This window comes from Nomascus leucogenys, chromosome 10 (assembly GCF_006542625.1).
Source record: "Nomascus leucogenys isolate Asia chromosome 10, Asia_NLE_v1, whole genome shotgun sequence".
Lineage (NCBI taxonomy): Eukaryota > Metazoa > Chordata > Mammalia > Primates > Hylobatidae > Nomascus > Nomascus leucogenys.
The window spans coordinates 39,013,195-39,157,373 of NC_044390.1; the positions used below are offsets into that span (position 1 = coordinate 39,013,195).

General features: G+C 39.6%; 3 protein-coding genes across 4 annotated transcripts; 2 read left to right on the top strand and 1 right to left on the bottom strand.

Moving 5' to 3' along the window:
* Window positions 1-11,479: 11,479 nt before the first annotated feature.
* IRAK3 (interleukin 1 receptor associated kinase 3) lies at window positions 11,480-69,427 on the bottom strand. Of its 2 annotated transcripts, XM_012499979.2 has the most exons (12): window positions 69,260-69,415; window positions 54,487-54,669; window positions 48,547-48,611; window positions 47,866-47,920; window positions 46,159-46,310; window positions 40,505-40,569; window positions 30,965-31,079; window positions 29,452-29,570; window positions 15,472-15,670; window positions 15,143-15,205; window positions 14,891-15,055; window positions 11,480-12,449 (listed from the first exon to the last, which is right to left on the bottom strand). In XM_012499979.2, the coding sequence occupies exons 1-12, from the start codon at window positions 69,390-69,392 to the stop codon at window positions 11,973-11,975; spliced, it is 1,791 nt and encodes a 596-aa protein (XP_012355433.2). In that variant the 5' UTR covers window positions 69,393-69,415; the 3' UTR covers window positions 11,480-11,972. The 2 variants fall into 2 exon arrangements, with proteins under 2 accessions (XP_012355433.2, XP_030675897.1); XM_030820037.1 differs by lacking the exon at window positions 54,487-54,669 and having other exon boundaries at window positions 69,260-69,427.
* Window positions 69,428-82,521: 13,094 nt separating this feature from the next.
* On the top strand, window positions 82,522-115,992 carry TMBIM4 (transmembrane BAX inhibitor motif containing 4). Its single transcript, XM_003259670.3, has 7 exons — window positions 82,522-82,739; window positions 99,449-99,557; window positions 100,554-100,659; window positions 105,006-105,039; window positions 106,967-107,084; window positions 114,155-114,200; window positions 114,757-115,992. The coding sequence occupies exons 1-7, from the start codon at window positions 82,643-82,645 to the stop codon at window positions 114,961-114,963; spliced, it is 717 nt and encodes a 238-aa protein (XP_003259718.1). The 5' UTR covers window positions 82,522-82,642; the 3' UTR covers window positions 114,964-115,992.
* Window positions 115,993-119,860: 3,868 nt separating this feature from the next.
* On the top strand, window positions 119,861-134,084 carry LLPH (LLP homolog, long-term synaptic facilitation factor). Its single transcript, XM_003259680.4, has 3 exons — window positions 119,861-119,944; window positions 121,542-121,759; window positions 126,639-134,084. Exons 2-3 carry the CDS (start codon window positions 121,549-121,551, stop codon window positions 126,815-126,817), a joined length of 390 nt encoding a protein of 129 aa, XP_003259728.1. The 5' UTR covers window positions 119,861-119,944; window positions 121,542-121,548; the 3' UTR covers window positions 126,818-134,084.
* The last annotated feature ends 10,095 nt before the right edge of the window (window positions 134,085-144,179 follow it).

Below are 144,179 nucleotides of genomic sequence, written 5' to 3' on the forward strand. Positions count from 1 at the left end.
AGATGGGAACAAGCTTGGTCTGCGAGAAGGTGAGTGTGGATAGAGCTGACTGGTCAAGGGGAAAGTGGTAGGAAATGGAGAGTTATCCAACTCGAGTTGGATCAGTGAGTGAAAACAAACAAGATAGCATTGAACTATGATGCAGATGAAATTGTTTAAAAATAATTGAGTAGTATTAAAACAATAAAAATGTATGAGCTCTGTTTTGGTGTATAAAAATCAATTGCAAAACGAAAGGTTGAAGGAGATGTTACTGGCAGTTTATGTGAAAAAGACCCCAAGGCCTTGGTAGATCCACAAGGTCAGAACTAGTACAGAATGATGACTTCAACACACATACACGCACATGTGCATGCATGCAAGCATCTACACTTACACAGCCTTAGACTAAATTAACAGAACCCTACCCAAATTAAATAACATAATAAACGAGGATTCTTTTCATCTAGCATATTTAAGGTATTACATTGGATTTAAGATGACAAATGTTACTGGTTACTGATGAATTAAAATTTTTCCCACTATTTTCTCAGGATGCAAGAAAAATAGAAATAATAACCCTTTAAAATCATTGTAGGAATATACACAGGAAGAAAATTAGGCTTATTCTGAATGCCTGAGAGTGGAAGCAGATTAAGTCCAGTCTGAGAGAACTGTAAGCCAGGTAGAAATAGCTGTTAATGCAGTGGGCTACCTGGGAAAGGTAATCACATATCATGCACCTGCTTAGATTTCAAAGCAAAAGAGAATTAGACACGGGAGCCGGAAGAAAGTCTACCACGCTGCCGATAAAGGAGAACAATGACCTCAGCCGGGATCCATACCTAAATGGGGGCTTCCAACAACCTCCCCTCCAGTCCAGCCTGCTCTTTCTACACAGGCGAGGAGGCAGCAGGAAGTGAGGGGCAAGTAATCCCCAGGAGAGAGACTCAGAGCCTACCTAGGCACCGGCCCTGCCTCATCAGTATTCTGGTACTAACCCAGCCCCTGAAATGGCAGGCCTTCACCTTCTCACCATGAGGACATGCCACCCCTCCTTACAAAAGTAGGAAAGAAACTGCAGGAAAGTGGCAAAATGATTTCTTCCTCTCTTCTCAAAATGATGCTCTCCCTGGGATTTTTTCCAGCATATCCTGGACAAGAATTCATCAAAAGGCCTTCTAGAGAGGCTATCTGCTTTCATCAAAAGGTGTACAAGGTTACTTTTATGTGCCTATCAATTCCCAATATTTTATTTAATTGATTACAATGCTTAAGGCCTTCCTCTCAGATAAAGTGCAAATTATTCAACCTTTTATTCAAAGGGCTCTGTGAAATACCAGATCTTACTTCTCCAAATTATTCTCTACTATTTTCTAACTGCTCTCCATCAGTTCAGGCTCATTTACATGCTGGTCTGTGGTTTCTATGCTGTTCCATTCTGCCAAAGCCTACTTGGAATTTCCCTTGCCTTTCTTTCCATCCTTTATGCCAGCAACATAATACCTATTGAATGCTTTGTGTTCATAGACTCCTCCCAAGAGCAATAAGAAATACGAAGGCATACAAGACAATACTTTTCAAAACAACTCGGTTCCAGATTCAGCGCCAGAAGCATTAAGTCTGGTGTAGGGGGTATTAGGTGGCCACGGCAACAGGGATGAAAGTTATGTGTGGGCTTTTCTGCATTGAAGTCTGATGTGGTTTTCACTGCGGCCAAGTGCCTGAGCTGCCAACAGCAGAAGTCAATGCTGAGCCTTTAACTTGGCATCATTCCTCAGGGGAACTGGCCTACTAGTTATTTGGTGACAGGTTGACTGCAGTGGGCCCTTCTAGCATGGAGGGAGCAGTGATTTGTCCTCACCTGATTTGATGCTTAGTCTAGATATGGATTTGCCTTTCCTGCCCACAGTGCCTTTGTCAGGACCTTGGTTGGTGGGTTTATAGTATCTCTTTAAACACAGCTCTGATGCAGAACTCATTTTATAGTAAAATAAGTGAGGCAGCTGGGCTTGGTGGCTCACCCCTGTAATCTCAGCATTTTGAGAGGCCGAAGCAGGGGAATTGCTTGAGCCCAGGAGTTTGAGACCAGCCTAGGCAACAGAGTGAGACTCCTGCCTCTGCAAAAGAGTAAAAAATTAAAAAAATTAAAAGTTAGCTGGGCATGGTGGCATGTGCCTGTAGTCCCAGCTACTCAGGAGGCTAAGGTGGTAGGATCACTTGAACCAAGGAGGCAGAGGTTGCAGTGAGCTGAGATCACATCACTGCATTCTAGCCTGGGTGACAGAGTGAGACCCTGTCTCTGAAAAAAATAAAAAATAAAACAGTAAAATATAAAGTAAAATAATAAGACAACGAGGCTTTCACCCGTGGAATTCTGCCGGTCTTACTGCATACTTCATAAAGCAGTTGGCTTTATAGGGCTTTGAAATGGCCTGCTGAGAGCTCAGCTATGCTGTCAGCTGGGGGCCAACACTCTGTGAGGCTTGATGACCGCAGGCTTTAAACCAAAGACCGATCCATGGTGCTCTTTTATTCACAGCCAGAATACAGAGGTCTGGCAACCAAAGGGTGAAATTGAAATGGCTCTTCTTACTTTTACTTCTAGGTACCCACTCATGTTTTGTTTTTGTTTTCTGTTTTTGACTTTCTATCTCTTCAACTCTGAGTTCTGCTAATCGAAAGGTCTTGGATCTCAAGTGAGAAATGATTCCATGGGGACACAATAGGGTTTATGCACCAGGGAGTTGAGACGCTGTCATTTTGGGTTCTTCATGCCACTGAACCAAGAAGAGAGAAAGAAGTCGTTCTATGCCTCTGGGTATTGATTGCAGTTATCAAGAGGAAATCAGATTTATGAACACAATGAGAGCAGGGAGGCTTAAGTCTGGAATCCAGGGACTTCTGGGTGCTAATGGTTCCATAACCAGGAGTGAATGTTGATGTAAAATCATAACATTCCAAAACAGGCAGGATCACTAAGGACTTAGACCCTTCAGGAATGGAGGTGTGGTGCCTGCCATCAAGGAAGGAAGCCTAAACAACTGTGATGGTTAATTTTATATGTCAACTTGACTTGGGTAGTAGGTAAACCATCATTTCTGGTCTAGGGTGTTTCCACGAGGGCATCCCTGGAAGAGATTAGCATTTGAATTGGTGCACTGAGTAAAGAAGCCCTCGTCATGCAGGTGGCCATCAACCCAGCTCTTGAGGGCCCGGATAGAACAAAAAGGCAGAGGAAGGGAGAATTCACTTTTTCTCCTTGAGCTGGAACACCCATCTTCTCCTGCCCTTGGACATCAGAGCTCTTGATCTCGGGCCTCTGGACTCTGAAACCAGTGCCCCAATACCCCCTTCCCAGGCCTTTCAACTTGGACAGAATTACCCCACTGGTTTCCTGGCTCTTCAGTGTGCAGATGGCAGATTGTGAAACTTCTTAGCCTCTATAATTGTGGGAGCCAAATCCCATAATAAGTCTCCTCTTACCCATCTATATATATGCTATTGACTGTTTCTTTGGAGAACACTGATGGATCAGATAATAGGATCTTTATGAGGTCATAAAACATACTATTTTTGTTTATGGAAAAATATTATGATTTCTGATATGTAGCAGTTACAGGTGATGATAGGGTCTAGAGTGTGGCCTTGGAAACAGAGGCTAAAGTGAAATGAAGTTGTAGTTTCACTGTAATTGATGAGACTTTTTAAACAGAAGGCAGTGATGCTACTTGGTTCATTCAACTGCTTTTGAAATTAGGAATGATAATGCTAGGATATGAGATAGAAAGAAAGATGGAGACATGTCAGAATATGTCTTCTAAAATACAGTGATCATTTTTTTATTAGGTAAATACATTTTAATGACCAAGATAGGCTATTCATAATCACATGAATTATTTCCCCTCTTCAAGCTGCTAGACAAATGCATAATGAAAATGTCAGAGATTGCTCTGCCTGCTGTCTCAAGTAATAGCCTTAGAGCTGCCAGCAGTGAGTTAATATAAACATACATATTTGGCTTTGTAAGCATGCTAGAATCTTAAATTTTCCTCTAGGAGATACAAAATTAAAACAATAAAAGGTCATAGATTCATGTTTACCCTTGGCTGAAGTCATTGTAGCTCTTTTTTAAAATCCTGGGTTATAATCATAAGAAAAAGAAATATCATAAGACCCAGTATTTAATGGTCCAGCAACTGCACTATAATTAGCCTATACACATTCAGAATGACATGAAATTATAATTAGTGAATAATGGTATCAAGAACATTCAGAAGATCACTAGAGTAACCTCACTCTAATGTGCTGTTTAGAAATGATCCCATTTTACACTATATGTATTAGATTTCCTAAATTCTCTTTTACTGAACTCTTTGCAGTGAGGGCACAGTTTTATCAGTTGGCATTTTCCTTCCAGAAAACACGAAGTAGCACCAAAACATTAATTTGGTATCATAAAAAAAAATTGTGGCTCTTTTATGCTCTTAAAAACCAGCACTCGACTGGGCGAGGTGGCTCACGCCTGTAATCCCAGCACTTTGGGAGGCCGAGACAGGTGCATCACGAGGTCAGGAGATCGAGACCATTCTGGCTAACACAGTGAAACCTCGTCTCTACTAAATATACAAAAAAAATAGCTGGGCATGGTGGCGGGCTCCTGTAGTCCCAGCTACTTGGGAGGCTGAGGCAGGAGAATGGCGTGAACCCGGGAGGCGGAGCTTGCAGTGAGCCAAGATCGAGCCACTGCACTCCAGCCCGGGGGACAGAGTGAGACTCCTCCGTCTCAAAAAAAAAAAAAAAAAAAAAAAAAAAAAAAAAAAAAAAAAACAACAGCACTCATTTATCTTTTAGCCGGATCTGCCTGGGAAGTATGTTTTAAAAATCATATTTACACACTTTTGTAACTTAGTTATGTGCACAAAATAGTCCCCCCAGCCAGAACTCATTAGAGTTGCTATTTTACCCTGGAGTATACTTTGCTATTTCCCTTTATAATTAATGCATTGTGAATCCCATTAGCATCATTACATAGGTTCATCTCTACCTGCTATAGAAAAACACTGTATTCAGTCACATTTTCTCTGCCATATTGCAAGTTTTATTTCCAACTAAAACTACAGCAAGGTAAAAATTTCATGTAAACTAAAAATGGATAGTGGGGTACAAGTCTGGAGAATGAATACTTTGTGGTGGAAAATTTATCTCCACAAAGATCTTCTTATTTAACTGTAGATAACTCCTTGAAGTAGGGATTTGTAAGTATAAATCTTACGGGTAATTTAAAAAAGATTTTAGCAAAATCAACTAATATTTAATTACAAAACACTCTCAGTTGTATACTGTGATCTGTACTCTGCTTTTCTGTATTTCAGCTTATCTGGTTTTTGCCTGTTGCATTGCTTTGTCACATGCCTTCTCAAAACTTGTTACTCAAGGGATACCAGACAAATCCATTTCGTAGCTTCAGTTACTAAGGTAGGAAGATAAAAATGATAAAGAACAGTGGAATAGAAGCATTATTACTAGTTGCTAGTTGCCACTGAGGGCACAACCAAGCAAAGAGCCAAGTAAATGTAGAAATGTAGACAATGACCGTTTTTTTTTTCCAAAAACTTTATTCTTTTCTAATAAAAATGATATATGTTCATTATAAAAGTTTCAAATACATAAGAGTCTGAAGAATGTAAAGATCACCCAAATACCACAGCCCAGAAAAAACCATCCTTAATATTTGGTGAAGATCTCTCTATGAAACATGTATTATCTTAAAATATTCAATGTTATAAATGAGCTCATATTAAACGTATATTCTGTAGTCTGCTTTTTGATTCAATAATATTTTGGGAACATATATCCATAGCAATAAACATACATCTAAATATTTTTAAATGACAACTGCATGGAATTTATTTAATCCATCTTCTACTGAAAGATATTTCAGTTGTTTCCAATGTCTTAATATCATAGACATCATGAAGTATACTTTATGGCTCACGTTTAAAGACTTGGACAACTTTTATTCATTAGGATAAATTCCTAAACAAACTGCTGAGTAAAGGTGTATCAACATTTAGGTTTTTGATACATGTTGCCAAATTGCCTTCTAGAAAGGTTCTACCAATTTTCACTCCTGCCAGTAGTGAACAAGAATGCCATTTTTGTCAATTGCTTTAATCTTTGCCAATATGGGAGGACAAAATTAATAATAATAAAATAAAATAACACATCTCTATTAGCTGTTTTCATGTTCAAATTGGGGATACTTTTAATTTTTAAGTTATTCTTTTTCAAGGCAGATATTTTCTGGACTTGAATAAAGTGTTTTTGGTTTGTATTCTCATTCTATCAGCAGTGTGACTTAGGGCAAGAGCCAACTCCTTTAAGCCTCATTTTCTTTGATCTAATAGATCAAGGAAAAGGAAACTGGCTCAATAGGTTGTTTAAATCTTAAGAGATGTGTGAACGCACCTAGCACCTACCAGACACAACAATGAGCCTGCAGTTCCGCAAGCAAGCAATTCCTACCTCCTTACTCCCCATTCCAATTAATGTTTGTCTATGAGAATATTTTAAAATTCAAGAGCCAATGTAAAACTCTGTAAATATTATCTTGCTATTTACATATACAGATGACCAGAAAAGTTTGTAATGATGGAGATGACATCCATAATGAGTCTCTTAAATGAAGGTTTAGCAGGCAATACAGGTCTTTGGAATAAAATGCCTCCCAGGAAAATACTTGCAAGTCAAGCCCACAGACCATCAAGTATATATACATGATTTGGAACAGGAAGACAGATACAAAACACAACAAACATCAGTTTATTCCCTGCCAGAACACTGGTTTATCATTGCTTAGACATGGTTTGGGAATATTTTACACCATAGAGAAAATTTATAAGTAACACATACAATGACTAACCTTCTTTTCAAAGGTATCTCAGATATTAGTATTTAAAATTAATAGTTTTTACTCAAGAATGGTGAAATGGAATAATTTAAGCAATGATTGATTATATTCTGAATACTAGAAAGATAAACTTTGGGTGCAATCTAGATGACAATCTTGATTCTGAAGATGCTTTGAAGAACTATTTGATTCATTCATTTTACAAATATTTGTTGAACCATATTACGCACCAGGTACTGTGCCAGCCATTAGGGATCCAAAAATGAGCAGGACATAGACCTTGCCCTCAGGGAACCTGCAGTTTTGTGGAAGAAGAAATATAATTTAACAGGCAACTCCAGTATCACGTGATAGTGACCTGAGGTTTGTGTAGGTGCCTCAGACCCCCAGAAGATGCCATCAGTATCCAAACAAATGCCCCAAAGAAACCACATACCAATAGAAGAATAGAATCTGTCACAATTGCCAGCCACAAAGCACACCATAAACTACTTAGTGCATACAACAGCAAAGTGAGGGCCACCATGGGATAATCCGTTACACAACAGCACAAGGAGAAAACCTCTCTGAACCCATTTGGAAGAGCTGGCAGAGGAGCCAGGACCTATGACAGGAGAACCCCCTGAGATTTATTCACTCACTGGTAAGCTCCATGAGGGCAGTGAGCTTTGCTGGTTTCCATCTGCACTGTAGCCCCAGCTCCTAGAATAGTGCTTGATACAAAGGAAGCCATTGATAAGTATTTATTCAATGAATGGAAGTTTGGATGGATGGATTCATTTAACTCATATCAAGTAACTGCAGAGGTGGGTGCCTGTAGCAGATAAGTAGTAGCAGAGGAGTAGGATAGTGAAAAAGGCAGGAGACATGGTACCTACTAAAAATCTGTGGAATCAACAAATGACTTTTCACATCCATCCCTTTTCATAGGAGCTTGAACTGGCAGTGGCTCCATTGTGCAATGTGGAACACAAGAAAAAGCAAGGATTTTGAAGTCAGACAAATGTGAGTTCAAATCTTGGCTCCTCCAGACCTGAGAGGACCTGATGGGAGGACTGGGAGGACTTGATTTCAGCAAGTTAGTTTCCTGACTCAGTGTCCTCACCTATAAGATGGGATCCACACCTTCAGGGTGACTCTGAGGGTTAACCAGAAGAAAACATGCAAAGCTCTAGACCCAGTTCCCTTCACCCTTACCCCATTTTTCTGGCATCAGGGATGGTTGTGCACAGCTGCTGTGGATCCCCAATTCCTTGAATAACCATCCTGAGTGCTTTGTCAGTGCTCTTTTCTATTTCTCTTAATTCCTTATCTCTTTTCAGAAACCTTCCCCAAGAAGCCTTCTTCACTCTCTCAAAAATGCATAGTAATCTATTCCTTCTTCTCACCCTTTCAGCATTTACTTTGGTTCCATTGGTGTGTGGTTCAAATAACAGATGTCACTGAACTGTTGACTTGGGTAGATGCCCTGTCTTCCTTACTAAACTGTTTGTGTCTTACTTCGTACCCTAGTAGCTAATGCAGTGCTTTGATTCTAGCAGATGCTTAATAAACGCTACTCATGATAAACTTCACTTCCTGTACTCATCAGTCCTCAGGTCATAAAAGTTGTTTTACACAGGGTGATGTGCCACCCTATAAAACTATAATATTATGCAGTGAGTCACAGATCATTACAACTCTCAAGAAGTCAATAAAATTGATTATGTCAGAAATCCCATACCTGTTTTCAAAAACAGCAAAATGTTTTCTCCATGTGTTTGGGCATTCTAAAATGGGACAAAAGCCTGAAGAAGCTTAGTGAATAGGATCTGCCTGGAGGATTGCTCACAGTGCATTACAAAAATGAGAGTAAGTGAAATTATGAATTCATGTTTGCTGATCAGAGGGAACACCCGGAGACTCATTCTTGCTTTCTTATGTATCGTGGTCTCCACATCATGAAACCATAAAGGTATCCTCTTATTACCCGTAGAAAGGTGCAACATTTAATTCTTATCAACTAACGCTTATTAACACACCCACTAGAAGGCAAATCTAGTCAGGAAGACTGAATCATTCAACAGAAGATTTGGTACTTCCCAGCCACAGTGGCATCTGCTTACCACAAAGTCAATCAGGTCACTTCCAGCTTATCTGACTTCATCTTTGAGGGGTGCAAAATAGTCATACTCTAGAAAGATGATCTAGTCAATAAGACCACTGGTCAACAATCTTTCTAGAGCTCCCACTCTGTGCTAACCAACATCCTATGTAATAGGATGAATATAATAGAATGAAAAGAAAGGATCCTTTTCTCAAAAAATATACCAGTGATGGAAAGGTAGGATCTACCAATCTATAACAATTTAAGAGCACCTTAAGGCAGTGGTTTTCACTGATGTGAAGAGTAGGCTTCACATCATTTGCATCAGCATCACCTGGGAACTCATTAGAAAGCAAAATTTCTAACCCCAGACCTATTGCATCAGAAGCTGGGTGGACCCAGCAATCCGTGTTTTTAACCAGCTTTCCAAGTCATTCTGATGCACACTACAGTTTGAGAAATCCTGCTTTAAGACGGCTGAGCAAGTTCAAATCAACATAATACCAACAGATTATATGTGCTGAGTAATTGCATGGGCCTGTTGTTAATCAGAGCTTCCTTAATGACCCTTCATTGAATGTATTGGTGGGGGTCCATATTCTAAGTGAAAAACATTTTAACGCAGAGTCAATTCTTGATGATCTCTTTTGTGAATTATTAGTGGCAACTTCACATGATTCCAGGCTAAATTTCCCAATCCAGCCAATATAATCACAGATTACAACTCTAAAATAAGCTAAATCGGCCTCAGAATGGTTTGCAATATGTAAACCAAATGTCAAAGACTTTTGCTGCCTCCTTTCATTAACATGTGTAATCAAGAATTGCCAAACTAGCACAGGTCACAGGAATAAAAGTTATATGAAGTTTAGTCCAACCCTTTCATATGTGTGGTGATCAGATGGGGCAGAGAGCTCTGAGCAGCCAGGTACCCTACAGAGCAGTGGTGAGCGTGGGTTCTCCCAACTGCTTACTGAGGGCCTGTATAAAGCCTGTCAATCAGACTGAGACTTACTGTGGTTTTAATCTCACTTCGTACTTTTTTGGAGAATTGTAACTCCATGTTTCTGACCTTGGTCTGTTAATCTCACCCTGATTCCTGATGACTTTCTTCTTTTATTAGTTGTTCTTCAACATGGAATCTAATGTGAGTACGATTAACCCAACCATACTGACTCACCAAAAACATAAAAGACATGAGCCTATTCCTCTGCTGGACAAGAAACTAGAGGTTTACCCTTCTATTACAAGCTCCTTGGAGAGGAAGATTCAGTAAATCCTCTGAAAATGGTTTTCTTCAGTGTTTCTATCCATCATCATAAAGAGTCATTATCCTCCCTTTGTTAATTTACTCAGCAATGTTTATTATAGCTGAATTATTGATTATGTGGGTTCATAGGGGTAATTTAATTCAACTTAATTTATAAGAAAACACCTGCTCTGTGTAGGATGACACGTTAGGCTCTGAAGAGATGGCCCTTACACACTCGGGCGTATGGCAGACACAGTAATGGCCCCCCAAAGATGTCCATGTCTCAATTCCAGAAACCTGTGAATATGTTACTTTACACGAGAAAACGGACTTTGCAGGTGTAATTAAATTAAGGATCTGAGACACAGAGATTTTCCTGGCTTATCTGAGTGGGCCCAGTGAAATCACAAAGGTCTTTATAAAAGACATGCAGAAGGGCCAGAATGAGAGGAAGAAGGTAGCGAAGATGCGGTGAGACAGAGAGACAGAGGGAGATCCGAAATGTCACATTGCTGGCTTTGAAGATGGAGGAAGAGGCCATGAGCCAAAGAAGGCAGGTGGCCTCTAGAAACTGGAAAAGGCAAGGCAGTGAGTTCTCCCCGACAGCCTCCAGAAAGAATGCTAAGGAATTCTGACCTCCAGAACTGCAAAATAATTAATGTTACTTTAAGTAACTAAATTTGTGATAATGTGTTACAAAAACAATAGAAAACTAATATAGGGAGTTTACAACCTAGTAAAAGAGATGAGATAAGCAGCTTTGATATAATTCAGAAAGTGATAAATATAAAATAGAAATACAAAGAAATTGCTGTGGAAATACTGATAAGGGGAGTACTTCTGGTTATAGAGATTAGGGAGGCTTCCAGGAGGATGGCAGTTTTGTAGAGCTCTGATGATTGGTAGGATTTCAAAAGAGGGAGATCCAAGAAATAGCAGGAGTGAATGTCCAGAGTTGAAAGGTGTAGATTAAACAAAAAGCTGACCTAGGCCCTTGACCAGCCATTTTCTCAGGAATAAAAATTACTTGATGGACATTTCATATAGTCTCCTTAGGATATAATAGGTCACTAAGTCTGTTTTTAAAAAGCTGTAATAATAGTCAATACAGGATAAACTGTCCTAAGAGTTTAGGATAGATCTTGGAAAGAAATCCCCTTTCAACACAGAGCATGCTGTAGCCAAGGGTGAACCTGGCTCATTTTCAGACAAGCAGGCTAGTCAGGGATTAACTGAAAAACAAGAGGGGTCAATCAGAATAACAAGGTGATTCTTTCCAAAGGTATCTATTAACATTTACAAATTAGACATCTCCTACAAGCCTTGCAAGCAAGCTAAACCAAACTACGGAATCCAACTGAATGTTCTCGGCAGATGGAGGCTCTGAGGACTCACACTGAGGATGATGGAGAAGACATTAGAATCCAGTCCCTTTTTGGTAGGTTTTGATTGTTTTGTTTGGCTGAAGTCAGAACCCCTGATCTTAAGGCATTTCGAAGGGCTCTAATTGAGCGTGGATTTGGTCATGAGGCAATTATCCTGATAAAACAATTTTTTAAGGCACTCTGTTTGAGGGTTTTGGAAAAAAGGAATGGAATTGTCCAGATTGTTTATCTGCATCACCCAAACTCACTATTGATCATTCTCTTGGCATTGCTTATGGAGCCAATGTCTTCCCAAGGTCATATCTGTGCTCAGGTGCCTACGCAATATTTGCTTTTTTCTTTATCTTCTGGTGGAATTCATTCTTTTTTGTACTGTTTATATTCATCCCAGGAAAATTTGGAGGAACAGCTGCTATCCACTGGCCTGCTCCTGCAAGAATGGCCTGGAGCTTCTGAAGAAGGATCCATATTTACCTTATAGGGCCTTAAGTCCTGGGATGGAACTATATACTTTGGGAACCAACTTTCTTCACAAGAAGAACTGGGCATGTTGCAAGCTTCCTCATTTCTCTTGCTCTCTGCCTTTTTGTCCAAGCTCAGAAACATAACCTCAGACTGGCTGCATTCAAAAGGAGTTTTCTGAGTCATTCTGTCTATCCTCAGGCCTTCATCAGAAGGCAGTAAATTGTTATTCTGGCTTTCATCATCTTCCACTGGAATACTTGGTACATTCTCCAGGAATAGAGGAGAAGGACACCTGAAGGACTTTAGTGATGTGGGAGGATCTTCAGCAAAATACAAGCTGGCTTGAGTACTTTCAAGAGTATTTAGAACCTAATAACAAAGAAGCAAACAGACATTAAATTAAGTTTGAATAATCTTTCCTTTTACCCTTTATCTCTCTACCTATAAAGAATATTCTTTCATTTTCATGAAATTAGTTCAGCTATAGAATTTTGAATTAGAAGGGATCTTAAAGATTAGCTAAACCCCTTTATTTTGAGGAGTAAATTAAGTGACTTAAAACAAGGTATAAAAGAAACTACACTAAAGTAAATACCAAGAGACCTGACTTAAGCCTCAGATTTGCCACCAACTAGCTTTGTGAACTTGGGCAAGTCTCTACATTTTTTACTTCAACCATAATACGTGGAAGATTGGAAGGGAATGAGGAAATGGTGGGCCCAACGTGTAATTCTTAAATGCCAGTTATTTGTTGTTGTTGTCTTTTTTTTTTTTTTTTTTTTTTTTTGAGACGGAGTCTCACTCTGTTGCCCAGGCTGCAGCGCAGTGGCAAAATCTAGGCTCACTGCAACCTACGCCTCCCAGGTTCAGGCAATCCTCCTGCCTTAGCCTCCCAAGTAGCTGGTATTACAGGCACATGCCACCATGCCCGGCTAATTTTTGTATTTTTAGTAGAGATGGGGTTTCACCATGTTGGCCAGGCTGGTTTCAAACTCCTGACCTCAGCTGATCCACCCACCTCGGCCTCCCAAAGTGCTGGGATTACAGTCGTGAGCCCCTGCGCCTGACCAAATGCCAGAAGTTTTAGGGAGCTCTTTTAAAGTGCATTTCCCTTGGTCCCAACATAGAGATTGTCATTTAAAAAATAAGGTGTTGAAGGTCCAGGAATCTGTATGTTAGAAGCTTTAGATGATTTGGATGTACAGCTAGATGTGAGAACCCTTGATGTAATTAATACACCATACAACATACCTTCATATACACACACACACACGTAATTAAAAAAATACATATAGAGAGCTTTACAATTTACAAAGTGCTTTCAGATATATTATCTCATTTAACCTGTACAAACAACATTAATCATTCTCATTTTATAGATGATAAAGCCTGAAGCTCAGAAAAGGGAAGCAGTATCATTAGTCAGTAAGGTACAGACCTGTTGTTTGACACCAGATCTCCAGGCTTCCAATTCTCTGTCCCTGCACGATACATCTCATAGCTGCTTCCTGAGCCCTTGGCTCCACACAACTCTCACGGGTGGTGTCAGGCCTGGAATACAGTTCTCCTGCCTCGAAGGCCAGTGCTGTTTATATTCTGATCATGTCAACTCCTTGTTTAAAACCCTTGCATGGCTCTATGATAGACTCAGGATAAAATCCAAACTCCTAGAATGGAATTCATGTCCCTCTGTCATGGAAGCTTCTACTATTTTAACCACTCCAGGCTTTCCCTCACTGCTCCCCCTCCATGATGCTGAACTATCTGTGGTCTTAGCACCATGGGCTCCATCACCTTGGAGCCTTTGCAGGTGTTCATTCTCTCTGCTTGGGATGTCTTTCCATCCTCACTGCTGCCTAAATCCAACCTGTTCTTCAGATCTTAGCTAAACTGTCATATCTATCAAAAAGCTTCCTTTAACTTCCATGGGCTGGTGTGTATTCTGAGTCCATGCTCCATGGTAACCTGGCCTTCTGTCTATCATTATGTTTCTCTTGCTGGACCAACATTCTATGTTTACTGATCTGACTCCTCTTAACAGTGAGCTTGAGGGTAGTCATTGCATCTTGATCACTGATGTATTCCCAGCACCCAACACAAAGTCTGGCACACACAGAGTAGGCATTAATTAAGTATTTGTTTATTTATGCAAATAAACAAATAAATGAATGGGTGATTAAGTCTATGGATAGATTAATAAATTTTAAAAAATGGATAAGGAAAATATATGCTGCAATTATAATCAACCAGATCTCTTAATGAAGACTGAACACTTTGGGAGGCCAAGGCGGGTGGATCACTTGAGGTCAGGAGTTCGAGACCAGCCTGGCCAACATGTGAAACCCCCGCCTCTACTAAAAATACAAAAATTAGCCAGGCATGGTGGCTCGTGCCTATAATCTCAGCTACTTGGGAAGCTGAGGCAGTAGAATCACTTGAACTAGGGAGGTGGAGGTTGCAGTGGGCCAAGATAGTGCCACTCCTCTCCAGCCTGGGCAACAGAGTGAGACTCTGTCTCAAAAAAAAAAAAAAAAAAAAAAAGATTGCATAAAATATTCCCTGCAAACTGCTCATTTATGTCTTTACATTTAATTTTTTGTAGGGTCTTGGTTCCACCTAGAAATGACCTCTACCAGAGTAGCAAATGATGTGGCTTTTTGACCTGGAAACACTAACTATTATGTCGGAATTCTCTGTTGGAGGCTGGATTTGTCTCATTAACAAATAATTCACTTAGATACACAATTTATCTAGTTTAGATTTTCCATGGTTCTGTGTGCTGTTTTGAATAAAACCATGTATATACTCACTTCATCCATTGATGGTCTTAACTTTGCCCGCGTTGCAGCACACCGGCCTGCCAAACAGAAGAGCTTGGCGGAGAAATTCCGAGGGCAGGGAGGCACTTTCTTATCTAGAAATGAGAGACATGAATCCAGGCCTCTTTTCTCCATCAATTCTCTAAGGAGATCCCGCTTGGAAGAGAGGGAGACAATTTTATCACAGAGAACTTGATCAGAAAATGACCAAGAAATAGGTGCCAGGATGAAAACAATTCTTACCAGCTGGATATGTTTTGGATCATCTAACACTACTCTACATCCTGTTAGAACTTCCATTATTACCTACAAGGAATATATAGAAAGTCAGCTATATACCTTAAAAATATACACACAATTTGTTGCAACTATTAACCATGACTATGAATATAGTTCATTCTAATTAATGACTTTATATTTTATTAATTGCTTGATTACACAAAATTAATATATAAGATGGGCTAACAGGATATCAATGAGTCAAAAGTTAAAACTCTTTAAAAAATTCTTAGAATCTAGAACATTCTTGGCAATAAACTCTCCTCCTTTGTTAACTGGCAGTTGGTACTCACAATTCCAAAGCTGTAGACGTCTGTTTTAATGGAAAGTTTCCCCTGTCTGATGTACTCTTCTGGCATGTACCACAGATGTTTACTGCTGCTGCTGGTCATATTTATGGTACAACTCTGATGTTCTAGGTGGGACCGGAAGTGTGCCATGGCAAAATCAGTTAGTTTGGGTTGAAACTGATCATCCAAAAGGATGTTTGCACTAAAATTGTGATCAGGGACAAACAAGACAAAATATCATAAAGGCACTTCAGTGTAAACAAACATACTAAACTCACCTTCTTCATATCTGGTTAATTCAAAACACTGTCAAAATAAAGCCAAACAAATTTCCATGAACTAGAGAACATTGTTTCATTTTTCTTAATGTATAAATCCAAGTGTTATCTGCAACCTAGAATAAAAACCTGACCTAGGAACAGTGGGCATTTCAAACTTAAAGATACATATGTGAAGTTGCTGGATAAAGCTGATGCTTTCTCACTAAGAGAAACTGAAGTTAACCAAAACAGCTTTCCTTGTGCTTTTCTCACACTTACGGAGAACATGAACTGAGTTTTAATCCGCTGATTATGTGTCTGTTATGTGCAAGAGCTGTGCTGTGAAATGCTTGGCTTATGAGCGCAGAGCCACTAACTTGGAATGATTTGAGAACTCTTTGGTAGTACCTGCCCTCGTGGCAGCCCTATCCCATGGTTTCATCTCTACGGTTTTTTGGTCTTTGAGTCTTATTTAAAATACAAATGTTTGCAGAGACAAAGGCAAAGTGCTTATAGTCAATATAAGCAATTGTCACATTAAAAACCTTAAGAATCATCTGACATTTTGGCTGAGGGTAGGCATTGGCTTACTTTTACCTTCAAAGGGCTGTCAAAGCAGGAATGGGAAAGGATAAGCCAAGAGAGAGATCCATTTCCCACTGCATACAGCCAGGAGCTCTGCCTTTCCCTGGCTCCATGACCACCCACAGTTTCCTTCGCCATGTAAGCCTCAGTGCCCTCTCTCCTCTCATGTGAAATGAGGAGAACAGAACTCTGGCAGGGGGAAAACGAAGTGCATAGTGTCCTCCCCAGCACTTGGTAATGCTCAAAAAATGGCAGCTAGGAGGAAGATTAGTAATCAATTCCAAGAGAACAGATGGATATTGAGAAGGAGGTGGGGCAGCCAACAGAAAGTCATGCAATTCCCAGCTTTGCTTAGGGGCTCTTCAGAGCTTGCTCTTTATCCCCTGAAACCAAAGCATCTAATAGTAGACCTGCCCATCCAAAATGCCAAGAGGCATATTTGTAGTACGACATGCTGTTACTAAAAGTGCTACAGCAACAGCCACGGGATATCGAGAAGTTCTTAATTCTGAACAAATTTTGGATCTTACAAAGGCTCCAGAAGTCTTTGCTATCCCTATATAGGTAGGTTAACGGGCAGGCTCCAGTTCCATAGGTCTGAACTGCAAGTGTTCTTACTGTTCAGAGGACTCAGAGTCCTACTTCTATTTAGAGAGTTTGGGGGAAACAGTTCAATGTATGAAGCTAAGGCCTTAAAGATTCTAGTCCAGACTTTGTCTAGGGCTGAGTTGACAATAGAAAAAACAAAGGCACTTCCGGTGGTCTTTTTTTTTTTTTTTTTTTTTGAGACAAAGTTTCGCTCTTGTCCCCCAGGCTGGAGCGCATTGGCACAATCTCAGCTCACTGCAACCTCTGCCTCCCGGGTTCAAGTGAGTCTCCTGCCTCAGCCTCCTGAGTAGCTGGGATTACAGGCGCCTGCCACTACACCAGGCTAATTTTTAGTAGAGATGGGGTTTCACCATGTTGACCAGGCTGGTCTTGAACTTCTGACTTCAGGTGATCCACCCACCTCAGCCTCCCGAAGTGCTGGGATTACAGGCATGAGCTACCGCGCCCAGACCCCGTGGTCTTTTAAGGATAAAGAAAGACACATTTTAAACTTTATTTCACTCCTCCTTCCACTAAGGGTGGCAAGGGAATTGTAAAATCCAAAAAGCCCACCTTCCGAGCGCTAGGGCCTCTTATCAGCTGTGTGCTCTTAGCATTTATGGAAGGAAAGTCAGAGAAGCCTGGTTCCCAAGGCTCGTATCAATGAGCACAGTTGTCATTTCTCTCCTAGCCTTCTCTCTTCTCCCTGGGGAACCCAGCAGCTGCTAAAGCCAGCCTGGGCCTCACACACGCCCATCTGTCACTCCTCACCCACTCTTACTTTCTCATTTGGAGAACTGTTGACTATCCTGACATACCTCAGATGAGGAACAGACTAGAGTCAGATCCGACTTCTCTCCAGCTCTAGATAAGAAGAGACTGTCAGTTCATAATCACTTCTTCCCTAGGTCAACTCTTCAATGGATCAGATCAAGTCTGAGGCTCCTGGAGATGCCCTGAGGGTTTCAGAGTCCTGGGGGCATTTGAATGCAGGAGTCTGCCGGTGGGCCATGAGGTGAGGTGGGAAAAAAAGGTTCTCTAACCTTCATTGCCAGGACCCCACCTTCTGCCCTTCAACTTCGGAGTCACTTCTGCACGCCCCATTTCATTTCAGCACAGGGGGAGGGCAGGAATGTTCTGAATGGCAGATATTCAATGTCAAACACCTAAACATCTTCCTCTACCACAGCTCTAAAAAAAGGCATAGAATTATAATTGACAATGCCAGAATCATGAGACTGCAAAAGCTGAATTTTTGAAACACCAAAAAAAAAAAAAAAATCCCTGAATCTTTTTTAAGTACAAAAAGAGAGAAAAAAGCAACAATAATAACAACAAAACTTTCAATCTAATTCATTTATTTGACCCATAGCAAAGTTGGTGGGATGCTTTCAGCAAATGGTGAGTCAGCTTCTGTGAAAGTTGGGCAGAAGGGAGTTGAGTAACCACAAACAATGCTTACACCATAAAACCCAGAGAGGACTTTGGGTCAGTGAAAGGCCATCGACAAGATGTGAAATTATTCTAGGGTACTGAATTTACGGTTTGAATAATGACAATCGGTGAAAAGATAAGTCGTTTTCCAGCTGACTTTAGTGTATAACATAAATTTTGAGTCCAGTGATTTATTCTGTTCTAAATAAAGGTTAGCGGTAGCTAAGGAAGAAGGATGTTCTGTTTTAGGAAAGCGGAAATTGCAAAAGGCCCTTCAACAATCAATTTCTACCTTAATTCTTTTCCCCTGCTTCAACCTTAAATAGAATGTTCAAACACAAAGTGCCTTCAGCTTCCATGCAGGTCAGCTGAGTAAGTTAATCCTGTGGGGTGAAAATAAACTAACAAAATTAAGAACCTAAAATAACTACAATCATGCCAATATCATGCAAAAGGGCAGCCTGCAAGCAACTGTGGCCACCAAACAGATAGATAAAAGACATCTTTGACCCATATCCATGGTTCATATCCTCAATTTCATGCTTCTACAATCTATTTTTTCAACTCTTTATCACAAGGCTATTTACCTTAACAGAGAGGCCATCCGCTCTCCAGATAATTCCTTTAACAGAATGATCACTGGTTGTACACTGAGGAAGTATGGAGAATCCTATACAGATGATGAGTTTGTAACCTGACTCTAGGATGTTACTTAATCTCTCTATTAGTAGGGGTCTCTAGGACAATTTTTGGGGGGACCTGAATCCCCCAAACAAATGCTACTTTGTAATGAGAATTGCTTTCTTTGCTCACCAGTTTATCTCCTAATTAAGTTCAATCCCTTGGACCTTAAACATAAGACAAGATGTTCCACCTAGATTATAATGCAGGATTTGAATTCAAGTGCAAATACCATATTTGGCATGAAAGAGCATGATTGGTTTTTAAAGAGAGCGAGATATATACCCACATATATATAATATATATACTGATATATATTATATATATGTGTATATATATATAGTATACATATGGGTCCAGCAGTCCAGCTCCTGGGTGCCTGGAAACTCTCAGGAAAGGCCAGGACTCCAAAGAAGGATCTAGGGAAGAGGAGACAGGGAGCCACAGATTGGCTCCAGAGATAAAGAGGACCCAGTGGCCCCTCTGGGACAGCCTGAGGCAACGGCACACATGTGCTGTCTGTATTACGGCTGTGCAACACCGAGACACCCCTCACCAGATGCCCTACCTCCCCTAACCAGATGAGGCAAGACTCAGTTTCTCCTAGAACCTGCAGGCTACTAAAAAAGTTGTGCACCCCACCCCAACTTAAGTGTGCACTGCATCCTGCCTAGAATGCTACAAATCTGAAACCCTTTATTCCCCTGTGGGACTGCGGAGCTTTCTCTTTCATCCCCATTGAACCTAGGCAGGTCTGGGAGACACAGTATTCAAGCTTGTTTTTGCTTGTTGGTGCCTTCTGAGTCTAGGCACTCAGTGCAAAGGCCCAGTAAGGGGTGTTCCTCCTTTAATTGTGAAACTCCAAATCTACCCACAACGAGCACAATCCCCCTAAGCCTGTTTCCCTGTTGGTATAAAGATCTGATAATGCTTACTTCACAGGGTTCTTACCAGTATTAAATGAGAAAACGTAAGGAGAGTGACACTCACAGAGGGCTCAAAGTATGCTTTAAAGGATATAGGCTGGCCATTGTCCATCCTATGTCCATTACCTTACCTTAAAATCCCAAAAGGCTTGGTTGCATGTCTCTAGAAGTCCAAAGACACCAACTCAAGGAACAAAAATACAGGGGGTTGTAGGATGTCCCTGGAGATCTGAGGACCCTTCAGTTAGTTAATGCCAACAAATTGGCTGAGTTTCAAATAGTTCCAGAGAAGTTCTGGGCAAACATATTTTCCAGACATTTTAAGACAATGGAGAGACAGAAAAAAACTGGCATGTACCATGCATATGTGTATGTATCTATGTGTATAAGTAAATGAATGTTGGGGATTAGAGTGGTGGCAAATAGAATTAATAGGGGAAATTTTAATTTATGTCATATTTAATTGTTTTGGCATCCCTTAGAAAAAATCAAATTTGGATATTTTAGAAAAGGGGAAGCACTGGGGGAAAACAGGAAAAATCTGAGGAAAAAGAATTGTATATATCTAAAATTTTTCTGAAAGATAAAAGTAGGCTTTTTGAGGGGGTTAAGAGGGAGAGGGAGGAGACTGATTAAAGAATCTTATCAGTCAAAGAAAGAAAGAGACTTTGCATTCCCTGTAGGCTTTGACATGCCTGTTAAGGAGCTGGGCTCCAACCTTGCCGTCTGAGGATAAAGGCAGGAGGAGCCTGGGTCTTCAGGCAAGGGTGTCCTGGTCACAGGGAGGGGCCAATCTGTGGCCCCCTATGCCCTCTTCCCAACCACTCAGTTTTTCTAGTCTTTCGGAAAGGAAATTATCCATGCACTCACTCACTCTGACCTTACATCTCTGATCAACTTCCATTAAAAAAAAAAAAAAAGTCCATTTTGAAGCAAATGGCTTCTTCTTTGTTTCTTTCCTAGACCATTTCCCTTGTATGAAAGACTGTTTCATTTGGCAGGAGACAAATGGCAATACTGATTAAAGAACATGATTTTATAGGAAACATTAGAAATGTTCACCAAGATTATCTCTTTGCTTTGGAAACATTAGCAGGAATGAAATGTCTGGGATGGAAAATGCTGAGGATAAAATGCATTTCCATTTAAAATAGTTCATAAATGTGAAAACAATTAAGCTCACTAAGGGCTAGGAGGGAAATAACAAGGAAGTTTACTGCTTTCAGATGTTTTTAGGTGATCCTGTAAGTCAAAAACATCTTCGTTTCTCCAATAAAAATGTGAGGGTCTTTGGCCAAGAATATAGGCTGCAACTTTTCAAGATTCTTTTCTTTAAGTCCTTTCCTTCTCAAATTCCACCACCTGGAAGCAGATTTTGTTTTTATAACATTCTCTTTGAAGAGTTCAAATTACTAAGACATTTTTTAGCTAAATAAACCCCCAGACTTGTTGAAAACACCTTGGAAACATGGGCATTGCTTCTCCTGTGGGTGTTGCTGAGCTGTGTCTTTGACAGCTTCTTCCTTAGAAAGCTATCTACTCTCACCGCTTTCCAGACCCGATCTCCCCTTCAATGTCTGTTGCTACTGCCAGGAGTCCAATGTCAGCATTTCCAAGCTTCTGCACACTAATTATGCTCTCCTCTCCTTCCCAATTTCCCTGTCTCTGCCGATGACGCCAAAATGCTTCCATTAATCCCAGACCTTTAATTCCTTAAAAAGTGCATGATGATTGGACTCACACAACATGGAATGCAACCTCCCTTTTCCCTTCTACAGCTATGAGACAGAGGCCAGTCACTAATCTCTGTAAGCCTCAGCTTTCTCCTCTATCAAATGGAGATAATAACTATAATACCTGAACTCAGGCTTGCTGGGAGGATTGCTAACAAATTATTCAGCAGGTGTTGATGCCAGGTGAAAAGTCTCTGGCTCTCATTGAGCTCTCTCATCTGATTGCAGTCTATCTGCTACCCTTAAGGTATTAGTACTTACTATGCAGTCAGGACAAACTGCTTTCTGCTGTCTTGGCCTCTCTCCATTCTGTTCCCCTCATCTTGAAAATACTCTCCCCTGCTTTATTTTTATCTGAGTCCTCTCTGCAGCCATAAGATTCACTTCCTCCATGAACTTTTCACTTGACTGCTCCAAATTCCAGTGCTCCTCCTTTCTCCAGAATTCCTACTGTACAGCTCCAATGACATTGATACTCACAGGGAGACCACCTGATGTTGTTTACTTAAGTGTAATGTTGAGTCTATAGAAGATACTAAGTAAATATTTGTTGATACAATCAATTATGTAAAGAGGATTTGAAACTGAGGGTAGCCCTAGACTACTCAGTATAGGAATGGTGAATATGTGGCTTAAATGTTGCCGTAACATTTATCCTCCCAAAACATCCTCCCATATTCTTGGCAAACATCAAAAATTTAGTTCAGAAAGCACCCACCATAGATTCTCTTTCAACCCTGCATGTGGGAAATCATAATCAATCAGACATGGAACATGAGACAACACTGACTTGTCATCGCTGCTATAGAATCCTGCAGAGGAGGTGAATGAGGCCCACAGGGTTGAAAAGACTTGTTCCATGCAAAACCGCTTAATAACAGGGCCAGAACTAACACCTAGCCCCACTATTTTTCTGTTTGGTGCTCTTTTGATTTACTACAGTTAACTGAGACAACATCTTTTTATTCAGCTACTCATGAAAGACTAAGAGACTACTGATTTCAAAGAGAAATGAAATGAGCTTTTATCTCCTTTTTCTTTAGCTGTATATAGATAATTCCAGCGGCAAATGGGCAAGTCACAGGATTTTAGCTCCACAGAAAAGAAGTCTGAATAATGACAGCTGCACCCAAATGGAACTGGACCCCCACAACATGCTGGGTTCACCATACAGCAAGGGCTCAAGTACAGGTTGGATGAAACACTTTTCTCACATTGTGGGGGGATAATTACAGCTCATTGCCAGGCCTGGGCTGTGCTTTCAGTCTATCACCTCACTTCCTCCTCACAATGCTGGGAGGAGGCAGAGCACTGTCATCCCAGTTCCAGATGAGGTAAGAGACTGAGCCTCAGGGGATTAAGCGACTTGCCCAGGATCACAGTGCCAGAGAGTAGAGGAGTAGGGATTTGTGCTGAGATCTATGTGACCCCAAAGGCCACACTCTTAACCAGACATAAGAGACAGGGACAACAACGAGATCGCTAGGGTGGCTGGTAAGGAAGGGGAAGGACGGATAAAAGACTAGGAAGAGGGTGTTTCAGAAAAACAGGCATTTCAGAACTTTGACTAAAGCCTGCTCCAGAGTGGGCAGGTCGCTGGAGGCGCCTCCCTAAACATATCTGACCTCATTCTAATTTGGAAGCTGATCAGGATAAAGCTTGGCCAGGATTTAAGAGAATACAGGGTCACGTTCTCCTGTAACAGTCCTAGACTCGTGAGTATAGAGCCCAGTACAAAAATAGGCAGGTGTAATGTCAAAGAATTTGACAGCAACAAGAGGTCACCTTAAGACTGTCTTGGTTGGCTCCGAATGTGCAAGTGTGAAAACTTTTGGCCACTCTCTGGCCACAGAAAGAGAAACAAGGCCTGGGTCTGAACTCAGATTTCTTTTTTTCTTTTTTTTTTTTTTTTTTTTTTTTAGACAGAGTCTTGCTCTGTTGCCCAGACTGTAGTGCAGTGATGCAATTTCAGCTCACTGCAACCTCCACCTCCTGGGTTCAAGCAATTCTCCTGCCTCAGCCTCCAGAGTAGCTGGGACTACAAGCGCACCTCACTATGCCTGGTCAATTTTTTTTTTTTTTTTTTTTTGTATTTTTAGTAGAGATGGGGTTTCAGCATGTTGGCCAGGCTGGTCTCAAACTCCTGACCTCAAGTGATCTGCCTACCTCAGCCTCCCAAAGTGCTAGGATTATAGGTGTGAGCCACCTCACCTGGCCTGAACCCAGATTTCTGGTGGTCTTCCCACATCCACATCCTCATCCTCTCTCCTCCCTGCTGAAGACATGAGCACCATTTCACTTTGCTTTAGACAAAAGATGTTATTCACACTTTGGGCACCAGGCTGCTGAATAATGACTTCCCAACTTTCATTTTAAAAACTATTTTAAAACCATAAAAATGACAGATTATCAAGCTTCTTTACCGATAAAATTAATTACAGAGAATGATTGAACTGATAAGGATTTCATTTAGTAACTTGAGACTGTCTTTTGGAGCTTTTTCCAATTAGTTGGCTTGAGACAGTAAGGTCTGATGCCAAGTTATTTTTGTCTAATAAATTTTATGTTATTGTTAGACTAGAACATACTTCTTTAAATACAATCTAAAGAACATAAAGAAGTAAAAAAAAAGCCATTGAAAAATAAGCTATAAGTTCTCCAACCAAACAAAACGTTGTTGATATTTTGGTATGTTTTACTTTTAATATTTTTTTAATGCATGAATTTGTAGTTATACAAAGTTATAATTATTTTACACTTTAATTTGGTCTTTTCCACTTAATCTCACTTTATATACATTGTTCCATGCTATTTCATACTATTAAAAACATAATAATATCAAAGGGTTAGGATAAAGTCTTCTGTGACTCATCACTCTGAAGCCCAAATACAGAAAAGAAAATAAAGGTAACAGCATCTTCCATTGTTCACTCCTCCAATAAAAACAGAGCCCTGAATTACTCAGGGAAAAGGCCACTGTTTAACACAGATTTTGAGATGTCCTTTTCTGAGCCAATTATCAGAGCCGTACAATAAAACTGCATCCCTCCTAGAAGCTATCTTCCCTTACGTAGATTTAGAAAATTAATACGACAAAGGCAAAAGAGGCAGGGATTTAGACAGCTCAGTCCTAAATGCACTGAGCTACACACAGAGGGACCAAGACTCAGGGAGGCCCAGGTTTAGAGCACAGTGGAGGATTCATTTAAAAGAGATTCAGGAGGGTAATCTAGGTCAGCCAATCACATCTGGCCGAGGCTGCTGGGGACTGACTGTCATTACCATCTGACAGGTGTTCAGTGGCCCAAATGAACTGAGTTAGTTTTATTCCAGCTTCTAGAGAACAGGTGTGCATATCACCAAACACGAGGGGGAAATCTACTGTTATAGTTGTCACTAATTAACATCTTTGCTGGCAGGCTCAGCAGAAAGGCCAAAAGTTCAATGGCTGTGGAAGGGACTGATCTGCTTTGGAACAGGCAGGGACACACTGATGAGTCCTTGTGAAACCACAGTTCTCAAACAAATGCCCACAGCCATGGATCTCCATACCCTGACACATGCCTGAGTGGGCACATTCTATGGATGGGTTACAATGAAGTCCTTGAACTCTTTGGAACACTCAGAAAGGCAACAATTGTCAGCAGCCCCACCACCAAGTAAAATATAAAATACATTGCTAGATGCATTTCAAGCCCTGTCTCTTCCATAATATTCTTGTTTCTGATCAGATCCCTCTGGGTACTCTGTATCTTTGTTACCTGTTGGGCATTCTGTCTAGCAGTGTTGCTTAAATGATTTTTATAGTTCTGCACATCCAGACAAGTTCCTGGGTTAGTGACCTGGAAGAACTGGCCTCCTCTCAAGTTGTGAGACCACCTAAGAGACTCTAGAACCTTTCGGTTTCCACCTATATCCTAGACAAGCTGCAGACTTTCACTAGAGCCCAGCTTGTCAAACCTAGTTCCTCAGCCTAGTCAGAATCCAAAGCTGAATTCCATCCCCTGCTCACCACAGTCCTCATTCTTCTCTAGTTTCACCTTACCTTATTCTCCAACCTTGTCCTTTGTTTTCCAACCAACTGATTTCTCTTGCTTTTACTATATACGTGGCAATTCTTTACTCTGTTCCTTTGAACAAATTATTGCCTCCACCAGGAATATTCTCTCCACTTCTTTCAACCAATCCACTGCAATGACCCACTTTTTCCAAGACTTGGCTTGGAACTCTCTAACGAGAGGAAGCTTCTCAGACCAACCACTCAGTGGGCATAGTTACCATTGCACTACACATTTTGTGTTTGTGTTATCTTTCTGATCACCAGGTTGAACCTTCAAGGACAAGACTATTATCATCACTGTCTCTCCCACTGTAATCTAACACAATGCTCTGCACACAACAGATGTTCTATAAATATTTGTGAAGTAAGATGAATGGGATTCTCAAGATATTTAATAAAGACTTTTTTTTTTTTAAAGTAGAGAATGGGGTTTCACCATGTTGGTCAGGCTGGTCTCGAACTCCTGGCCTCATGTAATTGGCCCACTTTGGCCTCCCAAAGTGCTGGGATTACGGATGTGAGCCACCACACCTGGCCAGTAAACATATTCACAGAGAAGTAATTTTTCTTAAACTAGAGCTTAGTCAGTGGGTCCACTTTTCAAACACTATAAATTGACGATAGAGGTAAGAGTGTTAAGTAAAAAGACTGATTGGCCACCACACTACTTGGCCTCTGTCACTGTGCCACTCCCACCACTTCTCAACCAGTCAGGACAGGAATTACCACTGAAGATGTGTGTGCTCTTTGCCAAGGACCTTATGCCATTTAACCCTAGGAGATAGAAGCTATTATTCTACTAGTAGCATTTTGCAGAGAGGAAGATTGAGGCTTAGAGACATTAAGCAATTTGCTCAGAATCACATTTTAAGTGGAAGGTCTCTCTGATTTAAACATTAGGGGACACTGAGCTAAGAGAAAAGGATGGGAGGAGGGTGGGGAGCAAAGCATGTGAAAAAGAAAAATCTTCGAGTCACATTTTTCAGAACTCTGTCCTGTCAAATCTTCCTTCATAACTGTGGTGGCTGCCATGGTGCACTCTCCCACCATGACTCCACGCCACCCCCCGACCCCTTCCTTCCCCACCCTGTCCTTCCCCATCCTACTTGCCTCCCTCCTTGGGTTCCAGGGAGGCTCTGGTTCCCCAGCAGTAAGAGTTGGCTAAAGATGGCTCACAGCTGAGCCACAGTCTGGGAACTGTCTTGGTAGAAGGGAGCTGCCTCACCCGGCCACATTACTGCTCCACAAGAGGGCTGGTCAGATGCAGGGGTGCAAAGCTCAGAGTGCCCTGCCTGCCTCTGGGATGTCTTTGAAGTGCCACCCCAGCTTCAGTGCTTCCCCATGGCATGGACTGAGGCCTCTATGACAATAATATCCCAACTCAGCCTCTCCAACTGCCCAATCCTGCCTTTCTCCTTTCCTCGCTTCATTTGCTGTCCCTGAGAGCCCTCGCTTAAAAACCTCCTGCAGGTAAATCTGTGCTTCTGAGCCCACTTCCTGGACCTACCTGAAGACACGAACCAATAGTGAGAAAGTGGAAATGAGGGCCCAAAGCCTGTACTCTCACCAAATACCAGCAGAGAGACACTGTCAGGCATATCCAAATCACCTTGCCAGTTCCAGCTGTGAGAAAGAACGGGACAAGGGCAGAGCTTGCCTCTACCTCCCTCCCTGCCCTGATGCTCCCTTTGCTTCAGTTAGTGACCCTCTGTCCCCGTCTTCCATCAAGAGCCAAAACCCCAACACCTTCTCTTTTCTTTCTTCTTCAAACTCTGCATTCAGGAAAGGATTTGATGAACTCAGCCACCAAAAGGAAACTTAATAAAATTAATCTATTACTGCTTGGGGATTTAAAATAAGTTAATACTTATTTTAAGTTTAGACCAAAGGACGAATAGGTTTAGCAACATTCCAGATATTTATTTACTCAGTAAAACATACATTTGAGCAGTTAGTGTGCTCAGTGTTGGTTGCAAGCTGAGTGGAGGAGGGATTGTTTTAGGTTGTGGGTGGCCACCTCAGCCCTTTGAAAGCAATTCCAACAGATAACTCCACTGACTGAAGACCTTCACGGTCCCTCTATATTCAGGTCCCATGAGTGTGCATTAATTTTATGCTGATTCTACAAAGCCATTAGCAGTTTCTGGATTGCCACACTGCAACAGGCACAGACGTCTATGGGTAGGTCACCCCGCCCCTCTAGAACTAAGTAAAACGTAGAGTCTTCTATGGAGTTCATTTCATCAGAAAAACAAGTAAGCAATCAGCTCCTTTTCTGCCCAAGTCAAAAGCATACTACAAGTTTTTTTCAAGAAACTGGGAAATGGTTCAGAAGCAGCAGCAGCCTTTTAAATTCAGTCTTCCTTTACATTCAGCAAAGGTGTATTCATGTACTTTTGGACAGATTGAAGATAAAGGGCAAATAGAAAAAAATTCACCAGCAGGGGGTATCTACTCTGGGTGAATGATTCTTTATGTCTAGAAGAAGAAATGCGGGAGATGTTGCTTCTAATTTTCTCATGTCTCAAAAATGAACATTGGGGTTTCTGCTCAGCTTGTCATAGGTTAATATATAAAGTTATGAGGCAGCAGGCTCAGTAGGATGAGCAAGACACTGGAGACTCAAGGACAAACAATTTTTTCTTTTTTTTTTTTTTTTTTTTTTTTTTTGAGACGGAGTCTCGCTGTGTCCCCCAGGCTGGAGTGCAGTGGCGCAATCTCGGCTCACTGCAAGCTCCGCCTCCTGGGTTCACGCCATTCTCCTGCCTCAGCCTCCCGAGTAGCTGGGACTACAGGCGCCCGCCAACACGCCCGGCTAATTTTTTGTATTTTTAGTAGAAACGGGGTTCCACCGTGTTAGCCACGATGGTCTTGATCTCCTGACCTCGTGATCCGCCCGTCTCGGCCTCCCAAAGTGCTGGGATTACAGGCGTGAGCCACCGCGCCCAGCCAGGACAAACAATTTTTATTGCTATTTACTACTGCCAGCTTGCTAGGAATCCCCATTTAAGTTGCTTAATTTTTCTTTAAACTTCAGTTTTAAAAAAAGTAGATAAATACAGGTTCATTTCACAAAGTGCCATTAATAATTACTAAAATACAGATGCTTCTCAACTTATGAGGTTACATCCTGACAAACCCATGGTAAGTCGAAAATGCATTTAATACACCTAACCTACCGAACATCCCAGCTTAGCCCAGCTTATGTTAAATGTGCTCAGGACGATTATACTAGCCTACAGTTGGGCAAAATCATCTAGTGCTAAAGCTATTTTATAATAAAGTGTTGATTACCTCATGCAATTCATTGAATACTGTACTGCAAGTGAAAAACAGAATGTATGGGGACACTCAAAGTATGATTTCTACATAATACGTATCACTTTTGTGCCATTGTAAAGTAAAAAAAAAATCATTTTGTTGAATCATCATAAATTGGGACCATCTGTACACAGAATTGTCTATCCTACATTGTTCATTAATAATTACCAAAGATAATGTAAACTCTCTTTTTGGCAACATATATATAGCTTTTTAAATTTGGTAGACACATTTTCATTAATAAAAATATAGGATTTTTAAATACCCAGATGAGAGTTCTTAACACACACACATACATACCAGGAGAACTACAGCAGAGAATAGTGTGAAGTACGACTCACATGTGAGGATAAAAGAAGCTTTCAGGTATAACCGAAAGCTCTGGAATCATTTACCTTGATATACTGCCACAGATGACCGAGCATGGTTGAACGTTGTGCAGGTAGTGAATGGCTTTGGATATTCCTATTAATATACTGATTCGAATGTGCCAAGGGAGTGGGGCCGTGTCACCCTAAAACGACAACAGCAATTGGTTTGGTTGCACTTTCTGAGTAAAAACTACCTATGTATTCATTATGCAGACATACAGCAGAATAGAAGCAGATAGCAAGGTGGGGTGAGGTGGGTGAATCAACATTTTGGTTTTCCAAAACCTATTTTTAATACCAGATGGGTTTCCTTCTGCTACTGATGACAGTTCTAGGCCTCTTTTATAGACAACAAAAATACTCAATACTTCTCAATATTAGCTTAATCAAAACATAGCCAGTAAGGTAACACTGCTTAAAAGTTCATTAAATGAGATTTTTAAGTTACTTGTGGTACAAAGTATGAGTAATTGAGACAATTTGCTTTTATTCTCATCCTAACTGAAACCTAACCTATTTGGAATCAATTTTTAAACTTAACCTCCAAAGACATCTAACCAGGAATCATGGCATTTATTCAACCTCCTTCTCTCTCTCCCTCTCTCTGTCTCTCTCTCTCTCTCTTTTGTTTTTTTTTTGAGACAAGGTCTCACTCCGTGTCACCCAAGCTGGAGTACAGTGGCACAATCATAGCTCACTACAGCCTCCATGTCCCTGGGCTCAAGCAACTCTCCTGCCTCTGCCTCTTAAGTAGCTGGGACAGGCATGTGCCACCATGACCAGCAATTTATTTATTTATTTATTTAAGACAGAGTTTTGCTCTGTCACCCAGGCTGGAGTGCAATGGTGCAATCTCGGCTCACTGCAACCTCTGCCTCCAAGGTTCAAGTGATTCTCCTGCCTCAGTCTCCTGAGTAGCTGGGATTACAGATGCCTGGCTAATTTTTGTATTTTTAGTAGAGATGGGGTTTCACCATGTTGTTCAGGCTGGTCCTGAACTCCTGAGCTTGTGATCCGCCCACCTCGCCCTCCCAAAGTGCTGGGATTTACAGGCGTGAGCCACTGCACCCAGCCTATTTATTTTTTTAGTAGAGGCGAGATCTGGCTATGTTGTCCAGGCTGCCTCTTTCTCTTTAGAGTCTGTGTCACTGTTACAGAGATCCTTTGTATTGAAGGATACTTTAATAAAGTTATACAAATTAAAATTATTTAAGGAATAAGAGTAGTTGATGCCAACTCACAGAATCAAATATAATATAACATGGTTGCCAAAAGATTTGCTGGGTTCTTACCATATAATGAGTAAGAACCCAACATGGTTGCCAAAATGTTGCACAAAACACATTAACTCAGGTATTTGCTCAGCCTTCTAAAAGTAAGAAATTAATCCAAGAAGTACTGCTTCCTTGGGAAACCCATCCTTGGCCTTCCCCTCATGCAAACACATCTTGCCTCCCAGCTCTCCCAGAGGGTTTCAGCAGCTCTCCCAGGGATTCAGGGGGTCAGAGGATCAGACAGAATAATAGATAGAACTTACTACACACTGCAATCTGTCAAAAAGTGTTCCATTTCTCATGTATGGATAAACCAGACAGAACTTCTCAGTCTCTGTAAAATATGCAGCCAACTCTAGTATGTTTGGGTGACGAAACCTTGAAACAAAAGATGTTTTAAAGCCATCAAATTGCTTATTCAGACAGGAAATGAACAACACTCTGGTATGGGGGTAGTAAGGTGGGATGGGGAATAGGCCTAAAGCGGAATATAAATTCGGCCAGACACAGTGGGCACAGACAAAGATTTGCTTTCCAAATTGGTCTAAAGAGTTCTAACGGCCAGGTGCAGTGGCTCAAACCTGTGATCCCAGCAATTTGGGAGGCAGAGGCTAGCGGATCACTTGAGGTCAGGAGTTTGAGACCAGCCTGGCCAACATGGTGAAACCCCATTTCTACTAAAAATACAAAAATTAGCCGGGCATGGTGGTGAGCACCTGGTTATCCCACCTACTCGGGAGGCTGAGGCAGGAGAATTGCTTGAACCGGAAGGCAGAGGTTGCAGTGAGCCAAGATCATGCCACTGCCCTCCAGCCTGGGCGACAAGAGCGAGACTCCACCTCAAAAAAAAAAAAAAATTCTAACAAATACTAGTTACTATTTTTGGTTGACCGTAATCATGTAAATATAAATAAAACATCCAAATATAACGCGGAAAATTTCAAAAAATAACGATTTTTAAAGATTTGTAATGTTGGAAACTTTACAAAAGATAGACAGCACTATTCAATATTAACTTATGTTTATCAATATGAAAGACAACATGACTTATTAAGTAAAAACAGTGCAACTAAAATTGTTAGTTTGATTTATTTAAGTATATAAGTTTAAGTCACCAAAACGTAAGAATAAAGACCATTTTCATTCATCCACTTATTGAGCACTACTATGTCAGGTACTGTGCTAGATACCAGTTACACAGCTGAAAAGAGATGTCAGTGTCTTCACAAAGCTTGCATTATTATCTAAATCCATATGACTAGTAATGTTTGATGTTGAGAACATACCATTGATTTTAAATCACAGATTTCTATGTCAGTGTAGTATGCATTTCTCAGGCTTTTTTTTCCTAATAATTATTTATTAGCTTATTAACAAAAACTCTATTCCTCGGTTGTTTGTGCCATCACTATGAGCCCAGGTAACAACTATGAAACCTAAAATGTGAAATTCACACACACTGTGAACTCAGTTTAATTCGAAAATTACTTATGGGACATCTACTATGTTCTGGGCAGGCTTGGGGATATTAAAATAAATCTGTAAAAAAGATTCTATTTATAAAAGCCTATTATTCATTTCTGCAGTAGCAAAATTTTCCTATAAACACACACATTCCTACATATATTGTGTGTATGTGGCGGGGGAGGGGGGTTCTGATTCCTTTTCTCCTTACTTCAAGGAAGGAAGCGTGAGTGTGTGTGTGTGTGTGTGTGTATACATATACACACACAGAGAAGTTTTTATTTTTAAATATATCAAAGTCTTCTGTGATACAAGATCCCTACACCTATTATGATTCCAACTATATCTATGAAATGAAAAGCAATGGATTGAAAGGAAATTGAGGTAGTGTATTTAACAGTCCTTGTATACCTGGTTGGTTCTCCTGCAACTTAAAATAATTCAGAGAGACGAATCTTTTGGAAAGCAGTAGATAGTGGACATCAGATAGACAGAGCCACAGCCTGGTGCTCTACTCTCTTGCTCAGAGAGGAGAAAAGAACATGTGCTTATTTTTAAGTGTTACTGATCAAACAGAAAAACGGATACTTTAGAGGTTACCAAGGTATGGAACATGGAGATACCTTGGAGAAAGTTTGCTGGTTTTGTACCTATGGACCCATGCCACCCAACCTTTTGCTACAAATTTTTAAATCAGTAGGGTTTTAGATTATATACATCAGAAGGTTAGCAGATCTGATACCTTCTAAAATCACTTCAGCAAATGTTCTGAGTGCCTTGTTCAGACAAAATGATGCAGGCCCCATGGTGTGGTAAACAGACTTGAACAACTAACCTGGGATTGAATCTCTGGTCTTTTTAACAGCTGTGTTAACTTAGGCAAGTTATTTAATCGCTCTGAGCCTGTTCCTTTAACTGTAATCAGTAATTAAAACATCTATTTCCAAGGTTCTTATGAAAATTAAATAAAAGGTTAAGTCAAAAGCCAGGTCCTCAAAAATTATTAGCTTTTTCCCCTTCCCTTGAGAAAGGAGGGAAAAAAAGAATCAGAAGCCACATTCTATGGAGTTTATAATTCTGTTTAAGGTAATTCCCTTAATATTAAACTAAAGAAACCTCATCCTTCAGGTCTCAGCTTAGATATTATTTCTATCAAGAAACGCATTCTGCTGCTCATCCTCCAAGTTATTATTCCCTCCTCTGTGCTCTGTAGTTCCTCATCTTATCACTTAGATTATTGAAATTATCTGTTTACTTAGGGACTTCTCTCCCAATCCCATTTCTGATAGTACATTCTAAAAGGAGAAAGCTGCATCTGCCTTAGTCACATCTGAGAAGATGATTTAGGAAATAACTTGGATCTTATAAAAAAGGTAGGATCTACCTCAGTTTCCTCATCTGCAGAATGGGGATAACAGGAGAATTTATCTCATTGGATGGTCATGAGGATTAATGAATTAACACATGTAAAGCACTTGAAACAGGGCCTAACACAAAATAAATATTAGCAAAATAAAAATGGTACCCCAGGAATAGTCAACATTATAAAATTGTAAATCTCTTCAGATTAATCTATAAAGTTATTAAAATTCCATTAAAAATGCCAATAGAATTTTTGAAACCTAGACAAGCTGTTGTTGTAGTTCACAGAAAACACCTCACCAGACAAACAAATGGATCAGACAAATAAATGTAAAAAATGAAACCACGAACGTACTGGAAAAAATGGGAGAATTATTTTATTAGATTGGTGCAAAAATTATTGCAGTTTTTGCCCAGCTACTTGGGAGGCTGAGGCAGAAGAATGGCGTGAACACAGGAGGAAGAGCTTGCAGTGAGCTGAGATGACACCACTGCACTCCAGCCTGGGTGACAGAGCAAGACCCCATCTCAAAAAAAAAAAAAAGTAATGTTTACTTTTAATGGCAAAAACCATGATAACTTTTTTTTTTTTTTGAGATGGAGTCTCACTCTGTTGCCCAGGCTGGAGTGCAGTGGCGCGAACTCGGCTCACTGCAAGCTCTCCCTCCTGGGTTCGCGCCATTCTCCGGCCTCAGCCTCCCAAGTAGCTGGGACTACAGGCACCCATCACCACGCCCAGCTAATGTTTTGTATTTTTAGTGGAGACGGGGTTTCACAGTGTTAGCCAGGATGGTCTTGATCTCCTGAACTCGTGATCCGCCCGCCTCGGCCTCCCAAAGTGCTGGGATTGCAGGCGTGAGCCACCACGCCCGGCCTCAAACCGTGATAACTTTTAATGGCAAAAACTATAACATAAAATCTGGAATCCATAAAAGAAAACATTGATAAACTTAACTGTCAGGCCTCTGAGCCCAAGCTAAGCCATTGCATCCCCTGTGACCTGCACATATACATCCAGATGGCCTGAAGTAACTGAAGAATCACAAAAGAAGTGATATTTAAATGGCCTGTTCCTGCCTTAACTGATGACATTCCACCAAAAAAGAAGTGAAAATGGCCCGTCCTTGCCTTAACTGATGACATTACCTTGTGAAATTCCTTCTCCAGGCTCATCCTGCCTCAAAAAGCTCCCCCACTGAGCACCTTGTGACCCCCCACTCCTGCCCCCTAGCGAACAACCTCCCTTTGACTGTAATTTTCCTTCACCTACCCAAATCCTGTAAAACGGCTCCACCCCTATCTCCCTTCGCTGACTCTCTTTTCGGACTTAGCCCGCCTGCACCCAGGTGATTAAAAAGCTTTATTGCTCACACAAAGCCTGTTTGGTGGTCTCTTCACACGGACTCGAGTGAAATTACCTATATTAAAACCATTTCTACATGTCAAAACTATAATAAGCAAAGATGAAATGACAGTATAGTAAAAAATTATTTGCATCTCATAACATAAAAATAGGCTGATTTTCTAATATGAATTATAAAATATTCCTTTGAACCATTAAGAAAAAGACCAACAGCCTAATTTTTAAAAATAGGTAAGGAATATTATAAGCTACTTCACAGAAAATAAAATATATCTCTTAAATATCTAAAAGGATTATTAATATCACTAAAAAAAATTGATACTATGAGACTTGTTTTTTTGAGAGGCCTCAAATAAATAAAATATAAATGAAAGAGGAGACATTACAACCAATACCACAGAAACACAAAGGATCATAAGAGACTACTATGAACTATCGTATGCCAACAAATCTGGAAAACTTAAAAGAAATAGATGGATTCCTAGAAACATACAATCCACCAAGACTGAATCATGAAGAAATAGAAAATCTAAACAGACCAAGAACAACTAAGGAGATTGATTCAATAATCAACAACGTCCCAAAGAAGAAAAGTCCAGGACCATAGAGATTCTGGGTAAATTCTAACAAGCATTTAAAGAAGAATTAATACTAATCCTTGTCAAACTCTTTTAAAAGAATTAAAGAGGAGGGAACACTGTCAAACCTATTTTAGTAGGCCAGCATTACCCTCATATCAAAGTCAGATAAGAACACAATGAGAAAAAGTTATATGCCAATATCCATGATGGCCATAGATACAAAAATCCTCAACAAATTTAGCAAGCTAAATTCAACAGATCATTTTTTGTTTGTTTGTTTGTTTGTTTGTTTGTTTTTGGAGATCAAGTCTTGCTCTGTTGCCCAGGCTGGAGTGTGGTGGCATGATCTCAGCTCACTGCAACCTCTGCCTCCCGGGTTCAAGCGATTCTTGTGCCTCAGCCTCCTGAGTAGCTGGGATTGCAAGCATGTGCCACTACACCTGGCTAATTTTTATATTTTTAGTACAGATGGGGTTTCACGTTGGCCAGGCTGGTCTTGAACTCCTGACCTCAGGTGACCCACCTTCCTGGTCTCCCAAAGTGCCAGGATTACAGGCACGTGCCATTGTGCCCAGTCTTCAACAGAACATTAATAGGATGAAATACCAGAGTCAAACAGGACTTATCCCTGAGAAGCAAGGATGGTTCAACATGTGCAGATCTATAAATGATACACCACATTAACAGACTGAAAAATAAAAATCACAAAACCATCTCAACAAATGCAAAAGCATTTGATAAAATTCAACATCCTTTCATGATAAAAACTCTCAACAAATTAGGTATAGAAAGAATGTATCTCAACGTAATAAATGCCATATATGACAAACCCACAGCTAAGAACATACCTAACAGTGAAAAGCTGAATGCTTTTCCTCTAAGTTCAGGAAAAAGATAAGGGTGCCCACCCTTTCCATTTCTATTCAAGATAGAGCTGGAAGTCCTAGCCAGAGCAATTAGGCAAAAAAAAAAAAAAGAAATAAAAGCATCCTAATTGGAAAGGTGGAAGTTAAAGGTGGCTCTGTCTGCAGATGACATAATGAAAACCCAAAAGACTCCACCAAAAAAACTGTTAGAACTAATAAACAAATTCAGAAAAGTTGCATAATACAAAATGAACAAATAAAAATCAACTATGTGTCTATATGCTAACAATGAACAATCTGAAAAGGAAATTAAGGAAATGATCCTATTTACAACAGCATTAAAAAGAATAAAACACTTAGGAATAAATTTAACCAAGGAGGTGAAAATTTTGTGTGTTAACAACTATAAGACACTGATGAAAGAAACTGAAGAAGACACAAATAAATGGAAAGATGCATTACATACATGAATTGAAAGAATTAATATTGTTAAAATGTCCATACTACTCAAAAAAAAGTGAGCTACACATTCAACACATTTCTATCAAAATTCCAATGACATTTTTCACAAAAATAGAAGAAAAATGCTAAAATTTATATAGAACCATGAAAGACCCAAAACAGTAAGTGAGTTTAAGAAAGAAGAACAAAGCCAGAGGCATTCACTTCCTGATTTCAAACTATATTACAGAGCTATAGTAATAAAAACAGTATGGCACTGGCATAAAAACAGTATGGCACTGGCATAAAAACAGACTCATTGACCAATGGAATATAATTTTAAAAAAATAACAGAAATAAACCTACATATATATCATCAACTAATCTTTGAAAAGGGCACCAAGAATGTACAACAGAAGAAGAAAAGTATCTTCAATAAATGGTGTTGGGAAAACTGAGTACCCACATACAAAATAATAAAATTGGACCTTTGTCTTACACCATATACAAAAATTAACTCAAAATGGATTAAATACTTATATGTAAGATCTGAAACCATACAAATCTGGAAGAAAACATAGGGAAAATTTACCTTGACATTGGTCTTGGCAATGATTTTTTGGCTATGACACCAAAAGCATAGGTGACAAAAGCAAAAATAAACAAGTGGAACGATATCAAACTACAAAGCTTCTGCACAACAAAAGAAACAATCAACAAAATGAAAAGGAAACCTATGGAATGGGAGAAAATATTTGCAAACCATATATCTAATATGGTGTTAAGATACAAAATAGTGAGGAACTCATACAACTCAATAGCAAAAAAGCAAGTAACCTGATAAAAATGGGCAAATGACCCAAAGAGATAGTTTTTCTCTTTTTTTATTTATTATTATTATTTTTATTTTTATTATTGTACTTTAAGTTTTAGGGTACATGTGCACAATGTGCAGGTTTGCTACATATGTATCCATGTGCCATGTTGGTGTGCTGCACCCATTAACTCTTCATTTAGCATTAGGTGTATCTCCTAATGCTATCCCTCCCCCCTCCCCGTACCCCACAACAGTCCCCGGAGTGTGAGAGACACTTTTTCAAAGAAGACATACCAGTGACTAAGAGGTATATGAAAAGATGCTCAACATCACTAATCATCAGAAAAATACAAATCAAAACCACAATGAGATATCACCTCACTCTTGTTAAGATGGCGATTATCAAAAAGACAAGTGATACAAGAGTTGCTGAGGGTATGGAGAAAAAGAAGTCCTTGTATGCTATTGGTTGGAATATAAAGTGGTACAGCCATAATGGAGGTTCCTTAAAAAACTGAAAATACAACCACCATAAGATCCAACAATCTCACTTTTGGGTATGTATTAGTCCATTTTCATGCTGCTGATAAAGACATACCTGAGACTGGGCAATTTACAAAAGAAAGAGGTTTAATGGGCTTATAGTTCCATGTGGCTGGGGATGCCCCACAATCATGGTGGAAGGTAAAAAGCACATTTCACATGGCAGCAGACAAAAGAACAGAGCATGTGCAGAGAAACTCTCCTTTTTAAAACCATCAGATCTTGTGAGACTTATTCACTATCACAAGAACAGTATGGGAGAAACTGCCCCCATGATTCAATAATCTCCCACCAGGTCCCTCCCACAACACATGGGAATTATGGGAGTATATTCACGATGACATTTGGGTGGGGACACAGAACCAAACCATATCAGGGTATGTATGTAAAAGAAATAAAATCGGTTTCTCAAAGAGATATCTGCACTCTCATGTTTAATGCAGCATTATTCACAGTAACCAAGATACAGACACAACTTAAATGTCCATTGACAGACGAATGGATAAAGAATAAAGACAGTGTGATACACACACACACACACACACATATACACATACACACACAAAATGGAATATTATTCAGCCATAAAAAGAAGAAAATCCTGCCATTTCCAACAGCATGGATGAACCTGGAAGACATTATGCTAAGTGAAATAAGCCAGACACAGAAGACAAATACTGCATGATCTCACTTATATGTGGAAGATAAAAAAGTCAAATGTAGAGAAGCAGAGAGTAGAAAAATAGTTACCAAGGGCTGGGGGTTGGGAAAAATAGACAGATGTTGGTCAAAGCAGACAACCTTTCCATTGTACAATGAACACATTCTGGGGATCTAAAGTACAGCATGGGTGGTGATAGATGTATTAATTAATTTGATTGTGGTGATCTTTAGACAATGTGTATGTACTGTGTATCAAATCACATTGTACACATTAATATATACAATTTTTATTTGTCAATTAAATATTTTTTCAAAAGCTACCCTGATAAACTATTTTCACCTATCAGATTGGCGAAAATTAAGAGGTAAGAATAAATACTAGTTTGGCAACAATGGAAAACCAGGCACTCTCATATGACTGCTTTGAAAGTAAATTGGTATAACTTATATTGGAGGACAATTTGTTATGATAAAATGCACATAACCATTTGATACTATAATTTTATTTATGAGAATTTATTTTACAGATATACTCAAATAAGTATGAAATAACATATATACAAGGTTTTCTTGTTGCAGTATTATTTCATGTAATAAAATGTTAGAACAAATCTAAGAAACTGTCAACAGCGGAAGGGTTACATAAACTACAGTATAGAATATAATAGAATATGAAAATAAGCAATGTGAACAATGTGTTCATGTCACCTCTTGTGTTAAAGGAGAAAAATAAGAAAACAAAATACATATTTGCCTACACACAAAATATCTCTGGAAATACATACAAGGAACTGGTAATACTGTTGCCTTGGAAAGATCAGCTGGGTGGCTGGATGATAATGGTGGGAGAAAATTTTTCCTGGTCTATCCTTTTGCACTCTTGAAATTTTGCAATGTTTGAATCTTACTTTCATAAGCCAATAAATAAAACTCACATGTAAAAACTTTTTACTATTACAATTTTGGATTTCATTTTTTATTGACTAAGTGATAATGTAAGCTTTGATGATTAGCCTCTACTATTTTGATTCAGTATAAAAGAAAATGGATTCAGTATAATGCCTTCTCTCTTCAGCTTCCTCCCTGCCTCCTGACTTCACATCTTGGTTAAAAAAATATCTGAAAAGAAAGTTTCCTATGTGTAAAGGGTGACAAGTGAACTCTACAGGGTTAGAGGCCTTCAATGAGGAAGGCTGCACGGCTGCAGATATGAATATATATATGAAAACGAAGTCATTTCAATTTGTCTCCAAGGACTCTCAGACTCAGGAGTGAATTCCAGAAAAATAATATGCATATCAAAAGCGCTTGATTTCTTTGTCTAAAACTCTCTTCCTGAATACAGTTATACTGATAAAACAGCTTCTAGACTGGAATTTCTCTAAGGAAGAGAGGAAATGGTGAAATATAGACCATTCTAATGTTCTAAGAATTACTATACAGCCATGTTAGTCACACATGATTTAACCCCCTTCCTTATGACAGTTTCCTGTTAAAATATGTTCAAGTGAATTATGTAAATGATCTATTTTAAAATGTACTTTAAGGAATACACTAAAGCAGATGTCAACATTTATCCGAAGTTCTAACATCCAACCCAAATTTATTACATGTCACGCCAAGCTCTGTGCTGTAAAACAAAAAATGAACAGAGATGAAACCCAGGCACAAAGAGGAGGAAATTCCAGAGAAAACATACTCACAGTAGTAAAACTTCAAGCTCAGATAAAAACCTCTTCCAATGCTTCTTACACTGCATATTTTTCTCCTACATATACAGAAAGACAAGAACAAAATTAAGGAAAGGATCTGTTTCTGGAATTCTTAACCCAGGGTCTGTAGTCTCTCTAAATTAGATGAACTTTTTGGTGTAAACGCATATGAACACTTTTCTGGGGGGATGACCTTTAGCTTTTACCAGATTTTCAAAAATCCATTAGCCCCAAAAGAGATCTAGAACCAGTGTTCTTGAATTAAAAGTTTTTCATGCAATGTGTCGCCATGCTAAACTCTTTCATCATATTTTGCACACATTTACATAAATTCAAAAACATTCTATGTATTCAAAGACAATCCCATGACAGCTAGAACCTCCCCAACTTGATCTTATAAAGAATCCAACTTGTGTTATTTCTATTCTGCTGCAAAATTTCACTAATTTGGTGTTTATGACTTGGGTTATTTGGATATGTCAGTTCAAGTTTACCTTTGCCTTTTGAAAAGATGGGCTTACTAAGCAAATAAAAATATAACTCTTTACTTCCAAGAAGCTTTAGAAGATAGCCCAGAGCCTGACACATGAATATTTTAATAAGTTTAACAATATTGTACTGAGCACCTACTCTGTCCCCAGCACTGTTCTTGATGCCTTCATACATCTTAGATCATTGCATGTCTCTGGATCTCAGGTTTCCAACTTCTACCAAAAAAGAGTTAAATTAAGTATGCTCCTAGGTCTCACCAGTTGTAGCATTCTATCATTTGCAAATTGCTAGAGAAGGTGGAGTTTTGGAGCTCTGCCCTCAGGAATAAAGGGAGAGAAATTCAACAGGAATTTTGGAAACTATTTTCCAAGTTGAACTAGGAAGTCAGAAACAATCAGGCTAAAAAATCATTTTCAAGGACCATTTTATCAGAATTTACATTTTACAAGACCATTGTCCTGGGAGCCAGATGGGTTGGATTTTCTGCCCATCTCTAACACTTGCTATTTGTGACTCTTTGCCAGTCACTTAACCTCCCTAAGGTCATAGTTTTCTAGTCTCAAAAATGAAGGAGTTGGATTTTTTGTTTATGCTAATATAGCACTCTAACACCCTGTTGCTTGAAATGTGGTCTATGACCAAAAAACCTCAGCTTCACTAGGAGCTGCTGAGAAATGGCAAATCCAGGGCCCCTGTCAGATCTGCTGAATCAGAATCTGCATTGTAAGATGATTCCCAGGTGATTAAAGTTAGAGAAGCACAGATCTAACACACCTAGTACAATTTCCCACCTCAGTCCCTCTAAGAAAAGTAATTGGTAATGAACCAATGTTACAAAACTGCAATGTTCTGTGGCTAAGGTTTCATTAAATGCTCTCATTTTTTCCTGATAAGCGTGTGTGTGTGTGTGTGTGTGTGTGTGTGTGTGTGCGCGTGCATGCGCATGTTGGGTTAAAATAGGGGGCAGAGATAAAAGCAGAAGGGCAAAGTCCGGCCATACTTTCATTTACCACCTTAAGAGAAAGTTAAAATATATGTAGAGACAGTAAGACTTTGTACATACCTTGGTAATCTCAGGTATTTTTACTCGTAACAACCAGCAATTAAATTCTTGAAAAGGGTATGTATGCTTCATTCAATTTATCCAGCAAACATTTACTGAGCTACTATGGGCAAGGCCCTGCAATAAGGCACTAGGATACAAAGACAAATAAGAGCTCTTCAAAGAAACCTGCCTAGTCCTTTGAGAGAGGTGGGTGAATAATGTAATGCTTTGATGCTATTGCTACACATAGGAGTGTCACCCAAACCACACTGGAGGGGTCAGAGACAATCCAGGAAATAACACCTGTCTTTAAGAAAGAAAGGGAAGGGGTTCTAGAAGCAATGATATTCCATTCAGACTCACGGAAAGAAAACTCCCAAAAGGGAGTGTGATTTGGTGGCAGCTGCAGAGAGAACAGGAAGGTAGACTGTACAGACCCTTTGGGGATGGGGTCCTGAGGCTCAACCATAAGACAATATACGAACTGGGGCCAGGGATACATTGGCATTAAGAAATAGGCTTTAGCTTGGCCACCTCTAGAGCAACCACATTCTATTTGTTGAATAGTCGGGCCAGCTGGTTGTTTCTTTAGCAGACTGTTCATCTTCTCAGGAATTTTGAGATGTCTATGTACAATTAAGTAGTACTAAATGCAATTTGGAGAAATGGAGAAATTAGGTAAATAATTTTTAAAACGGTTCTGTAACGCAAGCTGCAAACTCGGAATCACCTTGAAACCCTCTTTCTTCCCCACTTCCCCAGTCCTATCCAACAGATAATCAGATGTGGTCCACTTCACCTCGTCTCTTAGTCATACTTTCTCCTCTGCATCCTCACTGACTTTGCCCAGGCTAACAGCATTAACTCTCAACAGTGGCTACACATGTGAACCACCTTGGGACCTTTTAAAAAATACTGGTGACTACCATTTTTTTTTAAAGTTCATTTTTTTAAAGGCCTATTTTTTTTAAAGTCGATTTTTTTAAAGGCTCATTTTTTTAAAAAAGCTCCTGGATAATTCTAATATATAGTCAGGGTTGGGAACACAGGTTTACACCCTGTCCATTTCTTGGTTTGCACATCTGAAATATCCCTCTACCAGGTCTTTCCGCCTCCAGTCTGGTGGTTTTGTTTTGTTTTGTTTTGTTTTTGATAGGGTCTTACTCTGTTGCCCAGACTGAAATGCAGTGGAGTGATCTTGGCTCACTGCAACCTCTGCCTCTTGGGTTCAAGCAATCCTCCCACCTCAGCCTCCCGAGTAGCTGGAACTACAGGCAGGTACCACCACACCCAGCCATTTTTTTCTTTTCTTTTTTTTTTGTATTTCTTGGTAGAGACAGGATTTCACCATGTTGGCCAGTCTGGTCTCGAACTCCTGACCTCAAGTGATCCGCCCACCTCAGCCTCCCAAAGTGCTGGGATTACAGGCGTGAGCCACCACGCCCAGCCTGCCTCCAGCTAGCTCTTGCCATCTTTCCCCCAATTCTTCTGCCAACTTCCAATCCACTATCTAACCTAGAATCAAAGTCATATTTTAACAACACAAATCTAAGTCTTTCACTCTCCTACTTAAAAATCACCCACAGACTTACTATCTTTCCAGCATCCTCTTCTCACTATCTTCCCTACACCCAGTCCACTGCGCTGAATGAAATGCTATTCATGAGTAAGACCTACGTTTTCATACATACACCTCCAGGCCTCTGCAACTGCTATTTGTTCCACTCGGAATGTAATTCCCCTCCTTTACTGCCTGCCAAAATTCTACTCATTCTTCAAAATCCAGCTGGATGGTTTTTCCATTTGTTTTTGAGAACTGTTTACTGAGTGGTTACTCTGGCCAGATACTCTTCTGGGTGCCAGACACATCCCTCCTCTGGGAGGAGAGAGTTGCTATCTTTTTTTTTTTTTTTTTAATTAGTAGACTTTATTTTTTAGAGCAGATTTAGATTTACAAAAAATTGGAGGAAAATAAGGCGTTCCCACACACATGCACACAGCTTCCCAATTATTAACATCTCATACCAGTGAGGTACATTTGTTAAAATCAGTGATCTTACGTTGACATATCATTGTTACCGTAGTTTACACTAGGGTTCATTCTTAGTGTGATATATTCTATGGGTTTTGACAAATATATGATAATATGTATCCACCATTACAGTATCAGAGTAGTTTCACTGCCCTAAAAATCATCTGTGCTGTGCCTATTCATCTAACCCTTACCAAACACCCAGAAATCATATTTTACTGTCTCAATTGTTCTTCCTTTTCCAAAGTGTCATATATTTGGAATCATATGGTATGTAACCTTTTCAGATAGACTTCTGATACGGTTTTGCTGTGTCCCCACCCAAATTCATCTTGAATTGTAGCTCCCACAATTCCCATGTGTTGTGGGAGGGGCCCAGTGGGAGTTAATTGAATCATGGGGGTGGGTCTTTCCAGTGCTGTTCTTGTGACAGTGAATAAGTCTCACAAGATCTGATGGTTTTAAAAACGGGAGTTTCCCTGCACAAGTTCTCTCTTGTCTGCCATCATAAGATGTGCCTTTCATCTTCTGCCATGATACTGAGGCCTCCCCAGCCATGTGAAACTGTGAGTCCATTAAACCTCTTTTACTTTTTTTTCCTTTTTTATTTATTTTTTAATTTTACTTTAACTTCTGGATACATGTGCTGAACATGCATGTTTGTTACATAGGTATACATCTGCCATGGTGGTTTGCTGCACCTATCAACCCATCATCTAGGTTTTAAGCCCCGCATGCATTAGGTATTTGTCCTAATACTCTTCCTCCCATTTCCCCCAACCCTCCAGCAGGCCCTGGGTATGTGATGTTCCCCTCCCCTCTGTGCCCATGTGTTCTTATTGTTCAACTCCCACTTACAAGTAAGAACATACAGTGTTTGGTTTTCTGTTCCTGTGTTAGTTTGCTGAAGATGATGGTTTCCAGCTTCATTCATGCCCCTACAAAGGACATGAACTCATTTTTTTTTATGGCTGTGAGAGTTGCTATCTTTTATGTGCTTCTGTGATTTTTTGTACAATTCTCGCTAAAGTACCTCTTTCACAACAGTTTAATCTTTTGTTTACCTGGCTATTTCCCCAGAGAGACTCTGAGCTCCTTGAGGACAGAACTATGCCTTATTCATCTCTATATGCTCAGCACCCAGTCCATATAAGAGTTTAGTAAATGTTTACCTATTGTTGACCAACTATGAAGAAAATGAAGAGCAGCTCTTCTGTGTTTGTGTATGGACCTATCTCTGACTGACTCCTGAGCTTGATCCTGGAATTCCCTTTCTGCTTCACTGGCTGCAGTCAATCAAGTGTCTTCTGACCTCCTACTCTGTTTGTTGGTTTGTTGCTCTGTTGCTCCTACTCAAAAGCCTCCTCCTTCCATCCTTCTGAGTTGTGATAGAAGACAATTTATAAAGCAGTACCAAATGCCAGACTGTGGCTTAGCCTGTGAAGCTGCCTGGAGAGGACCCAGCTCATCCTAAAAATCCAGGAAAATCGGGGCAGGCTAACACAACCTGACCCTCTTTAACAAAGTCCTGGAGACTTTTCAGAAGTCTTTTTTTTTTTTTTTGAGGTGGTGTCTCACTTTATCACCCAGGCTAGAGTGCAGTGGTGCAATCTTGGCTCACTGCAGCCTCTTCTTCCCATGCTCAAGCGATTCTCCTGCCTCAGCCTCCCAAGTAGCTGGGACTACAGGAGCATAGCAACACACCCAGCTAAGTTTTGTGTTTTTAGTAGAGATGGGGTTTCACCTTGTTGATCAGGCTGGTCTCAAACTCCTGACCTCAAGTGATCCACCCACCTTGGGCTCTCAAAGTGCTAGGAATACAGGCGTGAACCACCACACCCAGCCCGGAAATGTCTTTCATGCTATAACATCTGGGGATGGAAAGCATTTAACTTCCACATTCTTGCAAGACAGGCCTTTACTTCTCCAGTCATCTGAAATCATATCTCTTATTTCTACGTATAAAATTTTATTTTCAAATACCCCTTTCAATGTTGATGAAAAATGACATATTTTAATATGAAAGATGAACAAATAAGTAGAACTGATGTCCTGTGACAGTAATTCTTTCCATACCTGTTTAAATAATTTGACAGCATATGTTAGGTTTTGAATCTCCACTCTGTATACCTCAAAAATCTCTCCTTCTCCAATTAGGAAGTCTTTGTGGAAATTTCTAGTTCCTTCTATGATGTTTTGAAAGCTGATGGAAGATTTAAGCAGTACTCCTTAGGAAGGAAAGTAGGGGGAAGATAAGTTACCTAAGAATGAACATCACCATTATAACCAAAATTTCTATATTAGAAACAAATCAGAGTCCAGTGGAAGGTCAGTAGAGAAAGGCCCAGGAACCAAAGCTGAAGCCCACCATGTGCGCTCTGCACATTTACTTGGATCTAGTTCCCACCATTCCACAGAGCAAAGGGTTTCTTAGAACAGCAGCATTGTGACTTTTACCTCTTCTCAAAAGAGATCAGCCAAAGAGCTCAGTGGAAGAAATTCTTCCAAGATTCAATTTTCTGGTCATTAGGTCAATGTGTTGCTGTTGACCTACTATGAACCTAAAACTACTAAAAAATTATGGAAGTGGAAATATGGACATGACTAAGCAATACTCTCCAAGCATGACTGATAGAAACACTTTTCATGTGCCAAATCCTCTAACTGCCTAATTTACTTCCTCAGAGTAAATTAGAAAGATGATTCAGCCTTTTAAAAACTCACCCAAAGTAGAGATTGGGAGAAAACATGCAAAGAGTAATCAAATACAAATTGAAAAGGAAAAGTTTGGCTACGTCCTTCAGAACCCAATTTTGTCTATATTTCCATAGCTAATACAAAATCCTCTCTGAAGACACTTAATGTTTGATTTAGACCTTATTGTTGAAGAACCAAAGCCTTATCTAACTTTCCTAATTCTTTTTACAATGAAAGAAGCATCAGATCTAGTGGCAAAGACTAGGCAACCCAGCCTTAAATAGTCTTTAACTTTTATCAGAATGATTCCAGGTGGAACTAAATTATTCTTCCTACTAATAAAGTAGGAAAGTTGATATGGAAGATAACTAGATTTTCATACTGACCTTCAGCATTGCTCTACAATCATCTTGAAAGATTTCTGTAATTGCTGTGAGCATTTCTAAAACTATATAAATTTCAACATAATTTTAAAAATGTTTTCCCATAGGCTAGGCATGGTGGCTCACGCCTGTAATGCCAGCATTTTGGGAGGCCAAGGAGGATGGATCACGAGGTCAGGAGATCGAGACCATCCTGGCTAATATAGTGAAACCCCGTCTCCACTAAAAATACAAAAAAAATTTAGCTGGGCATAGTGGCAGGCGCCTGTAGTCCCAGCTACTTGGGAGGCTGAGGCAGAAGAATGGTGTGAATCCGGGAGGCGGAGCTTGCAGTGAGCCAAGATGGTGCCACTGCACTCCAGCCTGGGCGACAAAGCGAGACTCCGTCTCAAAAAAAAAAAAAAAAAAAAGTTTTCCCATGACACACAAACATAGCAAATTTTACCAACAAAAAACTAAAACATCCCCCTGTGTGAAGAGACCACAATTGCTCATTAGCCAATGGAGCCTTAACATAATAATATATCATCTATTAGAACTATAAGTGTCAATCAAATTGAAGTTATTTTAATACCTATGAAATTTTATACCGAATCTGAATATAAATGATTATTGTGTTTATTGGGCATTTCTCTCTCTTAATTCACTTAAATGAAAGTATGATTTTAAAAAAATTGTTGGAAAAAAACTGGGTTTTTCTTACCTTTTTCATTATGTTCAGGAATAAGAACATTATCCACTGTGATATTGGCTGTTTCCTAAGAGAAGAAATACATACTAAAGTAATTCCATTTCATACGTCTAGAAAGAACAGAGCCTCAACAGAAATCCAAAGCTCCCTGGGGACTATGCAGTGCAACAGAGTGCAACCTAATTTAAAAGAAAGCTAGCAGAAATCAAAGTTATTTCACTCTATTTAATATCATTCATTGCCATATTTAAGGCTTTCACACCAACGGTAAAAACTCAAGTTTCAATGTCACAGTCAGTTAAAGTCAATTTTAAATTACTTCTAATGCTATAAAAATGATCACTGCTAGTTTGCTCTAATAAAAACTAACAGTGACATGCAAAACATCAACCAAAAAAGGAAAATTAAAAGCTGAGTTAAGACAAATGTATAAATCACAGCATCCTTAGTAGTTCTCAGTCTCATCTCTGAGAGATCACTGAGAACAGAAAGCTCTTAATTTCTCAAATATTTATAAATCTCTAATTTCCTGAATCCTCAACTAAATAGAGAATAATGAGAGAACCAGGGCATTTCTGATTTTTAAAAAGTGCCGGCAAATCCAGCATTTTTCTGCCTGCTAATTTCATTCCTTAGGCTCAATTATACATGCAACAAAGTTCAAGGCTCATTTTCTATGCACAGATACTCTACCTTGAATAATATGTTTGGAAATCCACCTTCCTGATAACTCTTCTCTGAAGGACTCAACACTGCTCCTGAAAGAGAAATACGGAAGGTAGATACAAAAAAATTTTATGTCCCTAATGTTTTTCCTTTCAGAGACTCTGAAAATAAATGTCTTGCTAGCCATTGTTCATTTCTAAAGTTTCATTCCCATGCAACATTACAATAAATTTGTGAAAGTATTATTTGTGAGGTATTATATTTGTGAAATAGCTTCCTAATTAACAAATGTTATACAAACATACTTTTGTTCACTTAAAACATAAGTAGTTGCCTTAATCTATTATTAACTTTAAATAATTTAAATAATTAAATAATAAACAAGTAATAAATAAGATAAATTATTGCTAGACATTAAAAATACTAAAATATAAAGAAGAAAATTTTAAAAAAAATTATCAACCTTTTTTTTTTTTTTTTTTGAGATGGACTCTCACTCTCGCCCAGGCTGTAGTGCAGTAGCATGATCTTGGCTCATTGCAATCTCTCTCTGCCTCCTAGGTTCAAGTGATTCTCCTGCCTCAGCCTCCCAAATAGCCAGCCAGGATTACAGGCACCTGTCAGCACACCTGGCTAATTTTTTTTGTATTTTTAGTAGAGATGGGGTTTCGCCATGTTGGCCAGGCTAGTCTCGAACTCCTGGCCTCAAGAGATCTGCCTGCCTCAGCCTCCCAAAGTGCTGGGATTACAGGCATGAGCCACCCACCACACAGGGCCTTTTTTTTTTTTTTTTTTTTTGAGACAGAGTCTCGCTCTGTCAACCAGGCTGGAGCGCAGTGGTGCAATCTTGGCTCACTGCAACCTCCGCCTCCTGGGTTCAAGTGATTCTCCTGCCTCAGCCTCCTGAGTAGCTGGGATTACAAGCCCCTGCCACCACGTCCAGCTAATTTTTGTATTTTTAGTAGAGACGGGGTTTCACCATGTTGGCCAAGTTGGTCTCAAACTCCTGACCTCAAGTGATCCATCTTGAGGCCTTGGCCTCCCAAAGTGCTAGGATTACAGGCATGAGCCACAGCGCCTAGCTGTGTTATCAGTATTTTTGCACATATATTTTTAAATGTTACAATTATGATATTATATCTTCCTGGGTTGGTTTATTTTTTTATATCATCTTGTGCCATAAAGTATTGGAGGTGGTGTGTGCATGTGTGTGTCTGTGTGTGTGTGTGTGTGTGTGTGTCAATGACAAATACTTACCACCCCAAATGTCGACTATAACTTCTGTTTGGTAAAGTGCTGTCTGGACTGAGGTAATTTATGTAGCTTCCTACAAAAGATTAAAACCCTGCCATATTTTGCTGTGATTTCTAACATTTTGTCTCAGACTAGAAAACTTTCATTTTATAGTCTAGCTTTCTTCTTTCTACATTATCTTCTAGTGTTTCTTAAATTATTTTGCTTAGAAAACTAGCAAGAAAGCATAACCAATTAATAACAAATTTCCTTGATAACACTATAAACCAGCTAGACTTAACAGACATCTATAGAACATTCCATCCAAAACCAAAATATGTACATATTTCTCAAGTATACATTGAACATTTTCCAGAACAGACCTGACCTTAGGCAATTAAATGAACCTCAAATACATGTGTAAGGATTAAAATCATACAAAGTCTATTTTCTGATCATATTGAAATACAAGCAGAAAGCAGCAGAAGGAAATTTGGGAAATTCACAAGTGTCTGGAAATTCAACAACAAAATCGTAAATAACAAATGAGTTAAAAAAGAAGTCATGAGAGAAATTGGAAAATACCTTGAGATGAATGAAAATGAAAACACAACATATCAAAAGTTATGAGATGCAGCAAAAGCCACTCTTAGAGGGAAATTTATAGCTGCAAATGCCTACCTTAAAAAAAAGAAGAAAGGCATCAAATCAGTAAACTAAACTTTCACATTAAAGAACTAGAAAAAGAAGCACAACCTAAACTGAAGCAAGCAAAAGGAAGGAAATAATTAAGATTAGAAATAAATGAAATAGAGGAATTTTTTTTTTTTTTTTTTTTTTTTTTTTTTTTTTTTAGAGATGGAGTCTCACTCTGTCAACCAGGCTACAGTGCAGTGGTGCGATCTTGGCTCACTGCAACCTCCACTTCCCAGGTTCAAGCAATTCTCCTGCTTCAGCCTCCTTAATAGCTGGGACTACAGGTGCACGCTGCCATGCCCAGCTAATTTTTTTGTATTTTAGTAGAGATGGGGTTTCACCGTTTTGCCCAAGCTGGTCTCGAACTCCTCAGCTCAGGCAATCTGCCTGCCTCGGCCTCCCAAAGTGCCAGGATTACAAGCATGAGCTACCTCGCCCAGCCAAAATAGAAGATTTTTTAAAAAGAAAAATCAATAGAACCAAAATTGTTTCTTTGAGAAGATCATTAAAATTGACAATCTTTTAGCTTAACTGACCAAGAAAGAGACTCAAATTACTAAAATCAAGAACAAAAGAGGGGACATCAATACTGACCTCACAGAAATAAATAGAATTATAAAGGAATATTATGAACAATGATATGCCAAAAAATTAGATAACTTATATGACATGGACAGGTTTCTAGGAAGACACAAACTATTGAAACTAACTCAAGTAAACATAAACAATATACATGGACTTATAACAAGAGATTGAGCTAGTACTTTAAAACGTCCGACAAAGAAAAGCCGAGGCTTAGATGGCTTCACAGGTGAATTCTACCAAACACTTAAAGAAGATTAACACCAGTCCTTCACAAATCCTTCCAGAATAGAAAAGGATAGAACAATTCCCAAATCATTCTATGAGACCAGTATTATTGATACCAATGCCGGATAAAGACATTGCAAGAAAACAGACCAATACCTCTTACAAATATAGATGCAAAACTCCTCAATAAAATACTGGCAAACTGAATCCAGAAGCATGTAAGGATTAGATACAATGACCAGATGGGATTTATCCCAGGAATCCAAGATTTGTTTAATGTCTGAAAATCAATCAATGTAATACACCACATTAACAGAATGAAGGACAAAAAAACACACGTTCATTTCAATAGATGACAAAAAGGCATCTGAAAAATCCAACACCCCATCATGATAAAAGCCCTACCAACAGAAGAAAATGTCCTCAATATAAGGGTCATCTATAAAAAACGGACAGTTAACATCACTAATCGTGAAAGACTGAATGTTTTCCCCTTAAGATCAGGAACAAGATAAGGATGTCTGGTCTTGCTGCTTCTACTCAACATGCTAAAGGTTCTAGCCAGGGCAACTAGGCAAGAAGAAAAAACAACAAACATACTGAATTTGTGTAGAAAAAAATGTGAAATCTGGGGGCTGTATGGGCACTAAAAGTCATTGTTTCTTTTGCTGTTTGTGAAAAGAGAGATAATACTTCATTGTCATATAAAATGGAAGATTGAAAATGGCTCTCTTAAGAAGAAGCCAGTAGAAAGCTGTGAATTTTGTGTCAAAACTGGAAAACAATTGCTGATCATTGAATTATAAATGCAAAATGTGATACATAAGGACATGCATGCCAGAAATATAATAACAAAAAATAGAGATTCTAGTTTCTTGAGCAATTTTGTTATGTCCTGAGATCTGAGAGAATGCTTTACTAATGTGAAGAAACCACCTAGCAGCAGCAACCTGAATTGTAGGCATAGTACCTGGGAGGAAATAAAAGGCCCATTTCAATATGACTAGGAAAATCCAAATCTACTAAGTGATGCCTGGAAGTTGGAATATAAAAGCCCCAAATTCCTCTAAAATAAAATCAGTTCCACAAAACAGAACAAAATTGCAAGGAAAGGTGGGCAATAACTGATTATTTAGATAACTGATAAATCTGTCCATGGTAGCACCATAGAAGGACTAAATCATTTTATGCATCTTTAGTTAGGAGCTCCAACTCCTAATTTAATGAGTAGCTATGATAGGAAACCCCTGTTGAGCAAGCTACACTTATGCTTCCAACAAATCATCGTATCTCACTTTTAACAACTACATAATTAACTTTTTCAAAATTGTTATTTAATTTGAAACACCAACTCAATCAATTACAATTAAATAATGCTATTTTCTTTAGTAAAGAAGTAAGGTGCTATCCTCCTCTTCACTTCAGATTTACCTATCTCTTTGTACTAGGCCAGTAAAGTCTTTTTACCAATCGGCTAATCTCACATCAAAAAAAAAGAAAAATAAATGTTGCATGTGCAACAGACTAACAGTCAACCAAGAATGTGGAATTTTTGTCTACTTACAGTCCACATTATTCTCTGCTGCACAAATAAACAACATAGAGAGTGAAAATATACCCTAAAATTTATTCCAGAACACTGAAGTATAAAACATACCTGTGTGTCCTATTAAAGTGGCGTAAGTGGCCGGGCGCGGTGGCTCACACCTGTAATCCCAGCACTTTGGGAGGCTGAGACGGGTGGATCACGAGGTTAGGAGATTGAGACCATCCTGGCTAACACGGTGAAACCCCGTCTCTACTAAAAATACAAAAAAATTAGCCAGGCGTAGTGGTGGGCGCCTGTAGTCCCAGCTACTTGGGAGGCTGAGGCAGGAGAATGGCGTGAACCCAGGAGGTAGAGCTTGCAGTGAGCCGAGATCACACCACTGCACTCCAGCCTGGGCGACTAAGCGAGACTCCATCTCAAGAAAAATAAATAAATGAATAAAAAATAAAGTGGCGTAAGTTTGTATTGTGAACAGCAAGCCATGTGGGTGGTTTCAGTGGCTGGGAAAGGCTCAGATAATGAAAAGGCATTGCATTTACAGTTTCCAGGGACTCACTGATTTTCACTTGCTCAGTCAACTTCACAGTGAAGTATTGTGCTGCCCTAAACTAAGTGAAGAAACAATGTGCAAAAGACAAAGGGGATTAGCCAAGTTATATGAATAATATCATGGTGGAAGTCTATTAGGAACTAATATCCCAATAATAGGAAAGATCAAAATAAAAGTCAATGTGAAGCTACAGTTTTCTGGTACAAATCTCTCAGGATTCCGTGTGTGTGTGTGTGCGCGTGCAAGGGCTCATGTGCATTAAATATATTACCAAAGAACATGTGTGCAAATACACAAAACTAAAAATGTGATCTATGAAAAGAGCCAAAGAATAAAGATGTTGATTCAAAAGAGTTTCCAATCTAAGAGCCTTGGGTCTATAACATAAGACCCAAGACCATTATGGTTGAAATGAATACATCTAAGTGGAACAAACAGAACAGGTGATGTTAGATTATTTCACTGACAAAGAATAAATGGAGAAAACTTCATGAGCTTTATTGATCAAGTTGTTCTAAATATAAGGCATGACACAGCATCAGAAATAGAGAAGACAAAGGGAAGAATTACGCTACTGTGAAATGGGTAGTAACAAGTAAGGCAGGGTTAAACGCTGTGGTGTGAAAACAGCAGTGAAGATAAAAGAAACATCCCCAGATTATTCTGGAGGTAGGTACAATATAAAATATTAAATATAGGGGGGAAATACAATTATATTTTTAACTTGTAATATATAGTAAAACAAAGAATAGCATGATCTGTATCTCAAATACTGTGATTCCAACTATGTTTATGACTCAGAGTTTCAGAGATTTTGACACAGAGCTAATTCTATTAACTGCTAAAAATGAAACATTTTTAAAAGTGTAGTTTGCAAGTAAAAGTAAGTTAAAAAAACAAAACAAAACTATAAAGTGGTAGAAAGAAATATGTTGTATAAGGTGACAAGGGAAGAAAGTGTCACAAGAAAATGTGAAGCTGGAAAGTCCCTTCCAGATAAAAGCCACAGGTAAGGAAACACTGACACACAGCATGAGTCAATGTCTTGGATAAAATGCAATATTCAAATTTACAAATTACAGTTCCTATTACAGATTAAGAGAGCCACATTATAAGAATCAGCATTTACCATAGTTTGTAATTAAATGAATAGCTCGACGATGCCCCATCTCCTGGAGGACCTGTAAAAGGTCACCGACGGTCTTGTTTTTCTGTGCCCAGGACCAAAGTAATTCTCTTGTTCCACTTTTACCTTGGTCTACATACTTTTCAATATGACGAACATCCAGCCAGCTGCTTGAAAGTCTCTCTGCTGTGGAAATTGCAATATAAACAAAGAATTGTTTACTGTACTTTTATCAAAATACTTGTTTTTGTGTACCTTATGTTTTATTTCCTCTTATTTGTAACTTTAACTTTCCTCTTATTTATAACTTTTATTTTGAACTAATTTGGAACATACTCACCTGCCTTCTGCTAATGTTGACATCTTACTAACCACAATACAATGATCAGAATCAGTGATAACTGCAAACCTTATTCTAATTTCACTAGTTTTTCCACTAATGCCTGTTTTCTATTCTAAGATCCTATCCAGTTTTCCATATTATATTTAATTGTTCCTTCTCCTTAATCTCCTCCAATCTGTGATGGTCCCTCAGTCTTTCCTTGTCTTTCAGGACAGTGAAATGATATTGTCCTTCTCAATGCATAATATCAACAGGTTTAATATAGCAATGTCTTATCAATAATAATGTTTATTTTTATCACTCAGTGAAGGGAGTGTCTGCAGAGTTTCTCTACTATAAAATTATCTTTCTCTTTATAATTAATAAATATTTCAGGGAAGATACTTTGAGATTATGGAAATACTCTGCTTCTCCTTGGATTTGGGCCACTAATATTTGCATCCACCAGTGGATCTTATTTATCACAATTATTACTACAATATTTGCTTAATGGTGATTTTTCTATTTTCCCTTTTTCCTTCATGAACTCTTTGGTAAGAAACAGCTGTCCCTTCTCCTACGTTTATTTATTTATTCAGTTGTTTATCTATGGGCTCATGGATATTTATTTTATTCTACATGTTAAAATCCAGTACTATCATTAATAATTTTGTTGCTAAAATTATTCTAGCTTTGTCCATTAGGTTGGCTCTTGTGTTCTCTTTTTTTTCCTTTTCTTTTTATTTTATTTTATTTTTTTGAGACAAGATCTCACTCTGTCATCCAGGTTGGAGTACAGTGGGGCAATCTCAGCTCACTACAGCCTCCATCTCCCAGGCTCAAGCAATCCTCCCACCTCAGCCTCCCGAGTAGCTGCAACTACAGGTGTGCACTGCACCACCATGCCCAGCAAATTTTTGTATTTGTGTGGGGTTTTTTCTTTTTTGGTAGGGATGGGGTTTTGCCACACTGCCCCAGCTGGTCTCAAACTCCTAGGATCAAGCTCAAGCAATCTGCCCGCCTTGGCCTTCCAAAGTGCTGGGATTACATGTGTGAACTACCACGGCAGGCCTCTTGTGTTCTTTTGACAAGCCTTATCTTTTTGTGAGTATCTCCTTATTTTCTGGCTCTACAAGGTGCTCCAGGCTCATCTTGTATTTCCCCCTTTCCAAGACTGGAATTATTTGTCTAATGATCTCTGGTTTCTTTATTGGACAATGGTGTATAGAAGCTCAATCCTGATGCCAGAATTGCTCATTGTGGCCAGGGTTCCATTGCTTCTAGGCCCTCCAAGAACACAGAGCAAGGAAATATAGGTATGTACACTCATCCGTGGATCTCTGTTCCTCTATCAGTAGGCACTTATATTAAATACCAAGAATTTATTCTGATGCTTCTGATTCTAATCCAACATCACAGGGTATATTTCAGTCCTTCCTCATTTGTAACTTTATTCTTGAACAGTAATATTATTGATAATATATTTACTCATTTGTTTAATTCTACAATGCACATAAAGTGCTTTCAGAATTGCCAACCCATACCCCTGTAAGACACACATTAGCAAAATCAGAACACAATAATTCTTTCCGTCCTTAGCATAAGCACATCCAGTTAAGATGCTGTGTTCCAAAGTACTTAGATTAATTCTTTTCTTCCTCACCCCTTTAGTGTGGTTATTATTCATTCGTAATACAGCTAGATTCAGCTGTTGAAGGTTTGAGAAATGGTGTTTTGTTCCCCCCGTCTTCCCATTGAACACTTTTGAGCAATTAAAAGCTAATATCTGGGTAAAATCACGGAAATGTTTTACTAGGATACTAGGCTTTAAATAATTCAATTAAGGTTTGGCATAAACAACTTAAAACTGTACAGAAAGTATATGAGTTTTTATGGTGCCCTGATTTAACAGAATTCTTCAAGCAAAAATTTACATTGCCTTCCTGCACAACTTCCAAATTTTAAAGTGTACTTTGAGGCAAAGCGGGGAGAAAAAGCAAATGACAGAAAAGGTGGTCTTGTTCCTATGATAATATTCTCAATCTGGAATATTGAGCACTAAAATTAACAATGTGTTTTGGGCTTTTGGTGGTGATGGCAGCACCCTTTCATAACTTTACCTTCCAGAGAAACTAAAAAATTTAGGATCCTGGATGCAAGTCTGTGGATAAAATCCCACTGTTATCTGAGGGTGGTCATAGGGGACCCCTGACATACCACCATAACTGGCTTTAGGAGCTCAGCATCCTTTCATCCTGCCACACACCAATATGTGGAAGCTGCCCTCCAGGAGGAACCAAGGTGATCTCATAGGAGATAGGACTCCCCTGTCCACCAACGAGAGACTTCAAAGGCAGATGTGCTTTTAAAAGGCAATGGTTGTTCAGATCTCAGAAAAATGATAAGTCTTGTGAAACTTTCTTCTGTTAAAAGTCTGTTTTGGGGCCAGGCGTGGTGGCTCACATCTGTAGTTCTAGCACTTCGGGAGGCCAAGGCTGGAGGATCACTTGAGGTCAGGAGTTTGAGACCAGCCTGGCCAACATGGTGAAATCCCATCTTGACTAAATACAAAAATACAAAAATTAGCCAGGTGTGATGGCGTGCACTTGTAGTCCCAGCTACTCAGGAGGGTGAGGTGGGAGAATCACTTGAACCCAGAAGGCGGAGGTTGCAGTGAACTGAGATCACGCCATCGTACTCCAGCCTAGGCAACAGAGTGAGACTCTGTTTCCACACACAAACACACAAAAGTCTGTTTTAGAGTCCAAAGGTCATTGATTTCTTAGGGAGTTGCTACACCAGTTATAATATTTGAAATCAAGCCAGCAGAAAGGCAAATATCTTCTGCCTTAATATGGCATCCCCCCCTGCCCAATTTTTCGTTCTACAGGCCTTTGCTGGAATATTCAATTTACCTCAACTTTATGCTCCCACTGAGGCTGTGAATAAATCCTGAAAATTGAAAGTGTTCACAATATGAAACCATGACTGGCCCTCTTTCTATGAGCTAAAAATTGACCTGGTAGACATTACTAGTGCCGCCAATACTTCCAACCCTCTATCCCATCATAGAGGATTCCATTTCCCTGTCCTTTCAGGTTAGGCATGCCTCTGTGTCTCCAGCCAGAAACACTGAAGAACCAGGGCACAATTCACTACATGTTGACAGGCGGCTGCCTCAAGATCAAAGCAGCCTGAAATGCTGAGTTACTAAATGGAGGAGAGTTTGCTGGACTCTCAGTGCTCTTCCTGGGAGCAAAAAGTAAACCTCTGCTATGTTAAACCACTGAGATTTTTGGTGCTGCTTGTTACTGCAGCATAACTTAGTGTATCCTGACTGATATACACAAGGTCATATCTTGAATTTTGTTACTCTGTTACAACTTGTACCAGAAGAGTTAAAGAGAGTGGCAGCATTTGCAATTACATATCAAACAAGGGAAGATAAAGTTGAGACATTCTATTTGAATGCATGTTTAGGCTGTAAGGAAAGAAAAATAGCTAGAATAAAATGTCTGACATCATTGAGTTAGAATGTCTTTGCCCTTCCTCCATATTTCAAGTTCTGGCAAGAATATATTCATTCCTCATCTCTTTGAAGAGATGTTTCACAGAGGCAAAGACTATCCAAATGCCAATATATGTTTTAGATAGCTTATCATTTTTAAAAAGAAGCCTTTAAAAAGCAAAAGTAATAGCCAAATGTAGTAATGTTATTTTAATATATTTCTTTCTGATGAGGTAATCTGCCTATTTCATTGAGGCACATTTTTTATAAACAATTTATTTAGCTATTTCTAAAAGCTCTTAAGAGAAATACTGCAAACTGGTATAGTTCAGTGTAGTTCCAACATTTGTTGAGTATCTGCTATGTGCCAGCAATACAGTAATTGTATGCACTAAGTGTGGGTTGAGCATGAAGACAGGCCTCTAACTAAAGATAAGAACAGCAGGGAAGGCTTTCTGGAGGTTTGGCTTCTGGAGCCTGAGCCATGCCATGTCTAAAACTGAGTACTTCTAAAGAGAGGCCAATTCTTAAAGAAGTATTGGATACAGTACACTATCCTGCAGAGGAAAAAGTAATCACTACAGTTTCAGACTGAAAACAAGACAAATGAATGAGTCTGAGCCCCGCAGACTATCCTGCTTTCCAAGGAAAAAAGTTCTTAGTGAAAACAGAGCATTGCCGTTGGCCTCTGGGTGAGTACAGGAACACATGTATTTAGTAGTGGCACTGCCATCGACCTATGACACAACTCCAGGCAAAACACAGCCTCACTGAACAATCTCAAACTTCTTAATAACAAATGTCCTTGTAGTCCCACCTAATACATATAATAAATCTTCTTGCTCTTCCCTGGCCTGTTAATTAATTATAACACCTCTTATCTTTAAAACACTTCCCACTCTCAAAATGAACATTCCAACAAGAGAACTCTAAATATCAAATTTCAGCAAAGGGAAAGTTTAGGTTTCTACATTTTCTATTAGAACATTAATCGAGGCTGGGCGCAGTGGCTCACGCCTGTAATCCCAGCACTTTGGGAGGCCAAGGCAAGAGAATCGCTTGAGCCCAGGAGTTTAAGACCAGTCTGGGCAACATGGCAAAACCCCATCTCTACAAAAAATTTAAAAATTAGCCAGGCTTGGTGGTGTGCATGCACCTGTAGACCTAACTACTCGGGTAGCTGAGGTGGGAGGATAGCTTGAGCCCAGGAGGTTGAAGCTACAGTGAGCCGAGATTGCACCACTGCAGTCCAGCCTGGGTGACAGAGTGAGACTCTGCCTCCAAAAAACAAAAAACAAAAAAAAAGGAGAAGGAAAAGAAAATTAATTGGCTAATATTTACAGAGTATTAGGCATCCTGTATCATATAAATTCATGGTAATGAAAATTTAAATAATAGATTTCTTCCTTTTTCTTTTGTAAACTAAAATCGTTCCTGCTACCCTTTGAAACTTTGGGATAAGACATATGCACATAATTTAACAAGACTGAAGAGAGAAAATGCTTTTGTGGACTACCACAGCCAGGCAAGGAAAGGAAGGGTAACCAAATACCACCTAGCTTTGCAATAGAAGTGTCGTGTCGTGGGGCAAGGTTTAACTAGGCTAAAGGAATAGAAAAGGGTATATCAAATGGGGAATTGTTCCAGAAACAGTGAAGACGACACGAGAGGGCAGAGGGAAGGCCAGAATGCTTGGTGCAGAGTGTTCACGTTAAAGAAACGGTGAACAAGCTCCATGAGGTCTCCATGTTACCTTGTATCTGCAGAAACATGCTTAGCCACATAGTACACGTTCAATATATTTTTGCTGATTGACAGACAGAGGCCCTGAGTGTTAGCATATGAACTTAACTTCATTCTGAAAGCAGTGGGACCAATTCAGATTTCTGAGAATGTGATGCAAAGATGGAAGCTTTACCTTTTGGAAGACGCATCGGGTGGCAATAGTAGCAGGAGTCTCAGATAGAATATTTATACATTAAAAAGGTATAAACATGTCCTAGCTCACAACAATTGCCACAGTAGGAAAGGCACAGTTTATAGCTATTAAGGAAATCCAGAGTTAACATTTCAAGTCCCAGGGAATGTCAGCTTTTCATTCCATACTTTCCATAAATTCCATTCCCCGGTTCGTTTTTTTTAAATTCCTGAATTTGCCTTTTAAAAGTGCAGCAGGCCATGACTCTGGGCTGTCCTGTCCTGTGACTTGGCTGAGAAACTGCTAATATCAGATGCTTTCCCTTAAGCACATTTCTGAGATTCAGCTGGAATATGAATGAACAGATGCCAAATGAGCTGGGGTTTTAAGTTCTCTAACATTGACCAGGGGCATATAGTTCTGAGTTTGCACCACATCTAAGGAAAGCTAGATTAGTCAAAGGCATTTTTTCTAATAGCAGAAGTTCATGGTAAAAAACTGATCCAGACTGTTAAAATGAATACTGCCTGCATGCATGGATTGCTTCCGGACTGGAAATGAAATACGTTTTCTCTTTTTCCAACTGGTGATTCACACTGCAACCTTAATAGCTTTTTTCTAATGATGATGCATTCTGAATAGAAACATTGCTAAAGAGTATTTTTAGCATCCATAAAATGTATACTTCATTTAGATCCAATTCTTTAAAATAGCTCCAATCTGATACAACAGGAATGCAAACTCTCAACATGTTAATTACATTCTTCAATATTTATCATTTTCTCCAACTCTCCCTTACTTGTCCCCTTTCAGAATATAGGACTTTGTTTACTCACAGTACATATCAAATAAAAATACAGAGAAAAGTTCTCAATGACTAATTATATTGATAAAGTTAAAAGCATTCTAAACTGAAAATACAAATTAAGAAAAATATGCTGTTAGTTAAGCATTGTTTAAAACCATTTTTTGGAACACAAATCTTTGTTGAAAGTCATATTGGAGTCACATTAAGCCAAAAAGTCAACCTAAGAAGTTCAGAAATCAGGTGCTCAAGGTCCTTGAAGGCTGTTTTAAGAGTGCAGGACTGACTGTTTTCAGTTTCAGAAATGACGTCTCCATATGCAAATATGTCTCTGAAGGGGTTTTTTCAAATAATGCAACACATCCGTATTTGGAATCTTTGTATTTGCATACAACCACATGCTAAAATCCCTGCAAAATTAAGACTCCATTCTCACAAAGCTTGTTTTTAGATACTGTAAGGGAAAAAGGAAGGATGTCACTTTCTTTCTACAAAGCATGCAAAAAATTAGACAATTTTTTTAAAGAACTTTTAAGGTTAAAGATATTTTTAATTCCAAAAGAGTAAAACAAAAGTCAAAATTATAAGTTAGATCTATTCTTCATACCAGACTGTAAGCATTAACACTTACTAGTTAATATATTTTATAAGAAATAGTTCTTATTCATACTTAAGCTCATGTGTATGTTTTACCCCATGCCTGCGTAGGACTCATAACTGGGGAGGGCTGTGTGTGATTCCTCAGGTGCGCCTCTGTCTGTCCTGCTCTCTTAATCCTAGACACAGGTAGGAACCTAACATTAACTACCTCTGGGAGAGAATTCACCCTCAACACCAAGGTTTCAGTCAGAAGCTATGTAATTTCATTCCCAGGTGAATATCAATACTATTTCCCCACATATTCTTCCCTTGTTAAACTTTTATAGGTCTGTTGCCTACACTAAATTGGAAAATTCTTACAAGCAGGGACTAGGACATTGTATTTACAGTGCTTTATCAAAGATTCTGCCCAAAAAGGTTTTGGATGTTTAATAGACATTTGTTGATTCATTAATTTATTCAAAACATACATACTGGCCGGGCGCGGTGGCTCACGCTTGTAATCCCAGCACTTTGGGAGGCCGAGGCGGGCGGATCACGAGGTCAGGAGATCGAGACCACGGTGAAACCCCGTCTCTACTAAAAATACAAAAAATTAGCCGGGCGTGGTGGCGGGCGTCTGTAGTTCCAGCTACTCGGAGAGGCTGAGGCAGGAGAATGGCGTGAACCCGGGAAGCGGAGCTTGCAGTGAGCCGAGATCGCGCCACTGCACTCCAGCCTGGGTGACAGAGCGAGACTCCGTCTCAAAAACAAACAAACAAACAAAAACAAACAAACAAAAAATACATATTTACTGAGTGCCTACTCTGTGCCAAGTACAATTTTCGATGCTAAGAGAGTCAGCAGGAAACAAAGGAAGGAAATATCCCTGCTCCCTTGAAGCTTATTTCTAGATGAAGAATAAACTAATGAACATATATATGTTTACATATGTATATAGTTTATTTTATATATACATAGAGATACTTACATACATGAAGTATGTGAGAGGTGATAAATGATATAGAGAAAAATAAAGTGGAAAAGAGGCATAAGAGAGTGGTGGGGGGGTGTCAATTTTAAGAGTGGTCACGGCCAGGTGTGGTGGATCACGCCTGTAATCCCAGCACTTTGGGAGGCTGAGGTGGATGGATCACCTAAGGCCAGAAGTTCGAGACCAGCCTGGCCCACATTTAAACCCCGTCTCTACTAAAAATACAAAAAATTAGCCTGGCATTGTGGTAGGCGCCTGTAATCCCACTCAGAATGCTGAGGCAGGAGAATCTCTTGAACCCGGGAGGTGGAGGTTGCAGTGAGCCAAGATTGCACCACTGCACTCCAGGCTGTGCAACGAAAGCGAAACTCCGTCTCAAAAAATAAAACAAAACAAAAGAGTGGTCAGAGTAGGTAATAGTTAAACAAAAACATGAAGGAAGTGAAGAAGCAAGCCTACAGGTTACTGGCAGGAAGAATGTTCCTTGCGTGTTCAAGGAACAAGGAGGCTAACGTGGCTGGAGTCAAGCAAACAAGAGGGAGAAGAAAGTGAGAAAAGCCACGCAGGACTTCAGGGTTTGCTCTGAGTGGCCTGGGAAGCCGCCAGAGGGTTCTGAATAGGGCAATGATAGCATATGCTTTACATGCATCACAGGCTCGCCGACTGCTGGGCTGAAAAGACACTCGAGGAGGTCAAGGGCAGTAGCAGGGAGTCTGAGCCCAGTCAGCCAACTGCTAAAATAGTAGAGGTGGGAACGGATGGTGGTTGGTGCCAAGATGGCTATCATGGCAGTGGTAAGAAATGGTCAGATTATTATACAGATCCTGAAGGCACAGTCAGCAGCATCATTTACTGAGAGATAGGATGTGGTTTGTGAGAGAAAGTGACAAGTCACAAAAGGCTAATATTTTTGGCCTGAACAAATGAAGAATGGAGCTGCCATTACTGAGATGAGAAAACTTTGGGAGGGCTGGGAGAGTCTTTCTGAGCTGTTAAGTTGGAGATGTCTGTCAAATAGGCAAATAGATGGATGAAGATGACATTCTAGAGGGAGACTTGGGCTAGAAATTTGGGAGTTAGTATATAGATTGAATTTATGTGAATTTAGCAGGTAAACAGAGGAGACAAGGTCCATGGACTAAGCCCAGGGGCACTGTAAGACATGGAGATAAATCTATAAGAAGAGAAGAAATTAAGGAGCATGTAATTTTTTTTTTTTTTTTTTTTTTTTTTCGAGAGGAGTCTCGCTCTGTCACCCAGGCTGGAGTACGGTAGTGTGATCCCGGCTCACTGCAACCTTGGCCTCCCAGGTTCAAGGGATTCTCCTGCCTCAGCCTCCCAAGTAGCTGAGATTATAGGCACCCGCCACCATGCCCGGCTAATCTTTTGCATTTTTAGTAGAGACGGGGTTTCACCATGTTGTCCAGGCTGGTCTCAGACTCCTGAGCTCAAGCAATCCACCCGCCTCAGCCTCCCAAAGTGCTGGGATTACAGGCGTGAACCACCGCGTCCGGCAGGGGCATGTAATGTTCTAGAGCAGAGAAAGTGCTTCAAGAAGAAAGGAGAAAGGAGTGATCAACTATATCAAATAAGATCGAAACTTTGAACCAACCATTGGATTTAGCTGTGGTGACTTCAGATGATAGGACTTTCAATGGAGCAGTGGGAGGTGAAACCCTGACTGGAGGGGTTCAAGGAAGAATGGAGGACCTGGAGTATAAATAGCCCTTTCGAGGAATTTTACCATAAAGAGGAATAGAGCAGTGGGGTGTTAGCTTAGAGGAGAAGCGAGAGCTAGACATAACATTGTGTAGCTAACTTGTGACAGAAATAACACAGTGGTCAAAACACCAGGCTTACCCAGGAGCGGTGGCTCACATCTGTAATCCCAGCACTTTGGGAGGCTGAAGCAGGAGGATTGCTAGAGCCCAGGAGTTTGAGACCAGCCTGGCCCCATCTGTACAAAAAATTCGCCAGGTGTGGTGGCATGTGCCTGCAGTCCCAGCTATTTGGGAGTCTGAGGTGGGAAGGATCACTTGAGCTTGAGAGGTTGAGGCTGCAGTGAGTTGTGATTGTGCCACTGCACTTCACCCTGGATGACAGAGTGAGATCCCGTCTCCAAAACAACAGCAACACAAAAAAAGCAGGCTCTACTGCATATGGTGACTTCCTTCCAAAAAAGTAAGAAACAGAAAGAGAAGGAAGTGAAGTAATTTTACAGGGCAGATATCTGACAGACGCCACCTCAGCCATGGTTAACATAAGCAGTGATAACTCCTGTAAATAGTACCGACCCTGGATACAGGTCAGTACTTTATGGTTTTCCTCCCCCAAATCCATAACCTCAGTCTGATCATGAGAAAAACATTAGACAAATCGCAGTTGAGGAACAGTCTACAAAATAGTGGATAAGTTCCAACCAATATTCCTCAAAACTGTCAAAGTCATCAAAAACGAGGAAAGTCTGAGAAACCATCACAGCCAAGAGGAGCCAGAGGATACGACAACTAAATGTAATGTGGTATCCTGAATGGGATCCTGGAACAGAGAAAGGACATCGGGTAAAAGCGAAGGAAGTCTGAATAAAGCATGGACTTTAGTTAATAATAATGTGTCAATTTGTAATGAATGCAGCACACTCATGCAAGATGTTAATAATGGGAAACTGCATGCGGAGTGTACAAAGGATGTAGAGTATCTGAGAACTCTTCCTACTATCTGCTAAACTTTTCCATAAATTTAAAACTGTTCTTGAAAAAATACATCTAGGCCAGGCGCGGTGGCTCACGCCTGTAATCCCAGCAATTTAGGAGGCCGAGGCAGGCGGATCACCTGAGGTCGGGAGTTCGAGACCAGCCTGACCAACATGGAGAAACCCTGTCTCTACTAAAAATACAAAAAAAAAAAAAAAAATTAAGTCGGGCATGGTGGTGCATGCCTGTAATCCCAGCTGCTTGGGAGGCTGAGATAGGAGAATCATTTGAACCTGGGAGGCGGAGATTGCGGTAAACAGATTGTGACATTGCACTCCAGCCCAGGCAACAAGAGCAAAACTCCATCTCAAAAATAATAATAATAATAATAACATAAAAAAACACATCTATTTAAAATTCAGAAAGAAAACAAACAAACAAAAAAAGAACATAGACTATGCAGTCTGATCATCTGGTTATAATCTTAGTGTGCCATTTAGAAGACTGTGACTCAAGGCAAGTTACTTAAATTCTCTGAGAATCAGTTCCCCTATCTATAAAGTGGAAATAGGAAGAGTGTCTACTTCATAGAATTGTTGCGATAAGTAAATGAGATAATCCATGTAAAATGTTTACCACACTGGCCAATAGTAAGCCTTGATAGGAGGTAGCTTTATTATTATTACTACTATTATTTTGAATCTTTATCGAATATACAAATGCACACTTAATGTGATTTTACATTTAATTTTTTAAAGTAATTATTAATAATTTATATAATAATTTCCCTTTCCTTTCTTGAGAGGAAGAAAATTGAATACAGCCTATTATATATCATCTGCAAAAAGTGTTTCTCAGTACATCGTAAGTGTTGAGAGGTTTTATGGTGTCGGCTGCTCCAACAATTTAATTTAAATACCAATCTATGGTAATGTAATCAGATGAGTTGTCTCCAGAGGTTCTGTATGTACTACATTATCATGTCTGTAATGTAAACAACATTTTTCATTTGGGCTTTTGGGCTCTTGCTTTCACTAAAAGCCATAAAGTCATCAATGATAACCACAGAATATATTATCTTGTGATTACATTATTTTTAATAACAATACTCGACAAAAGTGAAGAGCAATATGTAAAATATGTTTAAAAATAAAAGTAATTAAATGAAGTAATGAAAGAATGTAGTAAAATATCTGTTATATGAAGACGCTATTAAAAAAGAGAATTTGGCCTAAGCAATGGCTTACCAATCAGGTTATGCATCAGACTCACTCCTGGGGTTTGACAAAAAAATGAAAGAAGCTGGACCCTCAACCCAGACTTACTGAATCAGCAGCTCTAGGAGTGGAACCTGCATCTGTGTATTTAAAAGACTGCATAGGTGATTTTTGTTTGTGAATGATTGGCTTACCTTATCCTGCACACACTGGTCATATCATATAGGCTGCTATATGAGCTGCCTTTGTAAACATAACCTGATACTCACTGTCATCAAGAATCATGATCAGCTCGAGAAAGCTTTACTTAGTATATTACAATTGTTTTCTACATTTAAGCTTGGGCTGTCAGCTGTCCTGAGCATACAAAGGACTACCTCTTTGATTCAGTCCTCCATCACTCTCCTTCCCCTCTCGAAGGTCAAGTTTTCCCTACCTGCACCTCTTCTCCTCTTTCTCCCTTCGCTGTGCCCACAGGAAAACTCGGCATGTTTAGCACAGGCAGTTGCCTCAACACCCTGAACTGGGCTAGCCTTGCCTTCTTGCTGAGCCAACAACTTGTGCAGCACCTGGTCAGGGCCAGCTCCATAGTCCAGGCAGTCAGTAGGCATGACCACCTGCACAATGAATTACAGCTGAAGTATCATGGAGTAAACATTTTAGACCCTTTCCCTGTGAGAGAATGAATACACAAAGGGACAATGGCCAGCTTATATATAAAAATAGAACTCTGCAGGCAATGTGCATCAACCAGTCCAAGAAACCAATCTACCATCTACAGTATCTAAGAAGTTAAACTATCAGTAACTGGGTTAAACTGTAGCAACTAGCCCAGGCAGCCAAACAAGAACCCCTGTAGCAACCTGCCCCAAATGGCCGGGACTTGAATAATTACTGACAGCTTCTTCAATTTTTGCTCCTACTTCCAACTTAGGGCCAACCAGAGAAAGCCAATTATGTACCCTTAAACAAACACACAAAATACCCTCCTTTTAGGTAGCTCAACTACAGCTTCCCCATATTAACAGCCTCCAATCAGGACATAGCTGAAGCCTTCTTCTCCCACCCTCCTCCATCTTCTGTCTGCTTTTGAGTTTCTGCCAAACACAAGCAATGGTGGCTGGCTCCCTTGCTTTGAAAAAATAGCTTTTGTTTGTTCTCATTTGGGTGGTCCTCATTCATTTTCACCACTAGGAAAATGGGGCTGCATGCTTGAAATGGATCACTGAATTGTTCTTTGATGCCAGAAATGTCTGTACTTTAGGGAGGCTGTTAGATGTGGCCAAAAAGAGCCCAGCAGTAAGGGGTGAAGTGTAGAGTGGCTGGGGTTAAGGACATAAGCCTTGGATCCAGACTACCATGGTTCAGATTCTGGCTCTTCCACTTCCAGCTGGTGAACCTGAGCAAGTTACTTAACCAATTTGTACCACAGTTTCCCGACCTGTTAAAAAACACTGGCGATGATAATGACTCACAGAGTAATTGGAGAAGTTATATGAGACAAACCATGTAAAGCATGAATATCTGGATTTCAATGCTGTCAACAGAAAGAGAGAGAATAATCTGCCTCACTAATTTACCACACCCACCTGGCCCCATTCACCAACATTAAACTGGACTAAAAACACTTTTCTTTCTCAAAGTCAGTAACTCTAGGAAATCCATGGGTATAAATACTGTCCACGCCAAAATCCATCTCAAAAAGATCTGATGGGGAAGTGACCTTATCCCTCAAAATCCCTCAAGTGCACACTGGAAATCTGTTTTATAGAAATCAGATTTTTTTTTTCTTAAGAGCCGTAACTTAAAATTACAGACTTAAAATATATAAGCATTTTTTGTATAACCAGAAGCCCATTGCTACAATTCAAAGACTGTGACCATACCGTTCATCAGTAACAAAGAAAACTCTCCTCTTAGGTCTTCTGTTAGTCCTGGTAAGAAGAATCCTATTTCAGACCATTAAAGCTAAGTTATTTTGACATAATCATGATTCTTTTCAATAAACATTAAACATGACATTGTGGAATATCAAATCTAACCAAAAATGCCTGTACTTAACAAAACAAAGATTTTTGTCCGAATTATCGCTGGCTACACTCAACACTTCCAACAGGCAGTTGCTCAACTTTCCAATGTCTGCATAAAATACAGTTCTGAAGCCAATTTTTTAGATTAAAATAAAGCCACTCTTTAGCATAAACCTTCATTCAACGAAATTGGGTAAATAAGATTTAATTATGAAAATTAGGAGCCGCGTTCATTGCAAATCGTATTTTACTTTACCATTTCACTTGTAATTAAGTTAGGGGCTTAGGGATGCATTGAAAACACCAAAGGATAAATATCTCAAAGTTCTAAAAATATCTCAATACGAAAATGATGTTCTGGGGTGATTTTGCAAGGACCAGAAGACATCACACATTGCGAACCCAGTGAAGGTGGCATCGCGGACGAACAGAAGATGCTTTCACGCTGTTTATCCGTCTTTCCCAGGCCTCGGCTCCCTTGACATTGCGGCGATACCCAAAATTCTTTGAAAGAGAAGGGAGGGCTGGCGTCTGGGTCCCAGGTAGTCTCTGCGTCCTCCCCAGGAAAGGAGGGGCCCGGCTCCCCGGCGGGAACTTCCCGGAGGCCGCGCCAGCCCCGCGAGCGACCCCAGCCATGCAGGGCGACGCCGAGCGGGCCCCGCGGCGCGCTGGGCTCCCCAGCCGCCCCAGGACGGTCCCCGCCGACTCACCCAGGCCGCGCCAGCCCAGCGCGCCGTCGCAGCTGTCCAGAACCGCGCAGAGCTCCCCGAGCAGCGCGGGCGGCAGGTCGAACAGCAGCGTGTGCGCCGACAGCGCGCCGCGGGCCCCACAGTTCCCCGCCATGGCTCGGCTGCCGGAGCCCCGGGGACGAGGCGGAGCCCAGGCCCCTGCACGCCTGCGACAGGCCGTTACACAACCGCGGAAATCCTGCTTCCACGACGGCAGCAGAGCCCTAGGAACAGGCCATTCTCCGGTCACTGCAGGGGCGGTGCCCACGTGACGCAAGGCGCGCTTCGCCCGAGATGCCCCTGCGTCCGCCTGGCCAGGCCTGGGGGTTACCCGACCCGGGTTCTCCCTTCGCTGGCTTTACGCCCCTTCACACCTCTGCGGTGGGGACGGAGCTGCCGAGACAAGCAGAGTGAGAACTGGAGAAAGCCCAGAGCTCAGAGCTCCCAGGAGCCCACCGTGCCCCATGGCTAGGCGGTCTCCTGGTGTGGACGGCTAGAGGTGTCATTACTTCTTACCAAAGTTTATTTTTGAAAGCTTCTCCCTTCCTTCCTTCTTCCCTTCCTTTCTTTTCTTCCTTTTTTCTTTGTTTTGAGTCAGGTTCTCGCTCTGTCGCCCAGGCTGGAGCGCAGTGGCGCTATCTCAGCTCACGGAGCCTCCACCTATTGGGCTCAAGCAGTCCTCCCACCTCAGCCTCCCGAGTAGCTGGGACCACAGTCACACGCCACCACATCCGGCTAATTATTTTTTTTTTTCGTTTTTCGTAGAGAGGGAGTATCGTTATGTTGCCCAGGCTAGTTTCAAACTCCTGGCCTCAAGCGATCCTTCCACCTCCAGCTTCCTAAAGTGCTGGGATTCGGGGTGTTAGCCACTGTCCCCGGACTGCCTCTTTTTTATCCTGTCAGAAAAGCTATCCATGTTCATCGAGGAACACTTGGAAAACCCAGAAAAAAAAACTGAAAAACGAAGATCACTCACAACCCCACTCAGCCCATCACACTCTAAAAGTTTTGACACATTTTCCTCCCAACTTTTACTGAATTTAAACAGATAAAAATGTGCATATATGGGATTATTATTGGAAAAGATGAATGTAGATATCAACAACAGAAAAACAGAAGAGACACCAAATCAGAGTAAAATTATGTTCGTTTTCTTCACGAGGCGGCCCCTCCTCCATACACCTACTTGGTTTTAAGAAATTCTCTTCCTCGTGGGCTTCCTTGATGAAATATCGTTCCATCGTTTTTTCCTTCCTCAAAGTGCTTCACACAAGCTTCCTTTTTGCCTTCAACATGGAGTTTAAGTAAAATTATTGTTTTGAAATCTTCACGGAGTTTAAGTAAAATTGTTGTTTCGAAATCTTCTAGGTCACATAAGGCGTGTTACCAGTGACAAAAAGTTGTTTTGAAAGTGGCAAGAAAAATCTCAGCCTTAGTGACTGGAAGAGTGGGCAGTGGCCATCAAGTGAAAACACCAGAGGTGTTTTGAAACCTCTCAGATTGTAGTCTTTGGAATAGCTTCCCCTAGAGATCACGAGTGATGAAACACTATCATTTCATGCTCCTACCTGAATGGTCTTTGTCAGCGAAAATGCTCCATAAAAATGTATCCAAAAACTGGCAAATCCCATACTGTGTGGGCAAGAATTTCGATATCCCGTTGTTCAAGGTTTTATTGTCAATCTGTACACGCTGTACACCCACCTTCCTTCCTTCCTTCCTTCCTTCCTTCCTTCCTTCCTTCCTTCCTTCCTTATTTTTTTTTTTTACTCACTCTGATCTCCCAGGTTGGGGTGCAATGGTATGATCTTGGCTCACTGCAACCTCCACCCCCTGGGCTCAAACCATCCTCCCACCTCAGCCTCCAGTGCAGCTGGGACTACAGGTGCATGCCACCATGCCTGGCTAACCTTTGTATTTTTTGTAGAGATGGGGTTTTGCCATGTTGCTCAATCTGGTCTCAAACTCCTGGGCTCAAGTGATCCACCTCCCTAGGCCTCCCAAGGTTCTGGGATTACAGGCATGAGCCACCACACCGGGCCCTCTCTACATCTCTTAAAGGGACTATCTGAACATGCTGAGCAACAGAGGCAAAAGGCCATTAATTATTTGGTAGCTTTTGAATTGCTACTACAGGGGAGGCAAACTCACTCAGAGAAACCAGGAAATCACTGCAGATGAGGGAAGCAATCAGAAAGGCCTGCTTTGCCAGATCTTGTAATTTACCAGGAAGCAAGGATCCTAAGTGAAAGATAGAGTAGGTGAAATTTCCTGTATTTTCAGTGTTGGCAGTTGTTCTCAGACCATGTTCCCTCCCTATTCCTAAAACTGTCTTGAGTTTTGATTTTTATATCATCAGGTTATATCATCATTGTTGCTATCAACTGCTGATCTCCCCGACTCCAATTCCTTCTCCTCATTTTTAGACTCTCTAGCTCCTGGCTCATTGTTGCTCTCTCCAGTACTAATCCTGTCTTAGTTCTCAGTGATTTAAAATATATGTGAATAAGTATTCACAATAGCAAAGACATGGAATCTAGCCAAATGCCCATTAATGATAGACTGGATAAAGAAAAAGTGATACCTATACACCGTGGAATACTATGCAGCCATAAAAAGGAATGAGATCATGTCCTTTGCAGGGACAGGGATGGAGCTGGAGGCCATTATCTTCAGCAAACTAACACAGGAACAGAAAATCAGACACTGCATGTTCTCACTTATAAGTGGGAGCTGAACCATGAGAACACATGGACACTTGGTGGGGAACAATGCATACTGGGGCCTGTCAGGGGAGGGGGTAGGGGGAGGCAGTGAATCAGAAGGAATAGCTAATAGATGCTGGCTTAATACCTAGGTGGTGGGATCATCTGTGCAGCAAACCACAATGGCACATGTTTACCTATGTAACAAACTGCACATCCTGCACATGTACCCTGGAACTTAAAAGTCGATGAAACAAAATTTAAAAATACACACACACACACACACACACACAGACACACACACACACACACACATATACATATGTAGAATAGATGGTGATCTTTCCAATGCCCTGGCCTCTCATTTCCTTGACTCCTCTTCTCTGGTGACATTGTACTCCACCCAATGCTCCATTTCAGCCACTCACTCCCATGAGCGTCCCCTAGAATTTGTCATTATCAAGAGCTGCATCCCATCTATAATTTCTTTCATGAATCCACTCTCTGATCATACCTCCTGTCTTTCTAGCACATTCCCTCTAGTACTCTGACCCCAACAATCCTTTCCCTTCACCAGATATCCAATCCAAAATCTTGCTGCCTCTTTTCTGGCTCCACCCTCTTGACGTCCTCACTTTTCTGCTTATCCATGAAGTCTGTGGTCAATTATTTTATTCACTCCTTTGCATATGCTCTACATTCCCTTGCTCCTCTCTCACTTTGTTGAGCTCTCTTGGCAAGTTTGCAATCCTGATTAAATCCAATTTTCTAAGTTGGCTCTGCACCCATGCACCTGAGTGTAGCTGGGGAACAGGGTGGAAAACCAAAATCCTGTTAATTGAACTCAATTTAAAATCAAGGCCAAGACTCTCAAGTGGGTCCTTTATGCCACTGGACAAGCATACTATGCGCCTTTAGCCCATGCATTCTTCTGGTCTCCTTGAAAGCTATGCTATACTTTCTTTTTTCTCAACTCCCATCATTTTGTCCTCCACCAATTATCTTGAGAATATTTATTGAGAATACTGATGCATCAGGAAAAAAACTTCCACGGAATCTCACTACCACATCGAACTATCTACTAGCATCTGTGCCAACATACTCTTTCTTCTTGTTTTCTATGGATGAATTATCTAGGCTCCTATGTAAATCATTATACTTCATTTGTGCACTGGATCCTATCCCTATTACCAATTCAAAGGCATCAAGGGCACCTGCTTTCCCTGGTCCCTGTTACATTATCAGTTTTTCACTCTTTACCACCTCAATTCCATCAGCATACAAATATGATGTTGTTTCTTTCAACTTAAAACAAACCAAAATTTTTGATACCACTTCCCTCTTCTGTCTTTGGCCCCAATTCTTTGCTCCCCTTTGCAGTGTAACGCTGAATATTCTCACTGTGTCCAATGTTCTCCTCCCATCTTCTCTTAAACCAACTCTAATTAGAAGCACCCCTCCCACCTTACTCCACTAAATCTATTCTCTTCAGGGTCACACATGTCCACATCATTGCTACGTAAAATAATTAATTTTCAGTCCTCACTTACTTGACCTATTGGTAGTTTTGATACAGTTGATCACCCCCTCCTTCTTGGAAACTTTCTTCATTTGACTTCTAGGACACCACATTCTCTTATATTTTTCACTTACCTCATTGATCACCCCACAGCTTCCTTTGCTGTTCCTCCTCTTCTCCCTGAACTCTAAATGTTAGAGCACCCCAGGACTCAATCCATGGTTCTTCTCTATCTACACCCACTGCCTTGCTGATCTTAATCAGTTTCAAGGCTTTAGGTACCATCTATATACATCTGTATACCACAGACTACCAAATTTATGTTTTTAGTCTAGGTAGCTGGATGTGGTGTTGCGCACCCGTAATCCCAGCTACCTGGGAAGCTGAGGTGGGAGGATCACTTGATCCCAGGAAGCCGAAGCTGCAGTGAGCCATGATTGTGCTGCTGCACTCTAGCCTAGGTGACAGAGACCCTGTCTCGAAACACACACACACACACAAACACACACACACACACACACACACACACCCCAAACGATGCTCCCCTGGCAAGTCCACTCTTCCAGTTGCTTGAACTAAAAATTATAGAGACATCCTTGACTCCTCTACTCATTCGCAGCTACCAGTGTGACCCCATGTTCAATCTACCAGCAAATCCTGTCAAGGCTATTCAAAATGTGTCTAGAATCTAATCAATTTTCCTCACCTCCACTGCTGCCATTCTGGTTTGAGACACCATCAAATATTGTCTGGATTGTTATAGTAGCCTCTGAACTAAAGATAGCTTCCACTCTTGCTTCCAACACTGCAGTGAGATTGACTCTTTTAAATCCTATCTAACTGTGTCTCTCCTTTGTTCAGAAGCCAGCAATGGCTCTTAATTTCGGTCAATAAAAGTCAAACTCTTTATATAATCTGCATTCTTTCTCCCCGTCCCACTCTGCTGCTCTGCCCTCTGATTTTGTTTCCTTGTTCATTGTTCATTCTGCTTTAGCCACAGTATTTCCTTGCTGGTCTTTGAACACACAAGAGAGAGCCCCACATTGGCACCTTTGCACTTGCCACTCCCTTGCCTGGTATGCTCTTCCCACATGGCTAAGGTCTACTCAGACCCCCATAATTAAAATTGCCATGGTCCATGCACTCAGATTGGGGCTGAGACATGACTGAAATTGGTCCAATAATGTATGAGTTGGGGAATCATATTTCATTCAGATAGCTCTCTTCTGGATCAGAATAAGAACATGTAGCAGCTCTGGTCATGGCTGGGAACCATTTTGCAACCGCATGGACATCAATATTAGAATGAAACAAGCCCTGGGAATAATGAGAGGAAAAACCTAGTGAGAGGAAAAACCTAGTGAGAGGAAAAACCAAGTCCTTGCTAATGTCATTGAGCAGTTCATTCATTCTATGCCTGGAGCCTGTCCGACTTGTGGTCTTATAACTATATGAGATAAATTTCCTTTTTAAGCCAGGAATCTTGTGATTTGAAGCCAAACGCATCCTAGCTGATGCACTAAGTGGGCACTTGGTAGGATGGTAATACTCCCTGGTTTGTTGAGCGCCTATAAAACCTATGGGAAGAAAACTAATCCCTGTCTAAACCTGGAGTTCAAATGTATACACTCTATCTGGTGGGATGTGAGATGTATATGAAAACCAGATTGCAGAGAGAGGCAGCTGAGACCCTGAGATAAAATAAATGTTGGGAAAGAATGATTCTGGCAGCATGGGCAGAAGCAGTCTGCAGTCCTAGAAGTTCATGAAACTGGACTAGAACCCATGTAGACCCAGACACTTCAACCCCATCCTACCTTCCCAATGCCAGCATACATATTATCCAGAAAAGGGAGGACTATGGTTAAGTCACAAAACTGTTCTACTATGTGACACAGCCCTTTGCTGTGGGATCCTCTCCAACATCCCCCTGCCCCCAAGTTTTGGATACCAGAAGAATAAAGTATTTTCATCCCAGCTGGAAAGAAGAGAGCAGTGAACTGCAAAGACTAACAAATGGAGATGCCAAGGAAACGCTGAAGGCCATGGTGACAGTGGCACAGATATGCAGTAATATCAGTGGCCAAGCCCCAGCTAAGCACAGGCACAAATCCTCAGAAATCTAGAAACAGGAAACAGGTGAGGGAGAAAAGACGCGAGGCAGACAACAGCTCTTAATATATATGAGACAAGTATCTTGGTAGTAGCTATTTATACAGCCACGCTTAGGCATGGATGTTCAAGAGACTCTCAAGCTTGTGGGACCGAGGATATTTCTGGTTTGGGAAGTAATTTCAAAACAAAGATCAAGAACCTATCCCATATTTGAACTTCATCACTTACCTATAACTTACGACCTTACCCTAGAGAGTTATATATACACTGGGGTTCAGGGATAGAGATCGGGAATGGGGTGAAGACATTTGTGGTACACATTGCTTGGTTATTTTACTTTATTTAAATTTATTTTTTTGGTAGAGATGGGGGTCTTGCTATGTTGCTCAAGCTGGTCTCAAACTCCTGGGCTCAAGTGATCCTTCCACTTTAGCCTCACAAAGTGCTGAGATTATAGGCATAAACCACTGCACCTGGCCACTTGGTAATTTAAAAAATGAAGTTGAATGTTTCTTAGGCTTTCATCACAATGACCTCATGAAAATAACCTGTAGCCAGGAGCCATGGCTCACATCTCTAATCCCAGCAATTTGGGAGGCTAAGCCAGGAGGATCACTTGAGCACAGGAGCTCGTGACCAGCCTGGGCAACATGGAGAAACGCCGCCTCTACAAAAAAAAAAAATACAAAAATTGGCTGGGCATGTTGGTGTGTGCCTGTAGTCCCAGCTACTTCAGCGGTTAAGGAGGGAGGATTGCTTGAGCCCAGGAGGTTGAGGCTGCAGTGAGCCGTGATCATGCCACTGCACTCCAGCTTGGGTAACAGAGAGAGACCTTGTTTAAAAAAAAAAAAAAAGAAAGAAGGAAAAGAAAATAACATGTGCTCATTATTCCTCCAGTTCTATATGCATGTGCGTGTATATACGTATTTACATATTATATCCACAGATAACATATAATATTTTAAAATAACATTCAGTTTGTGTTCTCTTATAACTCGATCTTTTCCCATTTAATACATGAAAAACATTTTTCTAAAAATCAATTATGTCACAGCATGATATATACTAAAATTTTAACAATTATCCTCTTAGGATTGATGGAGGAAAAGAGTATTCGGTACTTCATTTTCTTACTTGAGCTTTTTGTGTTTTCAAAACTTTCTACAGTTATTATGTATCATCTCTGTGATTAGAAAATCCTCAACTCTAAAAAATAATTTCTTCCAACACTTTGTGATTAATCCCATTTGATTGTTTTCTTTCTAAATCATTTTCATGGCATTTTTCAGTTTAGGGTATGTTGCTATAACTTTTGCCTAGTCACCACTGACCTTTAAAAGTCTGATTTTTATGTTTGAATAACTTTCAGCCAGGGCTTTTTATAATTTCAATATTAGCTAAAGTTTTTTTTTTCTTTTTTTGTTTTTTTGAGACAGAGTCTTGCTCTGTCGCCCAGGCTGGAGTTCAGTGGCGCCATCTCAGCTCACTGCAAGCTCTGCTTCCCCAGCTCACACCATTCTCTTGCCTCAGCCTCCCAAGTAGCTGGGATTACAGGCGCCCGCCACCAACCCTGGCTAATTTTTTTGTATTTTTAGTAGAGACGGGGTTTCACCATGTTAGCCAGGATGGTCTCGATCTCAATCTCCTGACCTTGTGATCCACCCGCCTCGGCCTCCCAAAGTGCTGGGATTACAGGCTTGAGCCACCGCGCCCGGCCAACAATTTTTAAAATTTAAGTATAATATACAAATTTAAGTATAAAATGTACACAAATCCTAAGTATAAATAGCTTGCCTCATTATCAAGAAGTGAACGTTATGTAAGCAGCCAGGAAACAGAACATTACTGAAATCCTGGAATTCCTTCTAAGTACCTCCTCCCGATGATTATGCCTTCCTCCTCCCCAAAGATAAACAATTTCCTGATACGTAAGACCATAGATTACTTTTGTTTGCCTTTCAGCTTTACATTATTCTTTATGTTATTCTATATATTCTTTGCATTTGATTTCTTTTGCTTAGCATTATGTTTGTAAGCTACATCCATGAACATGTCAATTTGTTCATTTTAATTGTATAAAGTATGTGATTATATGAATATATTATAATTTATTCATTTTTTCCAATAGTGGACAATTTGAGTTGTTTCTAGTTTTTAGCTATTAAGAATAATGTGGCTATGTATATTCTTGGTTATGTCTTTTGTAAACATGTGCATGCATTTCTATTGGACACATACTCTACTTAGGAGTAGAACTGCCAAGTCATAGAACTTGCAGTGTATGTTCAACTTTGGTAGATACTGCCAATTTTCCAAAGGAATTGCTTCACCTACATAATTTGTGGGGCCTAGCAAGAAGTAAAAATGTTGGACCTCTTGTTCAAAAAGCAGGAAAAAGCCCTATTAAAGATACTTAAATATTAAAGCTTTTTCATTTCTTTTGCAATCTCTTGACTTGCCATGATGTTTTTTATTTGCCATTTAATGTAGTAAATAAAAAATCATTTAAAATTATTAGCACAAATTTTGCCATTGATATTTAGATTTTGCAATGATAGTTTTAAATACAAGTTTAAAGGGGCGTTTAATGCATATGTGGAATCACCAAAATGACACGATTTGTATTTCATAGCTTGTATATATTTATTTCATTCTTATAAGAACTGTGGAAAATTCACACAAAACTAAATCAATTATTTTTATTTCACTTCTTGATACATGCAAACTATACCAACACTCTCTACCTTCAGCTTATTGCGAAGGATAGCCTGAAAAGAAAAGGAACTATGATTGCCATATCTTTCCCTTTCCTTCTGTGTCTTTGAGTGTAAGTGGTTGACATTTACAGGGAAAGAACACAAGTAAAAAACTATGTGGGCTGGGCACGGCGGCTCACGCCTGTAATCCCAGCACTTTGGGAACCGAGGCGGGCAGATCACAAGGTCAGGAGATCGAGACCAATCTGGCCAATATGGTGAAACTCCGTCTCTACTAAAATACAAAAAAATTAGCCGGGCATGGTGGCAGGTGCCTGTAGTCCCAGCTGTTCGGGAGGCTGAGGCAGGGGAATCGCTTGAACCCAGGAGGTGGAGGTTGCAGTGAGTCGAGATCGCACCACTGCACTCCAGCCTGGCAATAGAGTGAGACTCTGTCTCAAAAAAAAAAAAAAAAAAAAAAAGGATGTGACAGCCTGTAATCCCAGAGTTTTGGGAGGCCAAGGCTGGAGGATTGCTTGAGGCCAGGAGCTCAAGACCAGCTTGGGAAACATAGCAAGACCCTGTTTCATAAAATTTAAAAAACTAGGGCCGGGCACGGTGGCTCACGTCTGTAATCCCAGCACTTGGAAGGCCGAGGTGGATGGATCACCTGAGGTCAGGAGCTTGAGACCAGCCTGGCCAACATGGTGAAACCCCGTCTCTACAAAAAATACAAAAAACTTAGCCGGGAGTGGTGGCAGATGCCTTTAATCCCAGCTACTTGGGAGGCTGAGGCAGGAGAATCGCTTGAACCCGGGAGGCGGAGGTTGCAGTGAGCTGAGACCTGCGCCATTGCACTCTAGTTTGGGTGACAAGAGGGAAACTCCATCTCAGGAAAAAAAAAAAATTAGTTGGGCATGGTGGCATGCATCTGTAGTCTTAGCTACTAAGGATGCTAAGATGGGGTGAGCCCTTAAGCCCAGGAGTTTGCAGTGAGCTATGATTGCACCACTGCCCTCCAACCTGGGCAACAGAACAAGACCCTATTAAGAAAAAAAAAGGATGTGAAGAGATTCCTTGGTCATTCATGTTTTTTAAAACGTCATTGCCTTCTTTCTGCATTCAAAGTAAGTTCTCCTCGGTAAGGAAAGCTAGGCCTCTTGGGGCTGTCAGTGCCTTCTCTTCTCTTCCCTTTACTAAGTCGCAGGTGTGACATGCTTATCTTTTACTAGCTTTGAGTCTAGCTTAACTCTCATACATTGCAGGTCTAACAGAATTCTGTGCTCATGGGGCATGCTAAATGCTTAAATGCAAATGATTGGCAGGAAACAGTGGACATCGACATTGTGCATACCTCTTCTATTCATGTTTATGTTCCATTGTACTTTCAGACTTCACTTACAAAACACATGTTCAAAGGCAAAATTATTAAGTATTTCAAATGGTGACAGCTGAGTATTAAACCAAGTGCAGAGTCCTTCGGAGTCCAGCGCTCTGTGCAATAGCATAGGTTGCACACCTTTTAAGTCAGCTCTTATTTGAGTTCTAGATAATCCAGTCTTGCCAACACTTGATATTATCAATCTCTTAATTTTAATCATTTGGTGGGTGCTTAGAGATATCTAATTTTGGCATTTATTTACATTTCTCTGAACAATTTTTCATATATTAGCCACTTGGTTTTGTGTGTGTGTGTGTGTGTGTGTGTGTTAGGTTCCTGTTCCAGTCTTTTTTTTTTTTTTCCTTTTTTTTTTTTGAGACGGAGTTTCACTCTTGTTGCCCAGGCCAGAGTGCAATGGCACGATCTCGGTTCACGGCAACCTCTGCCTCCCAGGTTCAAGCAATTCTCCTGCCTCAGCCTCCCAAGTAGCTGGGATTACAGGCAGGTACCACCATGCCTGGCTAATTTTGTATTTTTAGTAGAGACGGGATTTCTCCACGTTGAGGCTGGTCTTGAACTCCTGACCTCAGGTGATCCACCCGCCTCAGCTTCCCAAGGGGCTGGGATTACAGGCATGAGCCACCATGCCCGGCCTCCAGTCTTTAGTCTATTTTTCTATTGACTGTCTTTTTTTGGTCTGATTTGTAACAATTGTTTTAATATTCTGAAAAGGAGTCTTATGTAGGTTATATGTATAGCAGATATCTTCCCCTACTCTATGGCTTCCTTTTCACTCTCTTATGGTATATTTTGATTACTAGAAATTCCTAATTTTAATATAATTTAATTTGTCAATCTTTTCCTTTGAAGTTAAGTGCTATTTTGTATCTGGTTTCAGAAACCTTTGCCTTCCTCCAAATCATATTCTCCTGTATCATTTTCTTTAAGTTTTATTGTTTTTGCCTTTCACATTTAGATCCACGATCTATCTGGAATTTATTTTTTTTGTAACTGGTAAGAGGTAGAGGATCAAACCTTGCTGATGCTGTTTTTAGTCAATACAAAGGTGGGTTCCCAATTTAGCTCCAGTTTTTCCTCTATAATAAATTCCATTATTATGGCAGGGCAGAGAAAGAGGGGATGGCTTCAGGTTAGGATGGGAGAGAAAACGGATTCATTCCCAGTGTCATCTGAAGTAAAACTTTTCTCAGATTTTTCTCAACAAGCTTTTTAAGTCCTCTCACCTGGAGAGTGACTAAAGTGATAGAGGCCATATCCCATTCACCTATCCATTCAACAAACTAAACTAAAATGAGGGGCTGGACACAGTGGCTCACGCCTGTGATCTCAGTACTTTGGGAGGTCGAGGTGGGGGGATCACTTGAGCCCAAGTTCGAGACCAGCATGGGCAACATGGCGAAATTCCATCACTACAAAAAATACAAAAAATTACCCAGGGGTGGTCACCTGACCTCAGGAGGTCGAGGCTGCTGTGAGCTGAGATAGCGCCACTGCACTCTAGCCTAGGTGACAGACTGAGACTCTATCTCAAAACAAACCAACGAAAACAAATTAAAATGATATACTTGTAAAATGTTTGTAAAATCATAAAAGATAGTGTTGTTTTGTTTTGTTTTTCTTGTTATTATGGAAGTAAGTTTAGTTCTTTTGGCAAAGGCTTCTGAGAACGTCAAGTTTAAGGATTTAGTTTCAGAATAGACTGTTCCACAACTGTTCTGAATTCCACTTGCTAAGTGTTCGGGTGTTGTGGTTAAGGTGAGGACTGGGCAATGTGGGTAGATCAGAGTAAACTCATCAAAACAATTCCAAGGGACCCTAGGATGACACTACTCTGGGTATGTCTACACCTCTTTATATTGGAATGACAACAATATCATGAATATTCACTCTAATCCATTGTATTTGCTACCATCATCTCTCTCTTAGAGTAATACAACTTTATCCCCTTTTCTCTGCCTTTAGTAATGGCCCTCTTCAATGTATTCTACTTCTGGCCTAGGATGATCTGGCCTTTGTTTATCTATCCAGCCTCATTCTTTGCCACCTGTCCCCTACACCAGCTGAGCTTCACCGTCTCCCTCTTTGCAGACGTTGGTCCCTTGAGGCCCAGCCTACATCACTGCTCTTTCTCTGGTTGGCTCCTACTTGCCTTTCAGGATTAAATATTACTTCATTCAGAAAGCCTGGTTTATCGAAAGTGCTCAATAAATGTAGATATTATTATTATTTTAAAATAATAGAAGTAAAAATGCATCCTCGGTGTGATTATTGAAAAAGTGGATGAATGAGATCGGTATTTGTTGAGTGGATGGGTGACTGGGACATGGGCTCTATCACTTTAGCAACTCTCCAGGTGAGAGGGCTTAAAAAGTGTGTTGAGGCTGGGCGCGGTAGCTCACGACTGTAATCTCAGCATTTTGGGAAGCTGAGGCGGGCGGATCATGAGGTCAGGAGATCGAAACCATCCTGGCTAACATGGTGAAACCCCGTCTCTACTAAAAATACAAAAAAATCAGCCGGGTATGGTGGCACTTGCCTGTAATCCCAGCTACTTGGGAGGCTGAGGCAGGAGAGTCGCTTGAACCTGGGAAGCGGAGGTTGCGGTGAGCCAAGATCGTGCCATTGCACTCCGGCCTGGGCAACAAGAGTGAAACTCCACCTCAAAAAAAAAAAAAAAAAAAAAAGTGTGTTGAGAAAAGTTTCACTTCAGATGACGCCGGGAATGTAAACCGTTTTCTCTTCCATCCTAACTCGGAGTCATCCCCGCTTTCTCCGCCCAGCTGGAATTTTTGAAGCGAGAAAATCGACTCGCTCGGGGTTCGCCCGCCGACGCCGCACGGCTTGCTGGGGCTGGGCTCTTCTTCGCGGAAGTGGGTAGGAGGCGGTTGCGGTTAGTCGGCCGGGACCGGTAGGGGTGCTGTTGCTATCATGGCTGACCCCGACCCCCGGTACCCTCGCTCCTCGATCGAGGACGACTTCAACTATGGCAGCAGCGTGGCCTCTGCCAGCGTGCACATCCGAATGGGTACGTTGTCCCCTCTCCAGTGCCTCCCAGCCGCTCGTCGGCACTGCTCGGCCTCTAGAAGCCGACTTCCGGCTCCAGAGGGAGAGCGGCCATCTCCTGGGACTCACAGGGAGTGCTCGCTGAGCTCCCGGCCCTCCTTCTCCGGGTACCAGAGGACTGGCGCCCTCCTCAGGGAGTCGGGGAGGCGCTTCCTCCTCTCCTAGCGGGTGTGGGAGGGCGCCAGGCCCAGAAGGCTTGCGGCTCTCCTGAGTGCGCCCCGGTCCCCAGCGCGCGCCGTGGTGTAGGAAGGGACGGATGGAAACCGCGCAGCCTGAATTTGGCAGCTTGAAGTGAAAAGAAACGTGGTGGAAATGAGTCGGTTGATCACTGTGACGTACACACGAGTGGAATCCACGGCTTGATGCTTTTGTTCTGTGGGGTGCCGCGTTACAGGCTTATATTTACCGTCCTGTGCTAGGCTGGAAGCTCCCTGAGGGCACTATTTCCTCTCCGCAGGGCCCAGAATGCAACAGGTCTTTGAGTATTATTGAGGAAGTTGCTCAACACAGAAGCTTCCTGTCAGTCTAAATGGTGTTTTAAATTATTACGTAGTAGCCAGTGGGCAGAAATTTTTGAATTTAAAATGCTCAGCTTCATCTACGTGGAATCCATTGCCTGCTCTAGTTTGGCCATTTGATCACTGAAACAGCCCCAGACTTTCAGCCTGTCTAGGCAGCTGGAACTTGTTCTGGAAAAGGAAAGATGAAGATAGTTCTGATATGCTAAGAATCTTAGTGCCTAGAACTTGTTCTGGGAAAGGAAAGATGAAGATAGTTCTGATGCACCAGGAATCTTGGTGCCTAGCATTTATATTTTTGGAATTGAATTTTGAAATTATTTTAGCAAGTGAACTCAGCATTTTTTAAAAAAAATTAATTGTGGTAAAATACAGATAACATAAAATTTACCGTCTTAACTATTTTTAAGTGTATAGTTCAGCAGTGTTAAGTTATTCACATGGTTATGCACTGTTAAAAGAAAAACTTTAGACACATTGAATCTAACGGAGTTTGAGCACAGAATGATTTGCGAATTGGGCAGGTCCCGGAACCAGAAGAGGTTCAGAGTGACGAGTCATGCCGCTTGGTGGGAGAAAATTTATGGAGAGAGAAAGTAAAGTGAGGTACAGAAAATAGAAGTGAGGTACAGAAACAGTTGATTGGTTACAGCTTGGTTTTTGCCCATTTGAACATGGTTTGAACACTTGGCCGTCTTTGGCTGAGACTCAGTGATTGATTCAAGCGTAGGGTTACAGCCTGTTTACACATTCAGTTAGGTTATAGTTCACTATATACCAAGAACCCCTAGGCCGAACTTAAAATATCTAAAGGGATAGCTTTAGACTAAACTTATATACCATCCAATATCTAGAACTTTTTAATCTTGCAAAACTGAAACTCTATACCTATTAACTCCCCATTCCTTCCTTCCCCCAGTCCCTAGAACCACCATTTCACTTTCTCTCTCTGTGAATTTGGCTACTCTAGATAAAATCAGTATTTGTTTTTTTGTGATTGGCTTTTTTCAATTAGCATAATGTCTTCAAATACATCCATGTTGCAGCATATGTCAGAATTTCCTTTTTTTTTTTTTTTTTTTTTTGAGACAGGGTCTCACTTTGCCATCCAGGCTGGAGTACAGTGGTGAGATCACTGCTCACTGCAGCCTCTACCTTCTGGGCTCAGGTGATCCTCCCGCCTCAGCCTCTCGAGTAGTTGGGATTACAAATGCAGGTCACCATGCCTGGCTAATTTTTTTGTATTTTTGGTAGAGACGGGTTTCTCCATGTTGCCCTGGCCGATCTTGAACTCCTGGACTCAAGCGATCCTCCCACCTCAGCCTCCCAAAGTGCTGGGATTACAGGCATGAGCCACTGCACCTGGCTGCAGAATTTCCTTTTTAAGACAATAGTATTACTTTGTATGTATATACCAAATTTTGTTTATTCATCCATTGATGGACATTTGTGTTGCTTCTACCTCTTGACTAGTGCTGTCATGAATATAGGTGTGCACATACCTCTTCAAGACCGTGCTTTAATTCTTTTGAATATATACCCAGAAGTGGAATCGCTGGATTGTGTGGTAGTTCTATTTTTAATTATTTAAAGAACTGCCATACTGTTTTTGATAGGGGCTACATCATTTTACATTCTCAGCAACAGTGCACAAGGGTTCACCTTTTTCTACATCCTTGCCAACACATTCCGTTCTTTTCTTTTTTAAAATGAAAATAGCCATCAAATGAGTGTGAGGTGGTATGTCCTTTTGGTTTTGATTTGCATTTCTTTAATGATTTAATGATGTTGCACATTTAAAAAATATGCATGTGGGGCATTTATACATTTTCCTTGGAGAAATGTTATTCAAGTCCTTTGCCCAGTTAATTTTTTTTTTTTTTTGAGACGGAGTCTCGCTCTGTCGCCCAGGCTGGAGTGCAGTGGCACAATCTCGGCTCACTGCAAGCTCCACCTCCCGGGTTCACGCCATTCTCCTGCCTCAGCCTCTCCAAGTAGCTGGGACTACAGGCGCCCGCCACCACGCCCGGCTAATTTTTTGTATTTTTTTTTTTTTAGTAGAGACGGGGTTTCACCGTGGTCTCGATCTCCTGACCTCGTGATCCGCCCACCTCGGCCTCCCAAAGTGCTGGGATTACAAGCGTGAGCCACCGCGCCCGGCCTGCCCAGTTAATTTTTTACAAGCAATTTTAGGTTCATTGCAAAATTTAGCAGAAAGAACAGAGTTCTTATATACCCTTTCTGCTTTTCCCCAAGCCTCTTGCACTAATAACGTTCTGTACCAGAGTGGTATGTTTGTTACAATGAGTGAACCTACACTGACACCTCATTATCACCCAAGACCAAGGTTTACGTTAAGGTTCACTCTTAGTGTTGTATATTCTATGAGTTTGACAAATGTTTAATGACATGTATCCACCATTATAGTATCATACAGAAGAGTTTCACTGCCTTCCTCTGTGCTCTGCCTGTTCATCCCTCCCTTCCTGCTGATCTTTTATTGTCTCCATAGTTTTGTCTTTTCCCAAATGCTGTATAGTTGGAATCATCATGTAACCTTTCAAATTGGCCTTTTTCACTTATAATATGCGTTTAAGCTTTTCTACATGTCTTTGCATGGCTTGATAGCTCATTTTTCTTTAGTGCTGAATACTATTCCATTGTTTGGATGTATTACAGTTTATTCATTCACCTACTGAAGGAAATCTTGGCTGCTTCCAAGTTTTGTCAATAAAGCTGCTGTGTAAACATCCATGTGCAGGTTTTTGTGTACACATAAGTTTTCAACTAATTTGAGTAAATACCAAGCAGCACAATTGCTGTGTTGTAGAGTAAGAGAATGTTTAGTTTCATAAGACATCACCAAGCTGTCTTACAAAGTGGCTGTAGTATTTTGCACTTCCACCAGCAATGAATGAGAGTTCTTTTTGGTTCCACATACTCGTCAGCATTTGATGATGTCAATGTTTTAGATTTTGACCATTTAAATAGGTGTATAGTGGCATCTCCTTGTTGCTTTAACTTGTAATTCTCTAATGACTTATAACGTTGAGCATCTTTTCATATACATATACATATACAATTTGTGTTTCTTCTTCCTTTTTCTTTTTCTTTTTTTTTTTGAGACAAAGTATCACTGTCTCTCAGACTGGAGTGCAGTGGTACAATCACAACTCACTGCAGCCTCAATGTCCCAGGCTCAAGTGATCCTCCCACCTCAGCCTCCTGAGTAGCTGGAACTACAGGCACATGCCACCATGCCTAGCTAATTTTTTATATTTTTAGAAGAGACAGGTTTTGTCATGTTAGTCAGGCTGGTCTCAAACTTGTGGGCTCAAGTGATCCACCCACCTTGGCCTCCCAAAGTGCCAGGATTACAGGCATAAGCCACTGTGCCCAGCCAGTCAAATGAGAAAAGGGCAGTCTCTTCAACAAATGGTGTTGGGAAAATTGAATATCCACATTCAAAAGAATGAAATTAGATGTTTACCTTACACTGTATACAAAAATTACTTCAAAAAAGATCGAAGTCCTAAATGTAAGACCTAAAACTATAAAATTCTTAGATAAAAACATAGGAGGACATTGGATTTGGCAATGGATTTCTTGGGCATGACACCAAAAACAGGCAACAAAAGTAAAAATAGATGGATGACATCAAAATTTAAAACTTCTGTGTATCACAGTACACATTCAACAGAGTGAAAAGGCCCATAAAATGGGTGAAAATATTTGCAAATCATATATCCTATAAGAGGCTAATATCCAGAATACATAAGGAAATCCTACCATTCAGTAACAAAAAACAACCTGATTTTAAAGTGCAGAAAGTCAAGAAAATAAGATAGACTACATACTGGGAGAAAATATTTGCAAAAGATATATCTAATAAAGGACTGTTATCCAAAATATACAAAAGAACCCTAAACCATAAGACAAAGAGCCTGAATAAAATACAGGCAAAAGACTTGAACACATACCCCGCTAAAGAAGATTCACAAGGTTGGGTGCAGTGGTTCATGCCTGTAATCCTAACACTTTTGGAGGCCAAGGTGGGAGAATCACTTGAACCTGGGAGGTCGAGGCTGCAGCAAGCTGTGATGGTGCCACTGTACTCCAGCCTAGGCAACAGAGTGAGACCGTGTCTCAAAAAAAAAAAAAAAAAAAAAGGATCATATATACCAGGATTTATTATTGGAGCTCTGTTGTATTCCATTGGTCTGTATGTCTCTGTCTTTATGTTAGTACCACACTGTTTTGATTACTGTGGCTTTGTAATAAGTTTTGAAATCAGGAATGTGAGATCTCCAACTTTGTTTTTTTTAAAATATTGTTTTGGCAATTTGGGGTCCCTTGACATTCCATATACATTTTAGAATGGATTTTCTATTTCTGTGAAAGATGCCATTGGGATTTTGATAGGTATTGCATTAAATCTACCCAAAGTAGGTTACTTTGGGTTGTATGAACATCAGTTTTCCAATGTATAATGATGGATATATTTCCATTTATTTGTGTCTTTAATTTCTTTCATCAGTGTTTTGTAGTTTTCAAATTTGTCTTCTTGGTTAGGTTTATTCCTAAGCATTTTATTCCTTTTGATGCTGTTGTAAATGGAATTGTTTTCTTAACTTTCTTTCCAACCTGCTCATTGTTAGTGTATAAAAATGTAACTAATTTTGCATGTTAATTTTGTGTCTTGAATCTTTGCTGAATTCATTTATTCTAACAGTTTATGGAATCTTTAGGGTTTTCTACGTGTAAGGTCATGTTTGTGAACAGAGATAATTTTACTCCTTTCTTTCCAATATGGATGCCTTTTATTTCTTTTTCTTGCCCAATTGTTCTGGCAAGGACTTCCTGTACTATGTTGAATAGAAATGGCAAAAGCAAATATCCTTGTCTTATTCCTGATCTTAGAGGAAAAGTTTTCAGCTTTTCACCCCTGAGTAAGACATTAGCGCTGGGCTTTTCATATATGGCTGTGGAGGCCAAAGTAACTCCATCTTGGTTGCTCATCTGCCTTGTTGACTTCTGACTAACCCCAGTTCCAGGAAACCCTCTAAGATGTCCAATTTGTCTGTGGTTCCTTGTATAAGAGCATGCACTTAACCATAAATCCTGTCCTTAGGTCAAAACAACCTTGATGTTGTCTTCCTTCAGTTGTCCTGCAATCCCTTCTGAATCACCCTTTCCCTCCGGTATATAAGCCCTAGATCGGGGGATTTATGGCCTGTAGATCCACTATCTTTTCTCTGCCTGAGACAGAGACACAGAGATGGCTTCTGTTCTTATGTCCCTATTAAATATTTTTTTCTAAGAAAATGGATTTGCCAGCCTCTCAGCTTTCTTGGAATTTGGGGGTAGGTTTGCATAGAACTACTACCGTGGAAAAATGGCCTTTAATATGTTGAGGTAGTTTCTTTCAATTCCTACTTTATCGAGTGTTTTTATCATGAAGGTTGTGGAATTTTGTCAAAAGCTTTTTCTGCATCAGTTGAGATGATCATGTTTCTTTTTCCCCCAACATTCTGTAAATGTGCTGATTACATTGATTAATTTTCATGTATTGAACCATCCTCACAGTCCAGGAATAAATCCTGCTTGGTCGTGATCTATAATCCTTCTAAAGTGCTGTTGAATTCTGTTTGCTAGTATTTTGTCGAGGATTTTCATATCAGTATTCATCAGGGACATTGCTCTGCAGTTTTCTTGTAGTGTCTTTGGCTTTGGTATCAGGGTAATGCAGGCTCCATAAAATGAGTTTGAAGGGTTCCCTCCTCTTCAGTTTTTTGGAAGAGTTTGAGGATTTGTGTTGAAGCTCAGCTTTCTAAAGTATATGTCTGTTAAACCAATAAGACATTCTCAGATTCTATCTGATAGGATTTGGCTCTGTGTCGGTATCCAAATCTCACCTTGAGTTGTCATTCCCATCATCCCCACGTGTTGTGGGAGGGACCAGGTGGGAGGTAATTTAATCACAGGGGCAGTTACCTTCATGCTGTTCTTGTAATAGTAAGTTCTCACAAGATCTGATGGTTTTATAAGGGCCCTTTCCCCCTTTTTCTTGGCATTTCCCCTTTCTGCCATCATGAGAAGAAGGACATGTTTGCTTCCCCTTCTGCCATGATTGTAAGTTTCCTGAGGCCTCCCCCCACTGTGGAAATGTGAGTCAATTAAACCTCTTCCTTTATAAATTACCCAGTCTCGGGGAGTTCTTTATAGCAGTGTGAGAATGGACTAATACACCATCCATCTGTAAAATGAACAGTGACGATGTGATACATTAGAGTAATTAAGAACTAGTACTGCAAGAAATAGGAGTGCATGAGAACTATTTAACTCATAGATACCCCAAGGAGAAAGAGTCCCTGCTAGTCCCAGAAATAAAAAGAGAGAATGGGTCACTTCAGGGAAGGACAGGGATAGAATATGGCAGCCATTGCAGCAAGTTAAATGAGTAGAGGTGGTATCTGGTGTGTGAATAGAAGGCATTCATTAGAGAGGCCTTGGTGACTCAAGGTACCACCATTAAGGAAACATTTGAACATTAACATACATTTAATAAATAAAAATATTTTTTGGACAACCCCTTTCTAATGTATGTAAAGACAGTGAGGTAAATAAAAAGTTTTGGAAGTCACAGTCACTGTTCTTAAGGCATTAGTTAGGTTGGCCACGAGCCAAACTAATCTATGATAGCAGCATAATTAAATTCTAAAGTGCCAAGTTTGGAGGGAGTTTGGGGAAGGAATCAAGAGTGTGTTGTTGAAAACAAAATAAAGAGACAAAGCTATAAATTAAACATTTTGTTTGGGAATAACAAAATTGCAACTTGGGGTATACGTGCAGATCGGGGTTGTCTGCAGTATGTCTGAGCAACAAAGAGAAGGTTGGGGATTTTATTAGAAAGAACAATGTTATGTATCACTTTGCAAGAACCTTCATTGGCACTAGAGAAGTGTTTGGGAACTGGCAAACAACTATTTTGCTAGTCACAGCAGGTTGTTTCAGCAGCTGCTAGGTAAAACCAGGCTATTCACCCCGAATGAGTTTTCCCCCGGCCCCTCGACTGTGATTTAGTTGGGTATGACATATAATCACTTTTACAGTGTGAACTGGAATAATCTAGGAGAGCTGTAAAAGGAAGTGAAATGCCAGTGGAGGGCTGAGTTTGCATACAGTTGTCCCTCTTTATCTGTGGCAAATGCATTCCATATTGTGTTAATACAATAGCTATTAATAAGATAGAACAAATATAACAATATACTATAATAAAAGTTACAGGAATTGGTCTCTCTCTCCCAGAATATCTCATTGTAGGTAATATTTCCAGACTGTAGTTGACCGTGGCGTAACTGAAACCTTGAAAAGCAAAACTGCAGGCAAGAGAGATCTACTGTTTGTGAAGGGAATTCATGGGGTGGAGATGGGGGAGACAGAATTTGTGATGAGGCATGGAAAGGTGGGAATGGCATGCCATACATTATGGTGAGAAGAATGGCCTTTTTTTTAGTGATGTTGGGAAATAGTACAGTGTAGTAGAAACAGCCCTGGATTTAAGGGTCTGAAAATTAAACACAGTCCTGGTTGACAGCAATGTAGAGAAGCAGGTTACTTTGCCTTTCTGATTCTTAGATTCCTTATCCGTAAAAGAGGCATAATTGCTGCTCTTCCAACTATATCAAGTGGTTTTAAGGGTTAAGCAATTATTTTAAATACTCCTCCAATATTGGCCTCCCAAAGCACTGTGATTACAGGCATGAGCTAATGCGCCTGGCCTATAGACTGTTTTAAGGAAAGAATTAATTTTATTCTTGATTTACTTCTACGTCCCTCACGTCACTATAAGAGTGCTGATTGCAATACCAGATACTCAGTATTTGTTCACCACAAATATTTAAATTATGCAGGAGCATTTTATTAGGAGTCCTTATCACTAGGTTGGTAACTTAAGCTGACTACACCAGTACTAAATAAGTGGTTCTCATTTGTCTTCGGTGCGTTACTACTTAAAAGGTTAAAAATGCTCCACCAAAAAAAATAAAGTGGCTGGGTGTGGTGGCTCACACCTGTAATTCTAGCACTTTGGGAGGCCAAGGCGAGCAGATTGCGTAAGTTCAAGACTAGCCTACGCAACACGGTGAAACCCTGTCTCTACCTAAATACAAAAAATCAGCCAGGCATGGTGGCGTGTGCCTGTAATCCCAGCTACTCAGGAGGCTGAGACAGGAGAATCACTTGAAGCTGGCAGGCGGAGTTTGCAGTGAGCCAGGATCGCGCCACTGCACTCCACCCTGGGTGACAGAGCGAGACTCTGTCTCAAAACAAAACAAAGCAAATTAGCTGCTTGTAATGTGTCCATTTTCTGAAAGATACTTTTTGAATAATATGCATCTAAAATGTCAAGGTTCATTGGTGGAAAACAACAAATCATGAAGCTACTAAAAAATTATGTGAGAAGGCCCGTCGGACAAGTGAGGAGCGCCTCTGACTGGCCGACGCCCTGTCTGGGAAGTGAGGAGTTCCTCTGCCCGGCTACCCAATTGACTGGGATGTGAGGAGCGCCTCTGCCCAGCCGCCGCCCCGTCTGGGAAGTGAGCAGCGCCTCTGCCTGGCCCCCCGCATCGTCTGGGAAGTGAGGAGCGCCTCTGCCCAGCTGCCACCCATCTAGGAAGTGAGGTGCCCCTCTGCCAGGCCCCCCGCATCGTCTGGGAAGTGAGGAGTTCCTCTGCCCGGCCGTCCAACTGACTGGGATGTGAGGAGCTACTCTGCCTAGCTGCCGCCCTGTGTGGCAAGTGAGGAGCACCTCTGCCCGGCCACCGCCCCATCTGGGAAGTGAGGAGCGCCTCTGCTTGGCCGCTGTGCAACCCTCCAAGTGTGAGGTGACAGCCTTGTGTGTGATCTTTCTGCCCTCCCCAAGTTTGCATTTTTGACATTAAAGTTTACTTTTTAATTAAAAAAAAATTATATGAGAATGAATTTCTGAGTATAGTCTCTTACTTGAGCACTTTTACGGTGCTGATTAAACTAGTATATATAACTAGTCTATTGTAATATATACGTGATATAGTCTGTTAAGCTAGTTTATTCTGCAGTAGTCTTTCATAGTTTCATAGTATGTATATACCATAATTTATTTAACCATCCCCACTTGATGATTGTTACCTTTTTTTAAATTCCTTCACATAGTGCCTCAGGGAACATCCTTCTTTGTAAATTTCTCCATTATGACTTTACTATAAATTTTTGGAAGTGAAATGATAGAGTCAAAAGAGTATGTGCATTTTAAATTTGATTGATTTAATCAGTTCTCCAGAGAGATTGTACCTTCAGCAAACCATATATGAGGATACCTTCTGCACCCTTAGCCACACTATAATCAGACTTTTTCATCTCTGGCAATCTGGTAGATCAGGGATGGTGAACATTTTCTACAAAGGGCCAAGTAAGAAATATATTCACCTTTCTGGGCCATAAGATATCTGTTGCAGCTCCTCAACTCTGCCATTCTGCAAAAGCAGTTGTAGAGGATACATAAGTGGGTGTGATTGTGTCCCAATAAAACTTCAGTTACAAAACCAGGTAGTGGGCTGGCTTTGGCCCACGGGCCATACTTTGCTGACTCTTGTGGTAGGTAAAAATGTAATCATGTGTTAATTTCTATGTCTTTTAGCTATGCGAGTGAAGGTGAGCATTTTCCTTTGTTTACAAAACTTGACTAGGCTGTGTCTTAGATGTTAGGGATCTAGTGGTGACCAGACAGTGTCTCAGTCCTCCATAGTGGTCATTTGGATGGGGCAGTAGGAAACACAGACCCTAAAGAGGTAAGCAAATAAATAACCCTCTAGCTCTGAAGAAAGGAAACAGGTGTGAGTAGAAACTAGCGTTTAGGGTGGCAGCTATTTTAGTTAAGGAATGGCCAGAGGAAGAACTCTTAAGGGAGATGGCAGGTAGATTGTATGAGAAGGAGCTAGCCAGGCAGATTAGCTGTCTATTGCTTTGTAACAAATTGCCCCCAAATTTTGTAGTTTAACACAGCAAGTATTTATTACACACAGTTTCTGAGTGTCAGGAATTTGGGAGGGTCGTACCCAGGTAGTTCTGACTCAGGGTCTCTCATGAGGCTCCAGTCAAGATGCTGGCCAGGACTGCAGTCACATAAAGGCTTGACTGGGCTGGAGGATCTGCTTTTGGGAAATTTCATTCCCATGGCTACTGACTGGAGGCCTCAGTTCCTTGCCACATGAACCTCTCCATAGGGCTGCTTGAGTGTCCTCATGACATGGCAGCTGACTCCCTCTGGAGCAAGCAATCCATGGGAGAGCAAGGAAGAAGTCTCAGTGCCTTTTATGACCTAGTCATGGAATCACACACATCATTACATCTTCCACATCTTCCTTATTCTTTTAATCAGAAGCAAGTCACTAAGTCCAGTCCATAATCAAGGGGAGGGGATTTAGGTTCCACCTTTTGAAGCTAGTGCCAAATGATCTGTAGCCGTATTTTAAACCACCACAGTCTTCCCTCTGGTCACAGATTGTCTTCTATATGCAAATTAAGATCCTCCTAAATACCCCAGTATAGCATCATCTCAAAGTTCAGAATCTCATCATCTAAATCAACCCCAGGTGTTGTTGAAGCTCACTGGGTGTAGCTCTCTAGGTGTAGTTCCTTAAATACAGTTCCCCTCAAAGACTTTTAACCTAAAAAGACAAATGATCTGTACTGCCATACTCAACATCCAGTGGTGGATAATATGAGGTGGTATTTTTACCAATATAATACTTCAGAAAACTTTGTGGGTGTCTTGTGATTCATACTGGGTTTCATTCCATTCAATAATAAAAGCCACACCCAAAAGTGTCTTAGCATGATCTTTGGCTGAGACTGCTGAGTGACAACTTCCTTAAGCTTCTCAAAAGCCCTATTGTTTGAATTTTTTTTTTGAGACAGAGTCTTGCGGTGTCGCCAGGCTGCAGTGCAGTGGTGTGATCTGGGCTCACTGCAAGCTCTGACTCCCTCCGACTCCCTGGTTCAAGCGATTCTCCTGCCTCAGCCCGAGTAGCTGGGATTACAGGCAAACGCCACCATGCCCAGCTAATTTTTATATTTTTAGTAGAGACAGGGTTTCACCATGTTGGCCAGGATGGTCTTGATCTCCTGACCTCGTGATATGCCCGCCTTGGCCTCCCAAAGTGCTGGGATTACAGGCATGAGCTACTGCACCTGGCTTGAATGTTTTTTTGAGGCACAATTTTGGATATTTGTGAGGTCTTAACTAAGGATTTTACAATTATACTCTTTATGTATTTTTTTGATTACCTGAGTCAGAAGCCTTTCTTTTTTTTTTTTTTTTCTTTGAGACGGAGTCTCACTCTGTTGCCCAGGCTGGAGTGCAGTGGTACAATCTCGGCTCACTGCAAGCTCAGCCTCCCAGGTTCACGCCATTCTCCTACCTCAGCCTCCCGAGTAGCTGGGACTACAGGCGCCCGCCACCATGCCCGGTTAAGTTTTTGTATTTTTAGTAGGCACGGGGTTTCACCGTGTTAGCCAGGATGGTCTTGATCTCCTTACCTTGTGATGTGCCCGCCTTGGCCTCCCAAAGTGCTGGGATTACAGGCATGAGCCACCACGCCCAGCCCATCGTTTTAACATTTCTTCCTTTAGCTGTGTATCTCTTCTCTTGTATTTTAGTGTAAGCAGCAAGAAGCCAGCAGGTACATTCAACACTCTGGGAGTCTCCTTAGTTTGATCACCTACTTCATTAAGCACATTTTCTACTTTTGATGTTAACATAGCTAACACTGTTGCTCAACTTTTTCTGAGTATATAATAAGCATTCTCTTTCCTCCAGTTTGCATAGAATTTTACCCACTTTCCTTTAAGCTCTCACCTGCAGCAGTCTCAAAGGCATTAACTTTCTACAAACAGTTTGTTCAAGGCTCTTTTCTTTTAGCCTTCATCTCACAGATCTGCCAGCTTTCATCTATTGCCTGATTCCAAAGGCTCTCTCGCATATTTTAGGTGTTTGGTATGGCAGCACCCCACTTCCAAGTACCAAGATATATATTCTGTTTGTGTCACAAATTACCCTAAACCTTAGTGGTTTAAAAGAATAAACATTATCTCAGTTTCTGAGAGTCAAGAATCTGGGTAGTTTTAATTTAAAGTTTGTCCTAGGTTGTGGTCAAGATATTGGCTAGTGCCAGACATCTGGAGGCTTGACTGGGGATGAAGGATGTGCTCCCAGACAGGCTACTCACAGGGCTATTCATAGGAGTCCCTAGTTTCTCACTGGCTGTTGGCAGGAGACCTCACTTTCCTCCCACATGTGTTTTTCCATAGGGTGCCCTTAGTTTCCTCACAACATAGCTGGCCTTCCCTGAGTATGCATTCTTAATGGGGTGCTACTGACCCCATTAGATGACAGTTGGATGTAAAGATCTAAAAAAAATCTTAAGATTTTATAATGGTGTATATCCTTCCAAAGGGCGATGGTACAACAGATATATAGTATATTTGTGGCATTAAAATTTTATTGAGGGGGCTATTAGGAAAAAAGTACCTGGAAGGCTACTTAGGTGGGGAATACTGAAAACAAGGTTGAGAAACACTGTCCCAGAGGAAATGATCCAAGAAAGAGCAGGAGGAAGCCATAACGCCTTTTATGACTTGGTCTTAGAAGTAGCACTCTGCCACTTTTGCATCATTCTTTTTGTTAGGACTCACTTGAAGGGAGTGTCAAAGAACTGTGACTTACCTTAAACCACTACTTCATGTAAAGAAGGATAAGGGCATTCCAAGTAGAGGAAAGAGCAAGTGCAAAGGCCCTGAAGCAGGAAAGTGACTAATGTGGGTAAAGCATGGTGAGGAAGAGAGAGAGTGCTGAGATGAGATTGGAAAGGTTCTACATCATGTAGGACCTTGTAGGTCCTATAAAATCTTTCACATTTTATTTTAAGTGAAACGATTATCTAAGTATTTAAGCAGAGAGTCACATGATACGGTTTACTTTACATAAAGATCACTTTGACAGAGTGTGTGGAGAAATAGGTGGGACAAGAGTGAAAGCATGGGGACCAATTAGAAGCTTCCTCCAGTGGTCCAGGTGAGAGATTAGGCACACTTTGACTAGGGAGGTAACAGAGGAGACCAAAAGAGGCAGATGCGTTGTACTTTCAAAGGTAGAACTACAGTAGTTGCTGATAGATTGGGAACAGGGAGTGGGTAATCAAAGATGACTTCTATGTTTTTGGCTTGGAGGATGTTGGTGCTGGTTATTGATGAGAAGACTGGGAGAACAGCAAATTTGGATAAATGAAGAGCTCCAATTTTGGCCATGTTAAGTTTTGAGATGTCAAATAGAAGGGAAGAAATCAGGACTCAACAAAAATTGGAAAATCTTGCTGTTTGACTAGTATTCTTTTCATATCGAATCTTTTATATTTTCCTGAAAGTTGTATATGCATGTCCTTTGCTACTTTTTATATTATTCACAATGGGTGTCAATACTGCTTTTGCCTGGGATTTGGCTTATGATACTAGAGTATAGAAAAAGTTACGGTCTGGAATATCTGCATAAGGATAATTTTTTAGTATGAACTTAAAGGCTTAGCACAAGTTTCTTTAAAATGTTTTTAATTGCAGTAGTAATAAGTACTGCTGGTATCTAAAAAACACAGATTAGTAAATAACTGAATATGAAAATTATCCTTAGTAATACTGCCCAGGGTATATGAACACCTGGATGTATATTATTCTAGTCTTTTATTACATATGCACTTGCATACATACACACATATACAAATAAACATTAGATCTTAATGTGCACATTGTTTTGAACTGTAAAACAGTTTTACAAAATGGTAAGAAATAACACTAATTTCCACTGCTTGAGAATATATATCATATGGATTGGGTTTGAGTTATATGAGGTACATAATAGAGTATCAAAAGTAAAGAATACATTCCAGGGCCAGTCACAGTGGCTCATGCCTGTAATCCCAACACTTTGGGAGGCCAAGGTGGGTGGATCACTTGAGCCCAGGGGTTCAAGACCAGCCTGGGAATGTGGTGAAACCCCATCTCTACAAAAAATACAAAAAAATTAGCTGGGCATAGTGGCATGCACCTGTAGTACTAGCTACTGGGCAGGTTGAGTTTGAGCCCTGGAGATTGGGGCTGCAGTGAATCATGATCATGCCACTGCACTTAAGCCTGGGAGACAGAGTGAGACCCTGCCTCTCTCTCGCTCTCTCTCACACGTGCGCACACACACCCCATCCTGGTGTGGGCCTATATTCCCAGCTACTTGGGAGGCTGAGGCTAGAGGATGGCTTGAATCCAGGACATGGAGGCTGTAGTGTAAAGAATATGATTTTTTTTTCTCATAGCCCAGAAAATCCCTTGCAGGTGTAATGGTTTGACCTTTGGTTTAATAATTAAATTTGCAGAAAGATAGCCCAAATAACATTGTCCATGCCAGTAGTATATTCTTTACTCTGCTTTTATGAAGAAGATAGAAATGACCTCCCAAAGCATTCAGACATCAGGGCCTTTTTAAGAAAGTAAGTCATAGATCTGTTGTGGAGTTGAGAACTGTTTATCTCTAAGCCAAAATACAATGGACATTCAGTGTTCTTATGAGTCAGTGGTTAAATTATATGCCCAGTAAAATCTGTTTAAGACATTAGGAAAAACTCACTCTAGATTTTGGAAAGAGTGCCAGAGGGAAAAATTAAGATTTAATATTTGGGAATTTTGATGATTAAATCCTTAGTATTCATGAAAATTCCCTTATTCTTGTGAAAGATTTTGTTTTTTTAACTTGATATTTGGCTGACATGCCATCAAAGCACTTCACCCTTCCTTGGAAAGCCAGGTATTTAGTAGGAATGTTTTTCAAAAGGAACATCCACCATCTAATGCTCATCTACCATGAGCATTGCCATGATAGGCAAGAGACAACATCACATTTTCTTTTGTTGAGTAAAGTCATTCAACATGATTTTTATTGCCTGCCTAAGCACAGTCCTCTAAGCAGTGGCTCCATTATTCTGTTTCATTTCAGAATAATACTTTTTCTCTTCCCTGACTAGTAAAATTTACCCTTCATTAATTTAATAAAAATTTATTTAAAAGCAAATAAAATTTAATGACTGTTTATTCAGTGCCATCCACTAGGCTGAGTGGTGGGAGTAAGGAAATGAATTAGGCTTCTTCCGGATTATTAGGGAGCTTTCGGTCTTTACAATCTAATGGCAGTGATGGAAAAGTAGACTTATCAATTATAAAGTGATTAGTGTTATGTTTAGGGTTCCTCAGGAACATGAAGGAGAAACATCTAATTCAGAATGGGGAACTGAGAAAGGCTGAATCTTGAAAGATCATTTGTAGTTAGCCGGAAGTGTGAAGGGAGAGGGATATCATAGAGAGAAGGTGGGAACTGTTACTAATGTTTTATTTCTGAAGGTGGTAATGAGTTCTTGGAAGTTCATTGTATTATTTGTATCACTGTATATCAGAAGACTTTAATAATAAGCATTGAATCATTAAGCCTTAGAGGTGATTTCTGGGTATTGATAACAAAATATTATGAAAGGATTTTCTATTGTATAGAAACTAGAGGCAGGGGTACTATAAATGAGAAATAATAATAGATAAGTGAAAGTAAGTTTATATATTACTTGCCTTTTCAGGATAAGTTTCATTTGGGGGAAATAGTTTTACTATTTTTGAAATTAAGACATAAAAAATCTTACGTTTATATGCTTTCTATTTCTCCTTTTCAGACTCAAGATATAATCATTCTTTTAAAATGTTCTGCTTTTAGTCTTTTGCTATGTTGTATCCTGCTGGGTACAACTAGGCATTTAATACACTTTTCATTTTGATGAAAACATTTACATTTTGGCCCACTAATTTTTTTAGGCTCATGCTTTTTGGAGACAGGTTTAGATATCTCTTAAAATTTTTAAATTATTTTGGAAGCTTTGTATTCTTGTCTAGTTTTAGTTATACATTACATTATTAGGAGGAAAATTAGGAAAGAATACATGTAAAAAACAATTTTTTAAAGAGGAAATTTGATTTTACTGTTCTACGATAAATGCTCAAGAAAATAGTAATGTATTTTTTTTTTCTCTTTTAGCCTTTCTAAGAAAAGTCTACAGCATTCTTTCTCTGCAGGTTCTCTTAACTACAGTGACTTCAACAGTTTTTTTATACTTTGAGTCTATACGGACATTTGTACATGAGAGGTAAGGTAATGAGATGATAATGAATAATTTTCAGACATTGCATATTATCAAAAAGGCATAAACAAAATCCACTTTTTTTCTATTAACTTTTGAGGTTAAAATGTAAAAAAGGTTCATTTACTCTTATAAGTCTGATTAGTTTTGTTTTTGATGAAGAAAAATACTCCACAACATGGTATTTACCTCTGAACTTTTTAGCTTCAGTTTCTTAGGGTTAAACCCTCAGTAAAAATTAAGAATTTTTACTGCATGCCATTTTTAAAAGTCTTAATTTTTAAAAACTTTATTAGACTATATTCCCTGTGCTCCAAGCCTAAGACAGTACTTGAAAAATAAATGTGTGTTCATTTTAGTTTTGGCTCATGACTAGCATAATTTCACCGGGAACTTTTCAAAAGAGCTCCACATGATTCATCCCTGATTAAAAATCAGGGATGAATCATAATTATTTCCATGATACAGTTTCGTTATATTAAAGGAAAGGAGAACTAATGAATATTTTCATAGAAGTAGAGAATTTCTGTCCTCCCTTCTCCCCACCAAAGGGGAGTCTTGAACTATTAGTTTGCTATTGGAGGTACAATTCGGGGAGTCTTGAACTATTAGTTTGCTATTGGAGGTACAATTCTTTAATTTAAATTACAGCCATATGGCAAATACCCTAAAAAAGTAGTTGTTATTATTTAATTTCTTTATTGTATAATATTAGTATACTAATTGCAAACATTATTCAAATATGATAGAAGTTTATATGGTAAAAAGAAAAAGTTTCCCCCGTTCATTTTGGGCTCTTTTCTTTGTCTTGAGGCTCGTTTCTACCTTGTACTCCTCAAATTTTCCAGATATAAAATAATTTGATAGTTTGGTGTGGATCATTCCAGATTTTTTTCCCTGTACTTTCATAAACATATAAAATAGATAAATTTTATTAAATTGGATAATACTGCTCATGCTATTTTTTCTTTAACTTGAAACACTTAATATTATGTCTTTCAGTCCTGCCTTAATTTTGCTGTTTGCCCTCGGATCTCTGGGTTTGATTTTTGCATTGACTTTAAACAGACATAAGTATCCCCTTAACCTGTACCTACTTTTTGGATTTGTGAGTACTCTGACTTTCTCTATTCCCTTAACAATTATTCTTGAGTTTTAAATAAATGCATATATAATACATATATAACAGTGGCAGAACAAAATTAATGAGTTTTTTTTAGAGTACTTTGGAAATTACTTGTAATTTTATAGTCTTTTAAAACTTTTAACAGTTTATTAGTTTCAAAGGTTTTTCTATTAATATTAGTATGTAGTGGAAAAAATGCTGAATTGGAATCAGATGACCTGGCTTTGCTACTATCTGATTATGTGACACTTGGCAAGGCATTTATCCTTTCTGTGCCTAAGTTTTTTCATATGTAAAATGAGAATATTAAAGTAGATAAATCCTTGTGATACCTTCTACCTCTAATATTCTATTATTTTCTTGGGAGAAAATTATGTTGTGGCTTTAATTTCATAAAATTTAAATTCTTTATTATTAACTCTTCTTTGTTATTATCTTACTACTCTGGTCTTTTAAAGAACCATTTTGCTCAAATTATGTGCATTAGTAACTTTTTTCAAAATTATAGTTGGGAGAACCCAACTTTAAGTCCTGTGTTGAGATATTTGTGAAAATTAAAACCCAAACTACCACTTATGAAAATTCAGTTTAGAATATGACCAGAATAAGGGGATAAGCCTCAAGTTATGTGTCTAAAAAATTATTTTGCCTCTTCTCATCCAGTATGACTAGATTCTAACCTAAAAATTTACTTCAGAACATTCCAAACTAATATTAAGAATACTTGGGTGGGTGCAGTGGCTCATGCCTGTAATCCCAGCACTCTGGAAGGCTGAGGTGGGCAGATCGCTGGAGTCCGGGAATCTGAGACCAGCCTGGGCAACATAGTGAGACCCCATCTCCACAAAAAAATACAGAAATTAGCTGGGCATGGTGGTGTGCACCTGTAGTCCCAGCTACTTGGGAGGTTGAGGTGGGAGGATCACTGTAATGGGGTTGTGGGGTGGAGGCTGCAGTGAGCTGAGATCACGTGACTGAACTCCAGCCTGAGTGACAGAGTGAGACCCCATCTCAAACAAACAATACGAGTGGGAAAAGTCAAATACGAGTGGGAAAAGCTATTGATTAGATTAAAATGCTTTAAACTAAAAACGTTTGTGAATTCTGATAATGAGTTTGTGTTAAAATGATAAAGAAAAGCTGCTGACTTTGTAAGTTTCAGTAATAGGAAAGATTATTCATTTAAATCTTAAGCTCTTTTGTTTGCAAGATTGTCAATCCTAACTCAAGTTATGGCAAGTAACAAGGAGTTTAAGGATGTAAGAGCTTGAGAACCCACCAACCCAAATCCTCTTCAAGAAGATGAACTGGAGAACTGGAGGAAGATTCCAGAAATGATGATATCATAGGAAATTCAGTGACGAAAGTCTGTGTTCTCCTCTCCCTCGTTCTATTACATCTCTTCTCTACCTCAGTTGTCCTTATACATTGTTTTCCCTTTTTCTGTCTTTAATTTTTACATGACCCATTGTTTGCCCCCAAAGAGTCATTTAACTTTAGCTCCCACTGCCATTGCTTCAATCTCTTGAGTTCAGATTCCTGAGTCAGAAAGAATCTGGTCCAGGCATGGTGGCTCATGCCTGTGTGATCCCTGCGCTTTGGGAAGCCGGGGCAGGCATATTGCTTGAGTTCAGGAGTTCAAGACCAGCCCGGGCAACATAGTGAGACCTTGTCTCTGCAAAAAATACAAAAATTAGCCAGATGTTATGGCACGTGCTTGTAGTCCCACTACTCAGGAGGCTGAGGCAGGAGGATCACTTAAACCGGAAGGTGGAGGTTGCAGTGAGCTGAGATTGTGCCACTGCCCTCCAGCCTCAGTGACAGAGTGAGACCCTGTCTTAAAAAGAAAGAGGGGGGGAAAAGGGGGTGGGAGGGAGGAAGAAAGGAAAAGGAAGGAAGGAAGGAGAGAGAAAGAATCTGATTGGTACACTTGGTTGTTGGCACAGGTCACATTGTAGGCTGTTAGTCAATATATGGGTTGCCAGGCCTTGGGTAAGAGCCAACTCCTGGCCTAGTCAGCTATGTCTCAGGAAAGAGGAAGTATAAAAAAAAAGGCGGCCATATAGAATTCCTCTTCACATCTACATGTAGCCTCCTCTCAGAAAGACTGATTTCTGTGTGGGAAGAGGGTGTAGTTCAACTTTTGCCCAGCAGGGAGAGGTCCCACTAGAAAAGCATCAACCAAATGCTTATAGGCAAGATAGTCACTGATTGTTAAATCTATTCATCATGCCCATAGCTAAAAATGGTTTAACAAATAAGTATGTACAATACATTTCCTTAAATTACTCAGGGACCTTTAACGTTAGGGGTTTTTTTGGTCCTGATCCACCAAGATAAGAAAGGAAGTGAATCTTATCTTGCCCTAGTAGGAGTGTGTGTGTGTATGCATGCACATAGACAGAAAGACAGACAGACAGACAGTCAGTCCTCGACTTAGAATCATTCACCTTAAGGTTTTCCACTTTTATGATGGTGTCAAAGCAATATGCAACCACGAAATTTCAGACTTTAAGCATTGGTGATTTCTTTAACCAAAGACACTCTGAGCTACATTTTTGACTTAACGATATTTTCAACTTACAGTGGGGTGTATTGGCATGTAACCCTATTGTAACTCAAGGAGCATGTGTGTATCTGTTTTAAAGGGGCATTATCATGTTTTCCTAGTCTTAGGTCTTAACTCCTATTTATACCATCCTGTTTCCTTAGATACTTGAATGTGTATGGGATTTCTTTCCTAAAATCTTGTCATAAATAGCAAGAATATAGTATGATCATGTTGCCCCCCCCCCCCCAACAAAATTTCTTTCTTTTCTTTTTTTTTGAGACAGGGTCTCTCTCTGTCACCCAGGCTGGAGTGCAGTGGCACGAACTTGGCTCACTGCAACCTCTGCCTCCTGGGCTTAAGCGATCCTCCCACCTCCCAGCCTCCCAAGTAGCTGGGACTACAGGTGCATGTCACCATCCTTGGCTAATTTTTTTGTATTTTTAGTAGAGAGGGGGTTTTGCTGTGTCACCCAGGCTGGGCTCAAACTCCTGGACTCAAGCAATCCACCTGCCTCGCCCTCCCAGAGTACTGGGATTACAGGTGTGAGCCACCATGCCCAGCCCAGAAAAAAATTTCTATCGTCTTTTGCTACCATTTTTGCTGGCACTACTAAAAGCATTAAAATGTGACAGCAGTTCCATTGCCTCCACGTCTATGTACAATTTCTAATACCATTTTTGCCCTGGTGCTGATGGTTTCCTGATATCAGGTAGGGTGGAGTACAGGGATGCTTCTACCAGGAGTATGATTATACAGCCACTGCCTTTATTTCTGGCTTTGCCTTTGTGATATGGTCTATCAGATGATTGATAAAATCTATCTAGAGTAAGGATATAAGACAAAATAAAGATAACTGTAATTAAGGGGAAAGAGAGGCTAGAGGACATGGCTCAGTATCCCCAAGTCTTTTATATAGGATATGGGTTCAGCTACTTCTGACTTGACTTAAACAGTGACAAAATAACAATGGCTTAAACAAGATAGTTTATTTCTCTTCATGTAAAAATTTGAATGACAATTTAGTGAAGGTGACAAGGACCCACGCTTCTGCTAAGGTCCAGGCATTCCTAGAGTGGCATATGGTAGATCATATGGTATAAGATAGATCACTCCCACAGCCACAGAGTATCCAGTTATTAATACGAACAAATGAGAAGAGGAAGGGGAGAGCAAGTCTTTCTTTGTTTTTAGAGCACAATCCAGAAGTTGAATTCCTATCTTAGTCACGTTAAATTAGCTAGAGTATCGTTACGTAGTCAGACCTAGCTGCAAAGGAGACTGAAAAAATGCAGTTTAATCTGAACAGCCATGTGTCCAGGTAAAAATTCTGTTATTAGGGAAGAAAGAGAGAATGAATATTGGGAAACAGTTTCAAGATTCCCACACCAAAGTACTACCTAAATATTTTATTCTTCCTATGTTTGTGTGAGGTATTGAGGTTTTATAAATGTGCACATAATTTGCAATTGTATGCTTATTTATATTACACAGTAAGAAAAATAGAATGTTCTATATTTATAGTCTTCCTGTTACAAATATGCGATTAGAGCATAAAGAGTCATAGTATCACAATTAGAATGTAAATATTCTCATTCAATATCTTGAGGTCTCATTTTCACTATGGTGGGTTTACTAACTGCCCCGTATACTTCGCAGGGCTGCTTTGAAGCTAAAATGAGATCATTCATATGGGATCACATTAAGCTGCTAGAAATTAGAAAATGTACATGAGATAGTATAAATTTTACAGTCATTAATTTAAGTTTCTTTTCATTAGACGCTGTTGGAAGCTCTGACTGTGGCAGTTGTTGGTAAGCCGTAATTGCATTTCTATATGTTATAATAACTTTTTAATTTAGATAAATCTTTCAGGTAAAAAGGTATTTGGGGCTAAAGTTTAACATCATGGTATATCATATTTCAGAAATATAGCATAGAATGAAGAATTCCTAAAGTATAAGCAAAAGTCTGATATTTATCCTTTACATATTTCGGCTGAGCTTAGAAGTGGAAAAGAAAAATAAAAGGAATGGAGAACAGTATTTCATTTGTTTATCCATTTAGAAAAATAAGACAACTATAGCTAAACTTTTCCCTAATTTAAAGGTATCCTCAAGTAACTGAGAACATGTGTTTTGAGCCACATACATTGATCATATGTATGAGCTTAACTCCTTTAACTGGCCTGTGCCGAACTGTGCTTTAATATTATATCCTCATTTTATCAAAAGGCACTACAAGAAACAGTGGTAATTTCTGCTCTGTATTTCATGTTAAATATATGTTTGAAGGCCGCTTCTGTTATAATTACTTGATTACCCTATGTAATGCCTCAAATAAAAAATTTCAGTAAATTAAGAATAGAAATTCTGATTGTCTCAAAATGGTTAACCTTGGTACCAAAAAGGTCAGAGTTAATTATTACTCTCCATAACAGCAAGTTGTTTATCCTTATAGTTTACTCTACCTATTTTGTCATTAGTTTTTTAACCTTTCTATGCCAGTTTTGTTTAATCTGTATGTTTTTGTAATCTCTTTTTAAAAGAATCAATATAAATAAATAGTAATAAATAATAGGATTGAAGCTTCTTAACATAGGAAGTATTATTAATATTTACTTATTATTAATGTTACTTACTATTAAGGTTATCAAATCCATCTCTCCCTTCTCCAGCCCCTACTATGTATAAAGAATGTAGGAGAGAGATTCATTTCAGGATTATTGGAATTGGGGGTAGAAAAACATAGATGAGGTAATCTGAGAACATTATTTTCCTCAGTAATTGCAATATCTTTTCAACCTAATCATATACTTAAATTACTGACAAGAAGCAAAATGGACTTCATGTCTTATCTTTTCCATGTTCACCTTCCTAATCCTGTAATGGCATAAACAGAGAAATTCCAATCATGTAGCATTTAAGGATAGAAAGAACATGAATAATTACTCTCTGAAAAATTAAAAATTACTTAAATGGCTTTGGGTTCAAAGCAGTTAACCTCCAAGAGGTTATAACTTTGCAATTTATTAAAATGTTAAGGAGTTTTATTACAATAGCCATAATTGACTGGATGATTATTCTAAAATTACAGAAAGGAATTTGGCATATATTCAGTAAACCCCAAAATAATGTACTCCAAGATAATACACATTTGGATATAAAGCAGTTAGTGGTTGGTTTCTGTCCTCTGCAGGGTAAGTGAATCGTAGGCAACCCCAGACAGCCCCAATATTTTTCTTTCCCAATTTCCTTGATTTGGGCTGATAAACCAAGTATAACTAACCAGATGATTGCTGGAATTGCTGCTACTGTCCAGGAATTCCCATCCAGGTAGGAGACCCAGAGTCATCCCTATTGATATTTAAACCATAATGGACAATCAATCACCACAGATGGTGGTAAACTGTGCCTGGGACAGAGATGGCTGAGAATCACTCTGCCATACCTGTAAAACTCCAAACTGGCTACAGGCGTAATAGCTCTCCAGTCATTTCATTAACTTGGTAATAATGTGACCTCTGATTTTGTATGAATGAATTTTTTGGAGACTGTTAATTGCATTATGGGTGTGGTTTCACTGTACCCATGTAGTCAAGGATGGATAAGAAATCTTTTCTAATTGTTTTTATTGGCATAAAGTACAGGACAAAATGAAGCATTTCTGTAAAATGCCAGAAAAAGCTGTTTTGTATTGAGCATGTTTATATGCATGTTGATCAGTGTTTTAATTTTACAGTTACTTTCTATGATGTATATATTATTCTGCAAGCTTTCATACTGACTACTACAGTATTTTTTGGTTTGACTGTGTATACTCTACAATCTAAGAGGGATTTCAGCAAATTTGGAGCAGGGTAAGTTGTATATATTCTTGGATATAATAGATAGATGTCTTTAATTATTATAGGTGGTTTTGAGGAATGTGCTACACTGTTATTTTTGGGTGCTGTCTTAAAACGGAGGGTAATAAGAGATCATCTCTTTGAGTACTAGGGCCAGGTCGTACTCCCAGAACATACACAGAAATGGAAAGTGGCTTTGACTTACTTGCTTCTCTCCTATAGTGAAAGGGAAGTGAATTAAAAAAAATAATAATAAGCTTTCCAGAGAGTTTAAGCTTGTATGCTTTATTAACCTTATGGAATTTACTGAAATTATTTCAGTCTTTGTCTTAGCATAAATGTTACCAAGACCATCTACGTCTTCGTGGAAAAAGCGCTGTAATTAGTACAGGTATTGAAAGGGTCTGCATGAACTTTAAGGCCTTTTGATCCATCTAGATTAACCTGTATCCTTCCTCAAACAAATATACGGAATGATCCTTTTTATATTAGGATTATGGTACAGCATTGCCCTCACCTGGTAGGAATGCATAGACTCTTTTCTAAGCTCACAGTGGCTTCCTGTTGGCACAGTCACCCAACCATTTTCTTTTTCCTGTTACAACACTATTTACGAAAGTCTGCTCTTGCTAAACTTTCTTTCCTCCCCCACCCCTTCTATTCTGGTAATCCAGAACACCAGAAGTCTCTATTGAGATAAAATATAGTTGGTCAGCCAACACGGACAATTGCGCAAGCTGCTTAAATAGTTTCATTAGAATAGAGTTTGATTTAGGGAGAGGTAACATTTTCTGTTTTCCTTCTTTGGAAGGATGTTTCATACATATTTGTGTGTCATATATGATGAAAGGTTTGTTCTACTTCCTCTTCTCAACCCAGTCTCCAACTGTTCCCTCCCTTTCATTAATTCCAGTATCATCTCTCTAAATCCTTTTCTGGTAAACCTGCCTTGTATTTCAGCCTCTTCATAATAAATTTACATTGATTGATAAAAATGGTATTACAGTGATCATATATAGATCTGAGACCAGATATTTCTGAAGTGCGTCTGTCTGTGTCTGCTGTTTCTGATAATTCTTATGATATTTTCTTTAAGTATTCAGTTATTTTTGACTATGTAATTGTCCTTGAAAAATTATTTGTTGAATTTCTTTGAGGCCTTGGTTGAAGGTGTACTTTTCCATACAGTATTTGGGTTTTTGCCTAGCATCTGGGAAAACTATTGGATTAGGTCCACTTGAAAGTAAATTCATGGCTTACAATGTTTTCCCAACCACACAGGTGTTATTCAGTTAGACTACAAATCAGCAAAGGGATAGCTTGTGGTGACAATTTCCCAGGATGGTTCTTCTCTGCCCCCACCCCCCAATTTACCCCTGCTTAGTGCATTGATGACTTTTCTTGTAGTTGGGCAAATTCAGCTACAGTACTATGATTACTTCTTTGGGTTTCCACTTTTACCTAGATTTTGACTTGATAATTCCATTCTACCTTGACAGTTATTTGATGTTTTTAAGAAGGTATTCTTTGTTTTCTCTTTTATGCATCATTTCAGTAGTTTTTCGGGGTGGAACAGGGGCAGTAATTAGTCTGAAATAGTCCTTATTTGCTGTAATACTGGAAACGGAACCCTTTCAAAATTGCCTTTTACCTGTATTACTACAACCAGCCTCTCTGTTCTCCAGTCTTACCAGTTTCCAGCCTCTTTTCCACCAAGCAGTTGGATGATACAAAAATGAAAACTTGATTACAGTATACATATTTAAAATTTTAACACTTCACTACTGCTCTTGGTATACAGCCCAGTTCTCCACTGAATTGCATCTACTGCTATTAGTTACTGGATATTGCCATGTAATGATTCTCTAGCAAAATCCTAATAATAATTATACTTTGGTCAGTATGCCATAGATTCAGCTACTTAAGAGTAGCACTTTATTGCATTTTAAATAAAACATAATGGCACTACTTACTGTGATGCCTCAAAGCCAAAGTGGTTGTGGAAGCTGCGCCAAAATGGATATAAAGACCGAGGGAAAAGATTTTCTGTGAAAACATTTTCTAAAAAGTTTATAGGCTGTTCCTTCTGACCTGTTTATGGGACATAATAGGGACTGAAGAAATGTGTTAAATGTTTGGATGTATGGTAGTATGAAGCAATGGTGGCAGTGCTTCATAGATTGACTTAAAGCTGTGATGTCTTTACAACATCATTATCCTGTGGTAATTCTGCCACAAAAGGAATTAAATCTCAGAACTACATATGGTAACCATGGCAACTGGTCACTGGTGTGCTAGAGTTGCCTTGTGCCAGCTTATGAGAGGCATCTTGCAAGTCAGTTGTTAAACTGCTGGAAGCTTAAAGTAGGCCATGGAGGATGTATGTACACCACAGAAATTAAGAAGCACTACAAATCAGGGCTCATTTTCTTTCCTAGAAAGTCAGTTTACTGGTACATCACTGTAAGTTATTTTTTTATTCTGTGCTTCTTGTTGAGAAGGAAGAGGGTAGGATTTGTGAGTCCTCTAGATGGAGTTGTTAGAATAGCAAAATCAGCACTATGTCCATGGTATATCTTATCTATATTCTCAGAAAATTTGCTCTCTTTGATGCTTAAATATTTAATGAGATGTGAGTCAGAGTAGAGTGAACTAACAACTTAGGCAGAATATTTGTAGCACATGACTTTCAAATCTTTACCTGTTACAGTATCTACAGAGAATGCTGTTAGAAACTGACAAGTCTTAGGCTGAATTTCTTACTAGAAACTTACCAAATGGAGCCTGTGACCCTAAATAACCATTTTAGTGTGTGTACACTTAGGTCGCTGGGTGGGGCATGCTGCTTAACCAGGGAGCCTAAGTGTGTCAGATTTCAACTTGGATGTTGTAGTGGACAAAAGGTATCTGTTTTAATATGTATTGTCAATAGTGTCTGATCAGGCTCAAATGTAGGATCTTGTCCAGTTAGTGAATAAGAGTAAATTAATGTCCAGTGACCTCTGGCAGCCCTATCCTAATGTCTTATTAGAAGCCTACAAGAATTGGAGAGGATTTTTCATGGGTCTCTTGTGTTTCTGAATGTCTTGTGAATGATGTGCTGACTGCTCTTTGTTCCAGACAATCTTTTTAAGGGTTTTTTTTTTTCCAATAGCGAACAGCCTGGAAAGATAGAAATAGTGCTCGCTAGAGCAGAGGGCAAGCATGTTTACTTTCCATTATAAAAAAGACTTGCTTCCCTAAATTCAAGGTTCCTCTCTTGTAACACAACCCACTGTGTGTGTAGGTGTCATGTGGCCCTCTTAGCATCACCTGGGCCCTGTCATAAAAATGCTGATACTACTGTTATTACTGTAAACTGTCCTTTATGTCAGACCTAGGAGCTTGATGCATCCATGAAACTGTGCCAGGCTAACTTGTTAGCCTGCAAGTAGGGTAATGTCTCGGATGTTGTAAGTTCTTAATATCACCTTCCCCATACCCCATGGTGCAGGAGCTTTGGAATTTCCCTAGGCTTTAAGAATGAAAAAGCAAATCCTAAGTCCCTTTCAGTCCTGAAGGATCTATATTGTGAGGTAGCATGATACCTCATTCTCACTTAGGTATGCCAGATGTATCCTGAGAAATTTTAGGGCCATTTCAGAGAGACAGCTGAGGACTAGATTCTCATCATGCCTTCATTTCACCAAATAGCATTACAATACATAACTGTTATTGTGAGAGAACTTATTTTGTATGAGTTCAGTCCTTTTGCATTTATTTATTTATTTATTTATTTATTTATTTATTTTTTAATGGTATCTTGGTAAATGTTCTTTGTGCACTAGACAAGAATGTGCATTTTGTTGCTGCTGTCGGATGATTTGATAAATGTCAATTAGGTAAAGTTGGTTCATAATGTTAAGTCTTCTATTTGCTTACTAATTTTCTGCCTACTTGTTTTATCAATTAATGTGAGAGGGGTGTTGAAATTTCCAACTACAAGTATGGATTGGTCTATTTCTTATGTAAATTCTATAATTTTGCATCATATTATTTTAAACTTCATTTTTAGATGCAGAAACATTTAGGATTGTTGTACTCTTGAACTGACCCCTTTATCATTATGAAGTGACCTTCTTTAGCTCTAGTAATATCATTGCCCTAAAATCTATTTTGTTATTACTATAGCAACCCCAGCTTTCTTAATTTGTGTTAGCATGTTAGCATCGTATATCTTTTTCTATCCTTTTATTTTTAATGTATTTGTGTCTTTATATTTAAAAGGTTTTTTTTTTAGAAATCATAGTTCTGGATCTTGGTTTTTAAAAATCTAATCTGACCATCTCTGCTTTTAGTTAGTGTATTTACTCCATTTACATTTATTGTGATTATTAAGATGGTTGTGTTTATCTTCTTTATTGGCTTATTAGCTATAGTTCTTTTAATTAGAGGTTGCTCTAGGTTTTATAATATATGACTTTAAATTATTAGTCTATCCTCAAATAATATACCATTTCATGTATACTTGTATCTCCTTTTCCCTACCTTTGTGCCATTGTTGCCGTAACTTTTAGTTCTACATGTTATAAACTCCATAATACATTATTATTTTTGCACTAAAAATTATATTATCTTTTAAAGGGATTTTAAAAATAGAAGTCCTTTTATGTTCACCAATGTATTTGCCATTTCTACTCTTCTTCATCTCTTCATGTAAATCTAAATTTCCACCTAATATCATTTGACTGAGGGACTTCTTTCTAACATTTCTTATTGTCTGTTGGTCATCTTTTGTGTCTGAAAAAAACCTTTGTCTTTATTTTTGAAAGTTACTTTTGCTGGGTGTAAGATTCTAGGTTTTGGGGTTTTTTTTCTTGCTTTCAGTATTTTAAAGATGTCATTCCACTGTTCTCTGACTTATGTAGTTTCTGACAAGAAGTCTACCATCTTTCTTATATTTATTCCTCTGTATATGTTTCCTCCACACATACATAGCTACTTTTACCATTTTTTCTTTATCACTGGTTTGCAGTAATTCGATTACAATATTTCTTGGTGTGGTTCCCTCCCCCTCCACTTTTCTTCTGTTTCTTGGATCTGACAATGTAAAGTTTTCATCAAATTTGGAAAAAAAAATTATTTAATTGATGGGGTCTTGCTGTGTTGCCTAGGCTGGACTCAAACTCCTGGGTTCAAGTGATCCCTCCACCTCCTGAGTAGCTGGGATTACAGGCACATACCACTGTGCACAGCTCAAATCTGGGAAATTTTTGGCCATTATTTCTTCAAACATTTATCTGTCTCCCCTTCTTTCTCCTCTGCTTGAGACTCCAGTTACATCTGTGTTAGACTTCTAGATGTTGTCCCCTAATTCACTGTTTTTTGGGGGTTTTTTTTGTCTTTTTCTCTCTGCGATTCATTTTGGTTAGTTTCTATTGCTGTTTTCAAATTTAGTAATCTTCTTCAGTGTCTAATCTGCTATTAATTCCAGTCAGAATATTTGTGTTTCATATATTGTATTTTTAATCAATTAAAGTTCAGTTCAATTTGTGTCTTTTGAAAAAAAAAAGTATCTTCCATTTCTCTCCTCCTCATGATCATTCTTTCCTCGATCTCCTTGAACTAGGGAGTATATTTTTAATGTCATTGTCTACTCATTCTATCATTGTGTCATTTCTGGATTTGTTTCTATTGATTGTTTCTTCTCCTTGTTATGGGTCATATTTCCTTCATTCTTTTGCATGCCTTTATAATTTTTTATTGGATGCTGGTCATTATACATTTTACATGGTTGGGTGCTGAATTTTGTTGTATTAACTTTAAATATATTTGGCATTGTTCTCCTAGGATGCAGTTAAGTTCCTTGGAAAGTAAACCTTTTGAGGCTCTGTTAGGCAGGTCCAGAACAGCTTTTAGCTTAGGGGCTCATTTGGCCCTAAGGGTACTGCTGAGACAGTACCCTTCAGCATACTACTCAGTGCATGTCTTACGAGGTCTTTCTACTCCAGCTGGTGTGAATGCAAACTATTCCCAGTCCTGTGTGAACTCTTGAGGATTGTTCGGCCTGCTTCTCTATGGTGGTTCTTTCTCCAGCCTTGGTCACCTCCTTAACATGCATGTATTAATCAGAACGTAGCTACAGACTCCAGGGGAACCCTGTGCACACACCAGAGTGCTCACTTTTGATGGATAGTTCTCTTCTTTCTGGTTTTCTGCCCTGCAAATTCTAGCTACCTTGGCTTCCCTGACCTCTGAATTCTTGTCTACTCAACTCAAGGAGATCGCAAGTGACTGTATGGGTTCTTATGCCTACATGGTGGCCTGGAAACCCTCTGTAGCTGGGGCAAATATAGACTTCACTTTCTTTATATCCTTTGTCTCAGGAATCCCTGTCCTGTGCTGTTTGCTGTCCAGTGTCCAAGAACTGTTGTTTCATATATTTTGTCTGATTTTATTTAAGAAAGGAGGATAAATGTGGCCTCTGTAATTCCCTGTGACCTGAAGCAGCTGATAAGTCCCATACTTTATTACAAAAGACTGACTTCTTGGATGTCCTTTCTCATATAATTTATACTCTCTATATATAACAATTGAATTGTAACTCATAAAATTATGGCAGTGTCAGATGTGTCCATCAATTAAGTTCCATAATACATAAAAATAAAATGGAAAGTACATTGTGAACTTTGATAGACATGTTCACAGAATAACTTGTTATTACTTGGTTTAAAAGTGCAATCATATTTCATTTGTTTATGTATTTTCTAAAAGTTTTTGTAGATCTCTGAATTAAAATACTTGTAATGATATTTCTGCTTTTATCTGTATTTTATGTTCCAAAACTTCACAAATTATACTGTTAACTAGGTTTGTATACCATAAAGACAAATGTTGAATAAATAGCTGTTCTTTCAATTTCTTTAAAAAAAAAAGATCCAAGATGGGCATTATATTCATTGTATGTTTACAAATTCTTACATTTTAGTTATTCTTCAGCAAAAAATCCAGATGGATGTTTTTTTCAGAAAGTGTTGAATGGGTTTACAAAGTTTTTTTTGTAAGGAACAATACTGTAAATTACTACAATTGTATTTTTATAGGCTCTTTGCTCTTTTGTGGATATTGTGCCTGTCAGGATTCTTGAAGGTAAGTTATGTTATAATGGTTAACTTGAAATATAATTCTGGCTGTGTCAATATAAATAACCTCAAAAAGCTATAAGAGATACTCTTATGATAGGACACTTGGTTATAATTATCCAGAACATTTGTATATAGAATGATTATAGCATTATCCCTTTAGAAAATCAGGGTCTTGTGTTGGTCCTTATTATTGACTAAAAAAAAGATGAATGAATAAATGAATTAAATTCATGGAAAGAGGCCCTCGCTTACAACTGCCAAGCTCCAGTGGCACATTTAATTGTGAAAAACGAAATATATTTTAAAATAATTTATATTTGGAATGCTGTTTTTCAAAGTGAGTAATTTAGTTTAATGGAATATAACCACTCATTCATCCTTCCATCCAACAGAGGCAAGTTTGGACCTGCCTTGCCTTTTTCTGCTTTTAACATTTGTATTCAAAGTTGTATACCATTGTCAAATGTGTAATGTAGCAGTAAATCATTAGAAGAAGTAAGTTAAGTCCTGTTAATACTGTTCTCAAATATAAACATATTTCTTTAATCTCTTCCCTATAGTTATTTTTTTATAGCGAGATAATGGAGTTGGTCTTAGCCGCTGCAGGAGCCCTTCTTTTCTGTGGATTCATCATCTATGACACACACTCACTGATGCATAAACTGTCACCTGAAGAGTATGTATTAGCTGCCATCAGCCTCTACTTGGATATCATCAATCTATTCCTGCACCTGTTACGGTTTCTGGAAGCAGTTAATAAAAAGTAATTAAAAGTATCTCAGCTCAACTGAAGAACAACAAAAAAAATTTAATGAGAAAAAAGGATTAAAGTAATTGGAAGCAGTATATAGAAACTGTTTCATTAAGTAATAAAGTTTGAAACAATGATTAAATACTGTTACAATCTTTATTTGTATCATATGTAATTTTGAGAGCTTTAAAATCTTACTGTTCTTTATGATAACTCATTTCTAAGTCCTTGATTTAGGATCTCAGTTAAGAGCTATCAAAATTCTATTAAAAATGCTTTTCTGGCTGGGCACAGTGGCTCACGCCTGTAATCCCACCACTTTGGGAGACCGAGGCAGGTGGATCACGAGGTCAAGAGGTCGAGACCATCCTGGCCAACATGGTGAAACCCTATCTCTACTAAAAATACAAAAATCAGCTGGATGTGGTGGCACATGCCTGTAGTCCCAGCTACTCAAGAGGCTGAGGCCAGAGAATCGCTTGAACCTGGGAGGTGGAGGTTGCATTGAGCCAAGATCACGCCACTGCATTCCAGCCTGGTGACAGAGCGAGACTCAGTCTCAAAAAAAAAAAAAAAAAAAGTTTTTCTTCCTAAATTAGCCACGCATAGCGGTTCGTTTGCAATTCAAAAATAATTTTATGAGTAGATAAGAATATCGGTTTACCTTTGTCTAGGGATTTTATCTAAATTTTCCCTGAATTATTAAGTAATACTGATTTGGCTTTGATTCTAAAGTAGTAGAGTCTTTACCATTATAAACTGTAAATCTATTTTTGCTTAAAAGGAAAAAAATGTAAAAGATAAATTCCACAGAGAATTATTCAGTATTACATTAAAATGTTAATGTCTTTTCATTTTAAATTGTACTAACATTAAAAGTCTGCCTGAAAGTCAGATATTATGACAAAATTTGACATTAATTGTTTTTTAAAGTATAGATTTCATTTGAAATTATAGAATGCTAATGTGGTTAGAGGACACCAAAGATACTGGGTCATCAGCCATTAAGTATATTGATTTCAAAATTAAAATATTTGGGAACTATTGTCTTATGGTTTCATTTGTGTTGGGCCACACAGCATGTTAGGTCAGTGTACCAGTAACCAATGAAATTTTGTCAAATTCCCTCACTGTACTAGTTTGTTAAGCTGCCATAACAAAGTACTACAGCTTGGGTGGCTTCAACAAGAAATTTGTTTTCCCACAGTTCTGGCGGCTAAAAGTCCAAGATCAAGGTGTTAGCAGGGTTGGTTTCCTTTGAGGCCTTTCTCTTTGATTTGTAGATGGCCATCTTCTCCCTGTGTCTTTAAATGGACTTCCCTCTGTACTTGTCTGTGCCCAAATTTCTTCTTCTTATGAGGATACCAGTCATACTGGATTAGGGCCCACACTGAGGACCTCATTTTTCCTTAATTATCTCTTTAAAAACCTATCTCCAAATACAGTCACATTCTGAAGTGCTGGGATTAGGATTTCTTCATGTGAATTTTGGGGGGACTACAACTCGGCCCATAACACCCCCTAAATATTTCCCAGCTATTAAGTTGAAATAAACTTGTAGTATCAATTTAAGCTTGCATGATTTGTAGATGTAAGTTTGACTTTATTATCATTAATTGTTGAATTATCCAAGTGCATGATGTAGTGCAATCAAGTTTAACATAGCATGGTGGGTAAAAGCATCTAGATTAGAATCCTTGCAATCCAACCAGGTGCTTAAGTGACATTTGGCAAATTATTTATCCTTCCTTAGGTCTCTTGCCTCATCTTCATAATGGGAATAATAATGATGTCTAGCTTATTGGGCTATTACAAGGATTAAATGAGATAGATAAATAAACTAAACTAAGTGCCTAATTAATGTCAGCTGATGGTATTAATACCATTTTCAGTTCAAAGGTGGAATGGACTGATTTGTGACTAAAGATTCTGTATAAGCAAAAGTAGATCCGACATTTTTAAAATGTAAAACAATGCCATTCTTTTCACTAAATTATTTTTTATTTAGAAAACAGTTATTTTCCATAAAAATGTTAACATGTAATAAGTTTATCCTTTCTAAATGACTTAAATTTTCCAAAAAAAATTGTTTTAATTTCTGATATGATCAATATAATAAGCGTGTAAAGGAATCCCAAGACCAAGAAGTTTGAAAACCTTTGGTACAAAATATTACATTTTACAAATGAACCATTGGTTTATTCCTTTGTGTCCCACTGTGTATAGGTATGAGTTCTTCTAGGTAGGGAATATACCTCGACCATTTTAAAGCATTGCATTAAGTAAAGGTGAAAATACACAGACTCCAGAAATATTAATAGAAAGTGGGATTAGGGCTGGGCATGGTGGCTCACACCTGTAATCCCAGCACTTTGGGAGACTGAGGTGGGCAGATCACCTGAGGTTGGGAGTTCGAGATCAGCCTGGCTAACACGGTGAAACCCCGTCTCTACTAGATATACAAAATTAGCTGGGCGTGTTGGTGCACGCCTGTAATCCCAGCTACTCAGGAGGCTGAGCCAGAAGAATTGCTTGAATCCGGGAGGCAGAGGTTGCAGTGAGCCAGGATCGTGCCACTGCACTCCAGCCTAGTGACAAAGTGAGACTCCGTCTCAAAAAAAAAAAGAATGTGGAATTAGCAGGACTTGGACAGAGCAACAGGCAACTCAGTGTGCAAGGGCGAAAGGAAGAACAGCTAAGAGGTAGGAGGAAAATGAGGAAAGAGCAGTATCTGAGAACTTCTGTATTTCTTGAACGTAATTTGGGAAAAGAGATGCAGTAGGCCGTATACACCTGCCTTGATTTCTTCTCAGACCTAGCTTCAGTCTACTTGATGCATTTCCAGGGATTAGTGGTCAACAGCCAGCTGCAGGCCTTTTTTTGGAGCAGCTAAGGACTTAGATACTTTTTGCTTTTTCCTTTCATCTTTCTAGAGCTTTGTCTTGAAGTCCCCATCATCTAGGGAATGGGCAACATGGGGTCACTATCTGAATCCCAGAAGTCTTCCTGTTCCTTACTAAGTGATTGTGCAGATCAGGGATTCCATGGGAGAGGCCTGACTGCAGGCGCCCCACTGACTGTTCTGCATCATGTAGCATGCCTTTTGGATGAGAAAATCAGTCTGCTTCCTGTAAGGTATTCAGGGCCACCCACTGTGCCTCTAGTTCTATATATAGGCTCCTTCCAGCTCGGTGATGAGCCACTGCAATGTTTAGTTGGACCCTTAAGCCTTGTTTGTCCATTAGGAGATAAAGTTTCCCGAAAACAGTAGTTTAGTTTCCTTCATCTTTGCAAATTCAGCATAGTGCCTATAATAGAGTGCATATTCAAAGGCATGAATGAAGGAATGAATTAGACTTTTAAATATACTAAGGCCACTTAACTCTTCTAGAACTGCTTTTATATAACTGGTGAGGGGACATAAGTAAAAAGGAGTAAAAGGGTGTTTTACTCAGCTGTTTAAAGCACTTGTAATGCTAAGTCATGGCATGGTATTTTAACATGACATTTTCATAATAGGTAAATTATTTTTTCTGGTGCCAAGTGCCTATTCAAAAGTCTTGTCCTGGTATGTTAAACAAGATACAGTAAATATGACTATCAGAATGTAAGTTTTCTCTAAAATGCAATGTGCACATATATTTTTGGGTGAGGTAGCTAACTTCTCATTTGAAAGATGAGGTACAGTATATGGTTGACTTGTAAAACAGAAATTCACTTGCTTTATAAGAACGAAATCTCATTTAAATAAACCAGGTTTCTTAGGCATGCTTCCTTTTTTTTACATCAAATGTTCTAAGTTTTTTTCAGCCTCTTTAACCTTGCTATATTCTGAATTCAGTAATTTCCATGCTATGCATGGTTTCATAAAGGACACAAATTTAAAGAAAAAAGGTACCCATAGTTTGCCTCAGAACCCTTTTTTTCTAGCAACCAGCAGGAGTTTACCAGGCCATCATTAAAGACATGTTTTTTGGGTATATGTCGTAATCTCTAGAAACATTGCTTACAAATAGTACTGTGTAGCTATATTTTTGAAACTATAATGTAAAAAGGGTACCATTTGTTGAACTCTTACAGCATCAATTAGGTTGTATTATGTTCACTTTAGGGACAAGGAAATTCAGGCCCTTATGACATTAATTACTCACCCATATCGTTCACAAGTGTTGGAAGCAAGAATACAACACAGACCTATATGGTTCCAAAGCCTATGCCATTAGAAATAGTTGTAAAGTAAGTGTTTTTCGTGAGCTAAGACAATCGTCCTAGGCTTAGCATTGTGTCTGATATGTAAGTGATCAGACAGGTAAACATTGATAGAACTGAAATCCTTTGATCATTTTACCCTTTAAATTCTCTGGGGTAGGAAAAGCTTGTTTTCTGTTTTTGGTAACAGCTTTGAGTATAACTGACATGCAATAAGTTGCACATATTTAAAGTGTGCAGTTTGATACGGTTTGACATATGTGTACATCTGTGAGGCCATCACCCGAGATGAGAAAATGCACAGGCTGCAAATAAAAATGATCTCAATACGGCCTCTGGAATAACACCTGATCTAGGCTGACTTGATCTAAGGAAATACATGAGTATCATGTAAACGGTGAGATCAGATCTAAAGGTGGGCTCGGAGCTCCCCGTCTGACAAGTAGGTCTCCTGGCCAGGTTCACTCCATAGGTTAGTCTCGGGGCTACCCTGCCCACGTCCGGAAAGCGGACCTACCTGGAGCCTAACCTTGACCGGACGCGCTTCTGCATTCTCCAAATCCGACTTCTACACCTGTAACGGACGGACCAAGTTTCTAGGTCCGCGATCACACCAATGGCGGAAGCTCGTCAACGTCCGGCTTCCAAAATCCCGCCTCTCAAGGCTCCTTGAGACATTTTGTATCCCGGCGTGCAATGCATCCGCCCCGGGTGGCCTCTGCCCGGAAGACGGAAGTGTAAAGACTTCCGGTCGGCGTGAGCCTGCGGTGTGGGTGTTCGTTTCTCAGGTGAGTTCGGTGCCTCACCGGTTCAGTGAGATATGGGACTTGGGGCTTGATTCCGCCACCCCTGGAGAATTTCGTTTCTTGACACTCGCTGGGCTATACTTGAGCTCCAGTCCGGCGATGCAGGCCTTGTTGAGGGCGAGGGTTCCCCGTGCTCTTCTTGGTGGGGGCCCTCCGGCTTCCGAGTGCACTGGGTAAAGTGGAGCCCACTGAAGTTAACTTCGGCCCTCAAGGTTGTTTACCGCCCGCTTTCCTAGCACCTCGCAAGGGTTGAGTTATGTAGACAAGGGAGCGGAATGACTTTGTGATTGCGGGCGTTCAAAAAATGTTAGTCGTTCGTTCAACAAGTATGCAAAATTCTGTGCACTGGGCGATTCAGCAGTGAACAAGACTTTTCCCTCTACCTTCGTGGAGTCTACAGTCTGGGGAGAGGGTGGGGGACGTGACAGAAAACAATAGTTTCAGGTTGTAACACTTATTAAGCAGGGAAGGGAGCTTACGGAGGTCAGAGGAGTCCTTTCTGAGGTATCGAATGAAGGAGCAAGCCTTGAGAAGAGCGGTTGCCAGGCATAGGGACAGCAAATATGAAGGCACTGACGTAGAGATAGTTTGGACTCTTTACAGACGTAGTTGGAGCCTGCGGGGATGGGGATGGAGAATGAAATGAAATAGAGTTGAAGGAGGCAGGGGACAGATCACAAATGACCTTGTAGATCTTGAATATATATGAGGGAGGAGGTCTTTAAAGAACTCGAAGAAAGGCAGTGAATGCTCTTTTAAAAGATCACACTGAGCACCTTGTGGAGGATTTAGGGCGGAACTGAGTGGAAAGAAAACAAGAGTAGGAATAGATAAGTTTACAGTCGTTAAGTTGGCTTGAGAGGATGGATAATGAAGATGAGGTGAAGTGTTTATAAAAATCATTTTGTAATTTGTAAGCTGTTGCATAAATGTAAGGTGATGATGCTCTTGCATTCTGGGGAAATTAAATTTCTTTATTTTGTAAAGAAATTCAGCCGGGCGCGGTGGCTCAAGCCTGTAATCCCAGCACTTTGGGAGGCCGAGGCGGGCGGGTCACAATGTCAGGAGATCGAGACTATCCTGGCTAACACGGTGAAACCTTGTCTCTACTAAAAATACAAAAAATTAGCTGGGCGTGGTGGCGGGCGCCTGTAGTCCCAGCTGCTCGGGAGGCTGAGGCAGGAGAATGGCGTGAACCTGGGAGATGGAGGTTGCAGTGAGCCGAGATCGCACCACTGCACTCCACTCTGGGAGTCTGGGAGACAGAGCAAGACTCCGTCTCAAAAAAAAAAAAAGAAAAAGAAAAAGAAATGCAAGGTGCTTTCAGAATTGGTTTGATTTGTAGTTTGCTTATGACCACAAGTTTGATTTGATATCTTAATTGTTATTTAGTGAGTGTATGTACCATGTTGATCTTCATAGAAGTTGCATGTTAAGTCATAAAAAGTGAACAGATTGAAGAGTTTTACTTTTCACTTGTTTTGTAGAGATACCTGTTGGCCTGGTTTTCTAAGGATTTGCCTTTTTTCTTTTTTAGATTAAAGATTTGCTTTTGAATGTGTGTTTTTGTTAACTTCAGGTAAAACATGGCTAAAAGCTTACGGAGTAAGTGGAAAAGAAAGATGCGTGCTGAAAAGAGAAAAAAGAATGCCCCAAAGGAGGTCAGCAGGCTTAAAAGTATTCTCAAACTAGATGGTGATGTTTTAATGAAGGATATTCAAGAGATAGCAACTGTGGTGGTACCCAAACCAAAACATTGCCAAGAGAAAATGCGATGTGAGGTAAAAGATGAAAAAGGTGAGTGTGCTTCTTCTTTTTCTTTCTTTCTCTTTTTTTTTTTTTTTGAGGCAGGGTCTCCTCCCTCTGTCACCTAGGCTAGAGTGCAGTGGTGTGATTATAGCTTCCTGCAGCCTTGAATTCCTGAGCTGAAGCGGATTCTTCCCACCTCAGCCTTCCAAAGCTCTGGGTTACAGGCATGAACCACAGTGCCCAGTCCCTCTGCGCTTCATTTAAAAAAAAAAAATTCTGTCAAGCCTGTTCATGTATATAGGTGTGTTTTGGATTATTTAGAGTGGGTCTTTGGTGCTTATACAATAGCCTCCATGTCTCAAGAATAAACAGTTCTACAGGAGTAGACAAATCTAGACATACTCTCGTTGGAAGGGTACACAGTTCACTCAGGGCCTAGGCAGGATAGGTCTTCATTTTACTCTTTGTAAGATCTAATTCCCATTCTATGAGTCCTATGCCCTTACGCTATTATCCTGAAAATGACAGGGTTTCACTATTGCATTTTGACAGATTCTAGGAACCTTTGTGTCTTAATCATGAAGTTGGAAGATATATATACAATGCTGCTTTTTGCACATTTAATGCACCAATTTGTCAGCAAACTAAATTAAGCATTTGCAATACCCAGACTTTAAAATAGAAATACATTTATTTGATGTCTTATGCCCAGGGAAGAGAGCAGTATTTCTCAATCTCCCAACCTTAGGGGTTTTTTTTCCCTTTAAAAATGGCTGTTTTTAACTTTTTATTCTTCCCATTTCATCCTTCTCCCACTCCGTATGAATAAAAATTACAAAAAGCATTTTACTTCAACTTCTGTGAGAAAAAGGGGCCAACCAACAGAAATATCCTCATCTTTCCACTACCCAAGTCTATAAGAATTCAAATGTTGTATAGTCTGTTTTCCCTTTTTTATTAATGTTCTCTCCAAGGCCAGTTTCTCCACTTATGTTCTGAATCCTCTCCACCGACATTCTCAGGGGTTGTACTCATGCATCTGCCTTATCAGTCTCCTCCACTGGGTCATTGCCAACAGCATAGATGTGTTCTGGGATGTTCAATGTCAAAAGAAAGAAAGAAAAATTTCTCTCTTGATCTCAAGTTCTCTCAATCTGCTGCTTTATTTCAGTTGTCCTTGAAACTTTTTGAAACACTTGCCTTCACTTGCTGTTTTCATTTCCTCACACACACGTCACCCCTCCCTATTGGTTCTTTTTTGTTGTTGTTAAGGCAAAATCCACATAACATAAAATTAACCATTTTAAAGTGTACAGTTCAGTGGTATTTAGTACATTCATGTTGTTGTGCAACCATCACCTCTAGTACCAAAACACTTTCCTCACCCCAGAAGGAAACTTAATACCCATTAAGGAGTCTGTCTCTCCTTTTCCTACCCCCAGCCTCTGGCAGCCACTAATATGCTCTTTTCATGTGTGAATTTACCTGTTTTGAATATTTCTTATAAGTGGAATCATATATAATGAGACCTTCGTGCCTGGCTTATTTCCCTTAGCATGGTGCTTTTGAAGGTCACCCACATTGTAGCATATATCAGTACTTCCTTTCTTTTTAAGGCTAAATAATAGTCCATTGCATGTACCACGTTTCATATCCATTCAACAGTTGCTGGGCATTTGGATTTCTTTCCCCTTATGGGTATTGTGAATAGTGCTGCTGTGAACATTCAGGTGCACAAGGTTTTGTTTGATAAGTGGAATTGCTGGGTCATATGGTGAGTCTTTTTAATGTTTTCCACATCAGCCACACTATTTTCCATTCCCATCTGCAGTGTTTGAGTATTTGAGTTTCTTCACATCCTCACTAATACTTGTTTTCTATTTTCGGATTATAGCCATCTTTGTGGGTATGAAATAGATTCTCATTGTAATTTTGATTTGAAATTTCCTAATGACTAATGACATTGAATGAAGTGTTTTTTGTTTGTTTGTTTTTTGTTTTTTGTTTTTGAGATGGAGTCTCACTGTTGCCCAGGCTGGAGTGCAGTGGCATGATCTCGGCTCACCACAACCTCTGCCTCCCAGGTTCAAGCAATTCTCCTGCCTCAGACTCGCAAGTAGCTGGGAATACAGGCGTGTGCCACCATGCCCAGTTGAATTTTGTATTTTTAGTAGAGACTGGGTTTTACCATTTTGGCCAGGCTGGTCTTGAACTCCTGACCTCAAGTGATCCACCTGCCTCAGCCTCTCAAAGTGCTGGGATTACAGGTGTGAGCCACCGCGCCCGGCTGAACATTTTTTCATATGCTTATTGACCATTTGTGTATCTTTTTGGAGAAAGGTCTACTCAAGTCTTTTGCCTTGTTTTTCAATTACGTTGTTTGTCTTTTTTATTATCGGGTTGTTAAAAGTTCTTTATATGTTCTAGATACCAGATGCCCATCCACTTTTGATTCTTTTGGATTGATCCTGTTTTCTTTTCTCTCCTGTTTTCTATTTCTTTTGTTATACCCTCTAATTTCCTTGACCTTGTATTCTGGTTCTTATTACTTGGTTTTCTCTTATATTTTTAATTTCTAAAAGTTTTTCTCTTTTTTTACTTTTTTTTTTTTTGAGACGGAGTCTCGCTGTGTCACCCAGGCTGGAGTGCAGTGGCATCATCTCGGCTCCCTGCAAGTTCCGCCTCCCGGGTTCACACCATTCTCTTGCCTCAGCCTCCCAAGTAGCTGGGACTACAGACGCCTGCCATCACGCCCGGCTAATTTTTTGTATTTTTAGTGGAGACAGGGTTTCACTATGTTAGCCAGGATGGTCTCGATCTCCTGACCTCGTGATCCACCCGCCTCGGCCTCCCAAAGTGCTGGGATTACAGGCGTGAGCCACTGCGCCCAACCTACTGTTCCTTTTTCATAGCTTTGTGTTCTTTGTGTTTTGTAAATGCCCCTTGAGTCATCAACTCCGTGTTCTAAATAGGCATATATCTTCTCTGATTTTCCTAAGGGTATTAATTACAGTTTGCTTTTGAAATTTTTATTTATGGTATGTATTATCTGTCTTTCCTCTTGGAATTCCCTCCCAAGCCCTTCCATTCCTTTACTTTTGTCTCTTTCTTTCATATTAGAAGCTTTTCTCAAATGTCTGGTGATCAGTGGTCGTTTGTATTTAAAAGTATGGCACTACAATGATGATTGGAAGCTGGAGGGAGACAAGGTGTGGGAGAGGGTCTGTCAACTGCTAGATATATAGAAGAATTGGAATGGCTCCAGGAGGTTTTATTCAGAGATCTCTTATATCAGAATCTGTTAAGTCTTTTTTTTTCTCATCATCCCCAGAGAGAAATTATCTTATGTCCTGCCTGGGGAATTCTGGATGCCCTTATTATTAGATATTTTAGGAGCTAAAGTGTGGTGGAACTGAGACTGAGGGAGTCTCCCCATTTAGTAATCTATGTGTTATCAGTTTGGCTCTCATCTCTACCCTCAAGTTCATGTTTTTCCTTATTTCTACTCTTTCAGCTGCCTGCCTAATTTCTTAAGCCATAAACCTAGTAGTCATCCTTGATTCCTCTTTCCTTTATTCCCCACATCTAAACCATTAGCCAGTCTTACTGATTGTCCCAAAAATACATTAGAAATCTGCATCCATTTTTCTCCTGCTTTCACCTTGATTCAGATGGCCGTCATCTCTTGCCTGTACTATTATAGGAGCCTTTTTACTTCTCTCTTCCGCTCTTGTTCCCTTCTTATTTATCTTCTACATATCCACCAGTGTGATCTTTTCAGAAGGTAAATCAGATTATATCACTGCCATGCTTTAAAACCTCATTATCTTAACATGTTCTTACCAGCGCCTACCAGTTCCTTTTTTTTTTTTTGGGAGACAGGATCTCACTTTGTTGCCCAGGCTGGAGTATAGTGGCTGTTCACAGGCGTGACCAAGCCCACAACATCCTTGAACTCCTGGCCTCAAATGATCCTCCCACCCCAGTCTCCCAAATAGCTGAGACTACAAATGCCTATAGATACTATATCTGGCTGAGGTTTTCTTTCTGTTTGCTTTGTTATTCTCCCCTCAATAGAACATTGTAAACTCCGTGAGGGCTAGGAGCTCATATGGACCACTGTATCCCCATAAACTAGAACAGCACCTAAAATAATCATTCAACACCTAGTTATTTAGTGGCTGTTATATACCAGACACTATTCTAGATACTGTGGAAACAGTGGTGAATATCTAATATAATGCCAGGTAGTCGAGATAATAGAAGACTTTGTGTATCCTGATAAGGAGGTCCCAGTGAGGGACTCTGAGCATGTCCTTCACAGTGGAGAAGGTGATAGGTGTACCACAGCATGCTTGCACTGAGCTTCCTGCCAAGTCTCCTATCAGTAGAGCTGGATCTCTGGGTGTTACCTAGCTAGGAAAAGTATGCCAGCCCCAGGATGTGTCCAGGTCTTTGTTCTCTGTTGAGTGCCTGTCTCTGCCATTACAACCCTGCTGCTGACTACTCCATCGAGTTCATTAGAAGTTCGTTCTCAGTTCATTATAATTTAGTTCAAGTTCATAAGAAATGGCCATTCATTCCTAATCAGTTCATTACATCTAAGGTGTATCCCTTAGAAGTGTAGGTGTGCTTACTGAACTCAAGGAATCACTTAATAGGAGAAATGTTCTTGTAACTCACATGTGCTCAGAACCATATATCTACTAATGTACTAACTTAGAGCCATGCATCCTAAATGGTTCCTATTTAACATTACTATTCTAAGGAAGGACAGTCATGCCAACATTCTTTAGAAAGTTTTTTCTTCTCTATTTTCGGTCTACCTTCAGTTCTAATGTTCTGATGTTCTCAGTGCATTAATATGCTTTCACAGGGTGGTTTTTTTCATACATGGTGTTAATAGTTTTTCCATCTTTTTATGCAGATGACATGAAAATGGAGACTGATATTAAGAGAAACAAAAAGACTCTTCTAGACCAGCATGGACAGTACCCAATATGGATGAACCAAAGGCAAAGAAAAAGGCTGAAGGCAAAGCGAGAGAAAAGAAAGGGGAAAAGCAAAGCAAAAGCAGTGAAAGTGGCAAAGGGTTTGGCCTGGTAGACTCTTAAAACCTTGGAAAATGCCACATGGGATAGATGACGGATTAGAATGTATACACATGTATACTTTGATTTCAACTGCCAGCAAATGAAAACCATTTGTTTTCCTATTTTAACTTGGCCTTTTTTCTTCAATTCAAACCCAGCATAACTCCTCAAGTTTGTTTTGGGAACTTGAATAAAATATTTTCTTTGATACATCCAAGCTCTACTGGTACTTTAATTGGATGCTACCCAATGTCCAGTTATAATCAGGCCTCAACATTCTGTCAGGTATTAATATGGTTAGAATTGTTCTTACAACTGGTAATTATAGTCAGTAGAGATAAAACAGATGATCATTTTTGTGAACTTAAATTTTAAAGAAAGTTGTTGTATAATCATATCATTTAAAAATACTATATTAGGGCTGGGCGCAGTGGCTCACACCTGTAATCCCAGCACTTTGGGAGGCCGAGGTAGGCGGATCACGAGGTCAGTTCGAGACCAGCCTGGCTAATACGGTGAAACCCCATCTCTACTAAAAATACAAAATTAGCCGGGCAAGGGAGCACGCACCTGTAGTCCCAGCTACTCGGGAGGCTGAGGCAGGAGAATTGCTTGAACCCAGGAGATGGAGGTTGCAGTGAGCCGAGATTGCCCCACTGCACTCCACCCTGGGCAACGGAGTAGGACTCTGTCTCAAAAAAAAAAAAAAAATTTAGTGGATCTTATAAAATACTTGTGTGGAGCTTTGATTCCACAGAATAAAAGATATTTTGTGTGTAGATCTTCAAGTTTGATTTTTTTTCTTTCATGTATGCTTAAGGTTTTTTAGTCCTAGAGAAGACCAGATTTCAATTAAATGTTTTCTTGTCTTAATTTTAGGTAGAATATTAACATCTACAAATCGGTATGCTTTTTAGGAAATTAGAACATTTCAGGTTTTTCATGGAAACTGATTTAATGTTCTTTAGTGTTAATACTGCGTGGCCTGATATAGTATCATGCAGCATTTCCCAGAGTGTGTTCTTCAGTATCAGTTTCCTCTGGATGCTTGGTTAAAAAAAATAAATTGTGTTCACATCAATTTGGGAAATGCTATATACTTGAAGGTTTACAAAAGATTTTAGTTTAGGATTAGAATAGTCCTACAGGGTTCCAGCAGCAAAAAAACCTGTTTAACTTCTACTCTTTGAAACTAGTTTTCTGAGAAATGATTTTTAGTTCAATCTGTCTTACTACAGTTTGCTAAATTCACTTTTATTTAAATTTACTTTTAGTTAAGTAATCTAAACTTAGCATTCCCTCTGAATTTCACTATAATCAGATTAACCATCTCATATGTTAACTGGAACAACCAAATACTTACTGAGTGCCTAGTATGTGGGCCAGGGACTTTCCAGATGCTTGGGACAGATTGAATAAGATAAGATTTCTGCTCTCATAGGGCTGAGAGCTGTGTATGTGTTTAGAAGAGGATGTTAACTTCCCAGGAGAACTCAAGTAAAATGTGAAATCGAATAAGGCCACTTGGTCATGAGGTCACAAACTTTGTGCCAGGCACACTGCTAAATTGGGGCACAATACAGAGATAAAGAGGACATGACCCAAATGTTTCAGAAAATTTAAGCTTATAAAATTTGATGCCAGTAAACTCTTAGAATTGTTTAAATATAGTAGGCTTTTCTTATTTTTCTCAATAGTTTATTGAAAAGTTGGTAGATAACTTTAAATGCTTAAAATTTATTAACAGCTAAGAAAGATATGAGTTGAAAGACAGATGTCATTCATGATCTTTGTTGCCTTTGGTGTAGGTATGAATAACAATAGCATTTGTGAGGGAAAAGTGAATATGTACATTTTTATTCATAAAATAAATTGCAAACAACCAGTTAAGCCACTGACAATATCAGCCTAAATACAGTAGGTGAATTATTTATGGTTTTTTTTGTTTTTTTTTTTTTTGAGATGGGGGTCTCACTCTGTCACCCAGGCTAGAGTGATTGGCACAAGTGTGGCTCCGCTGCAACCTCCACCTCCCAGGCTGAAGCGATTCTCCCACCTCAGCCTCTCCAGTAGCTGGGACTACAGGTGGGTGCCACCACACCCAGCTAATTTTTGTATTTTTGTAGAGACAGGGTTTCGCCATGTTGCCCAGGCTGGTCTCAAACTCCTGGACTCAAGTAATCCACCTGCCCCAGCCTCCCAAAGTGGTGGGATTACATGCATGAGCCACCACACCCGGCCTAACGTAGACATTTTTTATGATTTTTGAAAAAGGGGGCCAGGCACCAAATTCTAACACTTTGGGAGGCCGAGGCAGGTGGATCACCTGAGGTCAGGAGTTTGAGACCAGCCTGACCAACATGGTGAAACCCTGTCTCTACTAAAAATACAAAGTTAGCTGGGCATGGCAGCAGGTGCCTGTAATCCCAGCTACTTGGGAGGCTGAGGCAGGAGAATCACTTGAACCTGGGAGGCAGAGGTTGCAGTGAGTCAAGACCACACCATTGCACTCCAGCCTGAGCAAGAAGAGCGAAACTCCATCTCAAAAAAAAAAAAAGTCTACATTCGTGATATTACGCAGTTGGCACTTATTTACATTTTGGCAGCATTGTCAGGTAGAGACCAATGCCAGGGTTATGTTCATGTTTTCTGTGGCTGATAACCTCTAATTTGATTGTGTTGACAGTAGCTTTGAGCTTTCATCCAGAGCCTCTCTGATGTTAGGGTTTTCACTTCATTGTGTCCAGTCGTGAAGTTTGTCCATTCAGGATTTAACTTGAAAGTTAACAAAATCAAAAATCAAAGGACCATTACCAAAAAACATATTTGGGAATCATGTTCTCAAGTGTCATATGGCCTCTGGAAAGGCGACTGCTGAAGAGAAGTTTATTGACACAGTGTGGTGAGTAGCCTCTAAGGCACTGAGTTCCTGAACACTGCCAGCAAGATTCTCCCCACCTCCAAATATTGGCAGGAAATTTAGACTAGCATTTCAAAATTAGTGCAGGGGTATGATCACATCTTTGTCACTTTATTTTTAAAGATTACAAATCGAGAAGTATAGCATAGTCCTTTTATCTTTTATATAATTAGCTTATTTTTTTGAAATTTGTCATTTTTTGACTGACATTTTCCAGAGAATTGCTGTAAAGCCACAAGATGGAGCTCAAGCTAAGCACCGAATCATTTTGGAATTAGATTGAGTGAGCTAAATCACATTAGGAATTGAATGTAACACTTTTTGTGTTTTAAGAAATTAAGTCTGAAATCAAAATATCATTTAAAGATGATCAAAACTGCTTCAAGTATTAACTCATTTAATCTGCCCAGCAATCTCATGAGTTTGGTACTAATGTAATCTCTGTTTACACATGGGGAAACTGAGGCACATAGGCCATACAACTAAAACTGAAATCTGGGATTCAAATTTAGGCAGTGTGGCTCTAGAGCCTATACTCTTACAATGCCATTCTGCATCTCAAGGATGTGCAAACTCTTGCTAAGAGAGAAAGGTGATTTTAGGATAGAAAACCTATTTTTGGGTCAACCTGTGATAGATTGGGTTCATGTGGGCTCAGGATCAGATAAAGAGCAGGTTTAAGTAGAATAATAACGTACAGAACCCTCCTCAAATCTCTAGGCCTAAGGCAGACTGGATTTCCTCAGGTGACACTTCATTAGGAATGGGCTGACCAATCCAAAAAGGGAAGGTGTAGGCCATGATCAGTAATTGCCCAAGGTACTAATCAGAGAAGAAATGCAAACTGCAGTTGAAGCTCTAAGGTAGAATCAAGTAGTGGTTTTGACCACATCCTGTTTTCTACTGTCACATTAGTGTAGATATCTCTTCCCACTATGTAATTCACATGCTACATCAAATAAGGATGCAGCAGTATGTATTTGCTTATTAGGAAATTCAGATATTTTCAAAATTTGGATCCGTGTTTCTGGAATACGGCTTAAGAGTTGGAGAAGAAAAATAGCTGTAAATGACTTGAATCAAGTATCTGAAATGGACTGGTGGTGATGGTGAGGGGCAGCAATGTGTAGTTTAGGGAACTGCTGACCACAACATAAAATTGGGAGGAATCTAAGGCATTGCCAAATTTATAAATACTACAATAGAAATGCAGATGCTAAGCTGTTGGCTAATCTTACTAGTTAAGTGACTAACTTCTGATGCCATCTGGCAGAATGATTCAAATTTGTGCTAGACACAAAATATATGTCTTTTCCCTCTATTTGCCTGCATGTATTAATAAAAACACCGTTGCAGTAGACACATACCAATTTTACAAAGAAATGTTTAGGGGTGAGGTGGGACTGTTAAGTACTTACATCAGGTCAAAGGTCACTCTGCTGTTCCTGGAGGACTGTCAGGTAGCCAGGAGGCCTGTCAGGTAGCCAGGAGGCCCAGGGCCACTTTTGGGCCTGCTTACAAAACCCTAAATTTTCCACAGTTGAATGCCAAGAGTCTTTTGCAGTTATTTTAGAGCAGGGGAAAAAATACAATGTGTTGCCAAATAAAGTTAATTTGATAGGCAAGCAGTAAAAATAACCCAACAGCCAACATTTAGAGAATGCGTACTCTCTTAAATGCTTTACATATATTATTTAATCCTTAAAACACTGTGGGATCAATACTTTAATTATCCCTATTTTCAGATGAGAAAACAATTTGAAAGGTTAACTAAATTTACCCAAAGTCATGCAACTGCTAAGTAGTGAGCAAGGCCGCCTGTCCCAGAGTATAGAATGAATACCTATGATGGAAAGCTACAGAGAGACAGACTTTTATCTGATTTAAGGAAGCGCCTTCTAACCAAGATTTTGGGAGCTGAAATGGGCACCTTGGGAGCCTTGAGGTGTCAGTCTAAGATAGACAGGCATTTGGTTGGAATGTAGCAAAATGGATTCAAACATTGTACAGTTATCCTTCAGAATCTATCGGGGATTGGTGCCAGGACCTTCGCAGATACCAAAATCCACAGATGCTCGAATCACTTACATAAACTGGTGAAATATTTGCATATAACCCATGCCCATCCTCCCATATATAGTCATATGTCGCTTAATGACTGGGATGTGTTCTGAGAAATGTGTCACTAGGTAATATCGTTAATCATTGTGTGAATATCATAGACTGTACTTACACAGATCTAGAAGGTATAGCCTACTACACTCAGGCTATGTGATATAGCCTATTGCTTCTAGGCTACAAATCTGTCAAGCAAGTTACTGTACTGAGTACTGTAGGCAGTTGTATCACAATGGGAAGTATTTGTGTATCTAAACATAGAAAAGGTACAGTAAAAATACAGTGTAAAAGATAAAAAATGGCACACCTGTACCACTTATGAATAGTGCTTGCAGGACTCGTGCTTGGGGTGAGTCAGTGAGTAAGCCATGAGTGAATGTGAAGGCCTCAGACATGACTGTATACCGCTGTAGATTTTTTTTTTTTTTTTTTTTTGAGACGGAGTTTCGCTCTTGTTGCCCAGGCTGGAGTACAATGGCGCAATCTCAGCTCACCTCAACCTCCACCTCCTGGGTTCAAGCAATTCTCCTGCCTCAACCTCCTGACTAGCTAGGATTACAGGCATGCACCATCACACCCAGCTAATTTTGTATTTTTAGTAGAGACGAGGTTTCTCCATGTTGGTCAGGCTGGTCTCAAACTCCTGACCTCAGGTGATCCACCTGCCTCAGCCTCCCAAAGTGCTACGATTACAGGCGTGAGCCACCACGCTCGGCCTGCTGTAGACTTTATATACACTGTTCACTTAGGCTACACTAAACTTATAAAAAACTTTCTTCAATAATAAATTAGCTTCCTGTAACTTTTTTACCTTACAAACGTTTTTTTAAACTGTATAACCCTTTTGTCATAACACTTACTTTAAAACACAAATACATTGTACAGCTGTACACAAATATTTTATATTTTTATAAGCTTTTTTCTATTTCTACAATTTTTAATTTTTTAATTTCTTTTTTTACTTCTTAAGTTTTTTTGTTAAAAACTAAGACACAAACACATTAGCCTCCATCTACACTGTCTTCCACCTCCACAGCTTGTCCCACTGCAAGGCCTTCAGGGGCAGTAACAGGCATGGAGCTGCTGTCTCCTATGAGAACAACACCTTCTTGTGCAATACCTTCTGGAGGACCTGCCTGAGGCTGTTCTCAGTCAACTTTTTCTTCAAGTAGAAGGAGTAGACTCTAAGATAAAAAGTATAGTAAAGCCATAAACCGTAGTCATTATTATCAAGTATTATGAACTGTACATAATTGTATGTGCTATACCTTTACATGACTGACAGCACAGTAGGTTTGTTTACACCAACATCACCACAGACACGTGTGTAATGCATTGCACTGTGATGTTAAGATGGCTACAGTGTCACTAGGCCATAGGAATTTTTCAGCTCTACTGTAATCTTATGGGGCCACTGCCTATATTGACTGAAATGTCATCATGCAATGCATGACTGTACTTTAAATCATCTCTAGATTACTTATAATAGTACAATGAAAATGCTATGTAAATAGTTGTTATACTGTATTATTTAGGGAACAATGATAAGAAAAAAAGTCAGCACATGTTCAGTACACATGCAACTGTGGTTTTCTTTTGAATATTTTTTATCTCAGGACGAAGCCCCAAATGCAGAATTCATAGATACAGAGGGCCAACTGTTCTTGGAATTTGGGTTGAAAGCTGTTAAAGTTCTTTTCAGCCAAAAAAATGCCTCGTAATAAATTGTAATGTTTGAAATGTATCATGCTTGTTTTGCTCTACATAGTTTTTTGGTACTACATAACTGTAGACTTAAGTATCTTTTTGGTGGAAATAAAATATGAAATCTCTTTAATTTTGTTAATGTTAGGTCTGGTATTCATTCCATTAAGTTCCACTTTAAAGTATGGAAAAATGTTATAAACATCTGCTTTAAACAATGAATGGTACTGCAATAGTCCTGTAAAAAAAAAAAAATGAATGGAGTAAAGTCCTTCAAATTTTCATTTAAAGAATGGCATAGCTTTATAATACATTAAGTTTTTAATATGCAGAATGTATTTAATATCCTAAAGCGATGAATTTTCTTGGCATTATGCTATCTTATGAAACACTTTCTTACTCTCACATTGTGTCTTTATAGTTTTCAATATCAGCAAAACCTTGAAATAGTCTTAGTTGGGTGTTGTGTATCATTGTACAGTAACTGTTAGTACATATGGTATTTCTGATCCATGTAATAAAGTACATTTGTCGTGTATCTTGTGATCTGCATACCTTTCAGCCATTACTTCATAAATCTGTTCCATCAGAGAACTGCTTTGTACAGCAATGGTTGAAGCTGCTTTTAATAAACTAATATTTTGTGTCTTTTACATGTAATCAAGAGGGAGTATTACAGACTTGTGCCTCTGTGGAGAAACTTTCCACTAAACTAGTTTTCTCTTGACAATAATGGAAAAAAAAATTGCATGGGAAAAGCACAGATGTTCAAGAACATATGTTGTTTGCTCCTAAAAGTCATCTTTTGTGTTATTCCGGATATATTTTTTTTAATGCTTTAGAGAAGAAACGGTTTGAGATATGTGATCAGGAGAAGACAGTTACAAATTTTATTGAGAGACCAACATTGGGTGCTATTTGTTAAAATCCTAAAATGCCTCTCCATGCTCTCACAAAGAGATAATGTTCTTGAGCAGAGCTGTAGGCAGTTGGCTAAGGATTGGTCATTCCCACATGCTTCCTTCCTTAGACATACACACTCTGCTTCAGTTTTAGTCTTTGTTCTGTCCCAAACTTCAAATTAGCAGTGTCTTCACAAAAGCAGGTATTTAATAATTCAAGTAAAAAGTGATTGCCTTTATGCCCTTTTGCCCCTTGAGTTACTGGATGTTGTCTTCCTTGAGCTGTAGAAATTTGCTCAATGAGTCAGATCTCTACAGACTAGCAACTGATTATTGATAAATGCATAGGAAAGTATTATTGGAAAATGCTTAAGGGAGCTGTATGCCTTAGGTGGGGTTGGTATGGACATCCTTTATAAACCTATGAATCTTCAAGAAGAGTTGCCATAAAGAGAATGGGAACCAGCTGTTCCAAATCTCCACTGAGGAAACAGGTTTTAACTTAGCAGAAAGGATTTGGGTTAAATGTAAAGAAGAACTTCCTGAATGTGAGTGTTATTTAAAGCCAGGTATGGATTGAAAAGAGGTCATTTGAGTTGTCTCTAGAGGACAAATGGAGCACGTGAGAAAGAAATAGAAGGGGCAGGGAGAGAGATTAATGCCCATTTAATTGAGATGGCTTAGATGTAATTCTGCCTAATGGCTCCGAGGCCTTTATTCTCCTTTCTGGCACCCACACCCCAGGTTATGATGTTTACAAGGTCAGAACTGGAGAGTCTGCTTTAGTCATTAGAACCAAAGTGCTACAGGACCCCTAGGTCTGGAAGTCCTTTCCATGTAATTCTCACTTGAAAGGAAATGCTAAGGTGTGACCAATGGATGAGGAAACGGATCTATGCTTAATTTTCCACCCTTGTCAGTGTACACACTCACAGTGCCAGGGAGGGATTTGACATTCAGCCATTTCTGGAAAGGCAAGTGGCTGGTAGGCTGAGACCACTTGGGCTTGGGATGAGTGGAGGGCTGAGGAGGGATGGCTGCCAAGCCATTGCTGGACATGTGTCAACTGGCCATTTTGAACAGGAAATTTCTAGGGGTTGCAGATCAGATTTGGCACCTGGAATTCCAGGAAGCAGAGACTGAGAGGACAGGAAAAATAGACCCTTTGCTTTTCGTTTTCGCCTGCCTGTCACTGTGTCCTGCCCCTGCTCCCATTTGGTGCTCTCCTTTCAGGAATTGTTATAAATTCTTTTCTTTGGATTCCTTTACTTTTAGCCTTTCTCCTTCAGTCTGTTTTTCTTATAAGTTTTTAATTTTTAAAAAAGAAAAAAATCTAGATTGATTTTTAAAAAAAATCTTGATTGATTTTTTTAAAAAAATAAATCTTGATTGATTTTTTTAAAAAAATAAATCTTGATTGATTTTTTTAAAAAAATAAATCTTGATTGATTTTTTTAAAAAAATAAATCTTGATTGATTTTTTTAAAAAAATAAATCTTGATTGATTTTTTTAAAAAAATAAATCTTGATTGATTTTTAAAAAATAAATCTTGATTGATTTTTTTAAAAAAATAAATCTTGATTGATTTTTTTAAAAAAATAAATCTTGATTGATTTTTTTTAAAAAAATAAATCTGGATTGATTTTTTTTAAAAAAATAAATCTGGATTGATTTTTTTTAAAAAAATAAATCTGGATTGATTTTTTAAAAAAAAATAAATCTGGATTGATTTTTTTAAAAAAAATAAATCTGGATTGATTTTTTTGAGACAGGGGCTCACTCCATCACCCAGACTGGAGTGCAGTGGCACAACCACAGCCCTCTACAGTCTTGACCCCCCAGGCTCAAGTGATCCTCCCACCTCAGCCTCCTGACTAGCTGGGACCACAGGGGCATGACACCATATCTGGCTAATTTTTTTCATTTTTTTGTAGAGACAGAGTCTTGTGATGTTGCCCAAGGTGCCTGGGCTCAAGTGATCCTCCTGCCATGGCCTCCCAAAGTACTGGAATTACAGACAGAAGCCACTGCACAATAAAAGATTTAAGGTTGCAAGTCAAACATTAAAAAAAAAAAAAACACCAAATTTAGTTATAAGTGCTTTTTGTTTATAAATGACCCCTAGCATTTTTCTTTGTGGCCCAATGACAATAATAGAAACAGGTTTCATGCTTCTGTGCTGTTTCTCTTTATCACTTTTTCTCTTTCTTCCTCTTCATTTCCCTCTCTTTTCTTTTCTTTCTGCATTGGCCTCTTCCGTGTGAGTATTAACTCTAATTTCCTCCTTGGGCTCAAGTCACTACCCTTCTTGCATTTTCTCTCTATCTCTTTCCCACTCATTCCTCCCATCCACCTCAGTCTTTCCACTCATTATGTTTTTCTTACCCTTCCTTTTCACCCTTATCTCCCAATAACTGGATGCAATGTGAATTGAAAAAATGCTTTACAACAGGGGTAGGTGCTATGGTTTGAGCGAGTCCCTCAGAATTCATGTGTTGGAAATTTTGTCCCCAGTTTGCGGTGTTGGGATGTGGGGCATTGAAAAGGTGATTAGGTCGTTAAGTGGGATTAATGCTGTTCTCGAGGGGCTGAGTTAATTCTCGAGTGAGTGAGTTCACCCTCTCCTGAGACTGTATTAGTTACTGCAAAAGCAGGTTGTTATAAAGCTAGCCCACCTCTCTGTACACAGGCTCACTTGCCCGTCCTCTTTTCTGCCATGCTATGGAACAGCAAGAGGCCCTCACCAGATGTGCTAACCTGATCTTGGACTTTCCAGCCTCCAGAACTGTGAGCTAAGTAAATCTCTTTCCTTTATAAATTAGCCAGTCTCAGGTATTCTGTTATAGCAACAAAAAATAGACTAAGATAGTATGCAAATGGGCTGGCCCTTTGTTTTTGTAAAAAAGTTTTATTGGCACAAAGCCATGTCCATTTGTCCATGAATTGTCTATGAATAATTTGTGCTACAAAGGCAGAACTGAATAGTTGTGACAGAGATTCTTCTATAATCAGCGAAGCCTAAATTAAAATTTGGCCTTTTGAGAAAAAGTTTGCAGACTCCTGCTTTAAAATATTTTCTATAGCAAGAAGTACCACTACTGAAAAGAAAAATGAAAAGTAAAAAAATAAAATATTTTCTATTTATTAAATGAAGGCTTTTGTTCTTTATTTGAAAATTCAGGTGAGTTGGATCTGGTTTTATGTTTCCATCCTGTTGCATTTTATATTTGGAGGATCCCTCCAAGTTTCTTACTGGAAGGCAGTTGTATTAAAAAAAAAAAAAAAAAAAAAGACAAGCTTACCCTCACTCTGTATCAACGATCAACGCAAGGTAGGTGGTACCAAAAGGTTGTTTGTGTGTTTAGGTGTGTTGCCCATCTGCCACCTCAACTGAGCTTCTTTTAGTCTTTGGACTTAAAAAAAAAGATTGTCCCATTGTAGAGCTTTTTTCACCAATCTCATAACTCACTTTTCCCTTAAGCCTACAAACAATTTTCGAAAATGTTAAATGCTGGAGAAAGAACTCTGTTTTAATTTAATATGGCACCTAGAATACTGGCACGTGTAAAGACATTCCAATTTAGTTTGATTTGGTGGGTGGTCTAGCTGAAAATACACTTACAGGTTGGTTTCATTAATATGAAATTAATATGGACTAAAATAGTCATAGCATTTAAGGATGGAAAACGTTTTAGAGATCATCTATTTTAACTTGTGCTTCTTAACAGATGAGGAAACTGAGGCCAATTTCCCCAAGAGGTTAGTAGTTCATGGCAGAGCCCAGAAGTCTTGGTATTCACAGACCAATCTTTTTCAAAACCATAAATAGGTGACAATTAGCCACACAAATAATAACATTTGGACTAATGTCAAAATAATTGCATTCTTTTCTATAAAAAGAGGGGCTGCTAAATAAAGCTATGGTGTGTGACTAGTGATCTTTTCTGTAGGTCTGTTTCTGCCATAGTTAATAACCAATCCTTTCCCACTGGTGGCTGTGCCTCTTTGTTCCACAGGTAGTATAACATCTTTTACTTGAAACAAAACAAAACAACAATAACAAACTTCCCCCCTCCCCCATGCCCTCCATCAAATGCCAGATTTTTTTGTTTTTGTCTCTACTCTTTCCCTTCTAATTCGTCTTGTGTGGTTGTCAACTTCTTTTTCTTTCCATAACTTTTATTATTTTTTTCTCATAAAAGTAACACATGTATGTTGTAGAAAATTTTAAAACCCAAGAAAGTATAAATGAAATAAATCATTCATAATCCAACCACCCAGAGAATGTGTAGCTGTGTGTATATTTTCATAATTGTCTTATTACTGTATAATTTTATATTCTGCTTTCTTAACTTTATATCATGGGGATTTTTTCCCATACTGCTGGAAATTTTTTAAGAGTGTTGTTTGAAAAGTTCCCTCATTCTGTCTTGTGATAAATTGTGTATTTTTTTGTCTACTTTTGGACATTTAATTTTTTTCTGAAAAAACTTTTTTTTTTTGCTATTAAAATACTTCTCTGTAATATTAATGACCTTACATGTAAGTCTTATTCTTATCTGATTATATTCATGAGGAAGGGTTCTAGAAGAGTATGAACTTTTCTTTAAAAGACTCCTTATCTGTATTGCCAAACTGCCCTCCTGAAAGGCTGAAACAATTGGTAATCCTTCCAGGAGTGTGTGAGCGTTTGTCTGGGGCACCCTTGAAGGGTTATAAAATTTCAGCCTTTTAAAACATTCTTTTCAGTAAGTCATTCTCCTGCTAGGAAGCTTCCCATGGCTGCAAGACCAAATCAAAGCTTCTTAGCATACCCTCTTCCATTTCTTCACTTCCAGTTGATTTCACAACCACTGCAATCTGGCATCTGTCCCCAACTGTCTGCCTGGAGGCATCAAGCAAACAGCCCCGGACTGGACAAAGTGTCAGGAAACGAGGGTTCAAATCCCAGCCCTACCACTTACTAGTATGTGACCTTGGGCAAGTAACTTAATTTCTTTGAGCCTGCATCCTCAGCTTTAAAATGGAAATAATCAAACGGATCTTCATTTGTGAGGCTCCTGTGAGATAACATAGGTAAGAAATGTGTTTAATCTGTGGAGCACTTTAGAAAGGTTATGGGGTATGTTGTTATTGAGACTCCTCTTGGGGGTTATATGGTAGTTATTAGTGTTGTCCAACAAATATTTCTTTCTTTTTTGAGACAAGGTCTCACTCTGTCGCCCAGGCTGGAGTGCAGTGGTGTGATCATGGCCCACTGCAGCCTCTACCTCCTGAGCTCAAGTGCTCCTCCCACCTTAGCCTCCTGAGTAGTTGGGACCACAGGCACATGCCACTGTTCCCAGCTAATTTATTTACTTTTTGTAGAGATGCAGTCTTGCTTTATTGCCCAGACTCGTCTCAAACTCCTGGCTCAAGAGATCTGCCTGTCTTGGTCTCCCAAAGTGCTGGGATTATAGGTTATTTCTGATTCCTTTTAGGCCCATGGTAGAATTCCACTTCCCTGACCCCTTCATTTGAGTGTGGCTGCATGACAGACTGTGGCCTCGTGCAATATGAGTGGTAGTGGCATGTGCACTTAAGATGCCAAAGCTTCTGTGAGCTGAGCCTTCCTTAGCTGCTCTTTTATCCTCTCTCCCGTAAGGGAGGACAATGCTGCAGATGGCCATTGCTCCATGAGCCTAGGTCCGGGAGAAGGAGCATCAATGTGCAGAGGAACCCCCCAGTCAACCAGTGATGGAAATGTATCTCGAGCAAGAGTTGGAGCTTGTTCATTTAAAGCCCAAATTATGGAGTTGTTTCTTACTGCATTCTAACCTAGTAGTAAGAGCCTCGCCTCTGTTCTTTTTTCTCTGTAGCATTGATATTACTGAAATTCTTGAAACCCTCTTTTCCTTTGACTTGGTGTCATCAGCACTCTTGGTGTTATTCTCCATCCCTAACGACTCCTCCGTCTCTATTGTGCTCTCTTCCTTCATTTTCCACTTCCATATCGATGTGAGACGAGCTTCTGGCCTCATCATCTCCTTTTGTTAAACGCTTACTTTTGCCAACTTTGTTTACTCTCACAGCTTTAAATATCATGTTTCTTTAACCCTGTATGTTTGAAAAAAAGTGTCTCATTTGAGGATCACTGGTCCACCCTTTTATGCCTTGAGGACAGGGACTCTAGACTCAAGTCTAGAGTGATCTCTAGCTAGTCAGTGGGCTGCCTTCTCCACTTACCCAGCTGTGAGAGACTTAGGCACTTTGCCTCTGTTTCTGCATCTGTAACATGGGATAATGAATAGGTAGTGGTTGTAAGGAATAAATAAGAAAGTGCGCCGGGTGCAGTGGCTTACGCCTGTAATCCCAACATTTTGGGAGGCCAAGGCAGGTGGATCATGAGGTCAGGAGATCAAACCATCCTGGCTAACATGGTGAAACCCTGTCTCTACTAAAAGTACAAAAAAAATTATCCGGGCGTGGTGGCAGGTGCCTGTAGTCCCAGCTACTTGGGAGGCTGAGGCAGGAGAATGGCGTGAACCCAGGAGGTGGAGCTTGCAGTGAGCCGAGATCGTGCCACTGCACTGTAGCCTGGGCGACAGTGCGAGACTCTGTCACAGAAAAAAAAAAAAAAACCAAGAAATAATTCCAGGGCCTTGCACACAGTAATCTTACTATAAATAGTGGTGGTGGTTGTGCTATTGGTTTCTTTTTATTTTCCTCCTTCTCTCCCCACATTCTACCTCCATCTTCTGGTAAGATAGGCTTAGAAATAGAAAGCCCATAATAAATATCTGCTGTAGGTCTAACATTATATTGATGTCTAATACCAGGAGTGACAAATTGGTACCCTTGCCCTGGAGAGACTTTGTACAGTGTTCTGCTTTGTTTTTTGATTAGATTATTGCCTTTAGATGGGTCAGACACTTCTAAAGTGCTCTCTAGCTAGACAGTCCCTTTTGTTGGACACATACTGACCGGCCCTGAGAGGAAACTGCCTTAGGTAGACCCGTGCCACCTACGCTCTGTAATCTCTTTTCCTTGCACACTCCGTGGCTGTCACTGCCAGGGCATCTTGGCTTCTACTGCTTTTTCCTGAGAGAAAACAGTAGATATTTTATTGTGGTAAAATATACAAACATAAACATCTTTTTAATGATTTCTAAGTGTGCAATTCAGTGGCATTAAGTAACTTCACAGCGTGGTGCAATCATCACCACCGTCACTACTGTTTCCAGAATTTTTTATCATTTCAAACAGAAATTCTGCACCCATTAAACAATTACCCCCCATTCTCCCCTCCCTCCACCCCTAATCTCCACTATTCTGCTTGCTGTCTCTGAATTTGACTACTCTAGATACCTCATATAAAGGGAATCATGGAATATTTGTCCTTGTGTGTCTGGCTTCTTTCACTCGGCATCATGTTTTCAAGGTTCTCTATTATCTATCTTGTAGTATGCATCAGTACTTCATTCCTTTTTAAGGCCAAGGAATATCTCATTGTATGTATATATCACACTTTGTGTATCAGGTTATCTGTCAATGGACAGATATATATTCCTCTGATTATTCCTCTGAGATGATTTTGAGGCCCATGGTGCCAGCTCACTCAAATTTCCCATTCTGAGAACTCTTTTTTTGTTGATCTACCTCAATGTCATATAACAAGTGACAAAAATATAAGGGGCTGGGAGCAGGAAGGAGCAAAGGGAGATTCACAGGCTATATGAATATGATAATGATAGATTTTTACTTTTTTTGTAAAAAAGAATGATTTAAAAAAACTCTTGGTAAACAATTATAATCATGACATAGCATTCACATTTTTGGTAGCAGATTTCAGGTGTTTTCAATACTTTTCAACTGATACAAATAGCTTTTTTCATTTGGAGAGTTGGTGGTGGGAGATGCACAGAGACCCTCAATGCTTTACTTATGCTGACTTGTGACATCTATTATTATTGTTTTTTTTTTTTTTTTTTGAGACGGAGTCTTGCTCTGTCACCCAAACTGGAGTGCAATGGTGCAATCTCGGGTCACTGCAACCTCTGGATCCTGGGTTCAAGCAATTCTCCTGCCTCAGCCTCCTGAGTAGCTGGGACTACAGGCATGTGGCACTAAGCCCGGCTAATTTTTTTTTGTATTTTTAGTAGAGATGGGGTTTTGCCATGTTGGTCAGGCTGGTCTCGAACTCCTGACTTCAGGTGATCTGCCCACCTCAGCCTCCCAAAGTGCTGGGATTACAGGCGTGAGCTGCCACACCCGGCCATGACATCTATTATTTTGTTTGATGATTTAACTTCTGAATTTTGGGAGGTTGTATATTTCATAACTTTGGCACTATATTTTAAGTTTCTCCAGGGAGGAGACCATTCTGTGGTTTGATACATCCTACATTAAAATCAGATAAAGAACATACATTTCTTAAAGGACCTGGTAAGTATTTGGAACTCCTTAAAATCTTTCTTTTTACTCTCTGTTTCTTCCAGCATTACCCAACATGATATCATGCAGATAACAGTCATCCCATAGTTTACTACCTAACAAATTGGTTAGTCTATTGATTCCAGCTTTCCAAAGGGCCTATTCTTTTAAAATATTTGACACTAGAATATTTGAAATATTTATCTTCCCTATAACCACTGATATTCTAATTATGATATATTTGGTCCTGATCTTGAGCTATCACACAAAGTTATCAATTTCTAACAACTCTGCATAATGAAAAGATTTCAGGGGCAGAAGATGAAATTTTTTCTTGCCAAATTATATCTTTCTCTGTGGGCCTGTAGTAATTTGCATTGCTGGTTTACATAGTACAATATTTTAGTGTGTGCTTATTATACTATCTTAACTCCCTGAGATTTACCAAGGACAAATGTGATTTTAATATTATATTGTATTTCATTTCACAGGTTTGTTTCATAACCTCAATAGTTATTTCTAGTTGTGATTCTGTTTCCTTTCTAAATGTGTTAATAAAATGCTTGCATTAAGATTGGCTTGGCTCCAGAATCTGATATGGTCATGCTTCAAGTAAGTGATAAAACTCATGACAATATAGCACTTGGAGATGTTTGAATGCATCCTAACTATACAAGTGGGGAAATTCTTAGGTCCTTACAGAGTTAAATTAAGGTCAGACCTGGTTTCCGACATGAAGTTCAGATGTATTGGCAGATCCCCATGCTTGCATTTATTATACTGTAATTTGGGGCTTAAAGAGTTATATCCAGTCCATCCCCAACATCTGGATAGTGTTTATAACGATCACATTTGATCCTAATGTAATTTTGTTGGGGAATTCACTAGAATTCCTCCGTTGGCTACATTACAACTGAACATGAGATCTGCTAAAATATTACTAAAGAACTAGTGAATATCCATAGAGAATACAAAAATAGTTAGATTTCATCTCCCCTCCCCTTCCCTTCCCCGGCCACTAGCCACTAGCCCATCATACTTGCCTATCTGGGCTTCCTTGTTTCCATTGATAGAATGGGGGTGATGCTTTAATAGCAGCTAACATTTGTCAAGGATTTTGAATCCTGAAAAGCAGAGCAGGCACAAAAATCTTTCAAGGATGATTATTGTATGTGTGCAACCACAATGGCAGTGTCATAGACTCAACTGATGTAGATGACATGGGCTTGATGGCAATTTTTCCTTTCATTTTCATTTTGATTTAGATGCTATTGCATAGAGTTAGGAAGACATTATTTGGGAAAGTAGAGCCAAAGGA

Coding starts and splice junctions, on each gene's coding strand:
- IRAK3 (XM_012499979.2), bottom strand. CDS start 69,392: ATGGCGGGGAACTGTGGGGCCCGCGGCGCGCTGTCGGCGCACACGCTG. Junction 40,570..46,158: donor CTGTCAAATTATTTAAACAG/GTATGGAAAGAA, acceptor CTGTATATGTAG/GAGAAAAATATGCAGTGTAA. Junction 31,080..40,504: donor GAGCTTGAAGTTTTACTACT/GTGAGTATGTTT, acceptor TTTTGTTTCAAG/GTTTCGTCACCCAAACATAC.
- TMBIM4 (XM_003259670.3), top strand. CDS start 82,643: ATGGCTGACCCCGACCCCCGGTACCCTCGCTCCTCGATCGAGGACGAC. Junction 105,040..106,966: donor TCTGACTGTGGCAGTTGTTG/GTAAGCCGTAAT, acceptor TTAATTTTACAG/TTACTTTCTATGATGTATAT. Junction 107,085..114,154: donor TTCAGCAAATTTGGAGCAGG/GTAAGTTGTATA, acceptor GTATTTTTATAG/GCTCTTTGCTCTTTTGTGGA.
- LLPH (XM_003259680.4), top strand. CDS start 121,549: ATGGCTAAAAGCTTACGGAGTAAGTGGAAAAGAAAGATGCGTGCTGAA. Junction 121,760..126,638: donor TGAGGTAAAAGATGAAAAAG/GTGAGTGTGCTT, acceptor CTTTTTATGCAG/ATGACATGAAAATGGAGACT.